Source organism: Periplaneta americana, chromosome 17 (genome assembly GCF_040183065.1).
Source record: "Periplaneta americana isolate PAMFEO1 chromosome 17, P.americana_PAMFEO1_priV1, whole genome shotgun sequence".
NCBI lineage: Eukaryota > Metazoa > Arthropoda > Insecta > Blattodea > Blattidae > Periplaneta > Periplaneta americana.
Window position 1 is genome coordinate 11,641,055 of NC_091133.1, and position 138,100 is coordinate 11,779,154.

At 35.4% G+C, this 138,100-nt stretch overlaps 3 protein-coding genes and 1 long non-coding RNA gene across 10 annotated transcripts; 1 reads left to right on the top strand and 3 right to left on the bottom strand.

Annotated features, from left to right (window-relative positions):
* Positions 1 to 7,843: 7,843 nt before the first annotated feature.
* On the bottom strand, positions 7,844 to 13,454 carry LOC138692807 (zinc finger protein 234-like). Of its 2 annotated transcripts, none has more exons than XM_069816032.1 (5): positions 13,304 to 13,454; positions 11,792 to 11,886; positions 10,408 to 10,545; positions 10,007 to 10,086; positions 7,844 to 9,275 (listed from the first exon to the last, which is right to left on the bottom strand). In XM_069816032.1, the coding sequence occupies exons 2-5, from the start codon at positions 11,882 to 11,884 to the stop codon at positions 7,847 to 7,849; spliced, it is 1,740 nt and encodes a 579-aa protein (XP_069672133.1). In that variant the 5' UTR covers positions 11,885 to 11,886; positions 13,304 to 13,454; the 3' UTR covers positions 7,844 to 7,846. The 2 variants fall into 2 exon arrangements, with proteins under 2 accessions (XP_069672133.1, XP_069672132.1); XM_069816031.1 differs by having other exon boundaries at positions 11,792 to 11,889.
* Positions 13,455 to 18,220: 4,766 nt separating this feature from the next.
* On the bottom strand, positions 18,221 to 66,390 carry LOC138692808 (zinc finger protein 235-like). Of its 4 annotated transcripts, none has more exons than XM_069816037.1 (9): positions 66,260 to 66,390; positions 64,562 to 64,659; positions 62,839 to 62,976; positions 62,438 to 62,517; positions 26,513 to 26,610; positions 25,404 to 25,541; positions 24,471 to 24,608; positions 22,663 to 22,745; positions 18,221 to 20,310 (listed from the first exon to the last, which is right to left on the bottom strand). In XM_069816037.1, the coding sequence occupies exons 5-9, from the start codon at positions 26,603 to 26,605 to the stop codon at positions 20,307 to 20,309; spliced, it is 456 nt and encodes a 151-aa protein (XP_069672138.1). In that variant the 5' UTR covers positions 26,606 to 26,610; positions 62,438 to 62,517; positions 62,839 to 62,976; positions 64,562 to 64,659; positions 66,260 to 66,390; the 3' UTR covers positions 18,221 to 20,306. The 4 variants fall into 4 exon arrangements, with proteins under 4 accessions (XP_069672138.1, XP_069672136.1, XP_069672137.1 ...); XM_069816035.1 differs by having other exon boundaries at positions 18,221 to 20,318; XM_069816036.1 differs by lacking the exon at positions 24,471 to 24,608 and having other exon boundaries at positions 18,221 to 20,318.
* On the top strand, positions 56,539 to 61,115 carry LOC138693282 (uncharacterized). Its single transcript, XR_011330272.1, has 5 exons — positions 56,539 to 57,125; positions 57,226 to 57,476; positions 57,739 to 57,864; positions 58,085 to 58,292; positions 58,533 to 61,115. It is a non-coding gene; the product is annotated as an uncharacterized lncRNA (long non-coding RNA).
* A 20,142-nt stretch (positions 66,391 to 86,532) lies between the features above and the next one.
* On the bottom strand, positions 86,533 to 115,257 carry LOC138692806 (jerky protein homolog). Of its 3 annotated transcripts, XM_069816028.1 has the most exons (8): positions 115,117 to 115,257; positions 105,472 to 105,569; positions 104,766 to 104,891; positions 103,218 to 103,297; positions 96,538 to 96,638; positions 93,510 to 93,650; positions 90,863 to 90,945; positions 86,534 to 88,950 (listed from the first exon to the last, which is right to left on the bottom strand). In XM_069816028.1, the coding sequence occupies exons 5-8, from the start codon at positions 96,631 to 96,633 to the stop codon at positions 87,291 to 87,293; spliced, it is 1,980 nt and encodes a 659-aa protein (XP_069672129.1). In that variant the 5' UTR covers positions 96,634 to 96,638; positions 103,218 to 103,297; positions 104,766 to 104,891; positions 105,472 to 105,569; positions 115,117 to 115,257; the 3' UTR covers positions 86,534 to 87,290. The 3 variants fall into 3 exon arrangements, with proteins under 3 accessions (XP_069672131.1, XP_069672129.1, XP_069672130.1); XM_069816030.1 differs by lacking the exons at positions 103,218 to 103,297; positions 104,766 to 104,891; positions 105,472 to 105,569; positions 115,117 to 115,257 and adding an exon at positions 97,915 to 98,934 and having other exon boundaries at positions 86,533 to 88,950; XM_069816029.1 differs by lacking the exons at positions 103,218 to 103,297; positions 104,766 to 104,891; positions 105,472 to 105,569; positions 115,117 to 115,257 and adding an exon at positions 97,485 to 97,904 and having other exon boundaries at positions 86,536 to 88,950.
* Positions 115,258 to 138,100: the final 22,843 nt, after the last annotated feature.

Here is a 138,100-nt window from a genome sequence, read left to right on the forward strand (position 1 = left end):
GTATTCCGACTCATGAATCGTATCTCTCTCTCTTGTAATTAACATGGCAAATGGACGTTTAGGCGAAAGAAAACCTACTTTTAATAAAATGTCTGTTCAATTTTACCATTATTATAGCGAAATCGTGTGCTGCATTCGGCTGTAAATCAGGAGTGGATGCAACTTCTGAAGGAGGAGATTCTTCTGAGTGTAAGTTTAGGTTTGCCATTAGCAGTAGAAGCAGAGCATAGTGCATAGGGGGACGAAATTGACAGTTTCTGTCTATTCTTATAGGAAAGTTCACAGTATAATTTTCTAAAATCCTTTGACGTATTTCAGAAGAAGACAGTCTAGGAAAAAAATGGTAACGAATATAATAATTTTGAGGTCGATATAAGGCTTTAAAATAACAATTTTTACTTAGAGTTAGGAGTGTCTCAATACACCTATAATGAGCTACGGATTCTCCACATTGCTGTCTTGTAGCGGCAGGTAAATGTCTAGTATACGAGGCCTGTCTAAAAAGTATCCGACCTTTAATTTTCCCGCGCAAAGTAGTGATTCTAAGGCGGCGCCACTGTGCATGGTGGAAGGAGGAACCGTAATGCGCATGCTTGAATTTTTTCACCGCATTCGCTTGTGCCAGTCACTGGCTGGTGGTTGCCAAGTAAGGTGCTGTTCTAAGTGTTTGTCGGATTTAGTTTTCTCGCAAGATGACTGAACGAATTGAGCAAAGATACTGCATCAAATTTTGTCAAAAACTTGGTGATTTTCAAAGTCAAACAATTCGTAAGATTCAGCAGGTATTTGGGGAAGATGCGATGGGTGTAACACAAATTAAGGAGTGGTTCAACCAATTCAAAGATGGCCGCACATCAGTGGAGCATGAGCCGCGTTGTGTCAGGCCCCAAACTGCTCGGAGTGCAGCTGTTGTTGAGAGGGTGCGAAATTTGGTGATAGCAGATCGTTTGACCGTGTTGGAGATTGCCGAAGAGGTTGGAGTGAGTAAAGATTCTGCACATGCAATTTTGCGTGATGATTTGAACATGAACCGAGTGGCTGCGAAATTCGTGCCCAAGTTGTTGTCCCCGGAACAAAAAGACCTCCGTCGTGACGTTGCACAGGACCTTCTGGACACCGCCAACACTGATCCTGGGTTTCTGGAGATGAGTCATGGGTGTACGGGTACGACCCAGAAACAAAAAGACAGTCGTCGCAATGGAAGCATCCTGAGTCTCCAAGGCCGAAGAAAGCGTGGCAGGTGCGAAGCAAAATCAAGGTGATGCTGACTGTTTTCTTTGATGTCCGTGGAATTGTGCATCACGAATACGCACCGGAAGGACAAACGTTGACAAAGGAGTACTATCACGATGTTCTCCGGCGACTCCGTGATGCAGTTCGGCGCAAAAGACCAGACAGGTGGACGGCGAACAACTGGCACTTGCATCACGACAACGCCCCCGCACATTCATCCCAATTGATCCACACTTTCTTGGCCAAACATGGAATTACAACCGTTCGCCAACCTCCCTACTCTCCAGACCTGGCTACTTGCGACTTCTGGTCGTTTCCAAAATTGAAGACACCACTGAAAGGATCCTGTTTTGAGAGTAGAGAAGAGATAATGCGGAACGCGACGACGGAGCTGAACACCATTCCAAAAGAAGACTTCCAGAGGTGTTTCCGGCAGTGGAAGGATCGGTGGGCTAAGTGTGTGCAAGCACAAGGGGCCTACTTTGAAGGGGATTAGGGTCCCAACCCCGTCAGGTATTTGAAATATTTTTTCTGGCTAAAGGTCGGATACTTTTTAGACAGGCCTCGTATATTTGATTACGCTGCTCTAGGGCTATATGCAGAGCATCGAGAGTAGAAGATAAAGTAATTTCTTATTTTGTGTCAATTACAATTATAAAACTACATACAGAATGAGACAAATAATTAATCAGATTTAACTTTTTGAATCTGAAAGAGTAAATAATAGTGCTGATAAAAAATTATCAAAAGTCTTCAGCCAATGAGTCCATACTTCATTAGTTGAATTGGAACCAGGATCAGCGTCATCTGGTCTGAGATATTTATCCATAATGAATATAGTTATTTTACTGTTTAAATTGTAATGAAAATACACACTGTAAAATATTTGTTCAGCCTTTCGTCAACAAAACCTCTTGGCCTACATCCGTTTTAAGTAGTATAACCAAACTGTTCCTAACAGTATGATAGTAACTGAGTAACAAACAACTGAATATAAGCAGGTTCCTAAGTAGGACTACATCATTTCTCCCACATGTCTGTACGTTTCGTATTGTTCAAGTATATTATATATTAGTGCTAGTTCACACAAAGAATATTCACCCATAAATTTGACTCAAGGACAAATGACGCACCGGTGAATACGCCAAAAAAAATTTACACAAGAGAAATTTAGAACAAAAAAATCCCATACAGCATTTTTTTTCCATAATAAAAAAAAATTGATATTGCAATAATTTAGGTGGAACGAAGTTTTGAATGGTTTACATGTCTCCTGAAAAACTATAGGCCTATTTTATTGCAGAAAACGAGTCTTGGCTGGATTTATTCAGATTTGAATGTTGTAACCACAGAAAGCAAATATTCAACGACACGTCCTTCGTCTTTGAATTCATCATACCTTTGTGAAATATTTTGCAGCCTTATATTTAAGCTTTTATATTTTCGTTTTTGTGCTTCTTTTAGTCTTCCTCCTAGATCCAACTCCTGGATCAATCTGTCTACATCGGATTGCTCATTCTTTAAATAATGTATGAGTTTGTATACAGTGGGATGTTTCTTACAAGCAATGTTCTGGAAGCGGTTGTGCCATGCTTCTATGTTAATGTGCGTGGTTCACTTGATCTAGCTGCTTCGAACTGATTCCATAAGTGAGGAGGATATCGATCTTCTGTAGCAGGCCGACGCCCTCCTGCAGTAATCCCAATGCAGGTGGCCTTGAAATATTTGACGAAATCTGTCATCATTCTGGGCATGGTCTCGAGAACAGTATGAAAACACACTGGTACATCTTCGAGAGGAACAAAATCTAAGGCAGCAATTCTGGTGGTATATCTCGAAGATCTCGGATAGATTTTTGGTTGGCAGAAATGTTCCTTTGGCCTTTGGTTTATACTTCTTTTTAAGGATTTCCTCAGAGGAAAATCTGAAGCATGTCTGATGGCACCCGCTGCAGTTCACGTTCAATAATCTGAGCTGGAGCCGCTTGATTTAGTGCTGTACATCGACACACTGCTTCCACCTCTTCATGTGGTGGAGGATGGACATCTTCATCTGCACTTCTCCATAGGATCCATTAGGTACTCCTGTGGTCGCCCGTTTTGGGCCATGAGGCTCCCTTCTGGAAACCCATATTCCTTGGTTCGATTGGCATTTCTGGAGTGAAGGTTGTACCACCTGTCTACTATATACAGTCACGAAGCATGGGATGATTTTTTGCCAACGAGTTGCATTTCTTGCGATAGTTAGCCGGTTGGAGCGCTGTGAGTACTAGGAACAATAGACTGTGTCACTGCCATCGTAATCTAATACAGGCCGTAAGGCAGACCATGTGACTCGCTTAACACGATCACGAAGGCCAGCATTTCTACCATATAAAACAACGAGTTAGAAAGAGTCTTCTCTTTCTAACTGGTTGATATAAAATAATTGGAATGCATAAAGAGTAACATACATTTCTCTAAAATGTAGTGTAATTGCATTAATAAAATTTAAAACAATGATTAGGAGAAACTTCAAACATAATTCCTTGCGAGTTAAGGTGTAATATTATTTTTGGTGTGAAAATTACGTTGTTCGTATGTGTAATACCTGCCTTTATTTCGATTAAATATTGCGAAATTCTTGTACATTCATTTATGCACGATTCAATAATTTTCAGTTGCACCGCACGAATATTTAGATACTTTGAAATTATACTGTACCAGTTGCCCCTGTCTAATTTTAGTGGTCTGCAATGCCCTGCCACTACATATGTATGTTATGTCATATGGATATTATAGGTTATGTTTACTATATTTAACTTATATTCCTATATTCGCAATTATACATTATAATTAAACATAATGCCATGTATGACACCCGCCACATTCTATTTGTCTGTATTTTAATACTACAATTGAGTACTGAATTATTGTATTTATCTACTACCTAAGAGATGAAGTAACACAATCGTACGTACACTAATTTCATAGGAGTGGTATTGTAAATTTTCTGTCTACAATTAAGGAAGGCAGATGTGGTAAATTAAAATCACAATATAAATTCGATTTTATTTAACCTCCAAATAGCTTCCATTCTAAACTTAAAATGTTGATGCGAACAGATTATGTTAACACGTAAAATTCTCTTCACATTAAAATAACAATTTTGTAATTATTTCTGTAACATATTATGTAACAAGAAGTAAACGGAACTTATGGACACATTACACTAAATAAAGCTTAGCATTGATACGCAATAAAGTTATAATATTTCACTGAGCTGCATACACTGTAACAGAAAACCCGAACATTCATTACGGCCTCGTCTAGATCGAAAAGGCATTGACTGTGCCGTATTTCGCTTTGTTGTGAAAAGTTGTGTAATGTGTGAAATGTTCGTTATCGGTTGTAATAACTGTAAATGCCTAAAATACAATAATTTGAATAATAATATGGGACAAGGAGACGTTTGTGGTACTATAAATATTGTAAGAAAAAGAGGTCAGATTTATCCTTCTTCCGAAAGATCTAGCAAGGTGAGTTTATAAAATATAATATATACTTTATGAAAATAATATATAAACCATATGTATTTCACATTTCAATAGTGGAAGGAAGGTGTTAATTTTTTCAAAATAATACGATATCGAAAGTATAATACATTTTATCGTCTGCTGGGGAAAGGGTCAGTGATGAGGTTATAGTAGTGATCCTGGTGGTGAGCAACCATCTATGTTTGCATATTAAGTACGTATTGAGCTTCGTGACTGTATATATTAGACTGCGGTTGTACATATCCTATAAACTTTATGAATCAGTAATATACTTGGAATAATTTCTCCATAGTTATCCAATGAGAATGTATACCTTCAAAATAGTCATCTAAACTTAAGAATTTTGTAATGAAAGTACAACCGCGTAAAGAAATTTTAAATTGTTAAGAAAGAACTTCAAATATTCATATACTTTAAAACATTTCTGAATACAAAATTTACAACGGAAACGAAATACTAAAAATTTATTAACTATCAAATGAACTAAACATCATCGCAATGGGTGAATTTACCGTGAGTGAGGGTGAGATTGAAACTCGTTGGGTGTAATCATTTTGGGCGAATATTCCTGGATCAATATTCTTGTGTGAATTTTGTTTTTGGCTAACTTCCATTGTGCGGACTAACCTGGTTTGAGTACAAGAATAATAACGCTGGTGTGCAAGTAATTTTCTACAGAAAAACCGTTTATATTTTTCAGTTCCACACTATGGATAGTTACAAAGCCCATATGTAGTTTCGTTCAATCACGTCAATTGACTAAAAGTAACGTTTTCCCCAAAACTCACGTAATCGTCTAAATAGTGAAATTAGTATATCCCCATAGAAAAATTATATTATTATTATTATTATTATTATTATTATTATTATTATTATTATTATTACCATTATTACGATAAAGCTGGTAATTTTGGACATAATGACATCAATGAAATGTTAAAAAAAATATCAATTAAAAGTTATGAACAAAGAAAACCTAAATTTCATTTTATTTAATATTGGCGGGAAAAATTAAAAAAAAAAATCACTTCATTTCTATAGCTATTCGTGTTGAACTTCTTGAAACTAATATGAATAAGCCTTAAATGCGTGTTTATTTTGTGAACAGAAATTATCTTCATTAGTGCAATAAAATTACTTCCTGTTGAAGTGCACCGCCAAGGAGAATTCCAAAAGTAAATAATGAATGCGGGAAACAAGATCAGAGATGTATTTATTACCTGATTAAAGCATTCTACTTTGATCAGAATTTGATAAACATGGAAATATGGTACAAGGTGAGATGGCTCATATATTTCACAAACCGATATTTTGTCACGGGTATTTTTTTGTCACAGGAAAACCTGTGACTGATGACGCGAAATATCTGTGACAAAATATCGCTATTGAAATCTGCTCCTTATTCAGTACTCTGTGAGTGATATTTTCTCCTCTATGTCGTAGGTTTGCACGTGCGCATAATACAATAACAGCAATCGGGCGGTGATATTTGATTATTTTTTCGTGATATTTTGTTCATTATTATTTTTTTCAAAGTGGTGATTTGTTGCAAAATTATTAGTGGCATTATAATAATATAATCATGAGTCTGATATTTTATTTTCATAGTTAGTTTTACAAATATTTTATATATTGCCCGAGACCTTTACATTTTCATATAACTGCGAATTTATATTAACTTATATGTATTTTCCGCTCAAATTTTACGCAGTAACAATTTTTTTCAGTTATACTATTAATTAGTATTACAAACAGAATAGTTAAAGGAGTCTACAACATTATTTCAATAACTTTACCTGTACTTCTTTAATTTATGTATGGTCCAGTTTAAATGTATGGCTCTAACACGAACAGTGCATGGTAGAATTAATTGAAATAATTAAACTTAAAATATAATTATTTGTGTTAAGTTCATTATGTTATGATTATTAACTCTTAAGAAATCGCGCAGTGCTTCCTACATTGGTACTGGAGTGGGGTGTTATTCCATCCCAATTAATATACCTAATCAATGTTGTAATCTTGATACCGTAATACTGATATTTGTCCAGATATTGTTAAAATCATCAACGTGCAAGTAATTTTAAACTTTTAAATATAATCAAATGGAGTAGTTAGGAAAAATTGAGAATTTTATAAATACCAAAAGATCTGACATCTAGCAGACACTGCTCCATCAAATCGTTCTCATTGCCCTTGGACACTTTTAAAATAGGCCTAGACTTACACATAAACGGGACAATTAATTACATTTGAAAATAAGGGGTATCAACAGTAAATCATGTTAATTGACTCTGTGTCACTGAATGTTATATTCTTCCGACATTTCGAAGCATTTCTAACAAGGCGACATCAGCACCTATGGTATTAAAACCGAACGAGACAAAACTGGCTAATATGGTGAGCAAATTATTTGGCTAAACTAACCTTGAGGTAGTTTCCTTCGTATTCCCCTTATACACCTTGCATATACGAATCTGTGACAGGTCAGGTTTGGTTAGTTTAAGCTTTTATTATGCCTAGACATATACAATCAACGACTAAACTAGCGCTGAAGTAGTTCCCTTCGTACTCCGCATATACACGTTGCATATACGAATCTGTGGCAGGTTAGGTTTGGTTAGTTTAGGCTTTGTTATGCTTTGCAAATACGATCAACTGCATCACCACAAAAAATCAAATTCAACGATTTTCACTTCCGAAATCACCGAAACTACCTCGGAGCTAGTTTAACACGATCCACTGCATCTCCATAAAAATTCCTTATAAATGCAACGATTTTCACGTCCGAACACTTCGAACTGACGTCGGTATTGACTAGCTTCATTACAGTGTGCACGAAAGAATGCCTCACTTAGATTTGAAAAGCGTCTATAAGAGTTCCTACTCACTTGACAAACGAATGGCTTCTGACACGTGTGTACGCGTGAATGCTTATTGAAATGTACGCAGACTTAAAAACTCTTTCCAAAGACGTCAGAACGGAATGGTTTCACGCATTAGTGTACGCGTGAATGCCTCTCGAGATTTGCCAATCGCGAAAAACTCTTTCCACTTACGTCACAACTGAATGCCTTCTCACCTGTGTACGCGTGAATGCGTATTCAAACTTCCGGAGCGCGAGAAACTCTTTCCACAGACGTCACAAGTGAATAGTTTTAACCCTACGTGTACGCGTGAATGCATATCGCGGTATTTCGAGAGCGAAAAACATTTTCCACACACATCACAACTGAATGGCTTCTCGCCTCTGTGCACCAGCCAATGCGTTTTCAAAGTTGAAGACTTTGCAAAGCATCTCCCACAAACGTCACAACTGAAAGGCTTCTCGCCAGTGTGCACCATTGAATGCCCTTTAAGATGTTCAGACCTTGCAAAACACTTCCCACAAATGTCGCAACTGAATGGTTTCTCGCCAGAGTGCACGCGTGAATGTCTCTTGAGATCGTTCGACTTTGAAAAGCACTTTCCACAAACGTCACAGCTGAATGGTTTTACGTGACGACTAAAAGGCTTCTCGCCAGTGTGCACCATTGAATGACCCTTAAGATGTTCAGACCTTGCAAAACATTTCCCACACACGTCGCAACTAAATGGTTTCGCGCCGGAGTGCACGCGTGAATGCTTATTGAGATAGTTGGACTTTGAAAAGCACTTTCCACAAATGTCACAACTGAATGGTTTCAGGCCTGAGTGCACGGATGAATGTGCTTCGAGATAGTAAGAGAGCGCAAAACACTTTCCACAAACGTCACAACGGAATGCCTTCTCGGCATTGTGCACCACCGAATGCTTTTTAAGAGTTGCAGACCTTGCAAAACTCATCCCACACACGTCACAGCTGAATGGCTTCTCGCCAGTGTGCACCAATGAATGCGCTTTAAGATGTTCAGACCTCACAAAGCACTTCCCACACAGGTCGCAACAGAATGGTTTCGCGCCCGTGTGCACGATTGAATGCTTCTTCAGATAGTTGGACTTTGAAAAGCACTTTCCACAAACGTCACAAATAAATGGTTTCACGCGTGAGTGTACGAATGAATGCGCATCGAGATATTTCGAGAGCGAAAAACACTTTCCACAAACGTCACAACTGAATGGCTTCTCAGCAGTGTGCACCACTGAATGTCTTTTAAGATGTTCAGACCTTGCAAAACACTTCCCACACACGTCGCAACAGAATTTTCTTTCATTTGTGTGCACGCGTGAATGCTGCTTTAGATAGTCGGCCTTTGAAAAGCAATTTCCACAAACGTCACAACTGAATGGTTTTTCGCTTGGGTGAACATGTGAATGCTTTTCGAAATCACCCAACTGGGAAAAACATTTCCCACACACATCGCAATTGAATTGCTTGTTACATTTGTGTTCGAGGTAATGGCTTTTGAGTCTTGCAGACTCGAGGAAAGACATTCCGCTAATGTCACAATCGTATTTCTTGCCGTCATCCTCTTCAGGAATATTTTCGCAGAATTTTGCAACTCCACTATTATGGCTAACTGCAACACTGACAATTATAAGTGTGGTTAGTGGAAAGAATGTCTAATGTCAAATAAGGAAATATATACGCCATAAGCAAACGAATATAGGAGAAATTGATAATGGACTTCCATTCATCCTTTTACTCCTGTATAGATTTTTAAAAAATTTAGTAATTACAGTAATTATAATTATATCAGCAATAATAATAATAATAATAATAATAATAATAATAATAATAATAACAATAATATTACTAAATTCAAAAACTGATATCGACACAGATTTTTAATTTCTTTGTTAGAACTCAGGATCTGTGATGGACATGCTCCAGAGAAGTAGGACTCACTTCCTTCAAAGCTATAAAGAAAAGCCTACTACAACTGCCGGATCAGACCTGAGAAAACAACAGGAACTATATTTCCTGAGTACATTCCATTAGTCGATGAAAATAGTCAGTGAACTGTTCTCAATTAAATGTGAAAACTTGAAGGCAGGTCTATGCCTTGGTATTTTCTTTGACAGCAGCAACATCTGCTCCACTAGTTTGGCAGTTGTAGGAGTGGTAAGGTAGCAGTAGGGCAGGTGTTCGTGATAGTGATAGAATATCATATCATTCATGCCATTTATGTCCGCAAGGTAAACTGAAGTTTTCATATAAAAATAATCACATTGAAATTATAAATATGTTTATGTTATCATTATCAAAATAAAGTAGTAAAACCAGCAACAAACTAGAGACTCTTATATTTCACTCACCTCTCAGTTAAGACTTCATTCTCTTCTGCTGTTACTTCCAGTTTGTCCTCCTTCACTTCATCCAACTCACAAAACTCTTCCTGTAGGAGAAGATTATGTAAAAAAGACACAGAGCACAATAATACATGAAAATCAGGGAGTAAAAATGTACAACTGATCCAATCTTTAAAGCAAAGTCAGTAATGGAAACATTCTGTGAAGGATGTGGGCATCCATTTTGACATTAATGGATTACCAGCAAGTACGGTATATGATTCAAATAAACTAAACAGTGCTAGTAAAACAATTAACTTAAAAATTGGACAGTAAAAGTTATCACTAGGATGACTGTAGCAGCTACATCAGCCAGAAAATAAAAGAGAGGGAACTACCGACCAACACCCATCATAAACTGCACTCACCCCAGCTTCACTCTTCAGCATGGGAAAGTCAATTGGCACTGCAGATTCCTCAAATACTATCTCCGATTTCATGTCATATCTGTGGTCTATACATTCTGTTTTTATTTTAGTCACGTCCAAATCTAATAAATTTCCTTCCTGCAACATAAAGAACAAAATAATTAGACACAACAGTATAAAAGTTGTTCACGAAAACCCGTGACAATTCATAATGTCCGTCGATATTTTATTAATACTGATGTCAACAAACGCACATGTACCTATTTCAAAGCCAATTGTAAAATAATTTATCTGAAAAGCGTTGTAAGGCAGCATATAGAGTAAAAGAATATATATATATTGTATGATATTTTGTTGCCAGTAAGATCAGATGGATCCATACTAAAATATAGGGTGCGTCAAAAAGGAACGGATGGATTTCACAGGGCAAGAAAATTGTAAGGATTCATCAAATCAAAAATTTATTGTTAACTACAGATTCACCAATACATGCAGTTTATTTATGGTATACATTATCCATATGATGTCCTTGGCTTTCGATACAGGCATCAAGGCGTTTTATGAAGTTCAACGTCATTTTCACAGTCATAGTTGGTGGGATTGCCGCGATTTCTTCACGAATCGCCGTCTTCAGTTCGTCCAGTGTATGTGGTTACTTAAGCCGTCAAATGGTCCCAAAGAAAGAACTTGCAGGGCGCGAGATCTTACCGTAACCTCGGACAATCTCAGTGCAATAGCATGTTTGCGGGCTGATCCTTGAGGTGGCTGGACAATCTACTGTCTGTCTCCACATTTGCAGGTGTACACGCGCTCTGTGTTCGTCCAGGTGATTTCTTCTTTAATGTTGAACTTGTGATACGAAATGAAGCCACCCACCGCAAAATAGTATTCCGAGTTGGAATCCGAGCGTGACGTCCGATGTCGAAATGAGTCCTGAGTGGCGATCACAGACTCTTCATCTTTCAAAAATGTCTCTGCGATGAAAGCACGTTGTACACCAGACCACTCCATGTTCTCAACTGAAACTGCATTCTCTCGCTGACCCAATAGTCGTGTTCCCCCTCAATCTATCCCTCCCCTCGCTGCGTATCGATACTTTGAAATCCATCCGTTCTTTCTGACGCACCCTGTATAAACGTTAATGTTATTCTAAACAAAGCTATTATTGATTCTGTTTTAAATTATTTAAATGGTCTTCTAAAAATTCATGCAGCTAAGAAGAAAATAAGGTTTTTGTGTTTGTAATATATTTCCTTTCACATTCACAATTTCCAACTATCCTGTTGTGTTTCATCTGGTGGAGAAAAGTAATTACAAAGGAATGCGGTCCCTAGTTAGAAGTGACGCATTTAGAAAATATAAATAGTAATTGCTCTCATTATACCTCAGATAAAGGCTTCTTCTCTTCTATATCTGCGATACCACTTGTCTGTATACCCAGTTGGTCGCAACCAGGTTCCATCTTGATCATGTCCATTACTACTGAAAAAGGAAATTAAGTAACATAAGTTAATATCCAGAATGTGAAATACTCAGATAGACTTACTAGTTTGCAATAATAAGTCCACATCTGCGTAGTGTGCGTATTTCTGTGCGCGCGCCCCAACACACAAAAGTTACCACAAAAATACAAACGAATGTGTACATCAGCACAGATGAGCATGTGATACTAGAGACAAGATACAGTAGTTGTCTAACAAATAAAGTCGATGATTTCACGATAGTGTTTGTGTCTATGTTCTGTTTACGATTTGTTCCACTGGATTCGTTCGGGCGTTTTCAACAAAATGCAGATGTCTACTAAATAGTGTCGAACGAGTAAAGTAGGAAACAGACGAAGTGAAAAAAAAAAACAAAGAAAATGAAAGACACAGTGTAGAACAATGGAAGATAAGTGTAGCCGCTTAAATTATGTAAAGTGTAAGAATATAGTGTAAAGGTATAACATTAATTAGTCAAGTGATGTAAATAGCAAAATGAGCGAGGTGTATGAATTAGTCATGTTACATGTCAGTAAGGAGTAAGAATTAGGAGAGTTAGGAATATATAGCATCAGGTGGGGAAAGAGATTATGACATATATATATATATATATATGAGTATAACAAGTAAGAGATAGAAATGGTAAAGAAAAGAATGTATCATGAAGACAGAGAGAGAATAAATAGTAAAAAAAAAAAAAAAAAAAAAAAACGGTAGCAGTAGACAAATTAGTTTCATATAATTTTCTGAAAAGATATATACAGTGTGTAATTTACATATTGAATTTTCAAAAGTTACCGCTCATATTGTAGGTTGGCGATGGTTTCATCCTGTTTCACAACTAATGTTTTGTAGTGACAGAGTTCACATGACCAGTTAAGACATAGACTAACCTCATCACTAGCAGTGTGACTACTTCCATAATTAAATCACATTCTACAACTGTCACAAAATACTCTCTGACCAACTCTCCTACGACACGCACCACAGTTTCCAATCAAATCAGACATCTTAGCACACATGTCACTGGGACAATAATTCACGAAAACAATTACGCCTACCTAAGTAATTTGACCATATAATATGCAATCTCTATCAACATTCAGATACTGCTTATAATTATTAATGTGGAGAGTAGTATTCCTAAGACCCCAAGTTCCATATACAAATACAGTAAAAAGAATGTGACAATACAACATACAATCGGTAAGCAAGAATCAACTATATGTCATACGAGATAAGTGAAAACATTTGTCGAAATAAAGAAATACATGTCTCCAGTACAAACCGATATAAAGCACAACTGATTGAAAGTCATGAAGAAAGTTTGTGGATGTCGTTTACTCCTGTCTTTTGCGGAATACAATGCAACGGTATATTGCCCACTGTGCACTGAAATATTTACATTTACATACCTGCTTTCGGCCGTAAACCTTAAGCACTAGGTAAGACCAAAATTAGCACAGAATAATTAGCTCTATACAGCAAATATAATTATAGAGACCTAAAAGAATCTTCTAGAAAGGATAACTAAGCTAGCTGCATAGCAATTCACATAGAAGACCGTGACACGTAGGTTTCTGGATTACCTATGCCCAGTAATGTAAACATTATAAACTGGATACACAATACATGTACATATATAAATTCATTCTGCCTAAGAATTTCCTAAGTCTCTAAGACGCTTATCGGGTTGAGCCCTAAAAGAAATGGGCCACGGATCTACATTCCTTTGCCCATAGATATTCCGTTAATATTGCAAACAATTTTCGACAAAGATGCACTGGCTTAGCTTCGTGCATTACCCTGTTACGTGAGCGACGTTACATCACTTAATTCGTACAGGGGACTTTTACAGTTCAGACTTACAAATCGTGGTGTTTCTTCTGGCGGTCTTGGCTCAGTCTTCGAACATCACACTTGTCATATGAGCGAGTTTACTGGACTCCACTGGCACTGTGAAAGAACAATGTCCAACTAACATCTTTCGGCGTCTGTTCTTGTGATTCTAAAGTCAACTGCTCTAACGCGTCCTTCTCCACCTTTTATGTGCTAGCTATTAGGTTACATCGATATCCGGCTTTTCATCTTCAAAATTTCATTCAGTGGAGGAACGATACCAGAGAGAGAAAAGTTGCTAACATACTTGGAGATCACATATTCAAATTTCTCAGCCCCAAACTCCCTTGCAAGCACACCTTCAACCGTGCATTTTAAAGCTTTTCCTCCTGTTTCTCTCTTCGAACCAAATTCGTCCACGGCTGTATATAAATTCTGCCAAAAACGTGAAGTTTTACTTCGCATTATTGGCACTCTTGAATCATATCTCTCTCTCCTTCTAATTAACATGGGAAATCGATGTTTATGCGAAAGAAAAACTTCTTTTAATAAAATCTCTCTTTAATTTTTCCATTATTATGGGGAAACAGTGTGCTGCATTCGGCTGTAAATCAGGAGTGGATGCACATTCTGAATAAGGAGATTCTTCTGACTGTTTAGTTTTAGTTTCAGTTTGCCATTAGCAGTAGAAGCAGAGCATAGTGCATTAAGGTAGGATTTTGACAGTTTCTGTCTGTTATGGGAAAGTTCACAGTTCAAACTTGCTCCACAGCTTGCTGTAATGTGACCACGCATTTCTCGCATTTTGCTAATCGACTTCTAAAAACGCAACAAACTTTGAACGTAAATGTACAAAAATGCGACAACCACATTGGACTTCAGAAACGAAGATGGTAATGGAGAAAATGAAATCAGAGATGTGTTTCAACTAATCAGTTCTGGAGAATCTGAATCTAAATGAAATGCTAATGGCACGGGCAGTGTTAAAGAAAATATTGAGCAATAATTGTTCAGGAATGGATTTCAAAACGTTGGTACAGTTCATGTAAGTTAACAAGTGAAGTGAACAATTTCTTCTAATTGACTTATATACAGTAATTCCATCGTATATCGTAACCTATGAGCGAGGATTCAGTTGCATAAATCTTGTAAAAACTGTAATTAGAAACAGTCTTTCTGTAAAAGGAGTTAGCTTTATGCTAATAATAAATCTTGAAGAGCCTACTGGTAAGCAATTTGAATGTTTGGTGTGCCCATAAAATAACGTATTTTTTTATGATGTAAATTCTGCAGTAATCGATTCTAAACACACCTACGTCAAATGATTTACTTGCATAAGCACATCTAGTGTGTGGTAAGATGGATTTAGAGTAATAAAACTCCAAAAAACGAATTACATATATTTTTGTTTGTATAAATATTATTAATTTAATCTTTTTTTTGTATAATTATTTAGAATACTTTACAAGATTTTCGTATTTTGCACAAATGTAATTTTTCATTTGTGTATTTTTGCGACAATAATTTTTTTTCTACCTTAAAGCCTGTGTGAGAGTATTGCCTTCCAAAACCCTCTGACGTATTTGAGAAGAAGAGAGTCCATGGAAACAAAAAGGTCACGAATATAATTATTTTGCGGTTGATTTACGGGTTTAAAATAGCTACCGCTATTACATAGTTAGGAGTGTCTGAAAAGGCCCATATTGAGCTATAAGTTCTCCAAAATGCTATGTTCTAGTTGCAGGTAAATGTCTAGTATATATATCAATACGTTCCTCCAGGGCTATATGTGGAGCATTGAGCGTAGATAAAGCAATATCATAATGATGTAGACTACTAATTTCACTTATAAAACCATAAACTGAATGAGGTACATAATTAATCAGATTTAACTTGTTTGAATCTGAAAGAGTAGTTAACACTGCAAAAAAAAAATTAAATAAAATAAAAATCTTCAGCCAATGAGTCCATACTTTATTAAGCAAATCAAAATGAGGATCAGCATCTCGTCTGAGATATTTATCCATAACGGATATAATTATTTTGTTGTTTAAATTGTAATGAAAATACATAACATATTTGTTCAGACCTTGATCAACAAAATTCTACGCCTACATAAGTTTTAAGTAGTACAGTATAACCAAAATTTCCAAACAGTATCTTAGTAACTCAATAATGAACAAGTGAATATAATCCGTTTTCGCATATATGTTTGTATATGTCTTATTGTTCAAGTATATTTATATCGGTGCTAGTTCACACAAAGAATATTCACCCAAATGAAATTTGAACTATGGACGATTAACGCAACACAGAATTCAGGCAAACAAATTAACCCAAGAGAAAATTAGAACAAAGAAAATTCACATGTACAGTATTTATTATTTTACATATTTTTTAAATTCATATTACAATAATTCAGTTGGAACGAAGTTTTGAATGGTTTACATATTACCTCCTAATAAACATTATGCCTATTTTATTGCAGAAACCGAGTCTTGGATGGATTTATTCGGATTTGAATGTTGTAACCACAGGCACGAAAATATTCAACGACATGTCCTTCGTCTTTGAATACATCATACCTTTGTGAAATATTTTATAGTCTTATATTTAAGCTTTTATATTTTCATTTTTGTGCTTCTTTTACTCTTCGTCCTAGATCAGACTCCTGGATCATCTTGTCTACATCGGATTGCTCATATTTTAAATAATGTATGAGTTTGTATACAGTGGGATGTTTCTTACAAGCAATGTTCTGGAAGCGGTTGTGCCATTCTTCTTTGTTAATCCTGCGTGGTTCATTTGATCTAACTGCTTCGAACTGTTTCCATAAGTGAGGAGGATTTGAAAAACATAAAAATATGATACCCAGGCGAATTCAACAAAGCAAAATTGGCGCATTATTACTGATGCATAAAAAGGGATTCCCCCCAAGGACATCAAACCGGTGCGGTTCGAGCGATATTTTGATAATCTGAATGTGTGTAAGTAATTATTAATAACAATTTATAGTAATTAATAAAATACAATGCTTAATAATTGATTTTATAGTCACGATCGTTATATTACGCCACTAAATATGTTTTAAAAATAATCGGTACGTCATTTGACTTTATTGATATTTTTGTTTAAATTTTGAAGTTTTTCGTTCTTATTTCCAAAATTTATAGAAAATAATGGCGTGACAAACAAAAACTGAATAGAGGCCTCTAATCAGCAACCTTCAATAACTAAAAGCATTAAAAACCTTAGATTATCGTAATAAATGTATTTCTTTAATCACGAAATTGATCAATTTTCACATTTTTTATTGTTATTTTCAAAACTACAGAAAAATCTAACATGATAATGATAACATGGAAACAAATTCGGATTCAGGCCACTTTAGTTAACTAGAAACAGTAATTGTAGCAGAATACTTTTTTTAAATTCATATAATTGTTATAATTATAACATTAATAATAATAATAATAATAATAATAATGATATCGCAAATAAATTACTTCTCTCCGATATGTATGTGAGCATGCCATTTTAGGTAACCTGAATCCAGACAATTCTTTCCACAATAGCGCTGAGGTCTAACTTATTAACCTGTGATCTTGTTACCGTCAGATGTTTGTCACTGGTTCCAACTCTCAATAGTTCAAAAGTCGAAGCTGCAAGAAAGCACCATCTCTAACCAATACGTGATTCATAGTGGATGTGCTGTAGGTACGTATATGTGACAGCCCTGGAGGTGAAACGAGTGCAGATCAGAAGATTAACTTGAAGGACAACACAATGGGGATCTAAAGATTTTCGGGCCAATCGCAAGCTTATTGTCCGTTAGTCTTTGATACTAAAGCTGCAATGCAATCACTGTAGTTTTCCAATGCTCTTATCCTTCGTAAATATTATCGAACGCGCAAAAATTCCCAGATAAAATCGCTATTCAAAGTCACAGTGAATTTCTGCAACTGTGAATATAAAACAACACCCACACCCTACCAATAAAATGGATTCTGGAGTGCTTGTACGCGAGCAAGCGTTTCCAAGGTAATGTATTACTCGCACGTGTTGACAGATATGGCTCTTTAAATGTTTCTCTCTTGTGTAAGCGTAAATACATTTTGAAATGACTATAGTCCGTAAGTTTTTCCCAGACATTGCACTACTACGGTTTTTTGCTTGTGAGAATGTATTGCTGAGGTTTTAAACTACTCTACTATGTATAGATCTTCCCACATGCATCACATTTCACACTTCCCCTATTCAACAATGTTAAGCCAAACCTTACAATTCAATACTTAGCGCCAGAATGTATGCGTAAACACCATTTTACATACCTCATATTACAAAAAGACCTTCCACACAAGATCCAACTATATGGCTTCTCGCTTATGTACAGTACAGTATACTATATATTTATTTACCCTGGTAGAGATAATGCCATGAACCCTACTCTTCCTCCGTATCAGGGGATTACAACTACAATATTAAGAATACAATTGAAATTATAATTATAATTAATATTAAATTTACAATTAAAATAAAATGCAAAGTACTAAAAGACTATCTGATTAATAAAAGATAGACAATTTATTATAGAGGTTAAGATCAAAGAAAGATTTTCTCGCTGAAGTACAAATTAAAGCTAGCATAATAAAATTATAACGTGATTAAAGTACAAGACATTTAAAAGTTTATTATGAAATATCATTATGTACACGAATGGATGTATAGTAAGATGTGCGGGCCAGAAAATACACATTACACACACACCACAACTGAACAGTTTCTCTTACGTATGGATACGTGAATACTCTTAAGATAATCCGAGGGCGAAAAATCCATTCCAAACAAATCACAACTGAGCAGCTTTTCACGAAAAAGCATCTGGAGATTAACTGTACGTGCAAATCACTTTCAACACTCATCACAACTGAATAGCTTCTCAACTGTGGATACGTGAATACACATTGAGATATTTGAAGCGGAAAAACCCTTTACACAAACTTTAGAACTAAACTACTTCCCGCTTGCGTGAAGACGTAAATGCAGATAGAGTTAATTGCGGGGTGCAAAATCCTTCCCACACACACATCACAACGAAAGGGCTTCTCCCCGGTGTGATCACGTGAATGCATAGAGATATTCCGCGCGAGAAGAACATTTTGCACTGATGTCTGTATTGAATGGCTCTATGACACTAAGCACGAAAGAATGCTTCATTTAGATTTGAGAGCTTCAATTAGTGCTCCCACTGACTTCACAAACGAATGGTTTCTGACCGGTGTGTACGCGTGAGCGATTATTCATATGTAGGGAGAGCGAAAAAGTCTTCCCAATGACGTCACAACGGAATAGTTTTAAGACTTAGTGTACGTGATTGCCTATCGAGATATTGTGAGGGCAAAAAACACTTCCCACACTCAACACAAGACAATGGTTTGGCGACACACGTGTGAATGCCTGCCGAGATTTGCCAATTGCGAAAAACTCTTTCCACACAAGTCACAACTGAATGGCTACTCACTAGTGTGTACGCGTGAATGCAAACTCAAACTTACGAAGCGCGAGAAACTCTTTCCACAGACGTCACAAGTGAATGATTTCACGCCTGAGTGTAGGCATGAATGGATATCGAGAGATTTCGAATAAGCAAAACACTTTCCGCAAACGTCACAAGTAAATGGCTTCTCGCCAGTGTGCAACACTGAATGTATTTTAAGACTGGAAGATTGTGCAAAACATTTCCCACAAACGTCACAACAGAATGGTTTCGCGCCTGTATGGATTCGTGAGTGACTCTCGAGATGTGCGAATCGCGAAAAACTCTTTCCACACACATCACAACTAAATGGCTTCTCGTTTGTGTGCACGCGTGAATGCCGTTTGAGATAGTCGGAGCATGAAAAGCAGTTTCCACAAACGTTACAACTGAATGGTTTCGCGCCTGTGTGCTCGAGTGAATGCCTGCCAAGATTTGCCAATTGCGAATAACTTTTTCCACACACGTCACAACTGAATGGCTTCTCGCCAGTGTGCACCATTGTATGCGCTTTAAAATGGTCAGACCTTGCAAAACATTTCCCACACACGTCACAACTGAATGGTTTCTCGCCTGAGTGCAAGCGTGAATGTCTCTCGAGATGTGCCAACCGCGAAAAACTCTTCCGACACACATCACAACTGAATGGCCTCTCATTTGTATGCACCTGTGAATGCTTCTTGAGATAAGAGGACTTAGAAAAACTCTTCCGACACACATCACAACTGAATGGCCTCTCCTTTGTGTGCACGTGTGAATGCTTCCTGAGATAAGAGGATTTAGAAAAGAACTTCCCACACACATCACAACTGAATCGCTTCTCGCTCGAGTGAACGCATGAATGCTTTTCGAAATCTCCCGATTCGGAAAAACACTTTCCGCACACATCGCAATTGAATTGCTTGTTACATTTGTGTACGAGGTAATGGCTTTTGAGTCTTGCGAGGTCGAGAAAAGATATTCCGCAAATGTCACAATCGTATTTCTTGCCGTCGGCCTCTTCTGGAATATTTTCCCAGAATTTTGCAACTCCACTACTATGGCTAACTGCAACACTAACAATTATAACTGTCATTAGTGAAAAGAATGTTTAAATTTGAAAATAGGTAATATATACGCCATAAGCAAAGTACTATACGAGAAATTGATAATGGACTTTCCTGTTCAGTTACTTCTGTATAGGTTAAGTTAATAAAATTAAGTAATAACAGAAATTACAATAATCATAACAGCAATATTAATAGTAATAATAATAATGATAATAATAATAATAATAATAATGGTAATAATAATTCATTTATTTATTAATATCGATGAGATGGACAACAGACATTGGCCAATAAAGTCCAAGAGAGTGACACAATTAATACAAAAAAGTAACAACTATGGTACAAATTAAATAATAATGATAATAATAATAATAATAATAATAATAATAATAATAAATGTAGTACTAATGGAGGTACTGGTAGTAGTAATATCTGTAATTTTCAGCAAAATTATATATTAATATTAATATTAATAATAATTATAATAATAATAATAATAATAATAATAATAATGCCAAGCTTGGCTCATTACTCTATTTCCTTACATTAATTTTATTGCAAGTAGGTTATTTTACGACGCTTTATCAACATCTTAGGTTATTTAGCGTCTGAATGAGATGAAGGTGATAACGCCGGTGAAATGAGTCCGGGGTCCAACACCGAAAATTACCCAGCATTTGCTCATATTGGGTTGAGGGAAAACCCCGGAAAAAACCTCAACCAGATAACTTGCCCCGACCGGGAATCGAACCCGGGCCACCTGGTTTCGCGGCTAGACGCGCTAACCGTTACTCCACTGTTATTGCAATATATATTTTATATATTTTAACACGATTCAATTGAGCGTAGTTAAAATTTGAATTATAAAATAATGAATTGATAAGCTAACGTACTACTAATGCATACTAAATCAATACACTCTCGTTGTTCGTTAATTCTCCGAGATGAAAATAAATGTGTACATAGACATTATTTTAAGAATTCCAGGATACGAGTGTACAGAATAGCCTATAAAGTTTTCTGTCCATGAGAAGCTATTTTAATCTTACCTGTCCTCGATTCACTCAGAATTTACTGTAAAACATTATAGCATTATCTCCGTCTAGAGAAACTACACTTTGCAAAGGTGAAATAATTATTAAATACATAAATCGGTTAAATTAGCTTCCGATATTACTTTATACAAACACAGAAACATTCTCTGTAGGCTATGTTTCATAGCTTTCGATTGTTGTTTTCGAAGGCCCCTTATAGACGAAGTCATTTGTTTTCATTTCATTACACCGTCTTAGATGGCATTGTATTTTAATTTTAAAACTCATTGATCTCAATGAAATTTGCAAAAAATAAAACTTATCCGAAATCATTTTTAAATAAACTTTTCTTATGTAACACGTTTCACAAAAATGAATAATAAGCGAGATATTTCGATTTATTTACTTCAGGCCACCATATAACCCCCATTTAATAACGTATTCTGAACGTCATATAGCCCAACATCTAAGATACAACGAAGTTAATATATATTCCAATTTCCATCGCAGTCAGTTCAGTCATTATTGCGTGAAAAGGTAACAAACATCCAGACGACAAACCGACAGACAGACATACAAACAAACAAAAATTTCAAAAAAAGCGATTTTGGGTTTCAGGATAGTTAATTATACATGTTAACACCAAATACTTTTGGAAAACGAAAATTACCAGAAAAATTTTGGCTACAGATTTATTATTAGTATAGATAACGGTACTAATGGTCGTAGTAGCAGCATAAGTAACAATAGTAATAGTTATAATAGTAATAGTAATAATAATAATAGTAATAGTAATAATAATAATAATAATAATAATTTTGAAACTTGTAAATCCAGACACTTTAAACCTCCCACATTTATTTCCTTATTTGCACACAGAACTGTCAAATCTATAGGAGAAAAGCAGGACTGAAAGCAGTAGGACAACGTAGATGTTATCAACAAATTTTTATTAGAAATTCGAGTACACACTTAAGAAATTAATGGAAACCATTTTTCCTGGGTACACACAATTGAAAAATGAAAAAATTCTATTAATTGGCCTGCATTAAATGTGATAAGGTGAAGGCAGGTCTATGCTTTGGTATTTCTTTCAATGGCAGCAGCTTCGGCATCAATAGTTGTAATGGTATAGCAGTGGTAACACATTTATTGGTTATAGTTATAGGAAATATTATAATTATGCCACTCGCCCCCACAAAGTATACTTTGATCTGAATAATAATCATATTGAAATTAAAAATATATTTAATTTGTCGTGATATAAATAAAGAGTGAAACCAACGACAAAGTAAGGACTCATGAATTTCACTCACCTTTCAGTCAAGACTTCATTCTCTTCTCCTGTTACTTCCGGTTTGCCCTCATCACTCACTTCATCCAATTCACATGAATTTTCCTGCACATCAAGATTTTGCAAAACAGACACATAGGACAATAATAGATGAACTATTAATGCATGGTAGTTTATACACTCCATAGATTTAAAAAAAAATCGTACTCAATGCAATATACAATATAAGCATTCTTGGCAAAACCATGATATGAATAAATAAATACAAAAAATTGCAAACAAGAAATTATTCCAATTTCTAAGAAATATCGTGTAGTTAGTAAATTTTGCACAAACACTGAGTTAATTGAAAGTGTAAATGACAATGATGGTGGGTAATAAGAAAGCATTTGTTCCTTCATTAGCCACTAATGGACCAATAAGTTCGAAAGGCGCGTTCCAAAAAATATTTTTAGTATAATTGATCCCTTAAAGGATTCACTAACTCAGAGATATGATTTCCCTCATATAATAACATATATTCCTCCATTAGACAGCTACCTTGCATACATTTTGTGTATTGGAGAGTAATTTAATATTTTTGGTTCATCATAATGTTAAATGTGTGACATTCAGGCCTGCGATATTTTGTGGAATAGGCATATATATACAAGATATTAACACAATAATGCATATCAATGGCTAAAAAGTGATACCTCGTATTTGTACGTTTGCAGGTAAATAAAAAAAAAAAAAGCTTGGAAATTATTTTCTCAAAATAGACGAACTTCTTATGTGCTTCTACTTTGTATGATCTTCTATATGAGAACAAAATATCAGTACACCACCTAATTTTGTGAACACTATTATAATGTAGTTAATCTAAATAATACTAACGTAGTTAAACTAAATTACAATTTTTGTGGATAGAGGTATATCTTCTTAGCTATCCATATACGATAAATTGATTAATTATTTATATACTCATTCATTTATTCACTAATTTTTCGAATAGCGAAGTTATTATTTATTTCTTTATTACAGACTCTAGTTCTTCGTCTGACGACGAGGTTTTGTTCTCTGTAGACTGTCTTTGTATTTTCTATAAAAATAATGTACGGATGCGCTATTTCTAATAAAAAAAAATAGGCATATTTATCTTCCTCTTCCTTTCATTTCATTTCTTTCTGGTTCGTATTAGTCTATATTTATTGCAAATTTGGCAACAACAAAAGGAATTCCTCACATCAGTCTAGCAGCCGATGTTCACTTTTTATTCATTCACGTCCTATTACGTCGCTTGTGAAATCCAAAGCTGCTTGGTTAACGATCCAATTACTAGTGGCCCGATAATTCCTCTTCTGCAACCCGACTATCCACTAACTTTTAAGGTCCACTAACTAAAGGAGGAATACATTATTTATAGTCTGTTTTCTTGCAACCCAGCATGAGTCTGGTACCACAATCCGAGATGCTCACAGGTGAGGACCAGATAGATGTCGGCAATTGATCCAATGTATAGGATAAAGGCGGTAATGGAAAAATGTTATGAAGAGTGTGAGGATCTATCAGGCATTTCTGGATTAAGGCAAATTAAATTAAACTAAAACTCGGGAGGGTTAAAAAATTTATCAGTGGCGATGCAAACATCAAAATTATTATGGTTTACGGAACACTGATGACTGCAGGGTCTACGACAAAAATGAAGTAGAGAAGGTTTACGACTGACTACAGGATGAAGAAATTTAGAGGATGAAAGCAACCATCATCCTATCCCCTGGTCACCTGCCTGTAGTCAGTGAATAACAGAGAGAGAACTAGCGACCAACACACTTCATAAACTGCACTCACCTCAGCTTCATTCTTCACGATGGGAAAGTCTATTGACACTGCAGCTTCCTCATATGTCATCTCTGATTTTACATCATATGTGTGCTCTATACTTTCTGTTTTTATTTCAGTGAAATGAAAGTCTAATAAATTTCCTTCCTGAGAAAAAAAGAAGAAAATTAAATCAGCAATATATGATATAAAGCTGTAGGCCTACACGAAATTTTATAAAGTCCGTCTACACTAAAAAGTATTATTATTATTATTATTATTAATACTAATGTCAACGAATGTGCCTGTATCAATTTCAAAAACTTGCAACACAACATACAAAAGTATTAATTAAAAAAGGATTATATTCAATCTTGTAATTTATTTTAATGTAAATTATGCAATAAAATTATAAATTTACATTATATATTTAAAATTGTTAATGGTTTTGCCATTCAGAATGGCATCTTCAGACATTGATAATTACAGACATCTTGTAAAAAAATACATTGCATTAAAATTGTAGTGAAGATGCTTTGTTTATAAGTGAGATCTTATCGGTTGCATATTTCAAATGAAGCCGAATGCTCACAGGTGAAAACCAGATAGATGTCGGCAATTGATCCAATGTATAGGATAAAGGCGGTAATGGAAAAATGTTATGAAGAGTGTGAGGATCTCTCAGGCATTTGTGGATTAAGGCAATTTAAATTAAACTAAAACTCGGAGGGTTAAAAAATTTATCAGTGGCGATGCAAACATCAAAATTATTATGGTTTACGCAACACTGATGACTGCAGGGTCTACGACAAAAATGAAGTAGAGAAGGTTTACGACTGTCTACAGGATGAAGAAATTTAGAGGGTGAAAGCAACCATCATCCTATACCCTGGTCACCTGCCTGTAGTCAGTGAATAACAGAGAGAGAACTAGCGACCAACACACTTCATAAACTGCACTCACCTCAGCTTCATTCTTCACGATGGGAAAGTCTACTGACACTGCAGCTTCCTCATATGTCATCTCTGATTTTACATCATATCTCTGCTCTATACTTTCTGTTTTTATTTCAGTGAAATGAAAGTCTAATAAATTTCCTTCCTGAGAAATAAAGAAGAAAATTAAATCAGCAATATATGATATAAAGCTGTAGGCCTACACGAAATTTTATAAAGTCCGTCTACACTAAAAAGTATTATTATTATTATTATATTATTATTATTATTATTATTATTATTATTATTATTATTATTATTATTAATGTCAACGAATGTGCGTGTATCAATTTCAAAAACTTGCAACGCAACATACAAAAGTATTAATTAAAAAGGAATTGTATTCAATCTTGTAATTTATTTCAATGTAAATTATGCAATAAAATTATAAATTTACATTATACTTTTAAAGTGAAGATGCTTTGTTTATAAATGAGATCTTATCGGTTGCATATTTCAAATGAAGCCGAATGAAGCCAGCTTCAGCAAAAATAAACATTCCTAGAAATTATATGTTGCAAGACCCCTCGTTCTTGTTCACGTTAATTGACCCTTTAATAACATTGATATGCTGTTTAGTAGTTCTCTGGCTTTGATGAAATACGTACTGTTACATAACACCATACATATTGGACAGACAACAAGAGAAATAGATCACCCAAACACAATAGACTATACTAACTTATTTCACAACTAAGACATCTGGCCGACGTCTACAGATGACCACAAGGATCGAGAATACAAAACAAAGGTTAATGTTATACTGAATGATATAACTGATTTAGTTTTAGAATGCTTCAGAGTTGTTCTAAAAATCGATGCAATTAGAAAAACTCCCAGGTTTATATATTTGTAATAGAGATCCTGAAGATACATATTCACATATCTTGTTTGTAAAAATATGTGTTTTAATGTGAAATAAAATTATATATTTACGATTGTTATATCACATTCACAAGTTTCAACTTCTTTATTTATGTTTCATCACGTTGAAGAAAAATATTTAGATATATTGGTATATCCTCCCCAGTTATAAATGAAGTATTTAGAAAAAAAAAGTAATTGCTTTCTATATACCTCAGATGAAAGCTTCCTCTCTTCTGTATCTGCGTTATCACTTGTTTGTATAGCAAGTGGGTCGGAATCAGGTTCCATCTTCAAGTCATCCATTACGACTGAAAAAGGAAATTAAATAACTTAACGTGCAGAATGTAAGCGATTCGGATTGACTTACTGGCTTGGTAAGTAATCATCAGGGAAAGGATTTATATGTAAATACATATTTACTTATAAAGCTAATATAATTTATATTTTGCATTATCTTTATGTTTAACAATGTGTAGGGTTGAAAAATCCTACTTTTATTTTCCATATTTTTCCATATTTTAGAGTTTAGTACATATTTTCGTTAATTTCCATATATTTTCCATATTTCATATAAAACAGTCCATATTATATTAGGTTTAACAATAAAACAAAACAAAATTCCATTAACTTTTAAAAATACATTTCAACAATAGAGATTTAAACACATGTTCAGTAATCCCTTTAACATCAGAGTTATTTGAAAATTAGCAGTCCTATCAACAATGGGAAAGTAAGTTACAAAACTGTATTAATTTAATTTAAAATTTTTAACAGACTTCAGTTGTGCAGCTCAACAGTTAAATGCCAGTCAGAGTACACATAGGTTCAGTTTTGTAAATCATACTATAAAGACGGTAAATATGCCAAAAGTACGTCATTCAGTCAATTTAAAATCAAAACTAACAAGTTACATTTCAGAATTTAAAGAAGATGGTTTATCAACTGACAATAAAATATTATTTTGTAATTTGTGTCAGTGTGCAGTATCATCTACACAAAAGTTCCTGGTGCAACAACACATTACAACTAGTAAACATCAGGCCAACAAACAACTAAATTCCAAGCAGAGACAATTGTTTTTAACACAACCAACAACATCGAATGTAAGATCTGAGTTTAACATCGACCTGTGCCGTTCTCTCATCTCTGCTGATATTCCTCTCTACAAACTAAAGAATAAGGTCTTCAGGGAATTCCTTGAAAAATATACTCAACATACAATCCCGGATGAGTCAACACTTAGGAAGACGTATGCTCCATCCATCTACGATGAGACAATACAGAAGATAAGAGATGAAATTAAAGATAGTTCAATTTGGGTTTCCATTGATGAGACTCCCGACAAAGAAGGTAGACTTGTTGGTAATGTAGTTATCGGTTTGTTAAGTGAACAATATTCTGAACGAATTCTTTTACATTGTGATGTTCTAGAAAAGTGCAATAACAAAACTATAGTTAAACTGTTCAACGAAGCTATGGGTATCCTGTGGCCAAAGGGTATTATGTACGATAATGTGTTATTCTTTATTAGCGATGCTGCCCCTTATATGGTCAAAGCTGGACAAGCATTATCTGTTGTATATCCTAAATTGACTCATTTTACTTGTGTGGCGCATGCATTTCATCGTGTGGCAGAAGTGGTCAGAGACAATTTCCCTAAAGTAGATTTGTTGATTTCATCAGTGAAAAAAGTATTTCTCAAAGCTCCCAGTAGAGTTAACGTGTTGAAAGAAATGTACCCTGAAATTCCATTGCCACCAAAGCCAATTTTAACTAGATGGGGTACATGGCTAGAAGCAGTTGAATATTATGCCGAACATATAGACTCTATTAACAATGTTCTCCTTGCATTGGACTCTGAAGATGCAGTCTCAATTGATACTGCGAAAACAGTTACCTGTGACATAAGTGTGAAGAATGACTTAGCTCACATTCAGCATACATTTTCATGCATCATAAAAACGCTCAAAAGTCTCCAAAATAGGCACCTTTCACTATCTGAAAGTTTTGAAATTATAAATAGTACTGTGGAACAACTGAATCGTGGTAGAGGTAAAGTTGCAGATGCAGTAAGAGCTAAGGTGGACACTGTACTTTCAAAAAACCCTGGATATGAAGAACTACAAAAGGTTGTTGCTGTGATGAGTGGTGAATCAACAGTGAAGATTAACTTGGACTTATCCCCAGCAGACATTGTGAAATTGAATTATGTACCAGTTACTTCTTGTGACGTCGAACGCTCTTTTAGTCAGTATAAATCTATCCTCAGAGACAATAGAAGAAGATTCACTTTTCAGCACTTGAAAGAAATGTTTGTAACCTATTGTTATGGTAACAGACAATAAAAATTGTGTTTTGTTGAAACTACATTGGAAGATAAGGTACGTCCATTATATTTTTTGTTTAGTTTGATTAAAATGTACCAATATTTAACATACATAGTCATTTTTTTATAATTTTAAGTCCATATTTAATTCCATATTTTGGTCAAAATCCATATTTAATTCCATATTTTGGTAAAAATAACTACATATATATTTACATATTTCATATATTTTTAGTCCATATAAATCCGTTCCCTGGTAATCATTCTACATCTGCGTAGAGTGAGTATTTCTATGTATGCGAACACGAACATATAATACAGCGCTAATTAACACAAATACAAACGAAGGTGTAGATGAGCATGTGAGTCTAGGGAAAAGTTACAGTAACTGTTTTCACAAACAAGCCGTACGATTGACGACATAGTTTATCACAAAGTTTCACATGCGATCTGCTGGTTCGAACAGAACACTGTGCGGTTCTATGTAAAATTTGAGGTGCAATTTAACATCGGCGTGGTCCGTAATAATTGAAATGGCTCATAAACATAATTTTTAGAATATAAGAAACAAACATGAATAATATTTACCGTTCCTAAAGATAAAATTGAAAATAATAGAAATAATAATAAAAACTGCATACAATAGGAATTTATATACCTCTAGGACAAGTCGATGTGTAGCACAATTGATTGCAAGCCACGCAGAAAAGTTTTAGGACGTCGTTTCCTCCTAACATTTTGTGGAATACAATGCAATATTATATTACCCAGTGCTCATTGAAAAAAATCGCATTTACATACCTGTTTTCTGCTGTCAATTTTAAGCACTGGTGAAGGCCAAATTAGTATAGAATGATAAGACCTGATACGGTAAGTTTATAATATTATATTTCTTACAAAGTGTAATTATGTAAGATAGCTTGATAGCAATTCACATAGAAGACCGTGACACATTGGTTTCTGGATTACTTATGGTCTGAAATATCAACATAGTAAACTGGATACACTATATCTGTATACAAATTTATCAGGCCTAAGGTTTTCCTAAACCTCTAAAACAAATATCCGGATGAGCCCTATAAGAAATGGGCCACGAACCTACATTCCTTTACCCATAAAGATTCCCTTGACTTTGCAAACAATTTCCGACATAGATGCATTGGCTTAGCTTTATATATTTGCCTGTTACTTGAGCCAGTTACTACTGTCTTCGCGCTACGAGTTGGCGCGGGGAGTAGATAGGCGGGACGGGGGAACTTTACGCTACACTCTGACCTGAAAACTTCCTCCACTTACTTGGCTACAAGGGAACGGAGTCAGACATAAAAGATTCCGCATCTTCGGTGCTGTCGCTATGACTATCATTATCACATTTTTAAACATTTCTGGAGTATGATCTGTCCATGATAATCGTCTGTTTATGTTCCAGCCGTGTATATTGTAAATTTTATTAGTTACAACAATGTAATTTATTCGTCACAACAATAATTCCTTTCTACAATTCACCTTAAACGCTCTCGTCAACAATTGGATCTTCACTCAACAAAGTATTCGTTATAGCACTCCACCGACGACAATGACAATTTACTTGGACTATTACGCACAACAATGAACTGTTAATCTTAACTAATATTTACAAAGCACTATTTACAAATCAGAACTACCCGTTCTCAGTTCACAGTTCTTCTATCTCAGTCACTCGAGTTCACAGTATCTCGAACCACAGACCTTCAGAGACAGTTCACTGTACTCGAACTCGGGTCCCTCCAACTGCGGTCCACTGCACTCGAACTCAGGTCCCTCCAACTGCGGTCCACTGCACTCGAACTCAGGCCTTCGGCTGCTGACGCAGTTGCGGACGCACACTCGAGACGAACTCCGGTACACAAGACTGGCTTCCTTGCTCTGGCTTTCTCACTGACTGAATAACTGAAAAACTGCAAACTGCTGTCGTTCCTTCGCGTCCGTAATTTATAACCACAGCGACGTAGCCTCTAAGGTTCCACGCGTCTCTAGAGATGGCACTCCAGAAAAAGCCAGAGCCCTCTCCTCTCTACCAGCACCAGATGCGCGCGCACTCTCGCTCCACTCTCTCGCCGTGTTGGCCCTTTCCCCTCTTCGCCGCGCGCCATTCCTCCGTGCTCCGCGCGATCTTTCTTGCGGGACGCTGGTCGTGAGTTCGAATCTCACGTCGCTGTCACATTATTAATTCGAATCTCTCAACAAAGCCATTAGCCCCACCGCCCCCATCCTGATGAACAACAATGAGTGTTCTGGGCACATTTACGGTAGTCAAAACTCCCGTAACATTTTTATCGTGCCAAAACTTGGGAAACGTTAAATTGGTAGACCTATCTATCCGCATTTCGTCCAGATACAAAATCGGTTTTTCCACTTCACTAAGCTTTCTTATTTGCTGTAGATATCTTCACGTATTCTAATTTACAGTGTTTTCCTCAATTTTTTTTGCTGCACACTTCTTCCACCTGAAATCCTTTTTCTTCAGTATTCGTCATAATGTTGTCTTTCATTTCAAATAAATTTTCTCTTGTAAAAGGGTAGACGTTTGTTGCAGCTTGGTACTATTTTTTTACTTGTTATTTAACGACACTGTAATAACTACTAGCTTCTTCAGTGTCGATTGAATTGATGATGGCGAGATGGTATTTGGCGAAATGAAACCAAGGATTCGCCATAGATTACCTGACATTCGCCTTCCGCTTGGGAAAACCTCGGAAAAAACCCAACCAGGTAGTCAGCGCAAACGGGAATCGAACTCACTCCCGAGCACAACTGCAGATGAGCAGGCAAACGCGCTACCTCCTGAGCTACGCCGGTGGCCCTCTTTCTTTTTCAAATAAAAATTCTCAATTATATCTTTTTTGTCAATCTCCCGTCGAAGTCATCTACATTTGCGTTTCGGTAGTCTGGACGTTTACATTTTTTTTCTCCCTCAGGTGTCGACAACGCACTTTCTTCTGTGCAGTCTTTTATTTCATTCCTTATACGCTGTATTGTTCTTGTGGATAGATTAGAGTACTTTTCTACCTTTGCTGTAGGTTTCGTAAGAGGAATGCAAAGGCACTGTTGTTCTTTTTCTTCATCACAGAATTATTTTGCAGTTTTAATAATATTCCTTTCTTCGCTATAGATTGTCAATCCTTGTTTCCTCTTTGTCGACATATTTACAATAAACAAAAAACTGCTATAAACCTAAATAACAGTATACAATAACATAAATTCTATTAACAATATTATTATCAACACTATTAACACGAAAAGCAAAGGATAACTAAAGCAATACAAGATTTGTGGGATACTGAAAACAATTGTCTTGTTGAAAGTAATAAAACACTACAGTAAAAACCCCACTATCATTTTCACAAAGTCGCAAAGACTCATAGACACGTGCAGTAGATGTTTGTGAAACAGGAATATTGCAGTGAACAGCGCAGTGCGCATGCGCGACTGTTTCCCCTCCGCCCCGTCTAAGTACTTCAGCCGCCTTCTCCTGGCGTGACAACAGTAGACTCTATTCGCACATGGGACTTTTACAGTTCAGACTTACAAATCCAGGTGTTTCTTCTGGCGGTGTTCACTCAGCCTTCGGACATCACACTTGTCTAATGAGGGAGTTTACTGGACTCCCCTGGTACTGTGAATTCAAGTTTAAGTTTGCCATTAGCAGTAGAAGCAGAGCATAGTGCATTGGGGTACTAAATTGGCAGTTGCTGTCTGTTCTTATAGGAAAGTTCACAGTATCATTTTCTAAAATCCTTTGACGTATTTCAGAAGAAGAAAGTCCAGGAAAAAAAAAATAAAAAAAGATACCGAATATAATCATTTTGAGATCGATTTACTTAGAATTAGGAGTGTCTCAATACGCCTATAATGAGTTACAGATCCTCCACATTGCTGTCTTGTAGCGGCAGGTAAATGTCTAGTATATATTTAATTACGTTGCTACATGCAGACCATTGAGAATATCGTAACTAAAGCAATTTCATAATTGAGCCGTTCAGAGCAGAAGTGGTGTAAGTCAAATCTGGGTAATGTGGGTTAAAGTAAACATTCTGTAAAATACAGGACAAAGTAGCAATTTCAGTTCTTACAACTTATTGTCAATTTAATAAACTAGTCCGCAAACAAACCTCAAATGATATGTACATTTTTTAATACACAGTAATAAAAGTAAATAGGTATATTATATTCAAATATTTTGTGCATGTATAATCTCTCCAGTATAATACAACTAGCACAAAATAGCAACAATATTGAATCATATAATATACATCCATATCCAAAATTATTTACTTTTTATTACTTTGTTTACATTTTCCGAATATACAACATAAACTTTAATTCAATTTTGAAATTAAATTAAACAATTGAATAAGGGACAAACTAGAAATTAGCAACAAAACTAAAGGATGCGAAATACTCCCTACAGCTCTACACGAAATAAAATATTTCTTCCAATGATTCAGATTCTGCAAAAATCCCCATAACACTTATAGCATTCCCTCGTTGAATGGCAACACTAATTCTTTGGCGGAGGAAATCCGTAGAGCAAGAGTCACCGTTAAGTGCTGATAAATACTTGCCGATATCAGTAGTTAGCAACTTCGCCTCGGAAGACCATGGGCCCATAGATTCTACGGCGAAAACGGCAAAATTATATCTATCCAGAAGATCAAGATACTTACTGCGTTTAATTGTAACAGCAGATGCAGTGGCTGACCCAGCGAGTTTGGAAGTTTTGGGCAAATAAGAAGAAGCGAAGGTGTTATAACAAGTGGCATCCCATAAAAGAGATTTGCCTTTGGACCATGGTCTTAAAGTTAAGCCATCTGGACATTTGCCATCGGAAAGATTTACGCCAATGGGTTCTAGAATGGTAGGAAAACCAGCGGAAATTAGGGTCCTTTTAATGATGTCGTTAATCATGACGTGTATGGAAAATCGTCCAGAATTTTTTAGGAAACTTAATCCATGGAGGCCAGAAGAATCGATATCTGCACCACAAATACATTTGTGTGGAAAACAAATTTTAACACCAAGCCTTAAGGCAATAGCAATGTTAAAGGACGTATTATCCATTAAGGTGCCTATGTTGGAAGAAGGTAAGGCTTGAAGCAAGCATCCCGATTCTTTTTCTCGTAAAGCAAGAAAACGGGCTCTGTCAAAATCTGAGGAGGAAGACGCAAAAAGGCTGTCAAAAGTTTTGGAAGCAAGACAAAGATCCCAGCATTTTTGAGACTCTGGACTGTTTGGAAGATCCACAATGTGAGTAACGGAGGACCTTTGTTCAAAAGCCTCAGACATATGAAGGATTCTGATTTCATCACTGTGACTAGAGAGAATAGATTTCACGAAATTCAGAGCTCCATGAGCCGAGGATAAAAACGCAGGCACACAAATATCGCTAACATTGCGAATGTCAAGACCACCAAATGAAATAGGCAAAGTAGCGAAAGACCAAGAATGGTTGTCAAGTTGGATATTAAGAATAGATTCCAAACAATCCCGCAAAATACAATCAGCCTCTAGAAGAAGAGAGGGAAATAACCAGAGAGGGGTAGTGCGAAGGAAGTATGTTAGGTGAGGTATATGAAAGCAATTTTTTAAAAGGAAATTTGCTGTATGAGTGCAAAGAGATTGTAGGCCAAGAAATAAATGTTTCATAGTATCTAATTTATCACGCATAACAACTTCCACAACTGGCAGTAATATTGGGGAACCAAGGAGTGTCAAAGTGGAAGGGGATGAAAGTCGAATTCCAGGAGTGAGAGCATTAAAAGTTGTAAATACAGTATCATCCTGTGAGGAGCAAAAATGTAACTCGCATTTATCCAGGTTTAACTCAAGAACAATAGGTTGACAAGAATTAACAAGTGTTGAAAGGTCAGATAAGACAATATCCAGAGGACCACCTAAAATGCCATCATCCAAATAGAAGAGATTCAAAGGACTGTTTAATTTAGATACTACGGATTGAAGAGTAAGACTGAAAAGAAGGGGACTGAGAGGGTCGCCTTGTTGAATGCCTGTTTGAGAGGAGATTATATCAAGATTATAATACAAGTTAGAAGGTTCCCGATAGGCTTGCCATACAAAAGCATATAATTGGGGGACACAATTTTGAACGATTTCGAGCATAGAATCGCGTTCTATACAGTTAAAGGCGTTTCTAAAATCAAGCTTTAATAGAACATGATTATTGTTTTTATTTATGTCTACAAAAGTTCGCACTGTGTGGATAATAGATTCGCATCCTTTAGCAACGCCAAAATCAAGCTGGTGAGGAAGTAATAAAGTACTAGCTGATTCTTTGACAGAAATGCAGGCGATTTTGGAAGTTAGTCGACGAATAGTGTTCCCAATTGCAATGGGTCGTATTCCGCCATCCTTCTTATTAATGGCTAAAAGAGAGGCCCCGTATAAATGTGGGCAAACATGGATGTTGACATTGCCTGATAGCATGAAATTAACTAATTGAGTAATAGATTGAAGGAGACGACGTCCAGAATCACCTGCAGATTTAGATGTGAGGTCCTTATAATGTTAAGGTCGGATGCCGTCAATACCAGACGCAGAACCAGTGGGAAACCTATGTATAGCTTTAAGAACCATGTCTTGAGAGACAGTCAACATAACATCTGACCCAGAAGGCGGAACGGGAAAGGAAAGAGGCCGTGAAGGTGGAGGATGTTTCAATTTTAAGGCTTGGTATGTAGAACTTGAAGCTTTGGCTATGCCATAATCAGATGAAAGGACTCGAACAGCTCCACGGATATCACCATCAGCTACCTTAGTTTCAACTAGACGAGAAGTAGAGAGAGAAAATTTATGTTTATAGGGTGTAGATTCCAGTGAGAATGTCTGAATGTTCGCTTTAATTTTTGAGATCAAAGATTTATCCGACTTCCGATTTTCTTTCACAGGAACTTTGAGAGCAATATATGCAAAGAGGAATAATTGATGCCAAGATTGGTCAGAATTGAGAGAGACACATTTATCCATAAGTTGTGGTAATTTATCAGCCGCGAAACAACGTGCACCTTTAGGAATTCGACGTAAAATGGGGATATTATTCTCACATCTTGAGAGCGTTGAAAAGAAAGTGTCTTCGGAAGAAGTATCGGAAAGGTGCTGAGAAAGGGGAGAGACATTAGAATGGACTTTGGCGGTATGAATGCGTAGTCCCTTCAGACCCTTGTAAAATTTATCAGTGTTGTCAGAACATAGAGAGCAAGATAAAAGTTGTCAGTATGGGTTGAAAAATTATAAGTAGTGTCCGATAAGTTATTACAAGAAGGACAAATCCATAAAGAATTAGACTCACTATGTAGCTGTACTTCTTCATCAGATAAGCTTACACAATCACCATGAAACCAGGATTTACATTCAGAACAAAATATAAAAGTACCCTTAGAAGACGAATCAGAAGTGCCACAGAGGGAGCAGATGAGAAAATCACTGGAAATCATAAGCACATGAATAAAATATAGCGTTGCTAACGAAAATCAACAAACATTGACGGCATGATAAAATATCCATAAAACAAGAATGAGATAAAATAGAATTCACTAACACTGCGACTACACGATGAATCAGTTCTCATCAAGTAGAAACAAGTTTTAGTCCATTAAACAAATAATTCTTCTATTCCTAGAAGAGAAACACACGGCCACAACCACAAATTTGAAGCACTATGGATACCGTTGTAAACAGTTATCACACATGCCGTATGAAAATCAGTCCAAATATTCATAAATATGTTAAAACAAGATATACTAACACTTGCACAACAAGATGATCCAGTTCTCATCAAGTAGGAAACACGTTTTAGTCCATTAAACAAATAATTATTCTAATCCTAGAGCAGAAACCACAAATTTGAAGCACTATGGATACTGTTGTAAACAGTTATCTCACATGCCGTACGAAAATCAGTCCATATATTCATAAATATGTTAAAATAAGATATACTAACACATCCACAACAAGATGAACCAGTTCTCATCAAGTAGGAAACAAGTAAAAGTCCTGCAAACGATGAATTCCTGAATTCAAGAGCAAAAAGTCACGTACAATTGCAAGCAAGCAAGCAAACATGGCCAACTCAATTCCCACCTATAGCAATTAATATGTCCTTCGTGCTCATGAACCCGTCTATATACTGAAATTAGTGTATAACCTTAGATAAATTTTATTATTATTATTATTATTATTATTATTATTATTATTATTATTATTATTATTAAGTTAAAGCTGATAATTTAGACATAATGACATCACTACAATGTATAGTATAGTAGTATAGTATTTATTAGCTGTCGTTATAGCAAAATCTAATGACATTGTCAAATTACACGTGTGAAATTATAGTGCAAAAATGAAAATTATTCTATTACAACACTAAACATAAAACAAAATGATCACAAATACTCCTTAGAGTTTAGAATTGAGAGTCAAGATTATCAAAATTAGGCTAATATCTAGATGAAAATTGTAACACACTGATCACAGATATTGATTTGATTAACAATTGATGAGAATTTCCTAATATATTACAGAATAATAATACAATTCAGAGAAAGAAACCTAAAAAATATCAACAGCTTGCTTTTCTGATTCAAAATATTCTTGTACTGAATAGAATGGGTTTCTAAGAAGCCACGTTTTCACTTTGACTTTGAATATGTCAAGTGACACTTCCTGTGCTTCCTGTGGAAACATGTTGAACATTCTACAGCCCAACATGTTAGGACTACTTTTAACTTTGGATAGTCTGCAAAATGGTATGTCCAGTTTTTCTTTATTCCGAGTATTATACTCATGTTTATCCATCCTACTGGTGAAGCCATAAAGATTTTTCTTGATGTAAAGAAGGAGTTCCAGAATATATTCATTAACAACTGTTAAGATGGACTCCTGTATGAACAGTGGTTTACAATGTGCTTTGCTTGGTTCTTGTGTGATAATTCTTATTGCTTTCTTCTGAATGAGCAGGACTTCAATAAGTTTATAAAACAATATAAATTAAAAGTTATGAACAAAGAAAACATAAATTTATTTATTTTTTTTTGTTTAATATTGCTAGGAAAAATTGAAAAAAAAAAATTCACTTCATTTCTGTATTTATTCGTGTAGAACTGGTAGGTATAATCCTTAAATGTGTGTTTATTTTGTGAACAGGAAGTATCTTCATTAGTGCAATAAAATGATTTCCTGTTGAAGTGCACCGCCAAGAAGAATTCCAAAAGTAAATAATGAATCTGTGAATCAACTGCAGAGATGTATCGATTATCTGCGTAAAACACTCTTCTTTTATCAGGATTTGATAAACATGGAAATATGGTACCGGGCAAATGAAATGAAGAAATATTGGCTAATTATTGCTGATGCATAAAGAGAGATCCCCCAAAGGATATTAAAACAGTGTGTTTCGAGCGACATTTTGAACATCTGAATGGGTATAAAAATTCTTTGGTCGCTGGGAAAGGCACATAAGTAAAAAAGTCGATTTTTCTGTTGTACCTCATCACATAAGTCAAGCATTTTTTCTAATTTTTTATATAAAAAAAATTCCTGTATGTTAAACTGAAAAGGGTCTTACTTTGACCAACATACATTAATTTCAATATTATAATTATATTTAATTAAGAGTAAAAGAAAAAAATTCACTCTTGAAAAATTAATTTTTTTCACTTATGTGCCCTTTCCCACTGTCCAAACAATTATTAATAATAATTTATAGTAATTAATATAATACAATATTATTATAATATAATATTATCATATTAACTATATCAATATTTTTTATTATTGAAGACTATTTTTAATAATAATTTAGGGGTTCATAATTAATTTTATAATCTCCAATGTTATATTACGGCATTAAAATATGTTTTAAAAATACTATAATACACAGTACATCATCTGACTTTTTTTTTTTTGACATTCTCGTTTAAATTATGAAGTTTTTCGCCCTTATTTCCAAAATTTACACAAAATACTGACGTGACAAAGAAAATGTGAATACAGGTCTGATACCAACAACTTTCAGTACCTAAACGCAATCACACAACTTAAATTATCATATTGACAAACAGTGATAGAATTAATACAATAAAATAAATAACTATGGTACAAATTAAATAATAATAATAATAATTATTATTATTATTATAATAGTAATAATAATAATTATTATTATAATTATAATAATAGTACAGATGCTTGACGTTTTACATATTGAAAGGGGGAACACATTTAACAAAATTAATTCAGAAATTCAGTAGGCATCTCAAACCCAGAAACTGCTATCCACTCAATCACTAATGCTACTTGTCCTGCTTCTATAGAAATACACATCAACAGAACCTCCATCACGACGAATCACAAGGTAAAATAACCCTATTGCAATGGATCCCTAGCCACTGCCAAATTCTTGGGAACTGGAATGACTATAAACTAGGTAAGGAAGTTTTGGTCCTGTCATTAAGCCGGGAGAAGGGACGCAAGTGTTATAACATGGCAAAGCGCATGCAGTCAGATAGATGGAGCTACTGAAAATATGGTACGAAGATCAACTTACTGATTTTTGCTTAAGGATTTTGTTTCCTGGTATTTCTTTTTTTTTATTTCATACATTAAATGATATTAATAATACAACATTGGATCATTTTATAACATTTTTTTTTATTTCAAAAGTCAACTGCAACATTTATTTTCTTTTTAATACTGTAATCTAAAATGCAGCAAATGAATGATTGAATTAAATCACTAATACATATAGGAAATTATAATAGTCCTTTTATGAAAAGAAAGTAAAACAACAAGAAAATTTCTGCAGAAATGAATATTAGAATATTATGCGGAAAATATGAAAAAAAAAAAAAAAAAGTTTTCATTTTCGCATTAAATCCAATCTAATATTACAGAAGTAATGTTAACAGAACTAATACATTTACACAAGTAATGTGTGAATATTTTATTAATAATGGAGAAACATTCTGCAAAGTGGGAGGTTTACGAAGAAGTGCACTGCTTGACTGAGAATGGGTCAACGAGAAGAGCAGACATTATAGCCATCGACCACCAGAATCAAAGAAGCCTCATTCTTGACCCCACTGTCAGTTTTGAGAAGGATGATCAGCAAGCCAGTCCACACCTGTGGAGTAACGGACAGCGCGTCTGGCAGCGAAACAAGGTGGCCCGGGTTCGAATCCCAGTTGGGGAAAGTTACCTGGTTGAGGTTTTTTCCGGGGTTTTCCCTCAACCCAATATGAGGAAATGCTAGGTAGCTTTCAGTGCTGGACCCCGGACTCATTTCACCGGCATTATCACCTTCATTTCATTTAGACGCTAAATAACCTGAGATGTTGATACAGCGTCGTAAAATAACCCAATAAAATAAAAAAAATCAACAAGCCATTAACGTTAATGATGAGAAGAAGTCTATTTACAACCCATGTATTGTTCACTTCAGTGAGAGATACAAAATCAATATTAATACATGGGAAGTGGAAAGATTTCTTTTTGGCGCTAGGGGAACTTCATGTAAGTTCTCCTTTCTCTTAAATTTTCTAACGAGGACATTAACAAAATTTGTCTAATGGTATTGAGAGATTCATTATCCATTTTACACAATAACTTGTATAATACTACAGTATGTAATTTTTTTTTTCACTTCATTTCATTACTCTTCAATGTATTTTCATCTCATGTTTCTCCAAAATCAAATTGTACTTTATTTTTAAATTTATCATTGTTCCGTATTCTCTCTGCAATCATATTGTATTTTTCATTTAACCTCTGCTTTGTATTGTGGATCCTAGCGATCAGCCGTAGATTTCGGCCAATTGTCCCAAATTGTGGAATTTGTTGCAAAATGCAAAACCTGAATGTAAGATCTTATTTATATATCGTGAGGATTGTCCGACAACCCAGAAATAACGAGCACTAAATTATAGGTGTACAGCTGTGAGTGTTGCTAGTAGAAGACATGGACAGACAACATCTACATCTACAGACATGCCAAGACCAACAGATTAACAAAGGAGCTGAGATACTAGAAAGTGTGAATAAAATAATGGGTGCAATGGGACAATGATTCCTAAGCAATGTTCTCGCCATTAGAGTAATAGTAATAATAAATAAATAATAATTATAATAACAATAAAAATATTAGCACTGGTAATAATAATAATAATAATAATAATAATAATAATAATAATAATAATAATAATATATAACAACTAAAACAACAAATGATAATACTACTACTACTAATAATAATAATAATAATAATAATAATAATAATAATAATAATAATAATAATAATAGTAAAAAAAGGTAAAGGTATCCCCGTAACATATCATGAAGGCACTTAGGGGCATCGAGGTAGAGCCCCATGCTTTTCATGACCTCGGCACTAGAATGAGGTGGTGTGGTCGGCACCACGTTCTGACCGCCTTTTACCCCCGGGAAAGACCCGGTACTCAATTGTATAGAAGGCTGAGTGAACCTCGGGGCCGTTCTGAAAGTTTGGCAACGAGAAAAAATCCTGTCACCACCTGGGATCGAAACCCGGACCTTCCAGTCCGTAGCCAGCTGCTCTACCAACTGAGCTACCCGGCCGCCTAATAATAATAGTAAATTTCTAAATACAAAAATTGAAATCCACGTAGATTTTCTAATTTCTTTGTTAGAACTCAGGATCTGTGGAGGACATACTGCAGAGAAGTAGGACTCACTTCCTTCAAAGCTATACACAAAAGCCTATTAGAACTGCCGGATCAAACCTGAGAAAAAACAGGAACTATATTTCTGAGTACATTCCATTAGTCAATGAAAATGGTCAGTGAACTGTTCTCCATTAAATGTGAAAAGTTGAAGGCAGGTCTGTGAAGGCAGGTCTATGCCTTGGTATTTTCTTTGACAGCAGCAACATCAGCTCCACTAGTTGGTGGTTGTAGGAGTGGTAAAGTAGCAGTAGGGCAGGTGTTTGTGATAGTGATAGAATATTATATCATTCATCCATTTATATCTGCTAGATAAACTGGAGTTATATAAAAAATAATCGCATTGAAACTATAAGTATGTTTATGTTGTTATTATTTAAATAAAGTAGTAAAACCAACAACAAACTAGGGACTCGTATATTACACTCATCTCTCAGTTAAGACTTCATTCTCTTCTGCTGTTGCTTCCAGTTTGACCTCCCTCTTCACTTGATCCAACTCACAAAACTCTTCCTGTAGGAGAAGATTATGTAAAACAGACACAGAGAATAATAAAACATGAAAATGAGGGAGTAAAAATGTACAAGTGATCCTGTCGCGTGAATTCGGCTGGCCCACCTACGGAAATGTCGCACAGGAATAGAAACAGCTTCTACCCAGCAGATGTCGAAAGGGAAGGAAAGAAATCCGTACTGCGCATGCGCCCGCGCTATAAGTCGAACGACATTAAGCTAGTGTAAATAGGGACTTAGGTCAGCCTTCGAACATCACACTTGTCATATGAGCGAGTTTACTGGACTCCACTGGCACTGTGGAAAGACAAAGTACTTTTCAATGTACAACTAACACCTTTCGGCGTTTGTTATTGTGATCCTTAAGTCATGTATGTGGTATCTATTGGGTTACATTCATTTCCGGCTTTTCACATTCAAAATTACTTTCAGTGGAGGAACGAAACCAGAGAGAAAAAAGGGCTAACAGGCTTGGAGATCACATATTCAGTTTTCTCTGCCCCAAACTCCCATGCAAGCACACCAGCGAATAGGGATTATAAAGAATGGACACTTGGCGTCGGTACGTTTGATGTAGCCGGACTGATTTCAATGACCTTCAATCCAGCTAGAGCGTGAGATTCTGCATTCTCCCTAGAGTTGGCGCTGACATCACACCAGCTAGCAGTCGACACAGCGGAAATATAACACATATAATTAATACATCTAGATACATTATGTACTCAAATAAAATAAATTGGACCCATAAAATAATAAATCCGTCATAAACTGTAATGTCTAGACTCTAGAGTTCCTTTATAATGAGAGTTGAGACGTTGACCCCAACAACAATTAAAATATGTAATGATTTGATAGCACTGAAAATGGAAAAACAAAACTCTTACGAGAAGTAAAACCATATACCGTACCTATATTATATTATATACAAATACTAAACGAATTTGATACATAATTTTATAATGTATTATATTATTTTATGATACAAAAATTATTATTACCAGTAGTTCGTCACTGAGAATTAAGGAAAAGCTGTTAACTTGAATTTATTTGAAGCAAAGCTTTATTGGATTATGCAATAATGTAGGCGATGTTTGAATCCTGTGTCTGAACTCTATTCTCAATTATTATCTTAGCCTATGCTCGATTACACTAACCTCTAGCGCTTGAAAGTAGAACTAAACGCTGGCGCACAGAGAAACAAAACACAGGAAAATTCGTTCAGTATCCATTCTTTATAATCCCTATTCGCTGAGCACACCTTCAACCATGCATTTTAAAGCTCTTCGAACCAAATTCGTCCACGGCTATATATAAATTCTGTCAAAAACGTGAAATTTTATTTCGCAATGTTGGCACTCTTCAATCTCATCTCTTTCTCCTTTTAATTAACATGGGAAATGGATGTTTAGGCGAAAGGAAAACTTCTTTTAATGACATGTCTCGTTAATCTTACCATTATTATGGCGAAATAGTGTGTTGAATTCGGCTGTAAATCAGGAGTGGATGCACATTCTGAATAAGGAGATTCTTGTGACTGATTTTAGATTAAGTTTGCCATTAGCAGTAGAAGCAGAGAATAGTGCATTGGGGTACGAATTTGACAGTTTCTGTCTGTTCTTACAGGAAAGTGCACAGTTTAAACTTGTTCCACAGCTTGCTGAAATATGGCAGCAGGTTTAAGCCACAGTCGCATTTCTCGCATTTTAATACCAGACTTCTTAAATTACAACAAACTACCTCTAATGATTTACTTATATAAGCATACCTAAAGTGTGGTAAGAAGGACTGAAAGTAATAAAACTCTAAGAAACAAATTACATAACTTTTTGTTTCTATAAACCTTACTAATTTTATTTCTTTTGTACAAATATTTAGAATATTATACAAAATTTTCACATTTTGCACAAATATAATTTTTCATTTGTGGATTTTTTCGACAATTATCTATTTTCTAGCTTTAAGCCTGTATAAGAGTATTATTTTCTAAAAGGCTCTGACGTATTTGAGAAGAAGAGAGTCCAGGAAAAAAAGGTCACGAATATAAATAATCATTTTGAGATCGATTTTCGACTTTAACATAGTTACCGGTATTACATAGAGTTAGCAATGTCTGAACAGGCCCATATTGAGCTATAGGTTCTCCGCATTCCTGTCTTCTAGTTGCAGGTAAATGTCTAGTATATATTTCATTACGTTCCTCCAGGGCTATATGTGGAGCATTGAGAGTAGCTAAAGCAATTTCATAATTATGTAGACTACTAATTTCACTTATTCAACCTTAAACATAATGAGATACATAATTAATGAGAATTAACTTGTTCGAATCTGAAAGAGTAGTTAACACTGCAGATAAAAAATTATCCAAAATTTTCTGGCAATGAGTCCATACATTGTCAGCCAAATCAAAACGAGAATCAGCATCTGGTCTGAAATATTTATCCATAACGAATATAGTTATTTCGTTGTATAAGTAGTAATGAAAATACGTAACATATTTGTTCAGACGTTGATCAACAAAAACTCTAGGCCTACATATGTTTTAAGTATAACCAAACTTTTCCAAACAGTATCTTAGTAATTGAGTAATGAACAAGTGAATATAATCGGTTTGCTAAGGAGGCCTACTTTATTTTTCCCGTACATATTTTATATTCCGTATTGTTCAAGTGTATTTATATTGGTGCTAGTTCACACAAAGAATATTCACCGAAATGAAATTTGACACATGGAAGACTGACGCACCGGAGAATTCACCCAATCAAATTGGCCCAAGAGAAAATTAAAACAAACAAATTTACATATATACAGTATTTATCATTTTATATATTTTTTAAAATAATATTGCAATAATTTAGGTGGAACGAAGGTTTGAATGGTTTACATATCTGCAGAGAAACTTTACGCCTATTTTATTGCAGAAACCGAGTCTTGGATGGGTTTATTCAGGTTTGAATGTTGTAACCACAGGCACGCAAGTATTCAACGATACGTCCTTCGTCTTTGAATTTATCATACGTTTGTGAAATTTTTTGCAGCCTTATATTTAAGCTTTTATACATCACATATTCATTATATGAGGTCTCGCCATCCTCATTGAATATTAACACGACTACTATGAAGTAGTCAATGTGTATTATCACCATTAAATTGAGAAAAATTCGTTCCGGCACCAGGAATCGAACGCGGGACCTCTCAGCTTTGCGCGCTGTTGGCTCTTTCCAAATGAGCTATGCCGAGACACGACCCACGGTGCCAGTCGAACAATACAATGATAGGTTCCTGGTTCGATTCCCGTTGCCGGAAGGAATTTTTCTCCACTTAATGGTGATTAAGTTTTATATTTTCGTTCTTGTGCTTCTTTTACTCTTTGTCCTAGATCCAAATCCTGGATCATTCTGTCTGCATCGGATTGCTCATTCTATAATAATGTATGAGTTTGTATACAGAGGGATGTTTCTTACAAGCAATGTTCTGGAAGCGGTTGTGCCATGCTTCTGCATTAATCGTGCGTGGTTCACTTGATCTAGCTACATCGAACTGATTCCATAAGTGAGGAGGATATCGAGCTTCTGTAGCAGGCCGACGCCCTCCTGCAGTAATCCCAATGCAGGTGGCCTTGAAATATTTGACGAAATCTGTCATCATTCTGGGCATTGTCTCGAGAACAGTATGAAAACACGCTGGTACATCTTCGACAGGAACAAATGCTAAGACAGCAATTCTGGTGGCATAACTCGAAGATCTCGGATAGATTTTGGGTTGGCAGAAATGTTCCTTTGGTGCCGTTGGTTTACACTTCTCTTTAAGGATTCCCTCAGAGGAAAAACTGAAGCATGTCTGATGGCATGCGCTGCAGTTCACGTTCAATTATTTGAGCTGGAGCCGCTTGATTTAGTTCTGTACATCGACGCACTGCTTCCACCTCTTCAAGCGGTGGAGGATGGACATCTTTATCTACTTTATATACTGCACTTCTACATAGGATCCATTTGGTGCTCCAGTGGTCGCTTATTTTGTGCCATGAGGTTTCCTTCTGCAAACACATATCCTTTGGTTCGATTGGCATTTCTGGAGTAAAGACTGTACATATAAACTTTATGAATCAGTAATACACTTGGAATAATTTCTCCATGGATATCCATTGAAAATGTAAACATTCAGAATATTTATCTATACTTTAGAATTTTGTAACAGAAGTACAACCACGCAACGAAATTTTGAATTGTTAAGAAAGAACTTCAAATATTCATATGCATTTAAACATTTGTGAATACAAAATTTACCACGGAAAACGAATTGCGAAAATGTATTTACTATGAAATGAACTAAACTTCATCGCAATGGGTGAATTTCCCGTGAGCGAGGGTAAGAATGAAAATCATTGGGTGTAATCACTTTGGGCGAATATTCCTGGATCAATATTCTTGGGAGAATTTTCTTTTTGGCCAACTTCCATTGTGTGGACTAGCCTGTTTTGAGTACAAGAATAATAACGCCGGTGTGCAACTATTTTGCTACAGAGAATCTGTTTATAGGTTTTAGTTCCGCACTGTGGATAGTTACAAAGCCGATATCTAGTTTCGTTTCATGATGTCTAATTTATGAAATATTCATATTTTTTGTCGAAACTAACGAAAATGTCAAAATATTATCATTATCATCATCATACTTATTATTTTCATCATTTTTACGTTAAAGTTGGTAATTTAGATATAATGTAATCGTTAAAATGTTATATAATAATGTAAATTAAAAGTTATGAACAAAGAAAAGCTAAATTTCACTTTTATTTGTGTAATAATACTAGGGAAATTGAAAAAAAAAAAAAAAACATTATTTCTGCATTTATTCGAATGCAACTTCTTGAAACTGGTAGGTATAAGCCTTGAATGTCTGTTTATATCGTGCACAGCAAGTCTTATCAGTAGTGCAATAAAATTATCATCAGGATTTGAAAAACATAAAAATATGGTACCCGGGTAAATTGAACAAAGCAAAATTGGCGCATAACTACTAATGCATAAAGAGGGATTCGCCCAAGGACATCAAACTGGTGCTTTTCGAGCGATATTTTGAGATCACATTTTTGATAGTAATGATTCTATTTCGGAAGCGTTTGCTCATTACTTTAGTTCGGTTTACTCTGTAAATGTATCACACAACCTTCAAAACGAAAATACGGTAATACCGGATTATATCAATTATCCATTAACAACTGAGCCTATAACTAGACAAGAATATTTGACTGCTATAAAAAAATTAAAGCCTAAAAAATCTTGTGGTCCAGAAGATATACCTCCTTGTGTATTGAAAGCTTGTTTCGAAGTACTTATGTATCCTTTATGTTTGTTGTATAATTTAATTTTAAAAACAAAAACCTTTCCGAAAATGTGGAAATTAACAAAGGTTTGCCCTGTGTTTAAATCTGGTGATAATAGAAAAATAGAAAATTATAGACCCATTGCAATAGTTTGTGCCCCGTCCAAGGTATTTGAGCAGATTCTATATACACGAATTTTTCAACATGTTTATAGTGCAATTGATATAAATCAACATGGATTTTACACCCATAGGTCTACCACAACAAATCTAATTAATTTTACACAAAACGCATTTAATACATTAGGCCTACATAATCGCAGAAATTTAGACGTGATATACCTTGATTTTTCCAAAGCATTTGATAAAATTGACCATAAAATTTTAATTAATAAACTTTCAAGTTTTGGATTATCTTATTCATATTTACAGTTAATAACGTCATATCTTACAAACAGGCAGCAGTATGTTTCATTCAATCAAGTAAAATCAAAACCATTCACAGTAACTTCAGGTGTATCCCAGGGATCTAATCTTGGTCCCTTCTCCTTTTTACTTTATATCAATGACTTACCAAAACAGATTTTGCACACTAATTGTTTACTATATGCTGCTGACGTTAAATTGTATAAAGTCATTGACAAACAACAAGACGTTTTTGATCTACAGCATGATTTGGACAGACTATATAGATGGAGTATCGATAATTTTCTTCTGTTAAATCTTAATAAATGTTGCTTTATGACATATTCTAAAAATAAGACTGTTCCTCAAAATTCGTATGAAATTAATGGTGTGAAGTTACCTAGAGTAGAATCATTTAAGGATTTGGGTATTTATTTTACACACAACTTATGTTTCAAAATGCTCTTAAATCACGTGGTAATTGATGCATATAGAAAATTAGGATTTATAATCAGAAATACAAAAGAATTAAAAAATATATATATTATTGATACTCTATAAAACTATGGTTAGAAGTAAGCTAGATTATGCGTCTGTAATATGGTCACCTCAGTTCCAGTCCCATCAGATGCAAATAGAAAGGATACAGAAACGATTTTTACGTTATTTATATTTTAAAAAACATCACGTATCGTCTTATGACAAGCAAATTTCATATAATCAGTTACTTTTTGAATTTAATTATAAAACTTTAAAATCTCGACGATTAATAAATAGCCAAATTTTACTCTATAAGACTGTTAATGGTATATTGAATAACTGTGATTTTCTTAAATTCCTTCAGTTCAGTGTAAAAAGAACAGAATTACGTCATAGGCAACCTTTTATTATTCCTATTCCTAGAACTGTTTTCTTCAAGAACTCTCCATTGTTTGTTATGTGTAATACTTCCAACTCTATGTCTTTAAACTGTGATTCTCAATTGGATTTCAGTTTAACAATTGAAAAATTTCATACAATATTAAAAAGTATTGTATTTCCTTAGATATTTAAATTATGAAGAAGTGTATTATAATGTTTTTACTCAAGTTTTTAAATAATTTTGCATCATTATATTGACATTTGGCACTATATTAACTGTAATATTGTAATATTCTAGCATCTATTACCATTATGTATTTTCTTTCTTTTGTTTTTTTTTTTCTTTTCTCTCTTATTATGTATTTTGTATATACATCTGTGTAAGCCACTTGTAATTGGAAGCCTGCTTCTGTTGGTGGTGGATTTAAAATAAAATAAAATAAAATAAAATAAATATTTTGACCATCTGAATGGGTGTAAGTAATTATTAAAAACAATTCACAGTAATTAATATAATGCTTAATAATTAATTTTATAGTCACCAACGTTACATTACGCCATTAAAATAAGTTTTAAAAATAATCAGTACGTCAATTGACTTTATTGATATTCTTGTTTAAAAGTGTCTTGTCTTTATTTCCAAAATTTACAGAAACTAATGGGGTAACAAAGAAAAACGGAACAGAGGCCTGGAATCAGCAACCTTCAATAACTAAAACCATTAAACAACTTAGATTATCGTAATAAATGTATTTTTTTAATCACGAAATTTGTCAATTTTCAGATTTTTTATTTTTATTTTCAAAACTACAGAAAAATATAACATGATAATGATAACATGGAGAGAAATTCGGATTCAGGGCACTTTATTAACTAGAAACAGTAATTGTAGCAGAATACTTTTCTTAAATCCATATAATTGTTACAATAATAATAATAATAATAATGACATCATCGCAAATAAATTAATTCTCTCCGGTAGGCATGCGACCATGCCATTTTAGGTAACCTGAATCCAGACAATTCTTTCCACAATAGCGCTGAGGTGTAACTTATAAACCTGTGATCTTGCTACCGTCAGATGTTTGTCACTGGTTCCGACTCTCAATAGTTCAAAAGTCGAAGCTGCAAGAAAGTGCCATCTCTGACCGATACGTGACTAATAACGGATGTGACGTAGGTATGTATATGTGACAGCCCTGGAGGTGAAACGAGTGCAGATCAGAAGATTAACTTGAAGGACAACACAACGGGGATCTAAAGATTTTCGGGGCAATCGCAAGCTTATTGTCCGTTAGTCTTTGATACTAAAGCTGCAATGCAATCACTATAGTTTTCCAATGCTCTTATCCTTCGTAAATATTATCGAACGCGCAAAAATTCCCAGATAAAATCGCTATTAAAAGTCACAGTGAATTTCTGGAACTGTGAATATAAAACAACAGCCATACCCTACCAATAGAATGGATTCTGGAGTGCTTGTACGCGAGAAAGCGTTTCCAAGGTAATGCATTACTCGCACGTGTTAACAGAAATGTTTCTCGCTTGTGTAAGCGTACCTACATTTTGACATGACTATAGTCCGTAAGTTTTTCCCAGACATTGCACTACTACGATTTTTTGCTTTTGAGAATGTATTGCTGTGGTTCTAAACTACTCCACTGTGTATATATCATCCCACGAGCATCACATTTCACACTTCTCCTATTCAACAAAGTTAAGCCAAAACTTGACAGTTCAATCACTTCTCGCCAGGAAGTAAGCGTAAACATCATTTTAGAGACCTCATAGCACAAGAAGACCTTCCACACAAGATCCAACTACATGGCTTCTCGCTTATGAACAGTATAGTACACTATATAATTATTTATATATCTTGGTAGAGGTAAGGCCATCAGGCTTTCTCTTCCCCACCTACCAGGGGATTACAACTACAATATTAAGAATGCAATTAAAAGTATAATTACAATTAATATTACATTTACAAACACAAAGTACTAAAAGATTACCTGATCAATAAAAGATAAACTATTTATTATAGAGGTTAAGAACAAAGGAAGATTATCTTGCCGAGTACAAATTATAATAATATAATACAGTGATTAAAGTACAGGATATTTAAAATCTCATTATGAAATATGATTATGTACACGCATGAATATATATTAAGATGTGCGGGCCACAAAAAACGCATTCCTCACACATTACAACGGAACAATTTCTCTTATGTAGGCATACGTGGATATACATTAAGATTTTCTGATCCCGAAAAATCCATTCCAAATATATCAAAACTGAACGGGTTTTCACGAAAAAGCATCTGGAGATTAACCGAAAGTACAGAACACTTCCCACACATATCACAACTGAATGGCTTCTCAACTGTGGATACGTGAATGCACATTGAGATCTGTGTGAACACTTGAATGCATAGAGAGATATACCGCCCGAGAAGAACAGTTTGCATTGAAGTCTGTATTGAATAGCTTCATGACAGTGTACACGAAAGACTGCCTAATTTAGATTTGAAGAGCTTCTATAAGAGTTCCTAATAACGTCACAAACGAATGGCTTCTGATATGTGTGTAAGTGTGAATGCTTATTTAAATGTATGGAGAGCGAAAAACTGTTTCCAAAGACGTCACAACGGAATGGTTTCACGCCCTAGTGTACGCGTGAATGCCTATTGAGATATTTTGAAAGGGAAAAACACTTTCCACAAACGTAACAACTGAATGGCCTCTCGTTTGTGTGCACGAATGAATGCCTCTTGAGATCGTTGGACCTTGAAAAGCACTTTCCACAAACGTCACAACTGAATGGTTTCTCGCCTGAGTGAACGCGTGAATGCTTTTCGAAATCCCCCGATCTTGAAAAACACTTTCCACACACATCACAACTGAATGGCCTCTCGTTTGTGTGCATGACTGAATGCCTCTTGAGATCGTTGGACTTTGAAAAGCACTTTCCACAAACGTCACAACAGAATGGTTTCTCGCTGCTGTGAAAGCGTGAATGCATATACAAATGTGCGGAGCACGAAAAACTCTTTCCACACACGTCACAAGTGAATGGCTTCTGGCCAGTGTGCACCACTGAATGATCTCTAAGAAATTCAGATGTTGCAAAACACTTCCCACACACATCACAACGGAATGGCTTCTGGCCAATGTGCACGCGTGAATGCCTGTCGAGATGTGCCAAGCGCGAAAAACTCTTTCCACACACGTCACAACAGAATGGTTTCACGCCTGTGTGCACGCGTGAATGCCTGTCCAGATTTCCCAATTGCAAAAAACTCTTTCCACATACATCACAACTGAATGGCCTCGCGTTTGTGTGCATATCTGAATGCCTCTTGAGGCAGCTGGCCCTTGTAAAGCACTTTCCACAAACGTCACAACTGAATGGTTTCTCGCCTGTGTGCATGCGTGAATGTGACTCGAGATTTCCCAATTGCAAAAAACTCTTTCCACACACTTCACAACTGAATGGCCTGGCGTTTGTGTGCACGAGTGAATGCCTCTTGAGATCGCTGGACCTTGTAAAGTACTTTCCACAAACGTCACAACCGAATGGTTTCTTGCCCGAGTGAACGCGTGAATGCATTTCGAAATCCCACGATCGGGAAAAACACTTTCCACACACATCACAACTGAATGGCCTCTCGTTTCTGTGCACGAGTGAATGCCGCTTGAGATCGTAGGACTTTGAAAAGCACTTTTCACAAACGTCACAACTGAATGGTTTCTCGCTTGAGTGAACGGGTGAATGCTTTTCGAAATCCCGCGATCGTGAAAAACACTTTCCACTCACATCGTCATTGAATTCCTTGTGACATTTGTGTACGTGGTAATGGCTTTTGAGTCTTGCAAACTCGAGAAAAGACATTCCGCAAATGTCACAATCGTATTTCTTGCCGTCGTACTCTTCAGGAATATTTTCGCAAAATTTTGCACCTCCACTATTATGGCAAACTGAAACACTAAAAATTGTAAGTGTCATTAGTGGAAAGAATGTCTAGACTTTCAATGAAGAAATATATGTCCGATAAGAATAATAATATCGGAGAAATTGATAAAGGACTTTCACCTTCAGTTACATTTTGTACAGATTATCTTTAAAAAATTAAGCAGTAATAGTAATTATAATAATCATAACAGCAATAATGATAGTAATAACAATAATTTTTCATGTAATTATTAATATTTATGTGGTGGACAACAGACACTGGACAACAGAAGTCCAAGACAGTGATACAATTAACACAATTAAATAAACAACTATGGTACAAATTAAATAATAATAATAATAATAATAATAATAATAATAATAATAAATGCAGTGCTAATGGTGGTACTGGTAGTAGTAATATCTGTAGTATTAGCACCAAATAATAATAATAATAATAATAATAATAATAATAATAATAATAATAATAGTACAGAAGCTTAACGTTTTACATATCGAAAGGGGGAAACACATTTAACAAAATTAATTCAGAAATTCAGTAGGCATCTCAGACCCAGAAACTGCTATCCACTCAATCACTAATGCTACTCGTCATGCTTCCATAGAAATATATATCTATCACCACAGTCTCCATCAGGACAAATCACAAGGTAAAATAACCCCATTGCAACAGATCCATAACCACTGCCAAATTCTTTGGCACTAGAATGGATATAAACTAGGTAAGGGAGTTTTGGTCCAGTCATTGAGCCGGGAGAAGGGACGCAAGCGTTATAACATGCGAAATGCATGCAGTCAGATAGACAGACCTACTGAAAATATGGAACGAAGATCAACTTCTGATTTTTGCTTAAGGGTTTTGTTTCCTGGTATTATTTTTATTTTTATACATTACACGATATTAACAATACATCCTTGGAACATTTTATTACATTTTTTTCTGTTTCAAAAGTCAATTACAGCATTTATTTTCTCTTTAATGCTATAATCTAAAATGCAGCAAAGGAATTATTGAATTAAATCACTAATACATATAAGAAGTTATAATAGTCCTTTTATGAAAACAAAGTAGAACAACAAGAAAAATTCTGCAGAAATGAATATTAGAATATTATGCAGAAAATATGAAAAAATATGTTTTAATTTTCGCATTAAATCCAATATAATATTACAGAAATAATATTAACAGAACTAATACATTTACACTAGTAATGTGTCAATATTTTATTTATAATGCAGGAACGTTCTTCCTACAAAACAAAAGGTTATTTATATAACATGAGGATGTACGACAACCCAGAAGAACGAGCACTAAATTATAGGTGCACAGCTGTGAGTGTTGCAAGTACACAAAATGTCAACAATGCTCTATTTAAGGTTATGATGGAGTGGGGAATTCACACCATCACAATGTTGCAACGCACGCCTTACTGGGATATGGGGGAATGCATTTTCATGTAGAGATATGCAGAGTGCATGTGGGCAAAAATATGGCGCTATAAAACCAACAAGCATCTGTTCGAAATAAAGCACAACTTTGATTATTACAGGTCCACAAATTGTCAACACGGCACTACTTAAGGATATGAAAGAGTGAGGTAAGAGCATTCATGCCGTTAAATTAGTGCAGATTTAAAACGAAGTGCGGGACTATTGCCTGCTATGCGCCTTCTCCTGGTTTAACCAATAAAAAAAAAAAAAAACACCACATTGTTCGAAAAAAGAAACAGTAAACACAAATAATAATGTAGTGGCACAAGGAATGCAGCACAAACGTCGGACGACTGTAGTCCTGAACACAACAGAGGGATCAGAGAGAACATGAGTTGCAACTTTCTGCCTCAGCACTGATCATTATTGCCTCGGGAAATATCTTCACCACTTTGGAATACTGCCAGCACCAACCTGCATCTTGCGCAATTCCAAAGAAGACATGGACAGACAACATCTACATCTACATACATGCCAAGATCAGCAAAGGAGTTGAGATAATAGAAAGAGATGAGTAAAATGATGGGTGAAATGAGACAATAATTCCTAAGCAATATTCTCGCCATCAGATTAATGGTAATAATAAAAAGATAATAATTGTAACATCAATAAAAAAATAATAGTACCGGTAGTAATAATAATATTTATGTTCTTTTTTGTACTTATTGAAATATTAAATGTACAATCAGTGATCAGGCACCATAAATATGCATAGAAACGTCCAGTGTGCTGATGTGGTGATTCACAAAGTATCAAAACAAAGAAAATATATAGGCCTATCAGTCTGCGTGTGCAGGCATTGGGAAGAAAGTTTGTCAGTAAAGCAAAACTTTACAAATTGTGGTGAAGCAACTGCAATATTCTAAGACATATACCATACACGGAATAACTCACCACATGAGTTACTAAAGACCTACCTCCTAGGGAAGACTTTTGCTCTTAGTGGGACGTAACAGGCTATTCTTATTCTTATTATATTAATATGATAATCAAGAGACACGGACCAATATCAGAGCAGCACAATAAACTCAAGAGTATTACGGAATTAGAAATTCAACAGAATTAAAATTTACAACAATAATAATAATATTACTAAATCCCAAAATTTAAATCGACACAGATACACTAATTTCTTTGTTAGAACTCAGGATCTGTGATGGACATGCTGCAGAGAAGTAGGACTCACTTCCTTCAAAGCTATACACAAGAGCCTACTAGAACTGCCGGATCAAACCTGAGAAAACAACAGGAACTATATTTCCTGAGTACATTCCATTAGTCAATGAAAATGATCAGCGAACTGTTCTCCATTAAATGTGAAAAGTTAAAGGCAGGTCTATGCCTTGGTATTTTCTTTGACAGCAGCAACATCAGCTCCACTAGTTGGCAGTTGTATAGGGAAGACCAGGTAACTTGATACCCTAAGGGTGAAACCTAACCATTTTTCCCCCATTACTACAAATGCTAGTGGATTATGGTGATTTTCTAGTTTGAAGGTTGAATTTTCTTTTGCCAACTTCGTTTCGAATTTCGATACTGACAAATACTATAAATGGTAATGATTTTGTAACTGGTATGTTGGCAGCTGAGGCAAATATCGACAATATTTGCCGGTACTGGAGTTCCATGAAATTAAAATTGTACTAGATTTCTCAGCCGGTTACTGGAAGATAGTGAAATTCGAACTTATTAATAATTAATTAATATTAGTATTAATATTAATACATAATAGTTATGTTATGTGTTGCGTTGTGGTTATAATTCAAGAATAGTCAGATAAGTACGAATGAATATAATATACTTGGGCGTGATAATGCACGTGGGTAATGGATATAAATATTATTTCAAATTTTAATGAATTTCTTTCGTGTTTAGATTTTTATTACTATGTCAAAAAAATGAAATAGTGTTGCAGTGACTCCTCCAAGGAAGAAAATGTGTGGCATTCAGAGTACGCTTCAGAAATCTGTAGTTCACGTGTATAATGAGTTGAAGAAAGAAGATAATGAAGAAGGAATTATGCTAACGGAGACAGCAATTACAACCAGAATAGGAAAATTAATAGGAGTAAGTATTCTTAAGCATACATTTCAAAGTGGTATTCAGTTTTAGGAGTTTGCACTAATAATTTCATGATTGTGGTCAAACAAAACAAATTTTTAAGTTAGGCCTAGATGTTTAATCAAGTCAGTGATTTTCATATTGCCAAACTAAATACATTTAAGATACTGTAATACTGCAGTAGGTGATAGCTTAAATAATTTACAAATTAGACGAACAAATAATCAAACAGCACGAAAGTAAATTTCCAGTTTTCTCTTTTAGTATTAAATTAACCGTTCAGATCACAATTTACATGCCACATCGGCCGAAGAAAATACAAGTCATATTGTAATTATTAACTTGATATTGCAGCAAATATTACATGAATGTTGGCCTGTTATGGTGCTTAAAAATAACTCAGTTTTATATAATAACTATATAACATACTCTATAAAGCATAGGAACGTTGACTCTGGCTGAATAATTTATTCATGACTGGTCTAAGTAATATTAAATATGGTGTTTCTTCAGAAAAGCTACCCCACCCAAAGTACTTGTTAAGATATAACACTCGAGGACGAGGACGCACTACTGGGAAACTAACCATTTCTCTTCGTCATGGACCTCTCGCATGTTATATTGGTAATTAGTAACAAGTTTGAGGGAGGGACTACAACAATGCATTAGAATATACAGGTAAGTGTCAAAGGATTTTTGTGCTGAAAGTATTTGTGGCTGTGCACTAAAACCACGTGTTCATCACTATGTAAATATCACAGAAATCAATTAAACAAAATAAAATTATGCCTTCTTTGATGTAGCTTTTCTGGAGAATTACCTAAATATTAGCCTACTTAAACCTATCGTAGACCCAACCTAACATATTGATCATTTTCTATTCATATAGCTGCAAATGTTGGTATCATGCATGAATTTTATGATATAACAATTTTTAGAAGTGTTATGTTATTGTTTGTTATTACAGCTTGGCTTTACTACAGCCACGAATGTGAGAAATTCACAGAAGGGGACCCCACTTGTGACACCAGGAAAACATAGACTACGTAAACATCCAGTGACTGATGCTGATGATTTTACGAAAGATGCAATTGCGAGATTTATTTATGACAAGTTACATAAAGGTAGGGAAGTTACAGGAATTATTGTGTTGATTTATGCAATGTAATTCTGATATTAGTCATATGTATAAAAATATGGCATAATTTTCATTTACTGTTACAGGGGAAGTACTAACAGCAGCAAAAGTTCTGGAACATATGAATGATGATTATGAAACATATTTATTTAGAGTATCCTTATCATCGGTGAAAAAAAATTTGAAAGAGATGAAATTTCTATAGAGCAAAGGGGATCCTTATACACATGTACGAGAAAGTGATGTTATTCGTTTTTAAGAGAATATATAAGAAATGTGGAGCGTGACAACCCTAAACCCGTAGTATTCTTGGATGAGACTTGGATTTTTATGAATGGTAAATTTCAATGTATTGTGAGACATTGAGTGATTGAATTTTTTACTAACAAATAGGTTAACACTTATGTGGAATATGAAATTGCAATTAATATAGGCTACTAGTAATGAATTCAAGTGGGAACAACATGTTTTGCAATTAATAGTTTCATATTATAACTAGAGGTTAGTTATAAAATTCTTGAACGGTTTTCCTGTCTTTAAAATTGTTGTGTCTCTTAGAGTGTCAATGTGAATTGCTTGTCTCTCTCTGTTTTTTTAAGTAGGATCACCCACTTATTCATGAAATAAACCGGGTGAAGTTTCCAGTGACATGAATGGTGTTATTCATAGACCAACAAATGAGGGTGGAAGATTAGATGCCGGAACGAAAGGTGGATTTATACTCGGTAAGTTATATTGATTTATATTTTACATAAATTTGGCAAGAGTAATTTTTTAAATCAGGGTACAAAAATATAAAAATTGGTGACTAAATAAAAACGTGGGAAGCCTTTCACCAAAGAGGATCTCATGTCATGTTATGTTATGTTATGTTTCATTTTCTTTATTTAAATGCTGTGAATTCATGTGACGTAATTATATGCCCAGGTATAATTTTTATTGCAGGTGCTGATTTAATTTTTTCATGCAATTGAAAGAAAAGTCAGGACTACCATAGTGCTATGAATAGCCCTGTAGTTGAGAAGTGGGTGCAAACACAGTTGTTGACCTGAGAACATTAGGGCAATGCGTTATTGTCATGGATAGTGCTGCATATCATAGCAGACTTGTGAAAAATCAGCCAACAACAAAATGGAGGAAAGAACAGCTACTGGTGATTGCAACTGAATATAATAGATTTGTTGTACTAAATGATAAGAGTTGATGGTGTGAAATCACCTTGTGATATTATATTTGAATATTAATTTCCATACTTTGCAGTTATTATTATTATTATTATTATTATTATTATCATTACTACTACTACTACTACTACTACTACTACTACTATTGCAACCGTTTCTCTTATTTCTCATAATTAGGCATACTTATAGATGCTACTTTTTTCTTTCAGGTGAAATTGAATCTACATAAGAATCCTAAAACAACAGAGCCTTGCCAATTACTGTTCTGAAGCGGCCTTGTCTTATGTGTTGTGTCTATATACAATTAATTCTTTCAGTTTTTTTTTCCCCCTTTAATCTAATGAAGTTGTTGGTTGATTGATACCAAGTGTTAAGCAGTTGATGTCATTTGTTATCTTGCACTCCAATATTTAACCAGATGATTGAAAGCTGTGTAAAGTTAAACAGTCAAGACAATGATCCATATCTTCATTGAGATTTCAGAAATGGCATGGGGAGATTCTGAAATATCAGTTCTTTGTAAATATTTGAGACAATCATGGCCTGTGATAATATGAGTACTGCCACTGTAGATTTTCATAGAAGTTCAGTTATTAAATTAGGTGTATTATTTTTACTATGTATTGTACTATATTTTTGTTTCGCTTAATTGATGAATTATATATGCTGTAAATTCAATAGTAGACTGTAGGCCTATAGCTTAACTGATGAATTGTATGTGCTATAAATTAAATAGTAGCCTGTATACCACAAGTGATGAATTGTTTATGCTTGTAATGTGAAGTAATTTGCATGATATTTATTATCAATTTCTGTATATTTCAACTGATTGAATTGTTTATACTTTTAAATTGAATTAACTTGCTTGCTATGTATTATATTTTATAGCTTAACTGATGAATAATTGTTTAGGTTTGTCAATTTAATAATCTGAGTGCCATGTACTTCATATTTTTAGTGGAGCCACCAATGTAGCTTAGTCGGTAGACTCGTTGGCCTGCAAATTCAGAGCTGCACTCGAGGGTAGTTTGGATCCCCCATTTGGTCTGATTAGTTGGTTTCTTCTGAGGATTTTCCTCCATCGTGGAGCGGATGCCGGATGGCCTATTGCAATTTTTTAATTTGCTTTAGAATCATTCCGATTTTTGTTACCACATTGTCATGTTCTGATCTTGTTATTCTTTTAACAGTGTGGTAAGATGCAGGTATAGATAACCTTACAGTAATTTTGCTACCTTTCAACTACCTCATTACCTCCCACTCCATAAAGTTCACGGATCCACAGAAGTACCAGTCGTCGATGTAATTCGACCATTTTGCTTAAAATATTAAAACACTGTAAAATATTGAGATTTCATGCTGTTACGTCCAATACTGCAGCAAGAATGTCTGATTTTGAGTCTGATAGTATGACAGCCTTCTCAGATTTATGAAGTTGATACTGGAGATTTTGTAAGCTTAAAAGTGTATCTAAATTTTCACTATCAAAATTAGTCAGTGTTTGAAGTTAGTTAGTTAGTTAATTAGTGGTGTTTAAAAAGGGCGCGTCAGCTACTATGGCTATTTGCACCCTTATCTAAAATCTTTCACTAAACACAAACACAATACAATAACCAGAAAGTTTAAAAAACTAAAAAGCATTGTCACGGTTAAAATGGGGCAAACAAGTGTTTGAATATAATTCCCTGTAAAAGGGAATATACTGGTATTGTACTACAACACCACTACATCTATGGCTTGGTAAACAGGATCCATCTATAAAAAATACTGTATGTAGTCACTCACTGACCAGATCATTTATCGTTTCTAATGATTTTTAAAATGTCTGGAGAAGTATCACATTTCTTAACATCATCTGTTAAAGTTAACTTATATACTATTCATTTTGAAATAACTTGGGATTGTGTTTTATTAGTAAAGTTTCCCTTGATTGAGCAAGTTTGAGTTCTCCAAGTAGAGTCAAAAAGTCTGTTGGGATTTTGGCTCAGTTTATTAATATTTGTGGACTGTGATTTTTTGTTCTAGACAACCATATTATCTGCAAATGATGAGATTATCATAAGACCTATTTCTTTAGTTAGACCATCGACATTAATATTGGAAAATGTATTCCTGAAAACAACAATGTGGGAAGCCCAGATGAATCTGTCTCTATTTACATATTTGTGACAATGAATCAAATAATCAAGTCACTGACCCAATGTAACACTTTATCATGGACACCCTAAGTTTGCAATTTCTTAAGTGATTTATATCTACAGAGCCATATGATCCTTGAAAATAAATTAAAATTGCTAAGGTGTTTTGTTTTCTGTTTAAAATATCTTTAATATCCTGACTAAAATTTAAAATCTGTCCATTTGTTGAATGTAATTTTCTAAAGTCAACTCAATAAGATGAAAGTTAGTTACTAGATTCCAGGAACCAATTCAATCTATGAAATCATCTCTTCCATAATTTTGGCTATCATACTGGTAAGTGGTATCTGTCGATAACTCGAAAAGATATTAGTTGAATAATTGCTTTTCAAAATTGATGTTATGATAGATTTTCTCCAGACAGATATTGTATTTTAGTTGAGATTACAAGATAAAAGTAGTGAGTTTGCTTGTTTGCCAACATATTTAAGAAAATCAGCATGTGTATTATCTGGACTTGGAGATGTTTTGGGTCTTATGTTATTAAATGAATAGTAATATTCAGTTCTTGATTAAATATTGTTATATAAAGTAGATTGTAGATTTAATATTTCTTTCAGTTTTTCCTTAATAGTCTGACGTACACAGATAAAACTAACACCCACACCACCAACTAATCTAATAGAAATTAAAATATAATTAAATGTAGAAAAAGTAATTAAAATTATAAATACACGTAATAAACCATACCCCCTAATTTCAACAATATACTATTTTATTCCCTTTTACAGCTTGTAGATAATTATTAATTATAGTTATTACTTATTAGCGTAATATTTATTGAACTTATTGGCTATTTCACTTCGTTTGAAAGATGTTATTGTGTACAAAAAGCATTTTTTTATGATCGTTTCATGCTGTATGTTGTGTATAAATCTATGATTTCTGGCCATCTGTTCTGTGTAATCCATCTTTTGTATAGAATTAATAAAATACTCTTTTGGTAGTAATTATTTTATTAATTGAGTATTTAATTTTCACCAGCTCACATTTCTTGAATCATTTGTTTTTTCTTATTTAAATTTAGGACACAAGAGCCAAAAAGAGACTTCACAGTTATGTATCATACATTTTTTCAATGACAGACGTGGAGTTCCAGAAATAATAAGTGTAAGTGTAACATTATTAAGCAATTTACAAACAAATGAAATCTTTAAAAAGGTATCTAGAAGTGAAATTACTTATGGCTTTTAAGGACCAAAATTATTTTTGTAAGTTGATTTATTATTATTTCAGTTTTAGCCTAGTTGTATTATCCATTTCCTTACTAATTTCAAAAGATAATCAGAAGTTCATTCGAATTCCAACCAAAAGTCAATTGGTTATTAATTTATCTACCTTTAGGAAGTACAGTATATGTACGCTGGAATCTTTGAAGTGAAGTGACAATAATTTAATTGGTCTTGGAACAGATTTGATTCTTGAATATTATATACTATACTTTGTTGTATATTTACGTCTAGTAACCTATTAATGCTAATACTAATAATAATGTAAAGAAATAAAAGAATAGAACATAGCAATACATTTCTCATTATTATTGAAACTATTTAGAATAACCTTCCAACATTAAGGTAAAGTATGGTGAGTAAAGAAGTCATTCAGTACATAGGATCGTGATTTTACTACATGTGGTGATATCTGGTAACAGTTGGCAACACTGACAAGGCGGAAATATTTGCTGTTTGGGAACTGAACTTACGTGATCCTCACTGTAGAAGTGGTAAAGTAGCAGTAGGGCAGGTGTTCGTGATAGTGATAGAATATTATATCATTCATGCCATTTATGTCCGAAGGTAAACTGAAGTTTTCATATAAAATAATCACATAGACACTATAAATATGTTTATATTATCATTATTTAAATAAAGCAGTAAAACCAACAACAAACTAGGGACTCGTTATATTTCACTCACCTCTCAGTTAAGACTTCATTCTCGTCTGCTGTTACTTCCAGTTTGACCTCCTTCACTTGATCCAACTCACAAAACTGTTCCTGTAGGACAAGATTACGTAAAACTGACACAAAGCACAATAATACATGAAAATCAGGGAGTAAAAATATACAACTCTTCCAATCTTTAAAGAAAAGTCAGTAATGGAAACATTTTGAGAAGGATGTGGGCATCCATTTTGACACTAATGGATTACCAGCAAGTACGGTATATGATTCAAATAAACTAAACAGTGCTAGTAAAATAATTAACTTAAAATTTGGACAGTAAAATTTATCACTAGGATGAATGTAGCAGCTACGTCAGCCAGAAAGTAACAGAGACAGAAGTACCGACCAACACAATTCATAAACTGCACTCACCTCAGCTTCACTCTTTGGCATGGGAGAGTCAAATGGCACTGCAGATTCCTCACATATTATCTCCGATTTCATGTCATACCTGTGATCTATACATTCAGTTTTTATTTTAAGGTGGTCCAATTCTAATAAATTTCCTTCCTGCGACATAAAGAACAAAATAATTAGACAAACCAGTACAAAAGTTGTTCACGAAAACCCGTGACTATTTATAAAGTCCGTGCAAATTTTTATTAATACAGATGTCATCAAATGCATATCTACATATTCCAAAACCAATAGTGAAATAATTTTTCTGAAAAGTGTTGAAGTGCAGCATATACGAGTAAAATAATATATTTATTCTAAGACATTTTGTTGTCAGTATGACCAGAAGGATCTACAACAAAATATAAAGGTTAATGTTATTCTAAATAACCTATTATTGATTCAGTTTAAAATTACATAAATGCTCTTCTAAAAATCCATGGAAGTAAAAAAAAAAAAAAAAAAAAAAAAAAAAAAAAAAAAAAAAAAAACAACAACAAAAAAAATTAAACGTTTTCTTGTTTGTAATATATTTCGTGAATTATTTAAGTATTCACACCATTTTGTGAGTATGTTTGTTTTATGTGAAATAACATTTCATTTGGAACTGCACATTCACAATTTTCAACTATTTTAGTTGTGAAAAAGGGTGATGGAACGGAGAAAAATTCTCTCCGGAGCTGGGATTTGAACCCGGGTTTTCAGCTCTACGTGCTGATGCTTTATCCACTAAGCCACGCCGGATACAACCCCGACGCCGGTTAGAATCGTCTCAGATTAAGCTCCATCTCTTGGGTTCCCTCTAGTGGCCACCCTCTGCACTACGTCATAGATGCCTATGAACGCAGGACCGAAGTCCATAAATGTGTTGAGGTGCACTCGAATGAGTGACTGGTTGGCCGGGATCCGACGTTATAGGCGCCGTCTTAAATCACAAAGTGATTTATTACGCATATCATATATATTTTGATGTACCGAAGTACATATGATATTTCCATGCAGATATTCTGCGTCATCATATGATGAAAGAGTGATGCAACGGAGAAAAATTCTCTCCGGCACCGGGATTTGAACCCGGGTTTTCAGCTCAACGTGCTGATGCTTTATCCACTAAGCCACGCCGGATACAACCCCGACGCCGGTTAGAATCGTCTCAGATTAAGCTCCATCTCTTGGGTTCCCTCTAGTGGCCGCCCTCTGCACTACGTCATAGATGTCTATGAACGCAGGACCGAAGTCCATACTTGTGTTGAGGATCCCGGCCAACCAGTCACTCATTCGAGTGCACCTCAACACATGTATGGACTTCGGTCCTGCGTTCATAGACATCTATGACGTAGTGCAGAGGGCGGCCACTAGAGGGAACCCAAGAGATGGAGCTTAATCTGAGACGATTCTAACCGGCGTCGGGGTTGTATCCGGCGTGGCTTAGTGGATAAAGCATCAGCACGTAGAGCTGAAAACCCGGGTTCAAATCCCGGTGCCGGAGAGAATTTTTCTCCGTTCCATCACTCTTTCATCATATGATGACGCAGAATATCTGCATGGAAATATCATATGTACTTCGGTACATCAAAATATATTTTAGTTGTGTTTCATCTCGTGGAAGAAAAAACAGTTAATTACAAAGGAATGCGTTTCCTAGTTATAAATGACGCATTTAGAAAATGAAAAAAAATAGTAATTGCTCTCATTATACCTCAGATAAAGGCTTCTTCCCTTCTATATCTGCGATACCACTTGACTGTATACCCATTAGGTCAGACCCAGGTTCCAACTTGATCACGTCCATTACGACTGAAAAAGAAAATTAAGTAATATAAGTTAATATGCAGAATGTGAAATACTCAGATAGACTTACTAGCTTGCAATAATAAGTCCACATCTGCGTAGTGTGTGTATTTCTGTGCTCGCGCCACAACACACAACAGTTACCACACAAATACAAACGAATGTGTACATCAGCACAGATGAGCATGTGACAAGGCAAGATACAGTAGTTGTCTAACAAAGTCGATGATTTCACGATAGTGTTTGTGTCTAAGTTCTGTTTATGATTTGTTCCACTGGATTCGTTTGGGTGTCTTCAACAAAATGCAGATGTCTACTAAATAGTGTCGGACGAGTGGAGTAGGAAATAGACGAAGTGAAAAAAGAAAGAAAAGGACATGAAAGACACAGTGTAAAACAATGGAAGATAAGTGTATGAGTCGCTTAAATTATGTAAAGTGTAAGACTATAGTGTAAAGGTATCAAATTATTTAGTGAACAGTAAGGACACACACACACACAGATATATATATATGAGTATAACAAGTAAGAGATGGAAATGGTAATCAAAAGAATGTATCATGAAGATAGAGAGAGAATAAATAGTAAAAAAACGATAGGAGTAGACAAATTAGTTTCGGATAAGTTTCAGAAACGATATACAGTGTGTAATTCACAAATTGAGTTTTGAAAAGTTCCCGCTCATATTGTAGGTGGCGATGGTTTCTTCCTGTTTCACAACTAATGTTTTATAGTGACAGATTTCACATGACCAGTTATCACATAGACTAACTACATGACTAGCAGTGTTACTACGTCCATAATGAAACCACATTCTACAACTGTCACAAATATTCCCTGACCAACTTTCCTACGACACGCACCACAGCTTCCACTCAAATCGCACACCTTAGCAACATGTGACTGGGACAATAATTCACGAAAACAATTAGGGCTACCTAAGTAAGTAATTTGAACATATTATATGCATTATAGTCGATTTAATGTAGATAAAATATAAGTTAAGTGTGAAACAAGTGATATAAAATATAGAATATATAAGATGTGACAGATAGAAGAGGAAGTGAAAGAGAGTTGGAGATGAGGAGTGTAATTTCGTTTTTATTTCCGAGTAAATAAGATAACGTAATGAGGACCGGTATACGAAATATTCGCTCCTTCGGTATTTTGCACTTGTTCCTTCCTGCGTGATCAGAGTAAAACATTCTCTATCAACATTCAGATACTGCTTATAATTATTAATGTGGAGAGTAGTATTCATCGTGATCAGAGCAAAACATTGTCTATCAACAAACAGATACTGCTTATAATTATTAATGTTGAGAGTAGTATTCATAAGATCCAAGTTCCATAAACAAATACTGTAAAAAGAATGTGACAATACAACATAAAATCGGTAAACAAGAATCAAATGTATGTCAAACGAGATAAGTGAAAACATTTGCCGAAATAAAGAAATACATGTCACTAGTACAAGCCGATATAGAGCACAACGGATTGAAAGTCATGCAGGAAAGTTTGTGGATGTAGTTTACTCCTAAATTTTGCGGAATACAATGCAACGGTATATTGCCCACTGTGCACTGAAATATTTACATTTACATACCTGCTTTGGGCCGTAAGTCTTAAGCACTAGATAAGACCAAAATTAGCACAGAATAATTAGCTCTATACAGCAAATATAGAGAGGCCTAGAAGAATCGTCTAGAAAGTATAACTTAGCTAGCTGGATAGCAATTCACATAGAAGACCGTGACACGTAGGTTTCTGGATTACCTATGTCCAGTAATGCGAACATTATAAACTGGATACACAATACCAACGAGTTAGAAAGAGAAAGAGTCTTCTCTTTCTAACTCGTTGCACAATACCTGTATATAAATTCCAACGAGCACGGAATGCTTGTTGATAAATTCATCCTGCCTAAGTATTTCCTAAGCCTCTAGGACGATTATCGTGATGAGCCCTAAAAGAAATGGACCACGGACTTACATTCCTTTGCCCATAGAGATTACGTTAATATTGCAAACCATTTTCGGCAAAGATGCACTGGCTTAGCTTCGTACATTAGCCTGTTACATGAGCGACGTTACACCACTTTATTCGCACCGGGGAATTCTACAATTCAGACTTACAAATCGAGGTGTTTCTTCTGGCGGTCTTAGGTCAGCCTTCGAACATCACACGTGTCATATGAGCGAGTTTACTGGATTCCACTGGCACTGTGGAAGGACAAAGTACTTTTCAGTGTCCAACTAACACCTTTCGCCGTTTGTTATTGTGATCCTTAAGTCATTTATGTGGTAGCTATTAGGTTACGTTCATTTGCGGCTTTTCACATTCAAAATTACTTTCAGTGGAGGAACGAAACCAGAGAGAAAAAAGTGGCTAACAGGCTTGGAGATCACATAGGGCCTATTCAGTTTTCTCACCCCCAAACTCCCTTGCAAGCACACCTTCAACCGTGCAATTTAAAGCTTTTCCTCCCGTGTCCCTCTTCGAACCTAATTCGTCCACGGCTGTATATAAATTCTGCCAGAAACGTGAAATTTTACTTCGCAATATTGGCACTCTTCAATCTCATCTCTCTCTCCTTCTAATTAACATGGGAAAAGGATGTTTAGGCGAAAGGAAAACTTCTTTTAATGAAATGTCTCGTTAATGTTACCATTATTATGGCGAAATAGTGTGCTGCATTCGGCTGTAAATCAGGAGTGGATGCACATTCTGAATAAGGAGATTCTTCTGACTGTTTAGTTTTAGTTTAAGATTGCCATTAGCAGTAGAAGCAGAGAATACTGCACTGCGGTACGAATTTGACAGTTTCTGTCTGTTCATATAGGAAAGTTCACAGTTTAAACTTGTTCCACAGCTTGCTGAAATGTGAAAGCAAGGTCTAAGGCATAGTCGCATTTCTCGCATTTTAATACTCGACTTCTAAAATTGCAACAAACTACCTCTAATGATTTACTTATATAAGCATATCTAGATTGTGGTAAGATAGACTGGAAGTAATAAAACTCTAAGAAACAAATTACATAACTTTCTGTTTCTATAAACCTTACTAATTTTGTTTTGTACAATAATTTAGAATATTATACAAAATTTTCACATTTTGCACAAATATAATTTTTCATTTGTGGATTTTTACGACAATTATTTATATTGTAGATGTAAGGCTGTATAAGAGTATTATTTTCTAAAAGTCTCTGACGTATTTGAGAAGAAGAGAGTCCAGGAAAAAAAAGGTCACGAATATAATCATTTTGAGGTCGATTTTCGGCTTTAACATAGTTACTGGTATGACATAGAGTTAGCAATGTGTGAACAGGCCCATATTGAGCTATAGGTTCTCCGCAATTTTGTCTTCTAGTGGGAGGTAAATGTCTTATATATATATATATATCATTACGTTCCTCCAGGGCTAAATGTGGAGCATAGAGAGTAGCTCAAGCAATTTCATAATTATGTAGGGTACTAATTTCACTTATTCTACCTTAAACAGATTGAGATTCATAATTAATAAGATTTAACTTGTTCGAATCTGAAAGAGGAGTTAACACTGAAGATAACAAATTATCAACAATTTTCTGGCAATGAGTCCATACTTTGTCAGCCAAATCAAAACAAGAATCAGCATCTGGTCTGAAATATTTATCCATAACGAATATAGTTATTTTGTTGTTTACATTGTAATGAAAATACATAACATACTTGTTCAAACGTTGATCAACAAAAATTCTAGGCCTACATAAGTTTTAAGTAGTATAATCAAGCTTTTCCAAACTGTATCTTAGTAACTGAGTAATGAACAAGTGAATATAATCGGTTTGCTAAGGAGGCCTACCTCATTTTTCCCGTGCATATTTTATATTTCGTACTGTTCAAGTATATTTATATTGGTGCTAGTTCACACAAAGAATATTCACCCAAATGAAATTTGACCCATGGACGACTGATGCACCGAAGAATTCACCCAAACAAATTGATCCAAGAGAAAATTAGAACAAAGAATATTAACATATACAGTAGTTATTATTTTACATATTTTTAAAATTCCTATTGCAATAATTTAGGGAGGACGAAGTTTTGAATGGTTTACATATCTCATGATAAACTTTAGGCCTATTTTACTCCAGAAACCGAGCCTTAGATGGATTTATTCAGGTTTGAATGTTGTAACCACAGAAAACAAGTATTCAACGACACGTCCTTCGTCTTTGAATTCATCATACCTTTGTGAAATATTTTGCAGCCTTATATTTAAGCTTTTATATTTTCGTTTTTGTGCTTCTTTTACTCCTCGTCCTAGTTCCAAGCCCTGGATCATTCTGTCTACATCGGATTCCTCTTTCTTTAAATAATGCACGAGTTTGTATACAGTGGGATGTTTCTTACAAGCAATGTTCTGGAAGCGGTTGTGCCATGCTTCTGTGTCAATCATGTGTGGTTCACGTGAACTGATTCCAAAAGTGAGGAGGATATCGATCTTCCGTAGCAGGCCGACGCCCTCCTGCAGCAATCCAACGTAGGTAGCCTTGAAATATTTGACGAAATCTGTCATCATTCTGGGCATTGTCTCGAGAACAGTATGAAAACACGCTGGTACATCTTCGACAGGGACAAATGCTAAAGAGAGCAATTCTGGTGGTATAACTCGAAGATCTCGGATAGATTTTGGGTTGGCAGAAAAGTTCCTTTGGCACCTTTGATTTATACTTCTTTTTAGGGATTTCCTCAGAGGAAAAACTGAAGCTTGTCTGATAGCACCCGCTGCAGTTCACGTTCAATTATTTGAGCTGGAGCCACTTGATTTAGTGCTGTACATCGACGCACTGTTTCCACCTCTTAATGTGGTGGAGGATGGACATCTTCATCTACTTTATATACTGCAATTCTACATAGGATCCATTTGGTGCTCCTGTGGTCGCCCATTTTGCGCCATTAGGTTTCCTTCTGCAAACCTATATCTTTTGGTTCGATTGGTATTTCTGGAGTGAAGGTTGTACATATAAACTGCAAGAATCAGTAATATACTAAGAATAATTTCTCCATGGATATCCATTGAAAATGTATACTTTCAAAATAGTCATCTAAGCTTAAGAATTCTGTAATAAAAGTACAACCACGGTAATAAAAGTACAACCACGGAAAGGAATTTTGAATTGTTAAGACAGAATTTCAAATATTCATACACCTTGAAACATTTCTGAATACAAAATTTACCACGGAAACGAATTGCGAAAAATGTATTTACTAAGAAATACAACTTTATCGCAGTGGGTGAATTTCCCATGAGTGAGGGTGAGAATGAAAATCGTTGGGTGTAATCACTTTCGGGGAATATTCCTGGATCAATATTCTTGGGTGCATTTTCTTTTTGGTGAACTTCCATTGTGTGGACTAGCCTGGATTGAGTACAAGAATAATAATGCCGGTGTGCAACTATTTTGCTACAGAGAATCTGTTTATAATGTTTAGTTCCGCACTATGGATAGTTACAAAGCCTATATGTAGTTCCGTTTCATCAAGTCCTATTGGCTAAAAATAACATTTTTACCCAAACTCATGAAACCGTTGAAATACAGAAATTAGTATACACCCTTATATAAATTATATTATTATTATTATTATTATTATTATTATTATTATTAACTTAGTGCTGATAATTTAGACATAACAATAACAGCATCACTAAAATATTATAAAGCAATATAAATTAAAAGCTATGAAGAAAGAAAACCTAATTTAATTTTTTTGTTTAATATTGCTAGCAAAATCAAAAATAAATTCACTTCATTTTTATATTTATTGAACCTGGTAGGTATAAGCCTTAAATATGTGTTTATTTTTTGAACAGAAAGTATCTTCATTGGTGCAATAAAATTACTTCCTGTTGAAGTGCACCGCCAAAGACAAGAATTCCAAAAGTAAGTATTGAATGCGGCAATCAAGTGTAGAGATGTGTTGATTACCTGCGTAAAGCACTCTACTTCTATCAGGATTTGATAAACATGGAAATATGGTACCAGGGCAAATGAAATGAAGAAATATTGGCTAATTATTGCTGATGCATAAAGAGGGATCCCCCGAAAGACATCAAAATGGTTCGTTTCGTGCTACATTTTGAATGTTTGAATGGGTAGAAAAATTCTTTGGTCATCGGGAGGAAGCACATAAGTAAAAAAAGTCCATTTTTCTGTTGTACCTCATCACATAAGTCAAGTATTTCTTTCTAATATTTGAAATCATAAAATTTCTTGTATGTTAAATTGAAAATGGCCTTACTTTGACCAACATACATGAATTTCGTTATTATACTTATATTTAAGAGTAAATTAAAAAAAGTCACATTTGAAAAAATTCATTTTTTTTACTTACGTGCCTTTTCCGCTGACCAAAGAATTATTAATAATAATTTATAGGAATTAATATAATATAATATTATTATATTAAATACTAGCAGTACCCGTGCACTCTGCTGCATCTGTTAGATATAAATATAAAGTGATTAATAATTAAAATAGGACGTTTGATCCAGGGAACATTCGTGTTTGATAGAAAGATAAATAGTTTAATATGTTACTTAATTTAAATTGTATTTAAATAATTAAAATGCGATAATTTTGGTCCAGAGAGCAATCATTTGGTTCAATGACAATAAAATTCCTTTAACATGTTTCTTTTATTGTTATTACATGCAACCGTAGTTTAATGAAGATTGACATATCATTTAGTTTTAATGTGTATACTTTACATTACTTGCTATATGTTTCAGAAGTTACTGTAATAACATTGTAGAATTATGTCCATCTGGAAAAACTACACTTTCCAATGATGAAATAATAATTAAACAATTAATTAGCTTCCGATATTACTTCATACAAACACAGAAACATTCTCTGTAGGCTATGTTTAATAGCTTTCGATTGTTGTTGTCCAAGGTCCCTAATAGACGGAGTCATTTGTTTTTATTTCAGTACAGCACCTTAGATGGCGTTGTTATTGTAATTTTAAAACTCATTTATCTCATTAAATATCAGTCCTATCAAAATTTTGTATAGAGTAAAACTTATTGGAAATTATTTTTAAAGAAACTTTTGTTATGTAACATTTTTCATGAAAATCTATAATAAGCAAGATATTTCGATTCATTTATTTCAGGCCCACTTTTAAATAAAGTATTTTGAATGCCATATAGCCTAAAATCTAAGTTACAACGAACTTAATTTATATTCCAATTTTAATATAAATCGGTTCAGCCATTATCGCGTGAAAAGGTAACAAACATCCAGACAGACAGACATACAAACAAAAATTTCAAAAAAGCGATTTTCGGTTTCAGGATGATTAATTATAGATAGATAGATAGATAGGTAGGTAGGTAGGTAGGTAGGTAGGTAGACAGGTAGACAGACAGGCAGACAGGTAGACAGACAGACAGACAGACAGACAGACAGATAGATAGATAGATATTTTATTATCCGTTGGAATACAATTATTCATGGCATCGTCAATGTACATTAATCTAACATTGATACAATAAATATTACAGTCATCTTAATCTATGGTAACATGTCACATGCTTATTTAATAGAATACTAGTTACTTAGAATATAATGTATTTAATTACTAAGCAAATAACGTACTACTAATACAGTCAGTAATGCATAACACACTAGAATAGTTACTTGTAAATAAGATGTTGAATTTATTTTAAGAGATATATAATTAAATTATTTTGTAATCACACACTAGCTCACTAGATTTTCTTCCTTCTGAGTCTTGATGCTGCCTCTCTTCCAGTAGGGTCTCCAGGCACATGAAACAAGAGAGAACAGAAGGGCAGTACACACAAGAATAAATGGTTAAGATTTAAAACTTTATATTTAAATATTCCTTTGTGCACATTGGCATGTGTGTCAGTAATATATTTTTAACAGATTTCTTAAACATACTTGACATGTGGGGGAAGTTTATTATATAAATTACTGCCAGTATGTGTAGGGGTATTGAGAATTTTGGCAAGTCTGTGATAATTCAAATGTATATTATTGGATGTCCTAGTATTGTGCTCGTGATATTCTGAATTTGTTTTAAAAGAATTTAAATTTTTACGAATAAAGCATACCGTTTCTAGGATATAAACACAGGGTACCGGTAAAATTTTAAGTTCCTTGAAAAGTCCTTTACTTTTTGTGCGAATGGATACTTGCTTCATAATTTTAACAATTCGTTTTTGTAGTTTAAGTATAAGAGAAGATTTTGATGTTGATCCCCAGAATATGATACCATATGATATGACATAGCCAAAATAAACTGACAATAGTAGCTCAATGGGTGATATTTTTGAAAGGACTCGGAAAACATAGCATTGTTAACACCAATTATTTTTGGAAAGCCGAAAATTACCACAAAAATTTTGGCTACAGATTTATTACTAGTATAGATAGAAAATAAGTTTTAATACTGGAAACTATTTTTATTAATAATCTAGGAGTTCATAATTAATTTTATAGTCTCCAATGTTACATTACGGCATTAAAATATGTTTTAAAAATATTATTCTGTACATCATTTGATTTTTTTGATATTCTTGTTTGAATTTTGAATTTTTTGTTCTTATTTCTAAAATTAACAGAAAATCTTGGTGTGACAAAGATAATGTGAATACAGTCCCGGAACCTCAACTTTCAGTACCCAAACGCAATCCTACAACTTAAATTATCGTACTGAATTTATTTTTTAATCATTTGTTGACTCTCACATTTTTTCACATTCATTTTCAAAATTACAGAAAAATCTAACGTGGTAATGAAAATATGAATACAGATTCAGATTCAGGGCATTTGAACAAGTAATTGTAGCAGAAATGTTTTTAAATGCATGTCAGTGTAATAATAATAATAATAATAATAATAATAATAATAATAATAATAATAATAATATCTCAAATGGATTACATCTCCCCATTATGTATGCGTGCATGCCATTGTAAGTAACCTGAATCCAGGCAATTCTTTCAACAATAGCGCTGAGGTATAATTTATAATCTTCTTCTGCCCTTGTTACCGTGAGATGTTTGTCACTGCTTCCAACTCACACTAGTTTAAATAACAAGGTTATTATCCGTAAGTCTTTGATACTAAGGCTGCAATGGAATCACTGTAGCATTCCAAGAATAAAAGCCATTATCTTACGTAAATATTAATGAAAGCGAAAACATTCTCAAATAAAATCGCTATTACAAGTCACTGTGAATTTCCGAATCTGTGAGTATAAAAGAGCAGACATATCCAACCAATAGGTTGGATTCTGGAGTGCTTGTACGCGAGCTGGTCAATGTATTACTCGCACGTGTTGACAGGTATGACTCTTGAAATGTTTCTCGCTTGTGTAAACATACATACATTTTTAAATTAGTACGGCTGTTTTGCTGAGTTTCTAGACTACTCGACTGTGTATAGATCTTCCCACAAGCATCACATTTCACACTTCCCCCATTCAACAAAGTTAAGCCAAAACTTGACAATTAAATCACTTCTCGCCAGGAAGTAAGCGTAAACACCATTTTAGATACCTCATAGCACAAAAAGATCCTCCACACAAGATCCAACCATATGGCTTCTCGCTTATGAACAGTATAGTATACTATAGTCCCGACGCTGTTATTTCCGGCGTGACTCCGCCTCTTTGCTTACGTCTTAGAAAGTGAAGGCTCTATAAAGTCTAGGTAGGTAGCATCGTGCGCCATTTTTGGTCTTACGTTGCCGAGCTACCATACGAGGAATCTATTTGCCACACCGTTAAACATTATCATGTCGTAGCTCCTATGATAATAAATCAAACGCAATGCAATTCAGTAAATAATTGAGCGGCAAATAACGTCTTCGTGTGCTTTATGCGAACGCCAACAAAAGAGCTAAAATGGCGGGCGATTATATTAAGTATTTATCGAGCCTTAAGAAATGAATCAGCGAATCACAAGACGCACACGTTCAAATGTAGCCGACCTGCAACGCGATTGGCTGCCGGAAATTAGAGCGACGGGACTATATATAATGATTTATTTAACCTGGTAGAGATGAGGCCATGATTACAGGGGATTAAAACTACAATATTTAAAATACAAATAAAATTATAATTCCAATTAATATTAAATTTACAATTACAATAAAATGCAAAGTACTAAAAGACTATCTGATTAATAAAAGCTAGACAATTTATTATAGAGGTTAAGAAAAAAGAAAGATTTTCTCGCTGACGTACAAATTAAAACTAGCATAATAAAATTATATAATGATTAAAGTACAAGATATTTAAATACTTATATGAAATATAATTATGTACAGGCATGAATGTATATTAAGATATGCGGGCCATATAAAACGCATTCCACACACATCACAATTGAACAGTTTCTCTTGTGTGTCCATTAGAGCCGGGCAGACTGCCTCATATTATCGCCCGTTCTCGGTTGCGTAATCTGCACAGTCTCGCTTAGTGCGCGCGTACCGAACGTAGCCAAATGACTCATTGATAGAGAACACGAGATTCTCTTGGTCCCGAGATTACCGATACTAGGTCACTCTCGACAGTATCGGAAGTCTAGACGGGACTGTAGTTTTTTTTTTTTTATGTTTAATATTGGTCGACCAGCAAACTTGCTATACTGGTATGGAATATCACATGCAGAATATCATGTTGAGGTTGGCTCTAAAGGCTCCTCTAATTAATTGTAAATTATGTGGATAAAAATATGATGATTTTCTGTGTTAAATTTATGAAGAGTCGTCAGTATCACTAAGAAGGATGTCTTGAGGGAGTTTCCTTATAAGTCGAGATGGCTGACAAGATCTTGCTCCAATGTTATATGTCACAGCTCCAGGAACACCAGGAAGTTTGTTGAAGAAAGATTTTGACATTGAATGGATGTACTGTTCTAGTGGAAGAATTCCCAATTCTTGATGCAGTTGTTGATTTCTTACAAACCGGGGGCATTTGTTGCAGTAGGCAGGAACTTGTTCTGGAGAACTTGTAGGCGATGCATGTGAGTCTTATTTGCAGTCCCCCACACTGGCGCTGCATAAGTTAAAAGAGGTCGTACAAGCGAGGTGTAGAGTAGCATTGAACAGTCCAATCCAATTTGTGAATGTCTATTAACCAAAGGGTATAATTTTCGAATTCTAGAAGAGGTTAGTGTAACAATGCGAGTTATGTGGGCATTCCATGTAAGTTTCGTGTCTAATAATATTCCCAAATATTTGACAGCTTCTTGACTAGAGAGCCATGTAACTTGTTCATTTAGAAGAACCAAAGGTGGTAGATTATGAATAGGCCTTAAAGAGAAGATTTTAGCTTCTGTCTTGGTAATGGGACTTTAGTAATGATAAGGAAGCAGCCGTGCAGTTCTATAGGAAGCATTGGCTTATACATTTCCCGGTCCTTTAAATATATATTATGTCGTAGCTCCTATAATACTTAATCAACTGCGCTGTAATTTTTTGGATTGATAGCTCAATGTCTAAGAAAACATAGAAAAAAAAAATCGAACTGAAAATCTTTTTTGGAAAGTGAGAAAAAAAATATTAACTTCGATGGACATCTGCAACTTCACCTTTGGTAAGCGGAAAACGTTTTTGTTTTTCACGTTAGATGGGGGGTCAAAGCGAAAGGAATGTTGAGAAAGGATGGAAATTACTTTTAAAAGTGATGGCCACTCAAAATCTTTACTGGTTCTCGAATAACGGCGAGTTAACCAAAGAACCTGTTGGCGCAGGACTCATGACTCTAATGTTTGTTCCATAAAATTTGTACGGAATCCTTCAACGCATGAAAACCCGTTATTGTACGGATGGTATTAAATGGTATTTTAATATAGTATGTATAACATGATGCTGGCCTACCATCTAGGCCAGTGTCACTCATTACGCGGTCCGCGGCCCGCTTGCGGCTCTCAGAAACATTTATTGCAGCCCCTGAACTAATAGGCCTATTACTATTACTATTATTTTTTATGATATATGTATATATTAATTTCTATAATAATGTGCAACTGGAGAAAACTTTGGTTACCCTGCAACATTACTGCCAATGAAGATTTTCAGCTACTACACATTGCTATTTGTTTTCTTTATAAAAGGATAGAGTCATGATGTCCCATGTGCTTATTATGTCTTGATATAATAATGGGTTGTAAACGTGTTTATCTTAATATATATTATAATAGCATGCATTCAAAATTTGATAAGAAGTGTCCAAAATATTTTCATCCAAGAACAGAAGGCTGAAAATATAAAAAATGTCTCTGATATCTGAACAGAAATCAATATATTCCACTATACATAAAAAGAAACTAAAACCAAAGCATCGTATCACGTAGCAGAAATTAAGCCAATTACAGGTGCGGAGATTGTTAAAGGAGTGTCTTTCAGCTGTAGGCCTATGTGACACTTTATTTTCCAAATTTGGAAATTAATAACACATTACAGATTAAATAACAATTGAACCTTCTCGTAGTCTACTATTGATGTGATTTTGCAGAAGAGTAGCAAAGTTCGCCCATAATTTTCAGAAACACCAATCACATACTATTATTATTATTATTATTATTATTATTATTAAGTAACTCATAATATAATAATAATAATAATAATAATAATAATAATAATAATAAATCCACGTATTTTGTTAAACTTCAATACTATGAAATGCATTGTGGCTCTCGGAAAAATAACCATTTCTCAATGTTGGCTCTTCAATAATTGCTAGTGAGTACCACTGATCTAGGCGGTTCGGGTTCACACCCCAGTCATGTCTGGATGGAATTTGTGGTGGATAAAATAGACGTTGCAAATGGTTTTCCTCGGGTTACTCCCGTTTCTCTCATTCATCCCACCAATATACTCCACTCTCTCTCATTTCACTTATCATCTATAATAGTCAAAAAGAGGCTGGCATGATATCCGGAGTAGTGCGGATTTCCGATGCTTACTGAGGTTGTAAGAGCTTGAAGCTCCGGGCCCTGGGTTTGGGCTTGTTAGTAGATTATGGGACCTTGCCTGCAAGGTACAAGAAGGATGGCGTGCTTGTCAGTATCGATACACTAATGCCAACCGGGCCATCTTTCGGACTTATTGTTAGACAATCATTGCATATAGGGAGTACAATGGGCCTAACTGGCCTAAGTGCGAGGATCCATCCCGGATCCAGCCCTTGTGAAATCAATCAATCAAACACAAAATTAAGCTCAAGTATAACATAGTACATCTGACTTCGATTTCAACACAAACTGTATAACCTTCAGGGAATAAGGACGTATGGAGACAGGTGTCTGTGTTATGGTTACTTGGGTTAAAACGGGTCAACTTGGATGCGAGATGATAACAGACGTCACATTCTTTTGCAGATTGGATGATATGCTCAAGAACAAATGTCATCGATATCTCAAGCTATTTATGAAGTGTAGACTCCGTAGAGATCACTCATTAACCCAGTATGCTATACGTGGTGATGAGTTGCGCTTGCTAAATATAATGCAGTCTAATACAAAAGAAACCGTGAGGAGTAAATTAGCGGATGGAACCTAAAAATTAGTGGGAAAGATTGTAAATGACAAAACAAGTGCATGTTGGATAAATTTTCAGGTATGAATTTTTAAGGAAGTTGTTCTTTAGTTATAATATTTCATTTTGACAAATTAATACTAATCCACGGTAATACTATAAATTCGTGAATTAAAGACTAGTATTTACTGTATGTAAAGAAACGCACGGTAGCGTCGCTGTTAAGGCGTAACGCTCAAGCCGGAAAGTCGCGGGTTCGATTCCCGATGGGGTCATGGATTTTTCCACTGATCTAATCCTTCTATCCGCACTATGGCCCTGAGGTCTACTCAGGCTCTAACAGAAATGAGTAGGTGTACCAGAGACATATTTCATTGGGGGGTAAAGGCAGCAAGCACGTAGGACTGACACCCCTACTGCCATTAAATGCTGAGTGTCTGTAAAGGTGGAAGCCTTAACCTCTCGCCATCCTCTAGACCTATTTGGCATGTCATGGAGTTGGCTTTACTTCATTTATAATACTACACTTTTTTAAATCTTATATATTTAAAATTACTTATCAATCTCACATTCTAATACATATTACAATTTATTATAGCCTACATATTACAATTGTTTTATTAATTTGTAACTGGGTCACACCCGAAAAAGCAAGATGCTTGAAGTCAGATGTGGCCAATAATGGAAAGTGTATCGGGGAAAAAATAAATAAAAAATGATTTTAAAAAATTAAAATTAATTAATTTACTGGTATATAAAAGATTAGTATTTTCTCCGGACGAAAATGCAATAAAAATGTAGTAAAATTTTCATTAATATTTTATCGTTGGTCAAATTTGCTGTAAAACGGATTAAGTACACATTACCGTGGATCACTATAGCTATTCTTTGATTTTATGTTTATTTGTTGGAAATTCATAGGGCTATTTTCTATATAATATATTACTTTTACTTGCTACTACTTGTATATTGAAAAATGAGTTCTATTCAGTCAATACTTAACATAAAACACAATAAAACATGTTATAACAACATTTAAACAGATTTAAAAACAAACGTTTTCAGGTCGTGTAGGCCGAATGGAGGTTGTTATAAAAAGTGAACACTTGGTATATGACGTTAAAAACCAAAGTTACAACTGTAATATCACTTAAAAACAGACAATAGAACATAGCAAAAAGGCACTACTATGTGTGTAGAATCAATGTGTTGAAAGAGGCGTGTGTGAACCAAGGGAACAGCAAAACTCTTCTGTCATTGGCGATACAGTTTTCAAGATAGATTTGAAGATGCTACGAACAGGTCGGTCGTGTGGCCGTTATGGAGAGCAGGAAAAATCCTGTAAATTGTAAGGATATAATGAAAGAATATTTAGAAGCATTTAAGTATTATTTAAATCTTCTAAAACAATACTTACAAAAAATGGAAGAACGTCTTGATATCCACGAGGACGGCGACACGGCTGATCTTTACATTAAGTGGTAGCGTATGACGAAAACTGTATACGTGGCACGACTAGTGGATGAGTGACCGTTACTTGCGTGTGATTTTAAACAACGGGTTATTTGAATTTGGGTATTGTTCGTTAAGGAGCGGGCTATCATTATTATTAAGAATAGGTGGTAATATATAGTTCCTCCGCAGCATTCATAATTATGATGGTTAATATTCTTTAAGACCTGAAGGGCTTCTTCTATGCCAGTAAGTTCGTGATTAAGGGAAATGAGATGCGTGGCAAACTTTGATTTATTCCTATTGAATTTGAAGTCAGAGACGTGCTCTTTATAACGTGTGGCAAACTTTGATTTATTCCTATTGAATTTGAAGTCAGAGACGTGCTCTTTATAACGTGTGGCAAACTTTGATTTATTCCTATTGAATTTGAAGTCAGACACGTGCTCTTTATAACGTGCCTTTGAAATTACTACTTGTATGATTTTCGATATCTTACTGTAGTCTACCGATATGCAAAGTGCGGTATTACATTTATCTCCGGTATATTTTCATGACTTTACAGATGGTCGTTGATGGTGTAACAAATGAACCAACTGCTTTCGTGCAATGTAGGAAAGTAAATTGCAAAGCGATTCTGACGTGTAAAGGTAGTAGTACAACAGACATGAATAGGCATAAATGTTGTGTTAAGGCCAATGCACAACAGTTCCATGGAATATCTAGGGAAGACAAAGCATTGTTTAGGGACAAATGTGTGTTGATGTGTGCGAAAGATTTTCGGCCATTCAATATTGTAGGGGGAGAGGGATTCAAAGAAATTGCCCAAGAATTAATTAATATAGGAACCAAGTACGGACAACTTGATGCGGCTGAAGTTTTGCCACATCCAAGAACAATTTCTAGACATGTGGCGGATATGGCGGAACAAGTAAGGGAGAACTTAAAACCAAAAATTAAGGAAGCTATAAACAACAAGCAGTGTGCAATGACATGCGACCTGTGGACAGACAGTTATAGAAAACTGCAGTATCTCACAGTGACTTCGAGTCATATTGAAGAAAATGATAACTGGAAACTTAAAAACAGCGTTCTTGTGACCGCCAGATTTCCCGATAGGACAAAAACAGGGGCAAACATTCTCTCTGAAATAGAGGAGCAGATGTTAGAATTAGACATTTATCCAGACGAACTGAAGAACGTTACGTTCGTGACCGACCAAGGCGCCAACATACTAAAGGCTTTGGAAAACCATAACCGTTTACCCTGCTTAATGCACTGCATTAACACTGCATTGCGTCACACACTGAATGAAACATTTCTAATTGATGAAGTCCGTAGCGTTTTTCATTCAATTCAAAGCGCACGAAAAATTGTGGGCTATATGAAAAGATCTGGGTTGGTATCAAGACTGCCAAGAACTCTTCACGCAGATATTGAAACGAGATGGAACAGCATTTACATGCTTTTGAATTCTTTCCATTCTCAATACCAGGAAGTCTGGAACATAATGCATGAAGAGGGCAAACACGAAATAATATCTGCATACGACAGAAGTCTGATGGGAGAGCTCATACAATTCCTCGAATCATTCAAGGAAGCATCTGATGATCTGGAAGGAGATAAAGAACCTACACTGCCATTGGCTGTTCCCTGGACCTTCAGTTTGTTAACAAAATGTGAAGTTGTGGCTGCTGATACTGAGGTGCGAATATTATATTTGTAACTATAATTATGATACTTACATGAATAGTAACATTTGGTAATTTAATTTTAATTTTAATGCATATTTTAATGGAACTAGAACTGGTTTGATGTTACTTGGGGTAATTTCCTAAAAAAATATAATTTTTTTAAATATTTCAAATTTTCTAACAGGCTTAATGCTGGGTTTTGAATTACAGTCTATACAGAAGATTAAAAGAAGAGCAGAACGGTTCCTGAAGGCAAAGGTTTATAATGAATTGAATGACATTCATTATGTAATCCACATTTCTCCACCCCTCGTTCAAAGAGCTTCTCGTACTAAGCCCTACTAAAAGAGACGAAGTTCATGAGTCTGTTCGGCTGATGTGCGAGAATGTAAACGTACCTCCTCAAATGGAAGACGTTAATACTCCCCCGCCAAGATATTCAGAGAGTGGCGATCGTCCAGTCTTCATCAGAAAAATGAAATGGAGAAATATTTCAATATGGATGTGCCTTCAGACTGTAAAGATCTACTGCAGTCGTGGAAGAAAGTTGTCTGCAATAGCGAAGAAAGTGTTGTGCATTCCTGCCAGTAGTACAGCTAGCGAGAGGAATTTTAGTAGAGCAGGACTTATTGTAACAGATCGGAGAAGTCACATCGATCCTGATCATGTCAACAATCTCCTGATGATTCGAAATAGTGCATTACATCATTAACAGTACAATAATACACTCTAAAAATAAAGTAGCGTATTATGTCATTCCTAAATATTCAGGTATAGAGCTGTAGCATCAGTTTGTTTTGTAAAATTTAAATTTATTTTAATGGTAGAATTCTAATGCTTAATTTATTTGCTTCTCTATCACGAGCCCCAACATTTCATTTCCTATTATTAATGCTATTTAAAAGTAAACGTCACTTATACTATCTTAGACTATTTAATTTTATAACATTTTCTTTTATAATGATGTAATTTGAAAGCTTAATTTTATTTCTCTATTATAAGCTTTAAAAAAAATGTTATGTTATATTTAACGACGCTCGCAACTGCAGAGGTTATATCAGCGTCGCCAGATGTGCCGGAATTTTGTCCCGCAGGAGTTCTTTTACATGCCAGTAAATCTACTGACATGAGCCTGTCGCATTTAAGCACACTTAAATGCCATCGACCTGGCCCGGGATCGAACCCGCAACCTTGGGTATAGAAGGCCAGCGCTATAACAACTCGCCAACCAGGTCGACTATATATATAAGCTTTAATATTTATATTCCTATTATTAATGATTTTAACGGCCCATTGCACCATTTCAAATTGTTTCATTCCGTAACATTTAATTTTGTAATATAAATCGAAAGCTTAATTTGTCTATTGTGAGTTTCAACGTTTATATTTCTATTAATAATGGCTTTTAATTTCCACTTATACTACCTCAAATCACTTTATTTTGTAACATTTAATTCTGCAATGACATAATTTTAAACCTAAATTTGTCTTTTATGAGATGTAATATTTATATTTCTATTAATGATTTTTAATTGCCAGTTACACTATCTCAAATTATTTCGTTTTGTAACATTTAATTTTGTAGCAACATAATTTGAAAACATAATTTGTCTTTTATGAGTTATAAGATTTATAATTCTGTTAATAATGATTATTAATGATTTTTAATTGCCAGTTATACTACCTCAAATTATTTCTTTTTGTAATTTTTAATTTTGTAATGACATAATTTGAAACCATAATTTGTCTTTTATGAGTTCTAACATTTATATTCCTATTATTATTGATTTACCATCTCAAATACTAGCTCAAATTATTTCATTTTGTAGTATTTAATTTTGTAATGACATAATTTGAAACCATAATTTGTCTTTTATGAGCTCTAACATTTATATTCCTATTATTATTGATTTACTCTCTCAAATACTATCTCAAATTATCTCATTTTGTAGTATTTAATTTTGTAATGACATAATTTGAAACCATAATTTGTCTTTTATTAGTTCTAACATTTACATTCCTATTATTATTGATTTTCCATCTCAAATACTATCTCAAATTATTTCATTTTGTAGTATTTAATTTTGTAATGATATAATTCGAAACCATAATTTGTCTTTTATGAGTTCTAACATTTATATTCCTATTATTAATGATTTTAAATTGCCATTATACTATCTCAAATTATTTAATTTTGTAATATTTAATTTTGTAATGACATAATTTGAAACCATAATTTGTCTTTTATGAGTTCTAACATTTAAATTCCTATTATTAATACATTTTAAATTGCCAGTTACACTATCTCACTTTATTTCATTTTGTAACGTTTTATTTCATGTGAAAAAATAGGAATACTTTGCTTGTTTACTATGCATCCTATGATTAATTTTTCATAGCCAATATTCTACTACCTCAATATATTTTTTATGTCATTTTATTTCATAATGATGATATTCGAATGCCTAATTACTCTATTATGCGTTCTAACATATTATATTGCCGTATTAATTATTTTATTGTCTATCATACTAACTCAAATTACATCATTTTGTTTTATAATATGTATTCTTATTGTAAAATCGTTCGTGTAATTTGTTGTCCAGTACCTACTGTTTAATTAGCTTTTACTTTTACTAATTTCGGAACCGTAGCCTGAGACTTATTGTACCTAGACCCACGACTATATTGAACACATGCACACACTGCAGGACTTCCCCCTTTACTGGGTCGGAGTATTCGGGGGCCACTGCGAGACATCACACACACTTGGACAATGGACAGACAACTAGTCCCCGTGAAGACTTCACGACCGAGAATCGAACCCGGTCCAGCTTGATCAGACCAAAGAGACAGACTAGCTTTTACTTACTATTGTAAATATACACTCTTGTGATATACATTACAATAGCGGTATTCAAAAACACTATTGAATGAATAAAAACAATGTGAACGGAATACTGATAAGAAAACACGTTATAGATCCAATCACAGCTTGTTATTGAAGAGCTTAGCAAATACTGAAAATGCTGCAATATTTTGTCTCCCGAGAAAGGCAACAGTTAAGGCTGGTTCACAATAAACCGGAAACGGGAACGACAACGAGAACGAGAACGGAAATATTGTTAAAACAAATGTGTTTGAATGTGAGCATTCACAATTAAGTGTTGTGAATTCTCACATTTGAATACATTTATTTTAACATTATTTCCGTTCTCGTTTCCGGTTTATTGTGAACCAGCCTTTAATTAAAATAATGTGAATTCTACAAGAATGTCGTCATCATAATATGTTGTATTATTGTGTAGCCTACACACTTTATAAACATTAACATTTCAATAAGAGTCACGATTTGTTGCGATGAGCGGTAATTAAGCCGGCAGTCAGTGTACGCATTTCATAACGATAAGTCGGCCTTGCGATAACAGGCCGAGACCCGATATTCCTCGTGCCCGAGAGTGGGAATCTCGAGAATACGATTCTCGGAACTGGCGTTATCGGCCAGCTAGTATCACCTGCGAGAACGAGCGGGAGTAAGAGGCTGTTTGCCCGACTCTAGTGTCCATACGTGAATACACATTGATTTTCCAAGCTCCAAAAATCGATTCCGAACACATCACAAACGAACGGTTTTTCACGAAAACGCATCTGGAAATTAAGCGGACGAGCAAAACACTTCCCACACACATCAGAACTGAATGGCTTCTCAACTGTGTATACGTGAATGCGCCTTCAGATTTTCCAATCACGAAAACCCTTTGCACAAACTGTGGAACTAAATGGCTTCCCGTTGCGTGAACACTTGAATGTACTTTGAGATTACTTCGACATGCGGAACACTTTCCATATTAATCACAACTGAACGGCTTGTCGTCAATGTGAATACGTGAAAGCAGATTGAGATATTCCGGCCTCAAAAACAATTTGCACAGACGTTACAATTGAATGGCTTCATGTTATGTGCACGCGGGAATGCTTCTTTAGATTTGAAGAGGTCGTGTAACAGTTGCCACACACGTCACAAACGAATGGTTTCTCACCTGTGTGTACGCGTGAATGCATTTCCAAATGTGCGGGGCGCAAAAAACTCTTTCCACAGTAGTCACAGCTGAATGGTTTCACGCCTGAGTGTACGAATGAATGCGTATCGAGATAATTCGAGAGCGAAAAACACTTTCCACAGACGTCACAACTGAATGGCTTCAGGCCAGTGTGCAACACTGAATGCCTTTTAAGACTTGAAGAGGTAGTAAAACACTTCCCACACACGTCACAACTGAATGGTTTCGCGCCCGTGTGCACGAGTGAATGCGTCTCGAGATTTGCCAAGCGCAAAAAACTCTTTCCACACACATCACAAGTGAATGGCCTCTCGTTTGTGTGCACGCGTGAATGCTTCCTGAGATACTCGGAGTTTGAAAAGCACATTCCACAGACATCACAGCTGAATGGTTTTACGTCTGAATGTACGGATGAATGCGTATCGAGATATTTCGACAACGAAAAACACTTTCCACAAACATCACAACTGAATGGCTTCTCGCCAGTGTGCACCACTGAATGCTTTTTAAGATATGTAGATCTTGCAAAACACTTCCCACACACCTCACAACTGAATGGTTTCCCGTCTGTGTGCACGCGTGAATGCCTCTTGAGGTAGTTGGAGTTTGAAAAGCACATTCCACAAACGTCACAACAGAAAGGTTTTTCTCTAGTGTGAAGGCGTGAATGCTTTTCCATATCCCCGGATTGGGAAAAACACTTTCCACCCACATCGCAATTGAATTTCTTGTAACATTTGTGTACGAGGTAATGGCCTTTAAGTCTTGCATAGTCGAGAAAAGACATTCCGCAAATGTCACAATCGTATTTCTTGCCGTCGTCCTCTTCAGGAATATTTTCGCAGGATATTGCAACTCCACGATTATGGCTAACTGCAACACTAACAATTGTAAGTGCCATTAGTGGAAAGAATGTCTAAATTTCCAATAAGAAAAAATATATACGCGATAAGCAAAGTAATATAGGAGAAATTGATAATGGACTTTCAAATTCAGTTACTTCTGTAGAGGAGATTATCTTAAAAAATAAGTAATAATAGTAAGTCTAATATTCATAACAGCAGCAGCAATATTAATAATAATATTAATAATAATAATTATTATTATTACAATTAAATTTATAATAATAATATTACTGTTAACAAGAGTACAGATGCTTGAAGATTTATATATCGAAAGGGGGTAACGCATTTAGCAAAATAAATTCAGAAATTCTGTAGGCATCTCAGACCCAGAAACTGCTATCCACTCAATCAATAATGCAACCCGTCCTGAGTCTATAGAAATATACATCTATCAACAGAAATCATAAGGTAAAATAGCCTCATTGCAACGAATCTCAAATCACTGCCAAATTCTTGGGAACTAGAATGAATATCAACTAGCTAAGGAAGGTGTGGTCCTGCCATTAACCTGGGAGAAGGCGCATACATGTTATAACATGAGGAAGGTCATGTGGTGAGATAGACCACGCTCCTGAAAATATGGTATGATGATCAACTTACTGATTCTTGCTAAAGAATTTTGTTTTCTGGTAATATTTTTATTTTATACATTCGACGATTTTTAATACTACAACCATGAAACATTTCATTACATTTTCGCATTACATTTTTTCTGTTTCAAAACTTAATTAGAGCATTAATTTTGTCTGTAATGCTACAATCTAAAATGCAGCGATAGAATGATTTAATTCAATCTTTAATACAAATGGGTAAATATTATAGTCCTTTTATGAAAACAAAATACATAAAAAGAAAAATTCAGCAGAAATAAATATTACAGTACAAAAGATTTCGTAACCTCATGACAATTTTAAACAGTGGCCATGAGATGTGAAAAGCAGTGTACCCAATGGTCTACAACTAAGTAGCGCTCGATGATTTGAACTTCTTTAACATATCATCTCCAATGTCTGCTTGTTTACAAGCCAGCCTGCGATGTTTCACAAATTCACTATAAATACAATGCAGCTGAACGACGTCATGTGCTGACATATATGAAGACTGTTCTGCGAAGCGAATGAATGTGGACAATCCAGCATCTGCTTCTTGCCATGACACACGCGCGGTTGACACAGGGTCGTCTTCATCCTCCTCTTCCTTTCCTTTTCCAATCACGTGCTCGATAATTTCATCATCCTCAATGGAGGGCGTCACGGGAATGGTGCTGTCCACTTCGATCCATTCACTGCTTTCCTCTTCAGTTAGAGGCATATTGTTGTAATGCAGGACGTCGACAATTTCGTTTACGCCGCTTCTTTCCAGCCGCGAATCAAATCCTCGGAAGTCCTCCTCTTCGTCATTCTCGAACATCACAGCTGGCCAAACTTTACTCCAGGAATGCTGCAGGGTTATGGACTTAACCTCGTTCCATGCCATTGTTGTTAAAAATAGAGTGTCCTTTAATGTGTAAGTTTTTTGAAAATCTTGTGCAGTACGTTCATGGTTCACACATTTCCGCATGAAATGAGCGCGATAATTCATTTTGAAGTTCTGTATCACACCCTGGTCCATTGGCTGTATAAGACTCGTTACACTGGGGGGCAGAAATAACACTTCAACATTATGACAACCTAAATCTTCAGCAGGAGGATGGGCACGGCAGCTGTCCAGTAGTAAGTAAGCTTTTGTCTCGGGTGGTAATCCTTTCTCGCAGAAATGCGTTTTTACACTTGGCACAAACACTTCCCGAAACCACGCTTGAAATACGTTCGCATCCATCAATGCGTTCTTTTGGGACCTGTAGTCAAGAGGGATGGTTGTTAAACTTCCGAAACATCGCGGGTTTCGGAATTTGCCCACTACTGTAGGTTTCACTTTGTGTGTACCCGCGGCATTTGCACAAAGGAGAATGGTCACCCGATCATTATTGCGTTTAAAGCCTTTGGGCGACGTTTCACTTCCACATGCGAGGGTCGTGGTGGGGAGATATCTCCAAAACAATCCCGTCTCGTCTGCATTGTAGATCTGTTCAGCGGTGATGTTGTTTTCCTGAATTAATTTTTGAAACATTACAATAAATTCATTTGCAGACACATCATCGCCACTTTGCCGTTCACTCGATATGCCCAATTTCCGAATGCCATGCCTCTGTTTGAAACGGTTTAGCCATCCTACAGAAAAAGCACACTCGCCTGGAATTTTCATTTTCTGGTGTAATTCCTTGGCCTTGTTTTGTAGCATTGGCCCTGATACACACGCACCTTCACTTCTCTTCAGCGAGAACCAGTCGTACAGCACACGATCCAGATCATCGCAACGCGACTGGTGAAGAGTTTTCCGACTTTCTACTGCTTTCGAAGACTCAGACTTCATTACGAATTGTCGAAGTAGCTTCGCCTGCTTCTTTATATCGTATAGCGTTGAACTTCCCACGTGATATTGTTCCATTAATTTCGTCCTACTAACTCCCTTGTCCATTTCATTCAAAAGCTCCAACTTCTGTTTGAGGGTAAGAACATTTCGCTTGCGTTTCCCAGAATCCATTGCGTTACTGCAGTGCTTAGCGGCAAATGTCATGATACTGCATAGTAATATAATAATTAGTGTTATTATAATAGCAGTAGTAATGGTGGTAGAAGTAGTAGTAGTAGTAGTAGTAGTAGTACTAATAATAATAATAATAATAATAATAATAATAATAATACTTGTAATAATTATGGTAATAATGGTGGTAGTAGTAACATAACAATCAATAGTAATAGTGATAATAATAATAATAATAATAATAATAATAATAGTAATAAAAATAATTAATAATAATAACAATAATAATAATAATAATGAAATTAGTAATAATTATGGTAGTAATGGTGGTAGTAGTAGCATAACAGTCAATAGTAATAGTGATAAAAGTAATAATAATAATAATAATAATAATAATAATAATAACACTAATAATAATACTTACTTACTTACTAGCTTTTAAGGAACCCGGAGGTTCATTGCCGCCCTCACATAAGCCCGCCATTGGTCCCTATCCTGAGCAAGATTAATCCATTCTCTATCATCATATCTAACCTCCCTCAAATCCATTTTAAATTATCTTCCCATCTACGTCTCGGACTCCCTAAAGGTCTTTTTCCTTCCGGCCCCCCAACTATATGCATTTCTGGATTCGCCCATACGTGCTACATGTCCTGCCCATCTCAAACGTCTGGATTTAATGTTCCTAATTATGTCAGGTGAAGAATACAATGAGTCCAGTTCTGTGTTGTGTAACTTTCACCATTCTCCTGTAACTTCATCCCTCTTAGCCCCATATATATTTCCCTAAGCTCCTTATTCTCAAACACTCTTAATCTCTGTTCCTCTCTCAAAGTGAGAGTCCAAGTTTCACAACCATACAGAACAACCGGTAATATAACTGTTTTATAAATTCTAACTTTCAGATTTTTCGACAGCAGACTCGATGATAATAGTTTCTCAACCGAATAATAACAGGCATTTCCCATATTTATTCTGTGTTTAATTTCCTCCCGAGTATCATTTATATTTGTTACTGTTGCTCCCATATATATGAACTTCTCCACCTCTTCAAAAGATAAATTTCCAATTTTTATATTTCCATTTCGTATAATATCCTCGCCACGAGACATAATCATATACTTTGCCTTTAATAATAATAATAATAATAATAATAATAATAATAATAATAATAATAATAATAATAATAATAATAAGTTTGAAACTTGTACATCCAGACACTCAAAACCTCCCACATTTATTAATTTCCTTGTTTGAATACATGAACTGACTTTAATTTATAGGAAATTACCAGATAAATTTAGGCTAAAGAATTATTATTAGTATAGATTATGGTATCAATGGTCGTAGTAGCAGCAAAAGTAACAATAGTATTAGTATTAATAATAATAATAATAATAATAATAATAATAATAATAATAATGATAATAATAATAATAATAATAATAATAATAATAATAATAATAATAATAATAATAATAATAATTTTGAAACTTGTAAATGCACTCTAAACATCCCATATTTATTTCCTTATTTGCACACAAACTGTCAAATCTATAGGAGAAAATTAGGACTGAAAGCAGTAGGACAACGTAGATGTTACCAACAAATTTCTATTAGAAATTCGAGTAGAAACTTAAGAAATTAACGGAAACCATTTTTCCTGGCTACACACAATTGAAAAATGAAACAATTCAATTAATTGGTCTGCATTAAATGTGATAAGGTGAAGGCAGGTCTATGCTTTAGTATTTCCTTCAATGGCAGCAACTTCAGCATCAATAGTTGTAATGGTATAGCAGTGGTAAAACATTTATTATTGTAGGAAATGTTATAATTCAGTTCTTTGCTCCCGAAAAGTATACTTTGATCTGAATAATAATCATATTGAAATTAAAAATATATTTATTTTGACGTGATAAAAAGAAGGACTCATGTATTTCACTAACCTTTCAGTCAAGTCTTCATTCTCTTCTCCTGTTACTTCCGGTTTGCCCTCCTCATTCATTTCATCCAATTCGCATGAATTTTCCTGCACATCAAGATTTTGCAAAACAGACACATAGGACAATAATAGATGAACTATTAATGCATAGTAGTTTATACACTCCATAGGTTTAAATAAAAATCGTACTCAATGCAATATACAATATAAGCATTCTTGGCAAAAGCATGATATGAATAAATAAATACAAAATAATTGCAAACAAGAAATTATTGAAATTTCTAAGAAATATCGTGTAGTAAGTAAATTTTCCACAAACACTGAGTTAATTGAAAGATTAAGTGACACTGATGGTGGGTAGTAAGAAAGCATTTGATCCTTCATTAGCCGCTAATGAACCAATAAGTCAAAAGGCGCGTTCCAAAAAATATTTTTAGTATTAATGATCCGTTTAAGGATTCACTAACTTAGAGATCTGATTTCCCTCCTATAATAATATTTATTCCTCCGTGAGACAGGCATGTTGCGTACATTTTGTGTATTGGCGAGTAATTTAATAGTTTTGGTTCATCATAATGTTAAATGTGTGATATTCAAGCATGCGATATTTTGTGGAATAGGTCTATATATACAAGATATTATAATAATATTGCATATCAATGGATAAAAAGTGATACCTCGTATCTATACATTTGCAGGTAAATAAAAAAAAAGCTTGGAAATTATTTTCTCAAAATAAACAACCTTCTTATATGTTTCTACTTTGCATGACCTTCTATATAAGAATAAAATATCAGTACACCATCTAATTTTGTGAACACAATTATAATGTAGTTAATCTAAATAATACTAACCTAGTTAAACTAAATTACCATTTTTGTAGATAGAGGTATCTCTTCTTAGCTATCGATATACAATAAATTTATTAATTATTTATATACCTATTCATTTATTTATCAATTCTTCGAATAGTGAAGTTATTATTTATTTCTTTATTACAGGCTCTATTTCGTCAGAGGAAGAATTTATCTGCCCTGTAGACTGTCTTTCTATTTTCTATCAAATTAATGCACTCATGCGCTATATCTAATAAAAAATTTGTCACATTTGAAGAGTTCACTGTAAGAATGATGGACGTCACTTTCTCGTCGAAAATGAACCAAGACTGTCAATGCATAGCTTAAGACATATAGAATGTACATAGAGAGTTATATGACATTAACACTGATAGTCACTGTCCAGTAATGATCGGAAAATCACAGTTAAGCTTTGAGTGCTAAGCATTTCAAATTTCAATTGCTTCTCCTGCAAAATGTATTCCAAATGACATCCATCATTCTTGCAGTGGACTCTATTTTTCTTCCTCACTGAAACATCTGTTTGTCATTTCTTTCTGGTTCGTATTAGTCTTTATTTATTGCACATTTTGACAACAACAAAAGCAATGCCTCACATCAGTCTAAAAGCCGATGTTCACTTCTTATTAATTCACGTTCTATTATGTCACTTGTGAAATCCAAAGCTGGTTGGTTAACGATCCAATTACTAGTGTATTATTTCAATGTACCGAAGTACATATGATATTTCCATGCAGATATTCTGCGTCATCATACGATGAAAGAGTAATGGAACAGAGAAAAATTCTCTCCGGCACCGGGATTTGAACCCGGGTTTTCAGCTCTATGTGCTGATGCTTTATCCACTAAGCCACACCGGATACAACCCGGTGCTGGAGAGAACTTTTCTCCGTTCCATTACTCTTTCATTGTATGATGACGCAGAATATCTGCATGGAAATATCATATGTACTTCGGTACATTGAAATAATATATGATATGCGTAAATCACGAAGTGATTTAAGACGGCGCTTATTCCGTCGGATCCCGGCCAACTAGTCACTCATAATGAGTGCACCTCAGCACATGTGTGGACTTCGGTCCTATGTTCATAGACATCTATTACGTAGTGCAGAGGGCGGCCACTAGAGGGAACCCAAGAGATGGAACTCAATCAGAGACAGCCGGGGTTGTATCCGATGTGGCTTAGTGAATAAAGCATCAGCACGTAGAGCTGAAAACCCAGGTTCAAATCCCGGCACCGGAGAGAATTTTTCTCCGTTCCATTACTCTTTCATCGTATAATTACTAGTGGCCCGTTAATTCCTCTTCTGCAACCTGACTATCCACTAACTTAAAAGGTCCACTAACTAAAGGAGGAATACATTATTTATAGTCTGTTTTCTTGCAACCCAGCATGAGTCTGGTAGCACATTCCGAGATGCTCACAGATGAAAACCAGATAGATGTCGGCAATTGATCCAATGTATAGGGCAAAGGTGGTATGGAAAAATGTTATGAAGAATGTGAGGATCTATCAGGCATTTGTGGATAAAGGCAAAATAAATTAAACTAAAACTCGGAGGGTTAAAAATTTTATCAGTGGCGATGCAAACATCAAAATTGTTATGGTTTATGGAACACTGAAGACTGCAGGGTCTACGACAAAAATGAAGTAGAGAAGGTTTACGACCGACTACAGGATGAAGAAGTTTAAAGGATGAAAGCAAGCATCATCATATCCCCTGGTCACCTGCCTGTAGTTAATAAATAACAGAGAACTAGCGACCAACACACTTCATAAACTGCACTCACCTCAGCTTCATTCTTCACGATGGGAAGGCCAACAACAGCTACTGCAGCTTCCTGATACGTCATCTCTGATTTCATATCATATCTGCGGTCTATACATTCTGTTTTTATTTCTGTGGGATGGAAGTCTAATAAATTTCCTTCCTGCAAAATAAAGAAAAAAATTAAATGAGCAATACATGATATAAAGTTGTAGACCTACACGAAAGATCCGTGGCTATTTATAAAGTCCGTCCACACTATTATTAACACTGATGTCAACGAATGCACGTGTATTATTTACAAAAATTGTAACGCAACATACAAAAGTATTAATTCAAAAAGATTGGTTTTCAATCATATGAGTTATTTCAATGTAAATTATGCAATTTTAAATTTATATTATATATTTAAAAGTGTTAATGTGTTCGCCATTCAGTATGGGAACTTCAGACATTGATAATTAGAGACATTTTGGGAAAAAATACATTGCTTCAAAATTGTACTGAAGATTTTTACGTTATATCAAAATATAGATTATTGATGTCAATATTAAAAACATAAAAAGGGGGTGAAATACGCAAGTGTACCAATTAAAATCAAAATTTCAAATATGCACATTTAATCGGAATTAAGTTAGTACGCTAAAATAAATGTACATGAATATTGTTAATCAAATGTGTATAATACTTGTATTACCATATTAAGAAGAAAATAGAATGCAAAAATTGCTTTTGAATGTGTTACGTACATAAAAAAATCGTTATGGACTACTATTTAAAAGTCTAGAATTATTAAATATGCACATTTTTACAAAAACAAAATTAGACTTAATTACAACCAATCATATCAAAATCATTTAATTGAACTACGATGTGATTACTATGTGTCGACAAGAAGTTGATCAAGTGTGTTGATTGTGTTATATATTACGAATCCATTTCAATGAATCATAAATTTTCTATTTAACTGTGTTATGTAATTTGAAAGATGTGCTTACCAGTTATGCTGTGTTGTATTATACTGAAGGCAAGATTTCAAATTCAACCTAATACAGTTCTTTATCACATTAACTTACATTTCACCATGTCACAAAACAGAACGCACCTAACGAAGGGTTAAATACACTCCAAAAAGACAATTCTACTCAAAAAGCAGTAGCAAAGCCCAGCAGTAGATCTAAGTGGTGCGATTAGGATTCAAGCACTCCTGCTTATGTACAACAACTCAAAGAACCACAGAGTAGGTACCGCTGCGGATCAGACTGTATCAGTCAGAGATAGTGTTACAGCCTTCAAGATGGCGGTAATTTGTCATCGCCGATGAAAGAGAAGCAGCTTGAACTTATTTATTTATTTGTTACTGAACATAACAGGCAAAGCCTGATTACAATGTTCAAGACTGACAAAGTAGTTTATAAAACATAAACAAGGAAAAAAAAAACATTCTGTTATTAAAAATCGAAACAAAATAGAACGGAGAGAAAAAAAAACAAGGTGTGAAAGTAACTTGAAATTACTTAAAAACATATTTTGGGAAAATGACAAATTATTCTCTATGTTGAAAAATTCATATTGAAAATATCAACAATCGAATGAGGATATAACTAATTGCATAATTGTAACATTTGGATATCTGTGGAATTTTTGTGCGATTCAGTATTTGCCTTTGGTATGGAAAATCAATTTCGGAATTTTGTATTATGCTTGCGTGCATATAATGTTACAAAATAAAATAAAGCAACACAGTAGAATTCATTGTTAATAATTTTATAAAGAAAGTTTGTTCTTGACCCTACTATCCGTTTCGAAAGAAACCTAAATCAGGCCACCGAAGTTAATATTGAGAAGAAGTCCATATATGAACCTTGTCTGCCGTATCTTTCTCAAAAGTACAACGTTCCTCTTAAACAATGGTCCGTCATTGGTTTGCTGTTTGGCAGTAGAGGTTCAATCACAAAATTCACGTGGAATTATCTTAAGCAACTTCACATTCCTTTTGATTATGTAATGTCTATTCTTATAAATATTATCAAGGATTCTCTTCAAATATTATATCATCATCTCTATTTCAATTAATCAACTTATATTTGCCTTCAACAATTAACTTTCTTTTTTCTTCAATGTACCACATCACATTATATTGTACATGTTTATTGTATTCAGGACCCTTGTGGTCACTCAAAATTCTTTGAGCTGATGTCTATAATTTAGAAATTTATTATTATTGAGAATTTCGTCTAATTTGCAAACTAGAAAAATAGAAACATTGAAGCATTGTAGCATAACTCTCACAAGTAGGATAATTAGGCCTATTACAGATTTTATAATTTATACACAGTTTAGAAATTTATTTTGTATTTTTTTCTAGTAACAGAATATATTTGTTAGTAACTGGATTCCAGATAACCGCAGCATACTCTAATCTATATCCAACAATGGAATTATATATAATTATTATAGTTTTGACTTTAAATTTACAAGAATTTCTCATAACAAAACCTAAACTTTTATAGGACAAATTTATAATATTATAAGTATGACTATGAAATGTATAATTACTGATAAATAATATACCTAAATCTTTCTATTTCTGCAGATAAAACTTTGGCTCTATTTTATATGAATATTTAATTGTGTGTTTTTTTTTTTTTAATTTTGATAATGTCATACATACACATTTATTAATATTGAATAGCAATTTAATATTAAAACCCCAAATATGTAAGTTTGTAATAATATTTTTAGAAGTACCTTACAATCGGATATAGTTACTATTTCTTTATAGAATTTAACATCATCGGCAAATAATAAAATTTTAGAATGTTGTACACAATTCACGATATTATTAACAAACAATAAAAACAATAATGGGCCAAGATTAAAAGCTTGAGTTCATGGAAAACTTAATGTGGCAGTGAATGTGATATAACTGTCATAATTGTTTTTAATGTGTTTCATCACGTCCAAGAAAAATATTTAGTTACATTGGTATATGCTCCCCAGTTATAAATGATGTATTTAGAAAAAAAAAGTAATTGCTTTCAAAATACCTCAGATAAAAGCTTCCTCTCTTCTGTATCTGCGTTATCACTTGTTTGTACAGCAAGTGGGTCGGAGTCAGGTTCCATCTTCATCAAGTCATCCATTACGACTGAAAAAGGAACTTAAATAACTTAACCTGCAGAATGTAAGCGATTCGGATAGACTTACTGGGTTGGTAAGTAATAATTCTACATCTGCGTAGAGAGAGTATTTCTATGTATGCGACCGCGAACATATACAGCACTAATTAACACAAATACAAAGGAAAGTGTAGATGAGCATGTGAGTCTAGGGAAAAGTTACAGGAACTGTTTTACAAAACAAGCCGTACGATTGACGACATAGTTTATCACAAAGTTTCACATGCGATCTGCTGGTTCGAACGGAATCAACTGTGTGGTTCTATGTCAAATTTGAGGTACAATTTAACATCGTCGTGGTCCGTACTAATTGATATTGATCATAAACATAATTTTAGAATATAATAACAAACATGAATAATATTTACTGTTGTTAAAAATATAATTGAAAATAATAGTAATAATAATAAAAACTGCATACAATAGAAATTTATCCGTAATTTCAAACTGGTAAGCATGTACTACAAAGAGAATACATGTAATAAATAATCTGAAACTTACGGAATAATTAATATTTATACGAAATTACAAACTGGTAAGAGTGTAATACAAAGAGAATACGTATAATAAAAAAATGTGCACCTTATGGAATAATTAATTACTCGTTTTAAATGTAAATATGTATTTATATCCCCTTTTTTTCAGTAACATGCAAAGAATTAAATACATACCTCTAGGACAAGTCGATGTATAGCACAATGGATTGCAAGCCACGCAGGAAAGTTTTCGGACGTCGTTTCCTGCTAACATTTTGTGGAATACAATGCAATAGTATATTACCCACTGCTCATTCAAAAAAAATCGCATTTACATACCTGTTTTCAGCTGTCAATTTTAGCACTGGTGAAGGCCAAATTAGCATAGAATAATAAGACCTGATACGGTAAATTTATATCAGTATATTTCTCAGAAAGTGTAATTAAGACAGATTGATAGCAATTCACATAGAAGACCGTGACACATTGGTTTCTGGATTATGGAAGTCCAGTAATATCAACATTGTAGACTGGATACCCAATACCTGTATATGAATTCATCAAACCTAAGGTTTTCCTAAAACAAATATCGGGATGAGCCTATAAGAAATGGGCCACGAATCTACATTCCTTTACCCAAAAAGGCTTCCGTTGATTTTGCAAACAATTTTCGACGTAGATGAACTGGCTCACATTCATATATTACCCTGCAACTTGAACCAGTTGCTCGACTTTATTCGCACAGGGGACTTTAACAGTTCAGACTTACAAATCCAGGTGTTTCTTCTGGCGGTCTTGGCTCAGCCTTCGAACATCACAGTTGTCATATGAGCGAGTTTACTGGACTCCACTGGCACTGTGAAGGGACAAAATACCTTTTCAATGTGCGTTTCTTCTTGTGATCCTTAAGTCAGCTTCTCTGACGACTCCCCCACCCGCTGTTACGTGGTAGCTATTGCGTTACGTCTATTTTCGGCCGTTTCTCCTTCAACATTTTTTTTCAGTGGAGCAGCGAAACCACAGTGAGACAAGTGGCGATCAGGCTTGGAGCTTACGTGTTCAGTTTTCCTCAGCCCCAAACTCCCTTGCATTTATATGTTTTTCCTCCTTTCTCTCTCTTTCAACTTAATTCGTCCACCGCTATATACAAATGCTGTAAAAAGCACGTCACGTGTTACTGCCATATTATTCCCATGCATGAATCGCATCTCTGTGTCTTCTAATTAACATGGCAAATGGACGTTTAGACGAAAGAAAACCTTCTTTTAATAAAATGTCTGTTTAATTTTACTATTATTATGGCGAAACAGTGTGCTGCATTCGGCTGTAAATCAGGAGTGGATGCAACTTCTGAAGAAGGAGATTTTTCTGACTGTAAGTTTAGGTTTGCCATTAGCAGTAGAAGCAGAGCATAGTGCATTGGGGTACTAAATTGGCAGTTGCTGTCTGTTCTTATAGGAAAGTTCACAGTATCATTTTCTAAAATCCTTTGACGTATTTCAGAAGAAGAAAGTCCAGGAAAAAAAAAAGGTACCGAATATAATAATTTTGAGGTCGATTTACCTAGAGTTAGGGTGTCTCAATACACCTATGATGAGCTACAGATTCTCCACATTGCTGTCTTGTAGCGGCAGGTAAATGTCTAATATACATTTGATTCCGTTGCTATATGCAAACCATTGAGAATATCGTAACTAAACCAATTTCATAATTGAGGCGTTCAGAGCAGAAGTGATGTAAGTCAAATCTGGGTAATGAGGGTTAAAGTAAACGTTCTGTAAAATACAGAGCAAAGTAGCAATTAATATGTCCTTCGTGCTCATGAAACCGTCTAAATAGTGAAATTAGTATATACCCATAGATAAATTATATTATTATTATTATTATTATTATTATTATTATTTTATTATTTTTATAAAGTTAAAGCTGGTAATTTAGATATAATGACATCACTAAAATGTTATAAAACAATTTAAAACAAAAGTTATGTACAAAGAAAACCTAAATTTCACTTGTTTGTATAACATTGCTACGAAAATTAGAAAAACTCACTTCCTTTCTATATTTATTAGTGTGAAACTTCCTAAAACTGGTAGGTATAAGCTTTAAATGTGTGTTTATATTGTGAATAGAAAATATCTTCATTAGTGCAATGAAATTACTTCCTGTTGAAGTGCACCACCAAAGAGAAGAATTCCAATAGTAAGTAATAAATCCGGGAAAGAATCTCAGAGTTGTATTGATTACCTGATTAATGCATTCTAATTTTATCAGGATTTGATAAACATGGAAATATGGTACCGGGGCAAATGAAATGAAGCAGTATTGACGAATTATTGCTGATGCATAAAGAGGGATCCCCCGAATGGCATCAAAACGGTGCGTTTCGTGTGATACTTTGAACGTCTGAATGGGTATAAAAATTCTTTGGTCGTCGGGAAAAGGCACATCAGTTAATAAAGTCGATTTTTCTGTTGCACCTCATCACATAAGTCTAGAATTTTTTTCTAATAATTGAAATCATAAACTTCTTGTATGCTACATTGCAAATGGTCTTAGTCTGCCCAACATACATGAATTTCATTATAATAGTTATATTTAGTCAAGAGTAAAAAAAAAAGTCACTTCACAAAGACTTCATTTTTTTTTACTTCCGTGCCTTTTTCGTCGACCAAAGAATTATTAATAATAAAGTATAGGAATTAATATAATATAATATTATTATATTAAATATGTAAAATAATTTTTATTACTGGAAACTAGTTCTATTAATAATCTAGGGGTTCATAAATAATTTTATAATCTGCAATGTTATATTACGGCATTACAATATGTTTTAAAAATATTATTCAGCACATTATTTGACTTTTTTTTTATATTCTTGTTTCAATTTTGAATTTTTTCGTTCTTATTTCCAAAGTTTAAAGAAAATCCAGGCGTGACAAAGAAAATGTGAATACAGATCCGGAACTAACAATTTCAGTACCTAAACGCAATCATACAACTTAAATTATGGTATTAGATTTATTCTTTAATCATAATATTTGTCAATTTTCTTATCTTTTTCACTCTTATCTTCAAAATTACAGAAAAATCTAACATCATACTGAAAATACGAATACAGATCCGGATTCAGGGCACTTTATTTAACTAGAGCAAGTATTTGTAGTAGAATTGATTTTTAAATGCATATCAGTGTAAGAGAATTATAATAATAATAATAATAATAATAATAATAATAATAATAATAATATCATCTCCAATGAATTATATCTCTCCAGTATCTATGCGTGCATGTCATTGTAAGCAACCTGAATCCAGACAATTCTTTCCACAATAGCGCTGAGGTGCAACTCATAAACCTCTGATTTTGTTACCGTGAGATGTTTGTCACTGCTTCCAACTTTCAATAGTTCTACAGTTGAAGCTGCGTGAAAACGCCATCTCTGACCGATACGTGATTCATAGCGGATGTGACGTAGGTGCGTATATGTGACGACTCTTAGAGTGGAAACGACTGCAGATCAGATTAACTTGAAGGACAACAAAAGGGGGATATAAAATCTTCGTGCCAATCAAAACGTTATTGTCCGTAAGTCATTAATATTAAGGCTGCAATCCAATCACTGTAGTTTTCCAAAAAAAAAAAAATGCCCTTATCTTACGTAAATATTACTGAACGCGCAAAAATTCTCTGATTAAAATCGCTATTACCAGTCACAGTGAATTTCCGAAACTGTAACAGTTCAGACCTGTGAGTACAAAACAACAGCCATACCCTTCATACGGAATGGATTCTGGAGTGCTTGTAAGCGAGCGTTTCCAAGGTAATGTATTATTCGCACGTGGGGACAGATATGGCTATTATAATGCTTCTCGCTTGTGTAACCGTACCTACATTTTTAAATGACTATAGTCCGCAAGTTTTTCCCAGTCATTCCACTAGTATGGCTTATTCCTTGTGGAAATGGTTTGCTGAGTTTCTAGACTACTCGACTGTGAATACATCTTCCAACAAACATCACTTTTCACACTTTTCCTATTCCACAAAGTTAAGCCAAAACTTCACAATTCAATCACTTCTCGCCAGGCAGTAAGCTTAAACACTATTTTAGATAACTCATAGCACAAAAAGACCTTCTATACAAGATCCAACATATGGCTTTTGGCTTATGAACAGTATAGAATACTATGTAATTATTTATCTTGGTAGAGATAAGGCCATCAGGCCTACTCTTCAACTCTACCACGGAATTACAACTACAATATTAAGAATACAATTAAAATTATAATTATAATTAATGTTAAATGTACAATTACAATAAAAGTTACGGTAATAAAATATTACCTGATTAATAAAAGCTAGACCGTGTGCACGCGTAAATGCCTTTCGAGATAATCCAAACGCGAAAATCTCTCGCTACACATATCACAACAGAATGGCCTCTCGCCTGTGTGCATCATTAAATGGGTTTTAAGGTTTGAAGAACTTGTAAAACACTTCGCACACACATCACAACAAAATGGTTTCGCGCCTGTGTGTACGCGTGAATGCCTCTTGACATGTGCGAATTGCGAAAAACTCTTTCCACACACATCACAACTGAATGGCCTCTCGTTTGTGTGTACGAGTGAATGCCTGTTGAGACTGCTGGACCTTGTAAAGCACTTTCCACAAACGTCACAACTGAATGGTTTATCGCCAGAGTGCAAGCTTGCATGCCTCTTGAGATGTGTCAATTTCGAAAAACTCTTTCCACACACATCACAACTGAATGGCCTGTCATTTGTATGCACGCGTAAATGCTTCTTGAGATTGTCGGAGTTTGAAGAGCACTTCCCACACACGTCACAACTGAATGGCTTCTCGTTTGTGTGTACGAGTGAATGCCTCTTGAGATGGCTGGACCTTGTAAAGCACTTTCCACAAACGTCACAACTGAATTGTTTCTCGCTTGAGTGAACGCGTGAATGCTTTTCAAAATCCCCCGATTTGAGTTTTGCAAAGTCGAGACACGGTATTCCGCAAATTTCAAAATCGTATTTCTTGCCGTCGTACTCTTCAGGAATATTTTCGCAGAATTTTGCAACTCCACTACTATGGCTAACTGAAACACTAAAAATTATAACTGTCATTAGTGGAAAGAATGTCTAGGCTTTCAATGAAGAGATATATGCGCCATAAGCGAAGTAATATAGGAGAAATTGATAATGGTCTTTCACCTTCAGTTACTTCTGTATAGACCATCTTAAAAAATTAAATAATAATAGTAATTATAATAATCATAACAGCAATCGTGATAGTAATAACAATAATTATTCATTTAATTATTAATATTTATGTGCTGGACCACAGACATTGGACAATAGAAGTCCAAGACAGTGATACAATTGATCCAAAAAATAAACAACTATGGTACAAATTAAATAATAATGATGAAAATAATAATAATAATAATAATAATAATAATAATAATAATAATATTAATAATAATAATAATAATAATAATAATAATAATAATAATAATAAGAAGAAGAAGAAGAAGAAGAAGAAGAAGAAGAATATTACTAAATCCAAAAATTGAAATCGACACAGATTTTCCAATTTCTTTGTTAGAACTCAGGATCTGTGATGGACATGCTGCAGAGAAGTAGGACTCACTTCCTTCAAAGTTATACACAAAAGCCAACTAGAATTGCCGCATTAGACTTGAGAAAACAACAGGAACTATAATTTCCTGAGTACATTCCATTACTCAATGAAAATAGTCAGTGAACTGTTCTGAATTAAATGTGAAAAGTTGAAGGGAGGTCTATGCCTTCGTAGTTTCTTTGACAGCAGCAACATCAGCTCCACTAGTTGGTAGTTGTAGGAGTGGTAAAGTAGCAGTAGGGGAAGTGTTCGTGATAGTGACAGAATATTATATCATTCATGCCATTTATGTCCGTTAGGTAAACTGAAGTTTTCAAATAAAAATAATCACGTAGAAACTATAAATCTGTTTATGTTGTCATTATTTAAATAAAGGAATAAAACGAACACCAAACTATGTACTCCTATAGTTAACTCACCTCTCAGTTAAGACTTCATTCTCTTCTGCTGTTACTTCCAGTTTGACCTCCTTCTCTTGATCCAACTTACAAAACTCTTCCTGTGGGAGAAGATTATGTAAAACAGACGCATAGGGCAACAGTAATACATGAAAATCAATGCATGGCAGTTTATGTACAGCAGAGATTTGAATATAAATTCTACCAATGCAGTATACAATATAAGAATTGTTGGCTGAAACATGATTTGGAAATAAGGACAAAATATTAAAAACGGAATTGATTGAATTTTGTATGATATATCGCGTATTTAATACATTTGCACTACACTGTGTCAAGTGAAAGTGCAAACAGCGAATAGGGATTATAAAGAATGGACACTGAGCGAATTTTCCTGTGTTTTGTTTCTCTGTGCGCCAGCGGCTAGTTCCACTTTCAAGCGCTAGAGGTAGTGTAATCGAGCATATGCCAAGATAATAATTGAGAATAGAATTAAGGCACAGGATCCAAACATCGCCTACCTTATTGCATAATCCAGTAACGCTTTGCTTCAAATAAATTCAAGTTAACAGCTTTTCCTTATTTCTCAGTGACAAACTAGTTGTAATAATAATATTTTATATTTCAGATATCATAAATTATATTATAAAATAATATAATACATTATAGAATTAAGTATCGAATTCGTTTAATATTTGTATATAATATAATATAGGTATATGGTTTTACTTCTCGTAAGAGTTTTGTTTTACCATTTTCAGCGCTACCAAATCATTACATATTTTAATTGTTGTTGGGGTCAACGTCTGAACACTCATTATAAAGGAACTCTAGAGTCTAGACATTACAGTTAATGAAGGATTTATTATTTTATGGATCCAATTTATTTTATTTGAGTACATAATGTACCTAGATGTATTAATTGTATGTGTTATATTTCTGCTGTGTCGAATGGTAGCTGGTGTGATGTCAGCGCCAACTCTAGGGAGAAAGCAGAATCTGACGCTCTAGCTGGCTTGAAGGTCATTGAAATCGGTCCGGCTACATCAAAGGTACCGACGCGAAGTGTCCATTCTTTATAATCCCTATTCGCTGGTGCAAATGACGAGTCTCCCACGATATTCTAAGATGCTCACAGGCGAGCAACAGACAGCTGTGAGGGAGTAAAAATTACCACAACTCATCTAATCTTTAGAATGAAGTCAGTAGTGGGAACATTTTATGAAGGAGGTGAGCATCCATTTTCACTCTAGTGTATTACCAGCAAGTACGCATATGATTCAAATAAACTAAACAGGATTAGTAAAATAATTAAGTTACGAATTGGCAAGGTAAAAATTATCACTGGCCATGCAAACATGAAGATTTATATGATTCACCTAACACTCAGTTGGCAGTCTCTATGCCAAAAATGAGGTGGAAAAGATTTAGTAATGACTACAGCATGAACAAATTCAAAGAATGAGAGCAACCAATACATTTGCTGGTCACTTTACTATAGTAGCCACATCAGCCAGTAAATAAGATAGAGAGAACTAGTGACCTACACACTTCACACACTGCTCTCACCTCAGCTTCACTCTTCAGCACCAGAAAGACAGTTTCCTCAAATGCCATCTCTGATTTCACGTCATATCTGTAGTCTATATATTCAGTTTTTATTTTAGTGACGTCCAAATCTAATAAATTTCCTTCCTGCCAAATAAAGAACAAAATAATTAGAATACATCACAATAATTTGTTCACGAAAACACCGTCACTGTTTATCAAATTCCGTCCACAATATTATTAACATTGATGTCAACGAACTCACATGTACCTATTCGAAAAAGCAATAGTACCGGTAAAATACTTTATCTGAAAAATCTCGTAACACAGCAGATACTAGTAAAAGAATATATTTTACTATATGATATTATGTTGCCTGTATGATCACAAGGAAATACAATGCAATATAAAGGATAATGTTATTTTATGTGAGCTATTATTGATTTAGTTTTCAATTGCTTAAAAGTTCCTCCAAAAATCAATGCTAGCAAGAAAAATTCAAGATTCTTGTGTTTCTAATATATTTCCTGAATGTAAGTAATCACACGATTTTGAGACAATACGTGATTTAGGTGAAATAAAATTCCATTTGGAACTTCACGTTCATAATTTTCAACTTTTTCAGTTGTTTCATCTCATGCAAGAAAAACAATTAATTAGAAAGGAATGAGCTCCCTAGTTATAAATGACGCATTTAGAAAATAAATAGTAATTGCTCTCAATATACCTCAGATAAAGGCTTCTTCTCTTCTATATCTGCGATACCACTCGTCTCTATACCCAGTGGGTGGGATTCAGGTTCCATCTTGATCACGTCCATTATGACTGGAAAATGAAATGAAATAACACAAGATAATATGCAGAGTGTGAAATATTCAGATAAACTTACAAGCTTGGCAATAATAAGTCCACATCTGCGTAGTGTGTGTATTTGTGTGTGCGTGTCATAATACACAACAATTGATCTAAATGAGGGGTTGGAAAGCAATGGTGGATCATTAATATTTAGGTGAGGGGTTTGGACTTTTTCCATTGCTGGTTGTCACAATAAAAATTAAAAAAAAAAATCAATCAATCAAAAAAAGGGTGGTTCTCCCTTCGTCTTCAAGTGGAAGGAAGGAGAGAAGAGAAAAAATCTACTGTTGGGATCGTTACGTACAGCTATTCTGTTTGACGGAAAAACCTACTATTGGGATTGTTACATACAGCTATTCTGTATGACTAATCCGTCATACAGAATAGCTGTACGTAACGATCCCAAAAGTAGGTTTTTTCTCTTCTCTCCTTCCTTCCACTTGAAGACGAAGGGAGAACCACCCTTCGAAACATTGTGTCTTAATTTTTTATTGTGACAACCAGCATTGGAAAAAGTCCAAACTCCTCACCTATACACAACAATTACCACAAATAGACAGTCTTTCATAAGTAACGAGTCTATCGAAAAATCAACTATTTTGGATAATGTTTTAAAATGATGTTCATCCTCACGAGAAAGAACCCTTCCCAGTGCCGTACGATCGATTGAGAAACTAACACCACAGTCTACTATATAGTCACGAAGCTTGGGACGATTTTTTGCAAATATCGCGATAGTTGCTAGCCGCTTGGAGCGCTGTTAGTACTAAGAAGAATAGACTGTGCCACAGCCATCGTGATCTAATACAGGCCGTAAGGCAGACCATGTAACTCGCTTAACTCGATCATGAAGGGCGGCGTTCCAACCATACAAATTAGTTGGAATGAATAAACAGTAACATATGTTTCTCTAAAATGTAGTGTAATTCCATTAATAAAATTTAAAACAATGATTATGAGACACTTCAGACATAATTTACTTTCGAGTTAAGATGTAATATTATTTATGCTGTGAAAATTACGTTGTTCCTATGTGTAATACCTGCCTTTAATTCGATTAAATATTGCGAAGTTCTTGTACATTCACTTATGCATGATTCAATAATTTTCAATTGCACAGCACGGATATTTAGATATGTGGAAATTATAGGTTATGTTTACTGTACCAGTTGCCCCTTTCTGCCATTCACAAAATGATAGGTTATGTTTACTATATTTAACTTATGTTCCTAAATTCGCAATCATACATTATAATTAAGCATAATGTCATCTATGATACCCCGGACATTCAATTTGTCTCTATTTTAATACTAAAATTGAGTACTGAATAATTGTATTTATCTACTACTTAAGAGATGAGGTAACACAATTGTACGTACACTAATTTCATAGGAGTGGTATGGTAAATGTTTTGTCTAAAATTAGGAAGGTAGATGTGCTAAATTGAAATCACAATATAAATTATTTTTTATTAAACCTCAAAATAGCTTCCATTCCAAACTTGAAATGTTGACGCGAACAGATTATGTTAACATGTAAAATTCTCTTCACATTAAAATAACACAGATTTGTAATTTTTTGGGGTTATTTTACGACGCTGTATCAACATCTAGGTTATATTTGTAATTATTTCTGCAACATATTATGCAACTAGAAGTAAACGGAACTTATGGACACATTGCACTAAATAAAACTTAGCAATGATAAGCAATGAAGTTATAATATAATATTTCACTGGGCTCCATACACTGAAATAGAAAACTCGATCAAACATTACGGCCTGGTCTAGATCGAAAAAGCATTGACTGTGCCGTATTTCGCATTTTTTTGTGAAAAGCTATGTAAAGTGTGAAATGTTCGTTATCGGTTGTAATTACCGTAAATGGCTAAAATACAATAATTTGAATAATAATAATAATAATAATAATAATAATAATAATAATAATAATAATAATAATAATAATATGGGACAAGGAGACGTTTGTAGTAGGCCTACTATAAATTGTAAGAAAAATAGGTTAGAGTTATCCTACTTCCGAAAGATCCAGGAAGGTGAGTTTATAGAATATAATATATATTTTATGAAAATAATATATAAACCTTATGTATTTCATATTTCAATAGTGGAAGGAAGGTGTTAATTTTTTCAAAAGAACACGATATCGAAAGTACAATACATTTTATGGTCTGCTAGGGAAAGAGTCTGTGATGATGCGATAGTAGCGATCCTGGTGGTGAGCAACTATCTATGGATTCATATTTCAACTGTCTATATTTGCATATTTAGTAAGTATTGCGCTTCTTGACTGTGCTAACACTCCCTCACCCTGCCATCAGAGGAAGGTACTTATCCATGTGTAATGTGCATTTGATACCAATTTAAAATGACCTGGAGCACGGACTTCTATACGAGGTGATTCGGTCGCCGATCCCCAATTCGTTGGCCATCGCGATCACCTGATTTGAATCCCCTGGACTTATTTTTCTGGGGACTGATCGAAGATCGTGTCTATGAGACTAAGCCACGCACCAATCCTGAATTAGTGGAAAGATAAGATACCCGACACAAATGGTTACGCCTGACATGCTCACCAGAGTCCATGAAGACTTGATACATCGCTTGCATTTATGCATTGAGCAGAACGGAAAACATTTTGAAATTTGTACACCATAATTTGTCAACAATTGAAACTGTAGTTGACGTTATGTGTTTTAATAAAAGTTCAAAACACTAATCATTCTTTCCTTTAATAGCTCTGACGGCGAGGGTAGCGGGTGTTTGTTTCCATATCGACTGTACAACACTGGAAAGGGTTCTTTCTCGTCATGATGAATATCATTTCAAAAAATTATACAACATAGTTAATTTTTCGATAGACTCGTTATTTATGAAAGATCCTGTACAAATTCTGGACCTAAGGTCCCGGGTTCGATACCGGGCCCCGGAACAATTTTTCCCTCGAAATTATTCAAATCAACTTCACACGGGTTATACCTGAAAGCTTGATTTGCATAATATACGTCACTGTTCGTTTACAGAAAACCACAATTCAAGTCACACAGGTAGTGTGCACTCAATGTTGGTTGCTTGATGGTTGTCAGCCCACTTTGACGTCTGTGAATATAGAGGGAAAGATTGGATCGGTGTGTGGTAGAGTTCCCGGATAGCTCAGTTAGTAGAGCATTGGTACGTTTAACCAGAGATCCCGGGTTCGATACCCGGCCCCAGAACAATTTTCCCCTCGAAATTATTCAAATCAACTTCACACGGGTTATACCTGAAAGCTTGATTTGCGTAATATACGTCAGTGTTCGTTTACAGTAAACCACAATTCAAGTCACACAAGTAGTGTGCACTCAATGTTGGTTGCTTGATGGTTGTCAGCCCACTTTGACGTCTGTGAAAATAGAGGGAAAGATTGGATCGGTGTGTGGTAGAGTTGCCGGGTAGCTCAGTTGGTAGAGCATTGGTACGTTTCACCAGAGATCCCGGGTTCGATACCCGACCCCAGAACAATTTTCCCCTCGAAATTATTCAAATCAACTTCACAGCGAGTTACACCTGAAAGCTTGATTTGCATAATATACGTCACTGTTCGTTTACAGAAAACCACAATTTAAATCACACAGGTAGTGTGCACTCATTGTTGTTTGCTTGACGGTTGTCAGCCCACTTTGACGTCTGTGAATATAGAGGGAAAGATTGGATCAGTGTGTAGTAGAGTTCCCGGGTAGCTCAGTTGGTAAAGGATTGGTACATTTAACCAGACGTCCCGGGTTCGATACCCGACCCCAGAACAATTTTCTCTTCGAAATTATTCAAATTAACTTCACAGGGAGTTATACCTGAAAGCTTGATTTGCATTATATACGTCACTCTTCGTTTACAGAAAACCACAATTTATGTCACACAGAGCTAGTGTGCACTCAATGTTGGTTGCTTGACGGTTGTCAACCCACTTTGAGGTCTGTGGATATAGAGGGAAAAATTGGATCGGTGTGTGGTAGAGTTCCCGGGTAGCTCAGTTGGTAGAGCGTTGGTACGTTTAACCAAAGGTCCCGGGTTCGATACCCGGTCCCGGAACAATTTTTCCCTGGAAATTATTCATTTCCCCATGTTGAAATAGATTTAAAGGAGTTGCTGAATGCGTTGATTTCAACTTTTTGTTTTCTGTTTAGGAGATAGACTATGACTCAAACCACTAGTATGCTATGCCTTTAATACAATAGTAATCTAATTTTTGTAGTAGAATTTTATGGTTAATACAATCGAAAGCTTTAGAGTGATTACAGATCATCCCTCCCAGTTAGATTGGTAGAAGGGCTATGGGCCTGCAGTTTTCGGGTGAGTTTCTATTCCCTTTCTTGAATTAAGGAATATCAACTGAATATTTCAGGCACTCTGGAATTACACCATTAAACATTGAAAATCTACATAAATAAGATAGGGGCTAGGCTATTATTTGTGAACTGTCTTTCAATATTTTACTTCTAATTTCATCATATCCCAAGTAATTTTTAGATTTTAGTTGCTCTAGAATTGTAATAAATTATTTCTCGTTGATTTGTTGGAAAATTTTGAATATTTGGGAAAGTTATAAGAACAGGTACTTTAAAACAATCGATAGCATTATTATTATTCTGTGGGATATTTAGATTATCAGTTATTGAGAGAAAGTATTTGTTGAATATTTTCGCAACTTCTGTTGTAGGCCTATATGATGTTATTCTATTATTTGTTACAAGAGTGTAACTTTGTTCTTTACTTCTAAACCAGAGATGGGTACAATTTTCGGTTACGTGAGGCACTCAGTTTGAAATAGTTTGTTTACTAGGAGAGCAGACTGCAGAGTGGGATGGGAAATATAAACTGCTGCGACGTGCGTCACCTTAACGTAATCACTAAGGCGGCCAGTGGTGAATTATTATGAAAGCGTTTGGTTAACGTGAGAGTCTCGAAAACTTTTATTCAATTTCGGCAAAATAATTCGGCAGCTTTAATCATAAACCTATTTACTGTGTCTCTGTCAATTAATTGATTTAAATCACAGGCGAGAAATTGCGTAAGTTCCCAATAATATTCCATCACGTTGTCTACGTTTATTTTCTTGACAATTCTGGCGTTTCTCAAGATTACTTACTAGATTTGCACGTTTTCGACCTAAAATAATTTCAGAAAATCATATTTAGTTTTCTAAGCACATTTGATTTTTTTTTTTAATTTCCTTGGGAAATAATACGTGCAAACAACATTTAATTTCTCGTATCTTTTAATGCAGCGTGTTTAAGGTATAACGTCGTATAATATTTATTAGTGCGTATTAGGCATAAGTGTGAAGTTGGGCTTAAAATTAATTTCTACACGATGCGTGAAATACGCATAAAATGTGTAATTTGCTTTAAATGTAAAACAATGAATAAAATCACAACTTCCTGCAGCATATCACAGCAATTTATATAATAAACTTCCACAGAAAATCAAAGAACTTAACATAAGAAAATTAAAAAAAGAGGTAAAGAACATTTTATTAACACATATGCCATTTTGCACAAATGAATACCTAAATTTAAAATTTTAGAATTTAACGTTTCTTGATACTGCCCTTGACCATTTATGTTTCAGGTAACTCTGAGTTGAAGAAAAGACAGGGGAAAGCAAAAAGAGAAGATACTAGGTAGAACAGTGGAGACTGAAGATCAAGCCTGTCCTATATATATATATATATATATATATATATATATATATATATATATATTTTTTTTTTTCTTTTTTTTTTCTCTCTCTTTTTTTTTGCATGTCACTTAATATTAAACTGTTAAATTTATTTAGAATTAAGTCTATTTTTGTATTATATTGTATGTTATGTCATTTTTCTTGTGTACTGACGACGCCATGAATGCTTGTAATTCTATTCGGCTAATAAAGATCTTATCTAATCTAATCTAATCTAAAACCTGTAACAAATTAAATAAACAAAGTGTTAAATAATTGTTAACTCGAGTTCCCAGGCTATTAACGTCCGTTAAGGTCCGGTCACAAATCGCTACTTTTGCTGCGCAACTTTTGTACTGCAGCTGCAAAAGTTGCGTGTCGTGTTCACACGTAAGCCAAAAGTAGCGTGCTGCACGCTACTTTTCGTGCTACGCAACTCGAGTGCTGCAAAAGTTGCAACTGGAGGTTGCGAGTCTGTTCACACACAAGGCGCTACTTTTGCAGCCGCAGTCATGCTGCAGGTCTCCATCTCCGTGTTGACTTCTCAATATACATTTTGTGGTTATGTTCGCATTATTAAGAAACTCATGCGAAAGCTTCCTCATCTATTATTTGCTTTTCTATCGTATCTAGTATTCAGAAATTGACATTATTTTTACCATAAAGCTTTTAAAAACGCCTATATACTTAAATGATAACCAACAGTATATTCACGTAATCAATGTTGGCAACCCTCCTGTTTGGAACGACGCTACGGAAAATTTAAAAAATGAATTATATCGTCAGCAATTATGCTCAGATTGTGTTGTGTATTTAATAACTGTTACAAATAATTTATTTCATCACATTTAACATTAAAATATATCCAAACAATAAAAGTATCACTAGCACATTTGGGTGATAACACTGGTTGCAACCGTAGCAAAAGTTTCAACAAAACCGATATCAAAAATGCTGTGGCTGCAACCCTGAGAACCCTGTTCACACGTCATTACTTTTAAGCTGCGCGCAGCATGGAAAAGTAGTGGGCAGCAGGTTCGGCGGCCGCTACTTTTCGGGTTGCACCTTAGAGGATAAAAAAGAAGGAGAGAGCGATCCAAGGGGAAATGCTTGCAAGCGATGGGGACGGATGTGACGTCAAATTACACCTTTTGTCCCATAATTCTCCGCGAAATACCGCCAAGTATTTAATTTTGCTACAGGCTGTTATTTCACTTGGCGAAATTTAAATGTCTTATCCAAATTTTAATAATGGTTAGTTGTTGCGTGTGTGGTGTAACAGCTAAACCAAAAGCTTCAGGAAATGCCGTGACCTTTCATATGTAAGCATTATATTGTTATATTTATGTATAATGAATGGATTTTATATAATAGTATGTAGACTTATAACCTAACCATTATGGCTTACTTTCTTTACGGCTTTCCGAAAGATTTAAGTCGTAAAAATGAATGGCTAAAATTTATAAATAAGCCAAATTGGCAGCCAACGGCAAGAAGCGTTATTTGTTCGCAACATTTCCTGGAAGAATGTTTTGACAGGTCCTCCTCCTGCTCTAATGTTAGACTGAAATCAAATTCAGTTCCAACTTTGCATGTTGAAAGACTTAAATATGTAAGCATATCATCCACCTATATATATAATTTAACAATAATGAAGTACACTGCATTTAAATTATAGTCTATAAGATTTCATACACAAATTAGTCTAGTTTTTTCTCTTCTCTTTGAGGTGCGGCATCATAATCCAGAGACTCTAAAAGAAGTTCCTTGTATAATTTCAACATCAACCTACCTGTTTTTAATGAGGCATTACAAGATCATAACTATGCTTACCATACAAATGTCAGAATACACAGAACATGTTATCATATACATTGCTGGTTTTGTGGTAACTAAATTGTTTTCTAAGATCAAAACTGTTCACGTGCAATAACGGGTCTGAAGGATAATTTATTGCATTCCTTCATTAATTTCAAAAATAAAGGATCATTAACTTATCCTTCTGATCCAGTTATTGTAATCTGCAAAGGCACTGAAAAATTAATAGGTATTTAGTAATGAACCTGGCTTTAGACAAACATATAAAGCAGAAAATAGTGTTGCAAATATTACAACAATTCTTTGACATTTTTTATAATTTAACCAATGATCATTACCTTTCTTGCAATGACAATCATGAGTTATTGTTAATAGGAGCTGTGGCAGAACAGTACATACGTGTTCGTTTAGATCATGTATGCAGAAACTTTAACGAAAGAGAAAGAATTAGAACCCATTTCAAGAAAATTATATTGTTTAAAGGCGATTGAATACGTCAGCATTAGCACTGTGTTTGGTTAAGTACGTAGCATATTCTTTATACTAGGCTATAGTCAGTGCTTTTTTTCTAACAGAACTAGAGAAATGTGTTAATAATTAATTTTTCTTTGAATTCCACCTAGATCTTGGAAAGTCTTAAATTTGGGCGAAATGGAGGTTAAAAACGACACTGGATTGTAATCGCCTCCCAGTCTGTTATAATCCTACACAGAATTCCAGTACTTTTTTCTCCAGAAGAAAAGCATTGGCTATAGCCTATGTAACAAATGCACACTTTTCCCATTTTTCTGTAAATTTAGAAATGATAAAGTATAGCTACATAACTTAGTACTGTGATTGGCCTAGTACTGGTAATATAATGGTCCACCCCTTATACAAGATAGGCCTACTACATAACCTACTGTATATAAAAATGTGACCTACACTTTTCTGCACATTTATTAATAAAACAATTGATCATTAAAGTTGATGTAATTTAGCATTATGATAGGACTGTTTGTCTTTGTACTGTATATAAAAATGTAAAATATTTTATAGCCTATATTTAAAAATATATATTACAGTAGCCTAGAAGTAATTTACCTGTTTTAGGCCCTGTAGCAACTACATAATGATAAAAATAATAATATACTCTTTGAAAACGCTGTAGCCTATATTGATATTGTATTGTCGAACAACCAACCTTACGTAATTATATTTGTCATGGTTGACTTTCACCCTGTACTATAAAAAATGTACTTTTCTGTATAGTACGGTATTTTAGAAACCCAGGTATTTAAAAAATTAGACTCAACAGCACTATATGTCCACCTATGTTCTATGTAACATATGAAGCTCCAAAAATTACATTTTTTCATACGTAAATGGCTTAGAATGGATGTGGAGATAATAGGAGTAAATTAGTAGGCCAAATTTTTATATCAATGTACATTTCACTGTAGCTTTATTAAACGTGTTATGGTTGTTACATGGACTGAACACTTCATTTCTACTTTCTTTTATTACTGTTCACTATATTCACCAACAGAAAAGAATATTAGCTTTTATAAAAATAACACCCGCTGAATTTTACTAGACTTTCAAAATATTCACAACACAAAACAGAAGTCGTAATCGTAATAATACGAACATAACAGCTGTTTAACACACCGGAAAAAGATATGAACTATGGGTAATTTGACGGCCATACTAGTACACCTTTTTGGTTCCACCGTTTCAAGCTAACGGCCTGGGGTTGGGTTGCACCGTTGTTCACACGTCGCAGTACAAGAGTTGCGCAGTTTTTAGTACTGCAGCGCTACAAAAGTAGCGACGTGTGACCGTACCTTTACTTTCTGTAATTCATACGTGTTCTTCATATCAAGTGTTATAATATTTTCTATTATATGACACGATTCGCCGACATCGCACAGTGTTTCCGCGTTTTGCTTGGCTAATCGCCAGCTGATACATATAGACTAGAGTGAAATATTTACATTTACATACCTGCTTTGGGCCGTAAATCTTAAGCACTAGTTAAGGCCACAACTAGCACAGAATAATTAGCTCTATAGAGCAAAGTTATATAAATGAATTTTCTATCTTGATCTGGATAGCAATTCACATAGAAGACCGTGACAGGAAGGTTTCTGGCAACGAGTTAGAAGTCTTCTCTTTCTAACTCGTTGGTTTCTGGTATATAGTGATGGGCGAAGTTGTTCTTTTCCCGGAACAGTTCCGACGGTTCCGGTTCAGAAAAAATACTATGTTCCAAATAACAGTTCCGAAATAACAGTCACCAGTGGTGATGAGTCGGAGTCATTCATTGATACGTGCCTGCTCTTTGCCTCTTGTTCCTTTTGAGGAGTCGTTCAAACGAACGGTACAGTACCCTCCCTCTTCACCATGCAGCTCACACTGGAGCACTCATAGGCATGACATAGTACACATTCTTATCTATAGATAGCACTGCAATGCACATTCGAATGGATTTTGGAAAATTGCTGTGCATGCGGACAGAACTCAAAAGCTTAATGTTAGTAATTAAACAGCTGTTGACTGCAAGGACAGATTACAACACTTTGTTTTCGTACATAAAGTTATAAAGACATGGTAGCCAACTAAAAAAAATTAACATGACATTTAAAACATATGGTATGTAATTTCTGTTCTCTCTATTACATAATAAAAAAACCAAATCATTAATTTTTATTTTTACTTTTCTTAATGCACAGTTATAATAATAATAATAATAATAATAATAATAATAATAATAATAATAATAATAATAAATATTACAATTTCATAAATAATAAAAATATATATATATTTCCAGTACTGAAACCTGGAAACCCCGCAGTGGGTTAGTAAAATGTTGGAAACGGATCTTTACCAAAGTGTAATTTAAACTTCGCATTAAACCTCGCTCTCCAAATCAGTATTTATATGGGCAGTTTCCAACAAATAATGCAATAACATTTTTGTCGTTCTTTGATAACAGAGAAGATATCACAAAAACTTGTGCTTGTCAGACTTAACCTCAACAAACGACATACAGACATTGTAACTAAACCACTCATTACCATTTACGACTTTAACCTTACTTGTATAGAATCAGCTGATCAATGAATTAATAACAGTATGCGTACTTTATGACTTTGTAGAATATTTATAAAACAGAATTAGTCAGCAAATGGTGAAATAAACTATAAAGCGGGAATTAACAATTCCCGCGGAACTGAATAGGAATGAATATTACAGATTATTAAATACTTACTATACAGATGACTATACACATTACAGATGATTGGCCAGTCTTCCAATTGTTGATATTAAAGTTCGCGCCACTGCAAGGATTTCAATTTCCATGCGTCCCCCTCCAACCACGTGAGAGTTTGAAGTACCAACTTCATCCAACGAAGTTCCTAGTACAACATATGGAACAACGAGAATAGTGTAACCGCAGCTGTCATTGGTTCATCGGAACAAGCTCCGACGTTCCGACTGTTATCTCGGAGTCGGAACATACCTTGTGCAACGCGGTACTGCGAGCCCGCAACAGCTGGGCAAGTGAGCAGCTCTAGTCGGAACACTGTTATTTCGGAACAGGAGGTTCCGACCTACTGTTCATTTTTGCAACAGTTCCGAGACCGGAACAGTTCCAAAATAACTGTTGTGTTATTTTTTACCCATCTCTAGGTTCTGGATTATGCCCTAATGATTCCAGCATTATAAACTGGAAAACAGGATACACAATATCTGTATACAAATTCATCCTGCCTAAGATTTTCCTAAAGTTCTAAGGCAAATATCTGGATGAGCCCTAAAAGAAATGGGTGACGGAGCTACATTCCTTTCCCCATGAAGATTCCGTTGAGTTTTGCAAACATATTTTCCATCCGGTTGCTCTGACATAGCTTCACACCACAGATATAATTATAGCAGAATAGAACCGCAGTGCTCTATGTAACATCATTTTCTCTCATGAAGGCGAGTCTTTGCCATGTTGATGCGCGGTCAGCCATATAGCTTCACTATGCTAGTTCATGTGAACAGATTCTATTTACTGGTTTCATTTTTATATTTAAGGTGTAATTCTAACTGGAGTCTGTTTTATTAATATATTTTTTTAAAGATAAATTTCTGCGTGGTATTCGGGTATTATTTTACTTACTCTAACAGAAAGAAACAAGGAAAGTAAGACTTTTCAGTACTTTCGTAAGTAGTTTTAGGTCAAAAATACTGGAGCAGCGAAATCCTGATTGAAACTAACGCTTTTCCAATTCTTTTCTTTCAATTCAATTCGGCCATTGCTATATACAAATGCTGCATGATGCTTTAGCAGTATAGCCACACTTGAAGCGAATCTCTGTCTGTTTGTAATTCACATTGCTAATGAATGGTCAGGAGCAACAAGAACATCTTTTAATTAAATATCATTATTTTTATCAATGTAATGTTGAAATACTGTGCTGCATATGGCTGCAAAGCAAATTCGGAAGAAAGAGATTCTTCTGACTGCAAGCTTAGCTTTACCATTAGTAGGGCTAGAATTAGCTGTAGAAGCAAAAAATAGTACATCGTGGAACAAATTTGACACTTTATTTAATTTTTGGAAACTCCATAATTCAAACTTGCTCCATAGCTTGCTATAATGTCACAGTATTATTTTCTAAAACCCTCATGTATTTGAGAAGAAGACAGTCCAAAAAAAAATTTTCACAAATATAATCAGTTACCGTTATATATTGACTTCGATTTGCCTCTTTAAAAAACAATTTTCGTTCAGAATTAATAGTGTTGAATAGGCCTACATTTTGTTTTATAGATTCCCCACATTGATCTCTTCTAGTGGCAGTTAAATGTCTATATATAATTCATTACGTTGGTCTAGTGCTGTATTTAGAGCACTGAAAGCACTAAAGCAACTTCGTAATTATGTACCGTAAAATGGAGTCAATAGGATCAGTGGAGGGGAATAGGATCAAAACTTCATTGTTGGTTATAAAGTTTTGATATAAACTGCATTTGAGTGGGAAGACGTCATTGCTTACTAGAACAATATAGTATCCAATGAAAATCTTCCAGCTCAATTGCAGTTTATAACAAAACTTTATAACCAAGAATTAAATTTTGAGTAGTAGCAGTAGGGTTTAAAAGGGCGCGTCAGCTACTATGGCTATTTGCGCCCTTATCTAAAATTCTTAATATAACAAAGACATAAGTAATATAATAATTAAAAGCGTTGTCACGGTAAAACGAGGCACACAAATGCAGTATACATAAGGTGATTTCTACAGAATCATAAAAGTGAGCAATTCTACGACCCTAGGTGGTATTCAAAACGAACAAATAAAACAATAAAACTAAGACCACCAGAGATAAATTGTGTATCATATTTTAAAAACAATAAAATTTTATAAAATATTCGGATGTATAAAGTCCGAAATGTCAACAATGTAAAATCAAATATAAAACAATAAATGTAACCTCCGGATGTATAGGGTCCGGAGGATAAGTAAAACGGATCAATAAAAAAATAAAGCACCATATCCAAACCTGTATTCGATAAAAATCTCATAAATGCATTTGTACAATTAAAATAATTTCCAAGAGCGTCGGCCGAATTCCATATTGCCGGCGGACTCAATCATATTTTCTGCAACGCAATAAAAAATGTTCCACCGTAAGTCAAACACGGCACGTATCACACTCCGGCTGCGGCTCGCTACGAAGGAGATGGCCATGTGTCAGATGACAGTCGCCAATCCTCAACCGGGTGAGTAAAACCTCTTCGTGTCGTGACGCTCTTGTGGACGAATCCCAAACTCGGACAGTATCCTTTATATTTCGTAATTTGTTTCCCTCTTGTGCAGACCATTCTCCTTCCCATTGCCACCATATTCTATATATTTCAAGTAGTTTCGAATGTCCTGCCACCTCTCGCGCCAATATACCAGAGAGCCATTCAGTGCACCAGCCCTGGCTGCAGCATCCGCGGCCTCATTTCCTAAGATGCCTACATGACCAGGAATCCACACTACTCCAATCTCATAATCAGAGCTAAGGACAGTGTGGAAGAGCTCTTGAGTTCTTAAGGCAAGCGGATCATCACAATTAAAAGACTGCAAGGACTGGATGGCACTTAAAGAGTCGGAACAGATAAGGAATCGGCACAGAGTTTGCCTAATTAAAAACAATAAAGCTCTGTATAAAGCATAGAGTTCAGCAGTAAAAACACTAGTATAATTGGCTTAGTCTGTATTTAAATATCTCTCAATTTGTAACGACGGAAGAACCAACACAATCATTTATCCGGGATCCGTCAGTAAAAACTAATGAATAATTTGGATATTGTGATAAAATTTTACTAAAACGAAGTCTATAATCAAAAATTAGTGTAAAATTCTTAAAAAAAACTTCCGCTTAGACTTACATCAAACATGGAACGTCGTATAATCCATGTTGGAGTGGTGGTATACCCCAGTGTGCAAACTGATGGTAGATGTATATCCAGCTCAGAGAGCAGTTCACGAAACCGCACACCTGCTGGACGAAGTCTCCGTGGATTTTCACTGTAACGGCCGTAAAGCGACGAATGAGGGAAAGAGCAGTAAGAATTGTGCTCAGGCTGCGAGCGGAGCTTAACAGCATATGAGCACAACAAGACATTATGTCGCCGATACAGTGATGGTTCTCCTGCTTCACAATAAAAACTCGCTATCCGACTGGTTCGGAAGGCCCCTGTAGAAAGTCGTATCCCATTGTGATGGATAGTATCTAAAAGACGTAATTTCGATTTATTTACTAAGCCATTAATAAAACAGCCATAATCCAGCTTTGATCGTATAAGAGCTCGGTAAAGACGTAAAAGCACTGTACTGTCTGCACCCCAGCGAACCCCTGACAAAAGGCGTAAAAATATTTAAGGATTTCTCGCAACGCCTTCTCAAATCACGTATATGCGCCTCCCACGTTAATTTATAATCAAAGATAAGGCCCAAAAATCTCGCAGTGTCTGTATATTGCAACTCCACTCCATTAAAACGCAGTTCAGGATGTGGATGTAGTTCACGTTGGTTGTAAATGTGGACACACTGCGTCTTCTGAGTGGAGAATTTAAAGCCATTGAGAACAGACCATTCTGATAGTACGTTGATGACCAGCTGCAAATGTCGGCCGATGGATGGAAGATATCGGGAACTGTAATATAAACTGAAGTCATCAACGTACAACAGAGAAGATACTCGGTAACCCACACAATGGACAATTCCATTAATCGCAATGCAGAAAAGAAGAACGCTTAATATAGCCCCCTGCGGAACGCCGTTTTCTTGGAGATGTTCGTTAGAAAGTGTGGTACCTACTCGAACTCGGAAATATCGCTCTGCCATGAACTTCGCAATAAACGTTGGTAGACCTCCACGAAGTCCCCTATCATGCAGAGTTTGCAGAATGCCATACCGCCATGCGGTATCGTAAGCCTTTTCTAGAACAAAGAAGACCGCCTCAAGATATTCCTTCTTGAGGAAAGCATCTCTAATGGCGGTCTCTAGCTGAACAAGATGGTCTGCGGCGGATCTATGCTTACGAAAACCACATTGGATGTTACATAATCGATTTTCCGATTAGAGTACCCACATCAGGCGTTTGCTTATCATTCTTTCCATAACCTTGCATACGCAGGTTGTGAGATAAATTGGTCTGTAGCTTCCAGACAAAGAAGGATCCTTTCCCGGTTTCTGGACGGGGATTACAATGGCGGAACGCCAAGCAGATGGAAAGACCCCCTTAGTCCAGATTCTGTTATACATTGCCAGAAGAAAGGATTTTCAAGGTGGCGGAAGATGGCGAAGCATACGGTTATGGATGTTATAAGGACCAGGAGAAGTGTCAGGGGATGTGTCTAGTGCTGCCTTCAGCTCCTCGGATGTGAACGGTGTATTGTCGGATGGCTCTCAAATTCGCATAAGGCACGTCTGCGGTCTCAGATTGCATCTCTGCAGGCATCCGACCACCAGGGGACAGAGAAGCGTTTTGGCCTCCAGGACGACCGGGGCATAAATACTCCCGCTGACTTGATAACCATATTTGAGAAATGGTCTACTACGGAGTCCACACTTTCATGTCCGTTATCATCGAATGATATGGACTCCGAAACTGCGACCCATTCCGCCTTTTTAATAACCCAGTTTGGAGATCGAGATTCCGCAGGACGTAGACCGGACATAGGCCCTACGCATTCGGATGGGGTAGTGGTCACTACCATTTAGGTCGTGAATCACAGACCAGTCGAAATGCGTGGACAAAACTGGGCTACAAATGGAGATATCTATCATGGAGTCTGTGCCATATGCCAAGGAGAGATGTGTTGCTTCCCGTGAATTCAGAGTAACAAGATTTAGACGGGTACATACATCTGCTATTTTATTTCCTTTGTCGTCATCGGAATTTGCGCCCGCAAAGTGGTGGGATGCATTGAGGCAAGATGGTCATACCGGTAAACACTGTATCCCGAGATTTTCAGGGAATGTTCAGGTAGGGGTTGTGTCTTTTGTAGACATAAAATAGCAGGGTTCTCACGACAGATCAATTGCTGTAGTTCTGTATATCTGCTGCGTACACAGCTCTCATTTCACTGTACGATATCAGTCATTATGTGGATCTAGTTATCATGGTGGGTTTACGGGTGATTTTCTCTGCTTATCTTTTCTAAGATTTTGTGCCGTTGACTGAGACTGCTTAGCCTTCGACCGTGGGGATTCACTCGCAGATCGCCGCACGCCCGATTGTGATCTTGATCGAGATCGTGATCTCGACCCGTCACCCTAACAGTGGGCGTGACGTCCCAGCGATCTACCAGGCCTACAATCTTTCTCTGTCGCCACGGTTATAATCTTTATTGGAATGTAAGGCCTTATATCAAGGCCACACGAGTCGCCTAACTCAGCAGTCTGAGGGGCAACGTGTACATACCTTTGCTTGCGCTTTCAATACGCTTCCCAGGCATACTAGCAAGAGGTGGCCTTTGCGTGGATACATCTATTGCTTGTGTTGCCTTTTGCAATACTGCTGCAAAAGACTTTTCCGTCGCCTTTTTCTGTTGATCTAAAATACGCTTACGCGCTTTTCTCTACCATTTCGGGCAATTTTTGGAATTTAAATGTTATGGTTTATTTAACGACGCTCGCAACTGCAGAGGTTATATCAGCGTCGCCGGATGTGCCGGAATTTTGTCCCGCAGGAGTTCTTTTACATGCAAGTAAATTTACTGACATGAGCCTGTCGCATTTAAGCACACTTAAATGCCATCGAACTGGCCCGGGATCGAACCCGCAACCTTGGGCATAGAAGGCCAGCGCTATACCAACTTGCCAACCAGGGCGAATTTTTGGAATTAGAAGCGTGGTCCCCAGGACAATTCACACAGTGCTCGGGGCCGGCACATGGGGATTCCCCATGGTTAGCACCGCCGCACTTTCCACATATGATGTTGTTTGCGCAACGTTTTTGCGTATGCCCGAACCTTTGGCACCTAAAGCACTGCATTGGATTCGGCACATACGCACGCACAGGGACAGGCTCGCACACGACAAAGATATATTCTGGCTAGAGAGACGTTTCAAAGGTCAGAAAGACTGTGCTCAGTGGTTCAGTCCGTCCGTCCCGCTTACGTAGTAAACAGTAAACCTTGGACACGGAATGTTCCGCCAGCTGTAATTGGATCTCTTCATTGCAATACCATCTAGAGAATCCGTATGCACAATTCCTCGCGTGGTGTTCAGCGAGGAGTGTCGCTCACCTCTGATAGATTATGATCCCAGCCTCAGCAACTTCGCTCTCAACAGTGTCTCACTCTGTTTTGCAGATGCAGTCTCAACAAGGAGACTGCCGTTCCGAAGTCGAGCTGCATTTCTGACCTCGCCTACGAGTCCTACTGTCTTCTGTTTTGTATTATTTCTTTCTGAAGGAGGAGAAGAGGAGCGCGAGGACATTTTGTACTGGCCCCCACTACGGAACCGTCGGCGTCAGCCTGCCATCGGGAGGGCGGAAGAAAAAGACACCTAAAATTCTTCTCGGTCTGTGCCGGCCGTGAGGTCCCCCCCACAGCCCGATCCTAAGCAACCCACCTCACGCAAGTTACCCTTCAAACTGATCATTACACACCTAATGCCAAGTCTTACACCAGAGGCGTGTCGCAGTTTTATGCCCCTACCACGGGAATAACCGTCCTTGGCTCCCAATTCTACACTGAAAACAACCGCTGGACTACTCGGCTAGCTCCGACCCACCCACCAAAGCCGGACCAATCCGAGACAGCACGCAGCATCAGTGGGACTTGTGGTTGATTACACTTCGACACCCATAAGTCAGCCGTAACACGTCGCAGCGATATATCCGCCCCGGCGAGCAGAGTCGGTCACGGGGACGTCTAAATCGCCCCCGTCCCCCATTGGGGCTCTACGTGAGTGTACTCGACATGTGGTCCGGGCTCGGCACCTAAACTTGCATATAGGGGCAGTATGAAGGGTCCACTATTGCTTCGTTGCTGGGGGCCCTGTCGGGCCGCACAAGTTGGAAGTCGCTGCTCGAAACCGTGGGACAGGACCACGGTGATAGAAAACATCCCCACTGGTGAGACGGGAGTTATAAACCTAAGAACCTTAACCTAAGAATGAATATAATGAAGTAGAAGAGGAAGAATGATGTAGCCTTACGAGACATTAAAAAATCCCGTCTTGTAGGCGGACGTGGCAAGAACAAAACAGCGGGGATGGAGAGGTGAAAATGGCTGTGATGATGTGGTGGGCGTTCCGCATGCAATGGTGGCCGGCGAGGAGAAATACAGCGATGAAAAAGATGAGAGAATGAAAAGGGCTGGGTGGTAATCAGGCGATTAATGTCCGAAAAGAAAAGCACGAGAGCCACCATTGCATCCCCCGGTCACCAACTAGGCGGAACCCACCTCCACCGGGCGTGAATGCATCAATTCCCTCTGTTGCCTTCTGCAATACTGAGGAATAAGATTTTTCTGTCGCCTTTTTTTGTTGGTCGAAAATACGCTTACGCGCCTAGAAAAAAGTAATATTTTCTCGGACTCGAAGCTCTTGAATATCCTTCTCTACCATATATTTCGGGCAATTTTTGGAATTAGAAGCGTGGTCCCCAGAGCAAGTCGCACAGTGCTCGGGACCGGCACATGGAGATTCCCCATGGTCAGCACCGCCGCACTTTGCACATATACTGTTGTTTGTGCAACGTTTATGCGTATGTCCGAACCGTTGAAACCTAAAGCACGTCATTGGATTCGGCACATACGCACGCACAGGGCCACGCTCGTACCCGACAAAGATATATTCTGGCAATAGAGAAGTTTCAAAGGTCAGAAAGACTGTGCTCAGGGGTTCAGTTCGTCCGTCCCGCTTACGCAGTAAACGGTAAGCCTTGGACACGGACTATTCCGCCAGCTCTAATTGGATCTCTTCTTCGGACATACCATCTAGAGAACCGGTATGCACAACTCCTCGCTTGGTGTTCAGCGAGGAGTGTCGCTCTACTCTGATAGGGTATGATCCAAGCAACTTCGCTCTCAACAGTGTTTCACTCTGTTTTGCAGTTGCAGTCTCAACAAGAAAACTGCCGTTCCGGAGTCGAGTTGCATTTCTGACCTTGCCTACGAGTTCGTCGAGCGCGCGTCTCACGTAAAATGGACTAATCTTTTTCATTTTATTGTCGGTCCCATCCAACATGATACTAATAAACTTTGGAGGCCGCACTTTAATTATTACCTTCTTAGGGTCCATTTCCATTTGCAGTGTTCGTCTTATTAATTCAGTTGTATTATCTTTTACTATTTTCATTTTCTTTTGTTCCTGCTTTTCTGGAGGGGAAGAGGAGCGCGAAGAGGCCATTTTGAAATTGGCCCTCCCTACGGAACCGTCGGCGTTAGCCTGCCACCGGGGGGCATAAGAAAAATACACCTAAAAATTGTTCTCGGACTGTGCCGGCCGTGGGGACACCTAACGGCAAGTCGTACACCAGAGGCGATACGCAATTTTATGCCCCCTACAACGGGAATAATTGCCCGTGGCTCCCCTCTCTACACTGTACAACCCCAGGACTATCCAGCTTCCACAACCCGACTCATAAAAAGCCCACCCGACCATCACAAGCCGAATAATCCGAGACCGCAAAGCTTCAGGGGACTTTGTGGTTTATTACATTGCGTAACCCTTTCGTCAGCGGTAACACGTCGCAGCGATATATCCGCCCCGGCGAGCAGAGTCGATCACGGGGACGTCTAAATCGCCCCGGCCCCCATTGGGGCTCCACGTGAATGTACATGACTACTGGTCCAGGCTCCTCACCTAGACTTGAATATAGGGGCAGTGTGAAGGGTCCACTATTGCTTCGATGCTGGGCGCCCTGTCGGGCCACACAAGTTGGAAGTCGCGCTCGAAACCGTGGGACAGGACCACGGAGATAGGAAACATCTCTGCTGGTGAGACGGGAGTTATAAGCCTAAGAACCTTAACCTAAGAATAAATATAATGGATTAGAGGAGGAAGAAGAATGTAGCCTCACCAGGCTTTTTTAATAAATCTCAACATGGTGGCGGACGTGGCAGAAACTTACAGCGGGGATGAAGAGGTGAAAATGGCTGTGATGATGTGGTAGGTGTTCCGCATGCAATGGCGGCCGGCGGAGAGAAATAGAATGATGAAAAAGAAGAGAGATCGAAAAGGGGTGGTTGCTGATAAGACGAAAAATGGCCGAAAAGAAGAGCACCAGTGCCACCATTGCACCCCCCCGGTCACCGACTTGGTGGAACCCACCTCGACCGGTCGCCAATGCTTGTTACGTGCCCTGCTCATCTCAAACGTCTGGATTTAATGTTCCTAATTATGTCAGGTGAAGAATACAATGCGTGCAGTTCTGTGTTGTGTAACTCTCTCCATTCTCCTGTAGCTTCATCCCTCTTAGTCCCAAATATTTTCCTGAGCACCTTATTCTCGAACACTCTTAGTCTCAGTTTCTCTCTCAAAATGAGAGTCCAAGTTTCACAACCATACCGAACAATCGGTAATATAACTGTTTTATAAATTCTGACTTTCAGATTTTTCGACAGCAGACTGGATGATAAAAGATTCTCAACCGAATAATAACAGGCATTTCCCATATTTATTCTGTGTTTAATTTCCTCCCGAGTATCATCTATATCTGTTACTGTTGCTCCCAGATATTTGAACTTCTCCACCTCTCCAAAAGATAAATTTCCAGTTTTTATATTTTCATTTCGTACAATATTCTCGTCACGAGACATAATCATATACTTTGTTGTTTCGGGATTTACTTCCACACCTATCTCTTTACTTGTTTCAAGTAAAATTCCCGTGTTTCCCCTAATCGTTTGTGGATTTTCTTCTAACATATTCACGTCATCTGCATAGACAAGCAGCTGATATAACCCGTTCAATTCCAATCCCTCTCTATTATCCTGGACTTTCCTAATTGTAAACTCTAGAGCAAAGTTAAAAAGTAAAGGTGATAGTGCATCTCCTTGCTTTACCTAAAGTGAATTGGAAACGTATCTGACAGGAACTGACCTATAAGTACTCTGCTGTACGTTTCACTGAGACATATTTTAAGTAATCGAACTAGTTTCTTGGGAATACCAAATTCAATAAGTTTATCATATAAAACTTGTCTCTTAACCAAGTCATACGCCTTTTTGAAATCTATGAATAACCGATGTACTGTACCCTTATACTCCCATTTTTTTCTCCAATATCTGTCGAATACAAAAAATCTGATCAATAGTCGATCTATTACGCCTAAAACCACACTGATGATCCCCAATAATTTCATCTACATACGGAGGTAATCTTCTCAAAAGAATATTGGACAAAATTTTGTACGACGTCAACAAAAGTGATATTCCTCGAAAGTTACTACAGTTAGTCTTGTCCCCCTTCTTAAAGATAGGTACGATTATGGACTCCTTCCATTGTTATGGTACAATTTCCTTGTCCCAAATAGCAAGTACAAGCTTACAAATTTCGTTAGATAATGAGGTTCCATCCTCTTGTATTAATTCTGCTGGAATTTGTTCGATACCTGGAGACTTATAATTTTTTCAGATTTTCTATCGCCATTTCGACTTCTGTATACTTTCTTATAAAATATTCACACTGTGTATTATATAAAAATACTATATTAACTTCCTCACTTTGCATCATTCAAACACAAACTGCACGCCTGTCTCTGCAGCATAAATGATCTTATCGGAGACATGCAACTTTCGCTCTATTGTGAGGGTCCCCTACCAGATGTAAGCATTTGTCTACACTTGGGTATAATACTTTGGAGTGTTATAAACACGTCTATATAAGACTTTAGCATTAAAAATAAGGTGTGAAAATTGTATTTTGGCCCGCTAGCTGCTGACATTACACACTGTGCACTATAATCGAATTTTCGATCATAGAAAAATCTAATTGACTTTTTTGTTAACTGTAAAATGTATTCAGAACAACCTTGGAACCAAAATGTTGAATTATATGTTTTAGAATTTCATTATTGAGTCATTCCACTTCAAATCGCACAGAAATAAAACACGACCTTCTCGGAAATGGTCGAATTTTTTTCATGAATTCCAGACATCAAACAAGGAGATCCGTTTTGTTTTATTTTCACAATTATCAATTATTTGTGTAGTTATGACTATTTGATAATACGCAAATTATGCGCGCACTGTTACATAAACTCACTTGGAACTCTGTGTCTACAAATAATTGAGATTTGCGGTTTGGCGCATTTGAAAGACTAAATACAACACTTTTTATTACTTGAGGCTTATCACAAATAAACTTAAAATTTAGCCTAATTTTTAAATCATTTATTTATCAAAGAAAAATTACTATATTATATAGCCAAGTTAAAAATCTGAAAAATTATAGACTTGTTCCCTGATGTATTATCTGTAAACTATTGTATTTAGAAATGTGGGATCTGCACACATACATTTGTAACAATTTATTTTCCGGAGACGTGCACGCGCTCGCGATCCCCAGCTTGTGGCCGTGGACTAGAAGGCTGCCCACGGAAAGTTTTACGAAATCACCCGATGTCGCCACATTACCAAACAAATGCATTCATTCAACAAATGATTAACACTTTAAGGAACAGTAAATATCTTATCTAAAGTTATTTTATTATTGTCAGCTCAGCTCAGAGCGGGAGCCATTCACAATGCTGTAAGTTTATACTGTAATATAGCCAAGTGTTCATCGATAGCAAGGCTGAGTAAGGCAGTAAATTTTATGACAGTAAACAGATGGCAGGAGACAAAATATAGAAGAGAAAAATAATCAGTCACGGTTTGAATTTCATGGAGTGGCGTGACTTCTATACAACATCAGTGACAGTAAAGATCGCGTAATATTTCATTTTACTGGGTTATTTTACGACGCTCTATCAACATCTCATGTTATTTAGCGTCTGAATGAAATGAAGGTGATAATACCGGTAAAATGAGTCCGGGGTCCAGCACCGAAAGTTACCCAGCATTTGCTCGAATTAGGTTGAGGGAAAACCCCGGAAAAAATTCTCAACTAGGTAACTTGCCCCGACCGGGATTTGAACCCGGGCCACCTGGTTTTGCAGCCAGACGCGCTGACCGTTACTCCACAGGTGTGGGCTCGCGTAATATATAACAAGTTTTTAAATCCATTTTCCCTTCCTAATCACGCTTTTAAAAAGAAAAGTACACTCAGTCGCGTAAGTCGGAATTTATTGATAAAGCTCAATTTAAAGGAGTCTTTGAATGTGCAAATATGTGATGCTTTCCGTAAAAAATCTATTAACTTCCGGATAGGTCAGGTGAAATTAAATGTGAAGCTGGTAGTTCTTGCAATATTAATAAACATGAATCAAATGAAAGTACGGACAGAGAAAGTGATTATCCCATTCCTTCTTCCAGCAGTTATATGGATACAGCGCTAGAAATCAGTAACATTGAGGAATTAAACAAGAATTTGATGTCAATAGAATCCCTTATCAAGAAAAGAAAAGTACAACAAAAACAATACCGGTACCCCCGTGAAAAGTTTCAAAATTAAAAGCCTCCCTAGCAAGTAAAGTTTTTCATGTAGATGATGCATCGTCATCCCTTCAAAAGTCGGCCATATTTTATTTTTGACGGAATGCAAAGAAAATGTACAACCTGAAAATTACATAGTTATTGCAGACTTTTCTGAAAATTATTCGTTTGTAATACAAGATTCAGTACAAGGTTTGCATTGGAACGAATGCCTAGCCACAATACATCCTTTCGTAGTATATTTCAAAGAAGATACAGAAATTCATCACAAAAATATTGTTGTCATCTCAGAAAGCATGAAACATGAAACCGATTCCTTTCACTTTTTTCAATCCGAAGCAATCAATTTCTAAAAAACCAAGAATTCAACGATATGAAAAAAATCATCTACTTTTCCGATGGATCAAGTTCACAATACAAAAACAAAAAGAATTTTAAAAATATTTCCTTATATGAAGATGATTACGGAATTAGCGCCGAATGACACTTCTTTGCAACGTCGCATGGTAAAGGTCCATGTGATGGCATTGGAGGAACTGTTACAAGACTTCCCACGAGAGCCAGCCTATACAAGATCCTATAACAACACCAAAAAAAAAAAAAAAAAAAAAAAAAATGTTTGATTGGTCACAAAAAACATTTCTAAAGTGTCATTTATATTTTGTCCCTTGAATAAGCACAAAAACCACACTGAATATTTGCAGGCCAGATACCACAATCTAAAACCAATAACTGGTACATTAAAATTACATTCTTTCACTCCGTTGTCAGAAACTCAAGATTTAGTAAAACAATTTTCTTACAAGAAAGAAAGTAGGCAAATGAAAATTTAAAGAGTAGTGTGAATGAAAACAAACGTTTAAGCAGAATAATGTACAAATATTTGAAGATATTATAACAAGTAAATTAGCAATGTTTCCTCGAGTGACTTGATTCGTACTGGGTGTAATGTTGCAACGTTCACTCGATCATCCAGCGCCGATAAACCTCCCAGCACGCTTCTACGCTTCCCGTCCACTGCTGCTGCACCGACCGCTACACATTGTTTCGTAAGTAATTAAATTTCCATTAAACTACTGGAGATCCCATTGTGATTTTTTTCTGAAATTGAATCACTGATTGGAATAAGGAAGAAAGTCCAATTTTTTTCGAAAACAGACTGAGACATACAATTTTTTCTTGAACCATCCACCCATCGATTAGTGGAAAAAGGAAGAGTCTATCAGCAATAACAATGAAGTAACAGCCCAGTAAAATTTTCAATTAGTGGAATAAGGAAGAATGTCCGGACTTTCTTCCTTTTTCCAATCAATATTGTAAGCATCACCACGAGATGTCAGGTAGGAAGTCTGTCTCTCGTTTAAATTTGCTAATTTGCTGTTAGTGTGGGTTTTATTTTTATTTTAGTAGATTGTTTAACGACGCTTTATCAACATCATAGGTTATTTAGCATCTGAATGAGATGAAGGTGATAATGCCAGTGAAATGAGTCCGGGGTCCAGCACCGAAAGTTACCCAGCATTTGCTCATATTGGGTTGAGGGAAAACCCCGGAAAAAAAAACCTCAACCAGGTAACTTTCCCCGACCGGGAATCAAACCTGGGCCACCTGGTTTCGCGGCCAGACGCGCTGACTGTTACTCCACAGGTTGTAAGGACAATTATTAGTTCACAAACGACGAACATCAAAATTTTATAAAATAAAACAACAAGAGGTAATAAAATTACGTGCTGAAAGAAATGACGTAGTCGACCTAGTGTTCGACTTATGCAAAATGTTCCCCTTTCTTGTCTTCTTGTACAGGAAATGTTCTATTTAAGAAAACTGTGGCTTTTTGTATTTGGAATCCATAACCAGGAAAATAACACAGCACAGTTTTATTGCTACCATGAAGGACAAGCTAATCGAGGCCCCATTGAAGTCTGCACAATTCTCAATGACTACATAAGTGAACTTGACTCAGTGAAAGAACTACATGTGTTTAGTGATCCTTGCTGCAGACAGAATCGAAATAACACTGTTTTTAGTAGGTTGTTTTACGACGCTTTATCAACAGCTTAGGTTATTTAGTGTCTGAATGTGATGAAGGTGATAATGTCGGTGAAATGAGTCCGAGGTCAAACACCGATAGTTACCCAGTATTTGCTCATGATGGGTTGAGGGAAAACGCCGGAAAAAACCTCAATCAGGTAACTAGTCCTGACCGGAAATCGAACCCAGGCCACCTGGTTTCGCGGCCAGACGCGCTGTTACTTCACAGTTGTGGACAATAATACTGTTGTATGTTGCCTCATGTATCGAACAATGGCTGCCAAGTTTCAGATAATTCAGCACTGTTATCCTGTACGAGGTCACTCGTTCCTCCCGTGCAACAGGGATTTCACCATAATAAAAAGAGTGATACAAAAAAAAAAAGACAGAATCTACTGTGTGAAACAATATGTTGAGATGATAGTTAATTCAAGATAAACACAGAATGCTTTTCAAGTCAAGATTATTGGACATCAAGATATCATTGATGTTAAAGAATGGTGGCCACACTTCTTAAAAAGAATCTTAAATTGCTCTAAATAGTCACATGAAGTAAAAGTTTTCACTTGCTAACTGCCGGCATTTGACCTATAAACAGAATACCCCAGGCTATGTCGTTTCTTTGGAATGGATAAATGGACTGAATCGCAAGACATACAGACTTTAAGGCAAGAGGAACACCTCTGCTCCTAGAAATATGGCATACGACTCCGAAGTTCCTATACATCCCAAGAAGCTGCAAGACGTTAACAAAATAATTAAATACATTCCATCAGAGTATTAGAAGTTTTATAACAACATTCTTCAATGGCCCACAAGAAATCCTATCCAATCTGATGAAGAAGATTATTAGTTAAATTGTTAATTAAAATTATTTTTAATACTACAGCACAATTTATAAAATTCTTAAGATGTTTGACTGAAATTAAATAACATTCACACTGTGTTAACAATAGAAATTTAACTAACAATAAATAACAGATTAAACCTGTGTTTAATTGAGTTTCTTTGCAAATTACTCTTGAGAATTTTTAATTTATTGGAAAAAGGAAGAATGTCCATCAATTTCAAAAGAGGATGGATTCAAAAATATTTATCGAATGCACTGAAACGACGCACCATACAGTTCAGGGAACTTAGTTCTACAAGTTTGTAATGCATCACAAAGCTGTAGGAACAATATCGTAAGTGTTAATAAGTTTTACTTAGTTTTCTCAAAACATAGGCGCATGGACATTCTTCCCTTTTCCAATCAGTGATTCAATTATTAAGAATACTTCAGTGCACCTAGTAGGCATTTTTTTAGATTTTTAATATGGCTATTTCACATTGATATATAACTTTTATAAATTGAATCGTAAAAAAATATTTCTAATAATTATATTAAAATTAGTTAGTAAATATTTAACAAAAGACAGTACTTTAAGCTTTTAAATGAATTTTTCAAAAAACATTTAACATCAATATCCTCAGAAATATGACGCTTTAATAATGTTGCATTGTGCGACATTTTTAACGAATTTTAACATGCAATATTTTAAACACATGTGGACTTAGAAGGAAATAAAAACACATTTGTTGGTTTATTAGACTCATAAGAGTTGGTAAAAAAATATATAAACGCAATCAGAAATATGAAGGTCAAAATTTGTATAATTTTGTGCGATTTGACGTGGAATGACTCTATTGCGATTATTTCCCTCATTCTTGCTCCACAACTCGAAAACAACTCTCCGGGATAGTGAGCGCATGGCATCTGAAAATAATTAATAGCTACTCTGTATGCACTTGTTTGCAGAAAAGAATAATGACGTCGTATTCAGAAAAGTATAATGAATATATCTCTACAAAATTTTATAGAGGTGATAGAGGGCTATACCTTTTAAAAGTCAACTCGAAGTCATATAATAAGGTCAAACTCAAAGTCTTTGTACATGTTTATCCAGACACTTATTCTAGACAATAAGATAATAATTGTTGTCACGAAAATTAGTTTATATGTAAGTACATACCTTCTTATAATATATCCACACTCTGTATTAGAAAAAAATACTGTACTAACTTCACCAATTTGCACCATTCAAATACAAACTGCACGCCTGCCTCTGCAGCATAAATGATCTTATCGGAGAAATGCAACTTTCGCTCTGTTGTGAGGCTCTAAGACAAAAATGTAACCATCAGTCTACCATTTGGATATTGTAACTTTTATCCACAACAATAATGTGAGTTTTATTCTGATTTTGATCACACACCCGTGAACAATGGGTATTCCACTCAACATTGCAAACAGTAATCGTTATTGCACTCCACCGAACGACAATGACAATTCACGTGTATTATTGAGAAGAACAACAATGGCACACCTAATTTCAACTAATGTTCACAAAACACCATGTACAAACCAAAACTGTCAGTTCTCAGTTCACAGTTCATTCGCCTTGGCTAGTTCTTCTAGCTCACTCACTCAAGTTCACAGTACATCGAACCCCAAGCCTTCCAGATACAGTTCGCTGCACTTCGAACCCAAGACTTCCAGATAAAGTTCACTGCACTTCGAACCCAAGACTTCCGCACTTGCCTGGATGCTGCCACAGTTGCGGACCTACTCAAGTTCACTGTACTTCGAACTCAGGTTCACCTCGCTCCAAGGCTTGAAGACTAGCTAGCTCTCTCACAGCTGACAAACTAACCGACTTACTTCTGAAGGCTGCTCGCGCTTTTATTAAATCACACGTTCTCGAATCTTCGGTTCGCGTGGTTTTGCGAAACTTCCAGAGGGATACGTTTCTAGATGTTCTCTCTGCTCCGCGTCACCCTGCACCATCCCTCGCACTAGATGCGTGCGAAACTTCCCCGACGCGACCAGGTCTTCCAACATGGCGCCACAATTTTATATTATGGAGTGTATAACCACGACTGCCCAAGAATTGAGCATTAAAGACAGGGGTGAGAAATATGATTTTTGGCCGGCTAGATGCTTCAAATTACACACTGTGCGCCGTAGCCAAAGTTCAAAGTCATATAATTCTTCAATCTGAGTATCTGTGAAGTCCTTAATGATGTCATCAATGCTAAGTTAAATAACGTATGAGATAGAGGCGAGCCCTGAGCAACACCTTTGTATAGTTGGATCTTTAATGTTTTGTTAATCGCACTTTATATAGTTATCTGTTACCCTAGATGAGATCAATAATCAGTTCTCTTACGTTATTTGGCATATTAGTCCGTGCCAAACACCTCTTCAGGCGTGGATGACCTATATTATGGTAATCCTTGGAGATATTCAAAAAAATAATGCAGCAGTCTTTTTTGTTAGTGATAGATATTTTAAGGCATCCATTAATAAAATTGATGTATTGATATGACAACCAGGAATTGTAACAAAACCACGTTGTTGGGCAGAGAATTCAAGGAATAGTCGCAGTCTCCTATTAGAAGTTTTTTATATGACAAGTCTAATTATACAAAAGATAGAAATAGGCCGCCAATTATTAATTTCTTCAGGTTTCCCGCTTTTAAATATTAAAATTGTTCTTGCTACTTTCAGTGCTCCAGAACACTTTTTAAATTTCAACATGGGATTTGCTAAAAGACATAATAAGTTAATAGTTTGAAGTTCTTTCAAAACTAGAACAATAATCTGATCCGTTCGTGTTGATGTGTCTATTTTGATCTGACTAAGAGCAGAGTTGATTTCTTCTTCACGTATTTCTCTATCATCTTCAGTAAAAAACCGGTACTATATCTGCCAAAGGATTTAAATCATTTTTATCATCAAATATACTTTGGAAATGATGGTAAGTTGAAGAAATCGGGAGTTTGCATTGAATGTTATTCTGATTTTTCATTATATTCCTGACTACTTTACGACACTGGTTACAGTAAAGATATTGGGAGACTTCGTTCGTATTGATATCTTCTTCTATTATGCTATGGCCGATGTTTTTATAATCTTTCAGGCTTCTTATTAGTCATATATGAACTGGCGTACCACGTTTTCTTCTTCTTCCTAGCATTATAATATCAGATGGTAGGATGTTTCGGACCAGGAAGATAAGATATTGCATCCACTAAGTACTCAACTAATTCTTGATAGAATAACTCATGTCAGAATGCAGTAACATGACTGTTAACCTTTTCTCAAATTCTATAATAGCCTGTGGTCTTTCATTTGTTTTCTTATGCTTATTGTGAACTCTGTCTTGGGTAATATCAGTCTCACTATTGGCATTAATTTATTTGTTTCCTCTGGTTTCGAGACATCGTGTTTTGGATTGTCATACTTAGAAGTTATCATATTCCTATAAGCATCGGGATGTGCTTTACTTATATCAATTCCATATTATTTCCAAATGACACAAGTTTAGTAATTACATCCAATAACTCCAACAGATCCCAATCTTCAACAGAGGCAATTCTCCTCAAAATATGTGATTGGTTATCAGTCAATAAATTATTATTAAAATGTAACAAAACTAAGTTAAACCAATCCTGTACAAATCCAACCCCGCAAATTTCAACCGCAATAACTAATAATAGGTCTCTAATATAAACAACCAAATATCTTGGCTTAGAAATCGATATTGTATTAAATGGAAAAATATCAAAGAAATTACCCCCAAAATAAATTCAGCATGTTTTGCTATTAGATATATGCCAGATATAGTAAATATCAATATCTTAGAAACAATATAGCCTACTTTGCATACTTCCACTGGATAATGGGTTTTGAAACAATATTCTGGAGAAATTCCACATATGGTAACAGCATATGAGGCTATCAAGTGCAAAACTCGCCTTATCCAAAATTTAAATAAAAAAATGAGTTACATATAGGATGTTGTACTTCTTGCAGCTCTCTATCTACTGATATAGTCAGTTTGTGCAAATCCTGTTTAATTCCTCTTCCATAGAGCTCAGAAATCTATTATCAAATGGGAAACTGTCCATATCCTTAACGGTTTTTCCTGTTTTCTGACAAATCACTTTACCTGGACAAGGCGAGTTTTGCATCTGATAGCCTCATATTCCCACTACAAAAAAGAGTAATTGGAGTAATAATAGATACCAAATCTAGGAAATCGTGTAGGACCATTTAAAAAAATACAAATAATGCACATGCCTTGTCAGTATATACTGTATTTCCATTACTTAACTTCCTCGTAAATAATCATGAAAAATTTGTAACTAGTTCAACAGTTGATAGCATAAATACACGTAAAAAAATTATTTCATACACCATCGGTAAGTCTGTCGAATTATCAAAAACGAGTGTGTTATGTGGCAGTAAAAATTTCTAATAGCGTCTCTATGGATACAAAAAGGAAACTCAAAACATAATATTATTTACGGCCAAATTAAAGAAGTACCTAATTTCTCACGCCTTCTATTCTGTAAGTGAATTTATGACGTGCTTCATGAATATTTCTGCCTTGTATTAATTATTAATGTTAAACGATTGTGTTGTACTTGTAGACTATAGTGTAAAACACTTCTGTATATAATTCAACGGTCCACACCTGTGGAGTAATGGTTAGCGCGTCTAGCCGCAAAACCAGGTGGCCCGGGTTCGATTCCCAGTCGGGGCAAGTTACCAGGTTGAGGTTTTTTCCGGGGTTTTCCCTCAACCCAATATAAGCAAATGCTGGGTAACTTTCGGTGTTGGACCCCGGACTCATTTCACTGGTATTATCACCTTCATCTCATTCAGACGCTAAATAACCTAAGATGTTGATAAAGCGTCGTAAAATAACCTACTAAAATAAAAAAGTATATATTTCAACTAGACTGTGACTATAAGTAAGACTGTATAGTATATTAAATATTTTTGACATGTTCCACATTCTAGCTGTGAAGTGATGTATGAATACCATGCAGTGAAAATAAATACAATACAATAAAATAAAACTCAGAAAGAAACAGTAAAGATTATACTAACTTTCTGCTCAGGTCTATGCAGAGCTCCATATTGCTCATTTCATAAAAAAATGTTTACAGGTCTCTTGACATTGTATTCCCGACCTTACAACCTTGCACTTGAAATGTGGTCATTGCTTGAGGGCATTGTCTGCAACTAAAGGAACTTCAATATGAGGCGATGCTTGATGGCAGAATTTCCATTTGATAACATCTGCACTTCAAAAATTGCATGTAACAGAATTTATAATAGCAAAATAAACATTTTATGAGCAATTTATGAACGGAAAAGTAATCAAATTCAACATAGGCTGCTAAGAATAAATTGAAATTGCTACTATCTCAATGTCTAAAATTAAACATGGTGGTATCATTTTTTTTTTTTTTAATTTGTTGCAACAAACCCTGATCTAATAAACTTTACATTGTGTAAGAAGATTGTTCTGGTTAGTTTCAGGGATGCGGTGCCAGGATGTGGCTGTGCATTCGGGTGTTACTATGTACGTACGTTTGTTTACTCTGTGCCAATTTTTTCTGTTCTATCTTTAAAAAATATCAGTAACATGTTACTAAAACCTCTCCTTTGGCGTTTATAAGCATTACAACAAAAAAATTCCTAGGTTCATGCCAGAGATATATAGACGATGAGAAGTATGATTTTTAAGGAAAATTTCCTAATATCATGAGCTTTAAATAGAGTATCAGTTTATCCTTCCAGCAAATATATTGAAACTACATGAAAGCACTAAGGTGCAGCATTGGGATCCCATCTGCACTTATGCGGTTGTCACCGATGCATTTCCCTAAAAAGCAGCTGCGATTAGGCAGCCTGCAAATAAAAAAAATTCTCACTGTATTCATGTATTAAAACTCGCAATTTTCGAATTCATATTTACATGCCAATTTAGGGTAACCTTAAACGTGAAACATATTAGAGAG

Bases quoted from the DNA above. Each gene is read 5' to 3' on its own strand.
- LOC138692807 (XM_069816032.1), bottom strand. From the start codon at position 11,884: ATGGACATGATCAAGATGGAACCTGGTTGCGACCAACTGGGTATACAG. The intron at 10,087-10,407 runs GTGAGTGCAGTT...CTTCTCCTACAG, and splicing joins TGCTGAAGAGTGAAGCTGGG to GAAGAGTTTTGTGAGTTGGA. The intron at 9,276-10,006 runs GTGAGTGAAATA...TATAATTGTCAG, and splicing joins AATGAAGTCTTAACTGAGAG to TGTTGCAGTTAGCCATAATA.
- LOC138692808 (XM_069816033.1), bottom strand. From the start codon at position 64,654: ATGGACGTGATCAAGTTGGAACCTGGGTCTGACCTAATGGGTATACAG. The intron at 62,518-62,838 runs GTGAGTGCAGTT...CTTGTCCTACAG, and splicing joins TGCCAAAGAGTGAAGCTGAG to GAACAGTTTTGTGAGTTGGA. The intron at 52,463-62,437 runs GTGAGTGAAATA...TACAATTTTTAG, and splicing joins AATGAAGTCTTAACTGAGAG to TGTTTCAGTTTGCCATAATA.
- LOC138692806 (XM_069816030.1), bottom strand. From the start codon at position 96,633: ATGGATGACTTGATGAAGATGGAACCTGACTCCGACCCACTTGCTGTA. The intron at 93,651-96,537 runs GTATTTTGAAAG...TTTATTTTGCAG, and splicing joins AGAGGAAGCTTTTATCTGAG to GAAGGAAATTTATTAGACTT. The intron at 88,951-90,862 runs GTTAGTGAAATA...ATTACTATGCAG, and splicing joins AATGAAGACTTGACTGAAAG to TATCATGACATTTGCCGCTA.